Genomic DNA, 138,704 nt, shown 5'->3' with positions numbered 1-138,704 from the left:
ACAATGGAATGGAATGCCACTGTCGCTGCCGGCATGTCAAAGTGAATAACTCAATAGCCATATTGGGTGTCCACCTGTGTGTGTCAGTTAGAGGGTAACACACTGTCTGTGTGTGTCTGTATGAGCGTGCGTGTATGTGTGCTGCTGTGGCAACTCCATCCATTAGGAGGAGCCAGAGATAGAGTCCGAGTCAGAGATAGAGTCAGCGTCAGTCAGCCAGTAGCTGCCTTGCAATTCCGCGTAAATCCTGCAGAGAAGCACTTACATGACTTTGGTTCGGCTTACACTCACACAAATGGCCGTTAAAATTCTTGACAACCCGATATGGTAATGATAATTTCGCACATTGAGCCGCAATTTACACTTCTGCGGAATAAAACAAAAGCAAACCGAAGCTGAACTGAACTGAGCTCAGCGCAGAACCACTGGCAATCCACTGGCCAACGATATGGCCATTTACAGCACTGCCAATATCCTAACCTGATCACAATCCCACCCAACTGGTTAGCCATCCGGGGAATGCATTGGGGACACGCGCAGCGAATAATCTTTAATTAGCAATGACCACGGAACAGAAAGCAGAAAACAGCAAAAAGGAACACGGGAACACGGGAACGATCCGAACCCGAGCAAATATGCAAAATATTATGACACACACGGCGAGAGGGCACTCGAGTCTCGAGAAACGCATTTAAAATACCACTGCCTCTAAGAACCTGACTCCCAGACCCCGTCTGAGATGGTCGACGGGCATGGATACTCGTAGTCGTACTCGTTCTGGCAGTATGTTGCGCAGGTCAGTAGCAATTAAGATAAGCCGTTTACAAGTGTGCCGATTATGTCCTGTCAATGTGTCGTCGATAAGTCGTGCGGCGCCCCGGTGGCCCGTTAAATCAGTACCCCATCCAGAAGGAGCCGCAGATGGAGGATGGCGCACTCAAGCGACGGACAGCAGTAGCCGTTTCGGCCCCTGATAACGATGGATGATGACTGGGCCATGGACTGGGTCTAAATGGAACACTGTCCCGGGGGTATGGGTAGGGAATCCTCCTCATTCCATATGCATAATGCATTCATTTGACAACTCTGACCGGGGCGAAGCGACGCGACCACCGATCGGAGGATCAGCATCTGGCTGGACGGCTTCTAATGCCTCTTTCAAATGTGCCGCACTGCCTACGGGCTATGCTCTGCTCCGCTCCGCTCAGCTCTTCTCCTGCTCCTTCACTATTAATTAGAATGTATGGCCGTTGTCTCTGTGCCCCAGCCCCTGCCCCTGCCTCCTTCCCCGCTCCCCTTTATTTTTTGGCATTTCAGAGTTAACGGCACGCGACATTTTAAATATGTATGATGCCCTCCATCCATCGCGCTGGGCTCCTGTTTGGGGTTCTCGGACTGCGTGAGTAATTTCGGTGGCATTCCACAAATATTATTGCTCAAATATTTGAAACTTGAATTGCATTTTTCAGCACTCGCCTCGTTTGCACCAGCGCAGAGGACTACGACTACCCTGAAGCAGCTGTTGAAATTGATGACTGCCCTGGCGTTCGGCATTTGTGTCGAATATGCAGCACGGACGGGCATGGGATGCGGATACTCGAGTACTCCTGGGCTTGTTAAGATAATGAACACTATAGCTGGACTGCCTCCGAATCTGGGATACCCTAGCCATCGCTTGTCAAAACTAATGGAGGCCCAGAATACGATGAAACGGAATAATCTTCAAGCTGATTTTCGCATTATACCGATTCGTAATAAAAGGAGGTTCAGTTCTGATATAAAACTTTGGTGTTTGTATAAAAATGTATAAGAAGATCAAAGAAAATCTTGAGAAATACCAATTCTGGCTGCGATTGGATAATTATTACAACATAAATTAGAAATACTATGCTATTGAATCTATAGCATCTACATATACTCGTATTATAGATATTCGATATGCGTACTCGTAAACAAGTGCAGATGAAAATCCTTGTAGCAACATCCTTTTCTCGCATTCTGAAAGTTTGCATAAATGCCGCCCATTATATTCATTAAATTATTATACCCGGTATTCTTAGTAAACAGGACAGGGGATTCGCTGGCCAGGCTCGGGATTGAACTAGTCTGCGGAGGATTTTATACAGATTTGACACGTTTTAAGCTTGCCAAGATTTCCTAGTTGTATTCCGATATAGATCACACAAAATAAAATTGTTAATGATCCTGCGGCTCCGTCCTTTTCACATACATCTGATATATTTATGTAAGATTAATAATAATGTAACGTTTATTTATAGTGTTTTTCGAAAAAGAGTACAAAGTGTATGATTTAAGATGTGCAATTAATGAGTCTGTTTTTCCGACTTTTTGTTCAACTTTCTGCTTCTACTTCCAACAACCGACTACTTATTCGATAACCCCTTATCGGTTAGGCCTTTTAAATATCAATTACTTCTGGTTATATCGGTTAGGTCTTATCGATGGTATCTTAAGTTCAAATGTTAATTTAGGTGGGATAGTGCTAACTACTTGATACCCTGTCTTTTACATTCGGCCCTCCTGCTCATCTTCATCTGTCCCAGATGATAATATATCATCGTTCTCTGAGACAAAACGCCATAGCTTCATATTGACACTGCTCGTGATATTTGGCCCCTCGACTTGAGCAACCTTTCTGACGTCGTAGCGACCGTTCCGCTTTACCTTGGTGACTTCATATGGGCCTAGATACTCGCTGGCCAACTTGCGTCCTGCGACGAACTGCGTCCTCTTGATCGCGACCATGTCTCCTAGTCTGTAGCCGTGCTTAGGTCGTCGTTTTTTATCATAATTGCGCTTGTACACCTCTTGCGCCTTCTCAATGTTTTGTTTCGCTTGGTCACGCAGTTCTTGGCGCTCGTTGTTAAACTGCGTAACCAACTCCTCGTTGAGCACCTCCAATAGTCGACTTTCAGCTTGTCTGTGCATCTTTGTCCCAAACATGACCTCGAATGGCGACGACTTCAACGTAGAATGCACATGCGAATTAATCGCCATCTGAACCTGTGGCACATGCTTGTACCACTTCGTTGACTCCTGAGCTGAGAGCTTTGCGATGATACCCAAAATTGAACGGTTCACCCGCTCAATCTGACCGTTGCCTCTCGCCACACCTGTCGTTGTACGCACATGTTCGACTTTGTTCTCGTTGAGAAACTCGCTGAATGCGTTGGATGTAAACGCTGCTCCTCTGTCGCTGACTATGCGCTTGGGAAAACCAAACACAAATGACCAATCGCTCAGCCTCTTCACAACTTCTTCGTGACCTGTTAACTTAGTTCGGAACAGCCATACAAACTTGGAGAATGCATCTACCACAGCAAAAATGTACTTGTATTGCTTGGCTGTCGCATCCATTGGTCCCAAATGATCAACGTGCAGCGTGTATAGTGGTGTGTCACCCTTGTCAATGCAATGAAGATAGCCTTCTTGTTTGCCCAACTTTTTGCTGAAAATTATACAACTGATACAATTAGTAATCAACTTATTTACTTTCCGTTCAAGGTGCGGAATCCAGTATTGCTGCTGAACTGAGTGCATTGTCTTCGCTGTGGAGAAATGACCAACATCATGCGATCCTTGAATGATTTCCCTTTCCATCAGCCTTGGAACCACCAATACGTCATTGCCATTTACAGATTTGAAGAGAAGACCTCCTTTTAGCTTGTAGTCTTGATATGGGTGCTGCTTCAGGATCTCAACTGTGGCTTTGATGATATCGTCATCCTGCTGTGCTTTCTTTATCCGAGCTGTTAGCTCCGTCGTCACGAACATGCATGTCTGCGGAAAACGACTGAGACAGTCCACGTGTCTCATTCTGTCCCCTGGGCGGTGTACTGCTTTGAATGTAAAGTCCTCCATATACAGAATCCACTGGGAAACTTCTCTGGGTATATCTGCTTTCGTTGTTGTCTGCTTAAACGCCGCACAGTCAGTGGCAAGATCAAATTTGATCCCCAACAGGTAGTGACGAAACTTCTTGAGTGCGATGTATGCAGCTTTGACCTCCAAATAGTAACTGTGACGTTTGGACTCAGCTTGTGTAGTCTTTTTACTCCAATACTAAATCGGGTGGAAATTGCCATCAAACTGCTGCAACAAAACTGCTCCGAAACCTTCTTTGGATGCATCCGTGTGGAGTTCCGTTGGCGCTTCTCGTGAGTATAAATATAATACAGGTGCGATTACAAGCAGATTCTTTAAGGTTTGTAGCGACTGTTGCTCTGCTTCGCCAATGTTGAAAACTGCTTCCTTCCTGAGTAGATTCGTGAGCGGCCGGGCATCTTGTGCATAGCCAGGGATGAACTTTCTGAAAAAGCCTGTGAGTCCCAGAAATGCTTGAACTGCTTTAATGTCTTTGGGCGTAGCAAACCGACTGACAGCTGCTGTCTTCTCTTTGCCGGGCCAGATTCTCCCGTCCTCAATGATATGGCCCAGAAAGCTAATGCGTGGCTGCATGAAGCTACATTTCTTCCACTTGATCTGTAGGCCAAACTGCGCAGCTGTCTCCAGAACCAACTTCGTCTTCCTCATGCATACATCGGGCGACGCGGCGTAAACAATTATGTCGTCCATATAAAGCTGCATAATGTCAGAGTTGATTAATTCTTGAAAAATATATGTAGCTTACGAACCGAATGAACGCAGCTGGCGAGTTCTTGAATCCGAAAGGCGCTTTATTAAACTCGAATAATCCCTCCTTTGCTCTTACATAGGCACATGGAAAAATCCGTTTTCAAGGTCCATTATGGTAAACCACTTAGCCGACTGCAGCTTTTCCAAGACTTCCTCCATGATCGGGACTGGGAAGCAGTCCAGCAATACCATGCTGTTTAACTTCCTGTAGTCTACGCAAACTCTAAGTGTACCATCTTTTTTCTTCACGACGACAACTCTGCTCGCTACATTTGAAGACGACTTGCGCACGATTCCTTGCTCGATCCATTCTTCGACTTGCTTCTTTACGGCACTGGCTTCGTCTGTTGATAAACGACTCGGTGAGTGATGAAACGGCTTGATTACTCCGTCGGGAACTATCTTCAGTTGGATTGGAGACTGCTTTGCAACTTCTGTGGGCATTTGGTAACTGTTTCTTATCATCTGTTCAACGTCTTTTCGATATTGCGGCGGAGCTACAAAGGATGACTCTTCAGTTACATTATATATAAGAGCATGCTCATCTGTTTGCATAGGATCTGCGTCATGCTTCAAAACCGTGTATCCTTGCATATCAGCGACGAAACGGAACTTTTTAATGAAATCATGCCCCAAAAGTGCGTCGAAATCAATCTGGCTACTGGGGATTACTAAAAACTTCTGTGTGGTCTGCAACTTATCCACGGTAACTTCTGCATTAAAGTATCCAACAGGCTTTTTTGATATCTGACCCAGACCGCGCAACATAGTTGTGCACTTCAAAAGTTTAACGTTTTTCATGGTCTTCAACATACTCTCTTTGATTATGGTTACATCTGACCCTGTATCCACAAGACAGTCAACTACAATGCCGTTTATTTGAATTTTTTTCATGCGACTGCGATCCAAAATGACGCGAACTTTATCAACTTTATCAGCTTCATAAGGACAGTTACGCGAAATGTGACCATTCTGATTGCACTTAAAACACTTCGTTTCGGCTTTGCAGTCTTTGCGTTTGTGTTCTCCTGATCCACAGTTATAGCAATATTCTTTTTTACCGCTTTGCCCACTTTGCTGCTTGAAACTCGTTTTATGCTGTTCGTTATTGCCCTTCTTCTCCGATATGTTCAAACGATCATAGATATCGAACTCTTCTTTCAAGGCCCTGAAGGTCTTACAGCGATACATGGCATACTTATCCTCGTTTCTTATGTCCAGACCGTTCACAATATGGCTTATAACAGCCGCGTCTTCAACATGTCCGACTGCTGCTATTTTTCTCATCTGCAGCAAGTACTCGTGCATCGACTCACTACTCTTCTTCTTTCTTTCTTGCAGCAGCTTATGAATGTCTGCACTGTTATAGCTACATGTGAATTCATCCAATAATACGTTCTTGAGTTCCTCATAGGTGCACACGCATTCAGCTTCAAGGAAAAGCTTAGCTGCACCGGTCATCTTTCCTCTGGCTTGCACATACTTTTGCTTTTCAGTAAGCTCATATGCGTCGGCATTTTTTTCGAATATCTCAAACCATTTTTCTATGGGAACCGATTTTCCATCACAATCGCTCACAACTTTTGTAAAATTATCTGGAGCGATCTTCATTTGGATTTCTCGTTGCTCATCGCAAAGCACTTTCAAACTTAGCAACTTTATCATTTGATCAATCTTGTCATCAGTATTGTTTTCCGCATTTTCTAAATCTTCCATCTCGTTTGCACTCGGGCGCGACGTTCCTGGTACAGCTTCTTCCTTCTCTCTCTCTCTTTCCAGTGCAACGGCGGCGGTGTTTGCATCATTTTGCGGCTCTTTTCGACTTGTGTCTGTGTACCCGACGAGTGATTCATCATTTCCATTTTTAGCCGCAATGTCCTACGACATGGGGACCAGCGACACCACATCGTTTACCCCCGAACTAGTAATATGGGTACTCGTCTAGCAGCTAGTGAAATGAGTACCCAGTAGCTAGTGAAATGGGTACCCATGAAGTAGGTTATCAATCTTCATTTCATTTCATATTTAAATTTTTATTTTATTATATATTTCATTTAAGTTTTTAAATTTACTAATTAAGGTCTGCTGTTCGCGGTGGTACTGTTTTTGAAAAAATGTTGTTTTTTTGCAGCTGTAGGGCCTTCCTAATCTGGACTTCAGCTGATCCAGTCCACGTATCTACAGTTATGGCATCTATAAATATAAAATACAGATATAATAGGCATGCAAAAAAACCAAAAGCATATAGGCTTACCAATCAAAACTCTAAAGAAGTTCTTTAAATTTTTCAGTGTCACTTTCCATTTGTTTCATTTTCGTCGATTGTCTCTCCTATTTCGCGGCCTTAAACTTTTTCTATTTCATTGCACGACACTGTTTCTCCGCTAACACGATTATGTTTGGCTGCATATTTGTCTTATACATATTTCTTTATTGAGCCTACGCAAATGCTGTTTGCTATACATTTTCTTTGACTTACTGTTTAAAATTGAATAATTATAATCACTTGGACAGCCGCACTGACTTGCACAAAAGCCAAACGCAAAGAACATTCCAGCAATGAAATGACCGAAAACAGAAAAGGGAAAGGAGAAGAGCAGATCAGCATCATTTGTAGCTACCTGCTCTCTTCATTTTCCTCTCATGCTTTTTCGTTTCTTCGTCTACTGGTGAGACGTTGCATCCAAACCGAACTAGTTCGGTGGCTGGTGCGCGGTGGGTTGTAGAGTATACAGAGCAACATTTTTTGTCTCTTCTTTGAGTGGTTCGGCGTTCGTTTACCATAGGGTTAGTCCGGAAAGTACCCATGTAGGAACCAGCCAAATCAGTAGTTCGGGCATGGTCAATCGCCACCGCCAGTACTAGAGGGTGTCTTTTCTGTTTATAAGTGTGTATCACACACAACGTGTCTGTGCGCACGGACAAGGCGACGCTGCGGCGCGACAATGAATTTCACAATTTTCCAACCGAATTAAACGACCGATCTTTTATTAAACTCCGTGTCTACTGTTATGCTCACAGAATTTGGATTGTTCAACTTAATGTTTATAGCCACCAACAACTTTACAACTTTATGTACATATGTAGCTACAAACAACAACTTTAACAACTTTTCAACAATCCTCTTCTTGCATCAGCTTCTGCTTTCTTCTGTTTTTCTTTTTCACACACTCCGAGCTCTGTATTCGACGCGGATGAGCCCCCAAATGTAAGATTAATAATAATGTATCGTTTATTAATAGTGTTTTTCGAAAAAGAGTACAAAGTGTATAATTTAAGATGTGCAATTAATGAGTCTGTTTTTCCGACATTTTGTTCAACTTTCTGCTTCTACTTCCAACAACCGACTACTTTTTCGATAACCCCTTATCGGTTAGGCCTTTTAAATATCAATTACTTCTAGTTATATCGGTTAGGTCTTATCGATGGTATCTTAAGTTCAAATGTTAATTTAGTGGGATAGTGCTACTACTTGATACCCTGTCTTTTACATTTATGCAAAAGCTCTCACATATACCGACACAGAAATGGGAGCGAAAATGGAAGGGATTCGAAATACGAATGATACCGATTCCATGGAGAGCACTCAAGACACATCTGTTCGGTTGGCACCGCAATTGTGTGTGCATGGTCCAAGTGCACGGCAATGAAAATGGAATCATTTTTACTAGGTGAGAGGGGACGAGTATGAACAGAAATTAAATGAAATGAGCATGGAATGAGCGAAGCCTACACTACATAAGACTCCTACGCAATTACACTGCTCATCGAGCTCTCCGTCGGTAGTCTGCTCCAGGGTTCGGGCTGTGAAAAATATAAACATAAAAATGTAAAACGTCAATCAAAAGTACTGCAATGGTATATGAAGTGTAACAAGTGTATGATATGATTCTCTCTCAATCTGGCTCAATACAAAATAAAAAGTATCGAGACGCGCCTTATATTAATATACCCAATAAATGTGCTTTTATTGGAATCGCACATTCCAAATCCATTTATACAATAAAAATGAAAAATAAATAGCTGGAAATTCGCGAGCGAAAAAAGCCGATCCCAGAAAGAATTAGATGAATAAATAATAAAATTCATTGTTTTTGTTTTATTAATTTTTTGAGAGTGTTTGTGTGAATGTTATTGTGATTGTAAAATAGGGGCGATAACGGCAAGGAAAGTACCCTGGACAAAAGGTAAGAAAAAACGAGGGGGAACGTTGTGAGTTGCTGCGTACACCGCAACTCTACAGTTATACCCGATACTAAGTCAGTATGGCTCTCCTGCGGCAGACGCCGCTAATATTGAACCACACGACAAAGAGTGCGTGCGAGAGAGACAGAAAATCAGTCTGAGCGTGACGTCGGGCGCTGCGTGGCCACTGCAAATTGATTTCTTGCTTTTGGCTACAAAAATGATCCGATCTGATCCAGATTCAGCAATCTGATAGATATAGTCATTATCTATGATTCTGCGTTTTTAGTTTTCTCGAATGTGCAATATTGTGGATGCAACAGATTTTCGTTCTTTGTGGGGGCGGAAGGGGGTGGGGCGAAATTCTGAGATATACGTTTTATAGTGAGATCTAACAGGAGTGCGGATACCAAATTTGGTTACTCTAGCCTTAATAGTCTCTGAGATTTGTGGATGCCCCAGATTTTCGTCCTTTGCGGGGGCGGAAGGGGGTGTGGCGAAATTTGGACACGAAACGGTCAAGGTCCGATATCACAGGAGTGTGGATACCAAATTTGGTTGCTCTGGCTCTTATAGGTTCTGAGATCCTTGAACTCATATTTTGCCATTGGCAAAGCCGACCATGAAACCTGTGTGTTAGAGAGAGACAGAGCGAGAAAGAATGAAATTGTTTTCTTGATTCTGGCTATAATAATTATACGATCTGGTTGAGATTTTACACTCTAGAACATATAGTCATCTTCTACGATTCTGCATTTTTGGTTTTATCGTATCTTTAAAAATGTGGATGCCACAGATTTTCGTCCTTTGTGGGGGCGGAAGTGGGCGGGGCAAAGTTTTGAAATATTTTTGTAGCAGTGACATTTCACAGATGTCTGGATCCAAAACATCGTTGCTCTAGCTCTTATAGTCTTTGAGCAATAGGCGCTGAAGGGGACGGACGGACGGACGGAAGGACGGACGGACGGACGGACGGACGGACGGACAGACGGACGGACGGACGGACGGACGGACAGACGGACGGACAGACGGACAGACAGACAGGGCTCAATCGACTCGGCTATTGATGCTGATCAAGAATATATATACTTTATGGGGTCGGAAACGATTCCTTCTGGACGTTACACACATCCACTTTTACCACAAATCTAATATACCCCAATACTCATGTTGAGTATCGGGTATAAATAGGTAATAGGTAAAACCCTTCTTATTGTGGTTACTAAAAGAGTATATATCTGATTCGTGTAGATGTACTCCCATGTAAAACCCAGAAGGGAACGCTTTCAACCCCCAGAAAGTGCATATATAGACATATTTTTGATCTTCTTGATCAAGATCAATAACCAAGTCGATATAGCCATGTCTGCCCGTACGCCTGCCCGTCTACAGACTCCAGTGTGATATCACACTTAAACAAGGGCATCTCAAAATTATGCCACGCCCCAGGAATACATTTTATAAGTTACATAAATGGATTACATACATATCTAAATTGAGTACCAGTTATAAGACTCTCAACGTCAGGATTGGTTTTCTATTGGGTTCAACAAACATATACCTATCTGGGGAACAGATATAAACCACTATGTGAGATATTACCTTTTGAGAGTCGAGCAAGCTTTCTTTTGCCAGAGTATTCAGAACTTTTACTGTCTGTAATTGTCGATTGTTACGCATTTGCATCCCTCGTTTTGCGCTTTAACTGTTGGAGGTCCTGAATAAACCGCTGTGACGTCCCTGTCCATTTTGGATTGCTTTAAAAATGTCAGCGGAGAATGCATTCCTGGGAGGAATGTAGGGGTTTGCGGAACACGACGTGTTCCCTCCAGCACTGCACTGCCGCATAATCGCTCTTTCAACGCTGGCCTTTTGTGTGTGACGGCTAAATCGATTTACTATCAATAAACCCATTGTAGGCATTCCTCCCACTTGAATGTTTTTTTCTACATACCGCCGAAGGTCACATACCAGGTCCTCTGAAGAGCCAGGCAGAACTTTCAATGGCACACAAATGAAATGCATGACAAAAAAAAAAGAGAGAAAGGTGCCAAAGGAGACACCGCCGGCAAATGGTTTGATGAACTGCCAGTACGATTCGGGGCATCGAATCCATGGCAACGTTGGTAATTTCTATCCTGGCTATTTACCCGGCCACATCCTCCTCCGCTGGCGAGCGCGCCGCCTGCCACATCCGGACGTGGAAGTTATGAATAGCTGAAGCACAATCAGGCGGGCAACGAACCAGACGCCCGCCAAGCAGCCAAGATGACGACGACAAATTGGAGTAATGAAAATGTTTTCGAAGTATTTACTTTGAGGTAATCGCGAATGGTTGCTTTCTGGCGTGGTGCGGGATGAACGGGATGCGCACAGAAGTATGCTAGTGGCACGGCCTGCCCCTGCCACCGATAGCACCACAAAAGCTGCTGTTACACGAAACGTTTTACACCGATGCTTTTCCATCGGCGAGACATCAGTGAACATTTTATGTTTTTTGATAGGCATGCCACCAGCATGCCACCAAAGCCAAATGGGATCGAATACGAATAGTGCGGCAGTAAAATAGCGTCGGTGGCATCATATTCCTAACCTCTCTCCTGGTACACACCCGGCCCTTCCATATGCCGAACTCAAGGACCTCCTTATCTCCGACAATGCCAAATGTTTCAATATGTTTTTATGTAAGTTCAAACAGCATGTTGAATGCCTTCAAATCGCTGATAAACAGAGGAAGAGGTGTGTGGTGTGCGGCAGGTGGGGAATGAGGGAATGGGGCATGGGGCGTGGGGCAGGGAGCGGTAGCTGGAACAACAAATACTCGTACAATACAAAACGAAGCAGAGACGGAAGAGACAAAACCCACGAACGACAACGAAGACGAGAAACGACGACGACGACAGAGACGACGAATTTCGGTGTGTTTGAACAGCGCCTCGTCCCAAGGAGATGGAGTCATGGGAACCAACTTTTCACATTCCGTGCGTGCTTCTGTTTTGCAGTCTCTGCTTTGACTTTGATATTCGGTGCGTTTTTGCTAGCCTCCAGCCCCCACCGAACACCGAACACCGAACCCTGGACTCGGAACTGTTCCAGCTAACGCTCCCGATCCCGATCCAGACCCGGCCAAAACCCCAGACCAAGACCAAGGCCCAACTCCAGGCCGCTTGGGGCGGCACAAAGACAAAGCCAGCGATGGGCAATCTCTTGGACCAGGACGAAATTTCTAAGACTCGGTATCGAACACGATCCGCCGCCGACTGCCTGGACCCGCACTGATAAGGCATTTGCCGCTCGCTGTTGCAAGTTCGAGCTAGGGTGTGGGGAGTTCCTGGGAAGAAGAAGTGCATCTGGGATAATCTAATTGCTGCTTTTCTAGTTTTTCCCAATTGCAGAACCACCGCAAATCGCGAAATTTCTTATCTCCTGCGGCGGCAAATGGCCAAACGGGCGAACGACTCCGATCTTCAGAATTAAATGCCCTCCTCTCTCTCTTACCTCCCCTTACCGCCGCCGAAGATGATGAAGTCTTGCGGCAGTCGGCTCGACTGCAAAATGCTTTTAAGTCGTTTTTGTTTCTCCTCTCCTGCTTCGAGGCTGCTGCTGCCATCTCAACTTGCAACGCGAATGCAGTTGTTAGCAGTTGTGTCCCTGCCCCTGCCACACAGCCGCAGCCACAGCCCACCCTTTCGACCCTTTTGGTGCGCTCCCAATCGAACGATCGAACGATGAAAGGAACGAGAACGAGTAGCAACCAAATTTGTTTCTTGACAACGACGGACGAGGGCCCGGGCCCGGGCACAACTAAACGAAACATTCATGTGACGCACGATCGATCCCAGACCCAATCCCAAGCTTGAGAAACGTTTTTACCCCCTTCTCTGCGGGCAGTTGAGGAGATTGGAGAGGGTGGGGGGCAGAGCATAGCATGCCTCCTGTGTACGCCGGGGCATGCAACTGCAAGATGGTGTTGTTGGTGTTGGTTCTTGCTTTTGCGGCAAGTTGCAAAACGCTTTTGACGTTGCGCATTTTTGATGATCAGTTTCGTCTATTGAAGCAAGGAGAGTAGAGAGAGTGCAACAGAGAGTCGAAGAGGGAGAGCAGCAGGGAAACTAAAAATAAATTCTATGATAAGTTCACGAAATTGAAGACAAAAGTGACAAAAGTCATTGAAGTCAAAGAAAAAAATAATAATCGTTGTGATATATGAATTACTTAAAGGATAAATATTTCCAACTCAAATAAAAAACAAAAGAGGGAGCCCCTAAGGAAGAAACATCGAATTGGAATGGCCTCTTTGGGTTGATTAATTTTGCAGAAGATAAAGGGATAGGAAATACTCGTAATTTGCAGATCTTTGAAATATCTCCGGCTTGAACTTTTTTCAAAGTTTCAAGTTCTCGAATTCCGTAGAGCCTATAAGTCGATTCTGTTTAAATGAAAAGCAATCTGGAATGTGATATTGACTATCTTATACTGATCTCTCCATCCAGACCTGGCACTCAGCCGATCAAGCAGCATAACTGGAATTGATCCGGAATAAATTAATTTGTGGATAATAATCGTAAAATTTGAACATCTCTCCCCAGCATTTTCAGCCGCAGATTGATGATCTATTTTCCTATACAACTCTATCAGACCTCAACGGGGGCACTGCGGCGGAGTTTGGCCGGCGAACACACATTCGCATCGACAACCTTTGATCCCCATCATCCATTTTGTCAACGCCATTGCAGTTTTTTCCTCTCTCTTCCCTTTTTGCTTATCGAATGCCGCCATCTGTGCTATCGTCGTCTTGGGCTCTTCTTGGGTTCTTCTTGTATCTGGTGTGGAAGGGGTAAGGGGGGAACAGGCGATGTGGCAGGAGGCGAGTGGATCCAGCGACGTCAATGAGTAGATCAATCAAACGAGGGGGAACGCTGTGAGTTGCTGCGGACACCGCAACTCTACGGTTATACCCGATACTAAGTCAGTATGGCTCTCCTCCGGCAGACGCCGCTAATATTAAACGACACGACAAAGAGTGCGTGCGAGAGAGACAGAAAATCAGTCTGAGCGTGACGTCGGGCGCTGCGCGGCCACTGCAAATTGATTTCTTGCTTTTGGCTACAAAAATGATCCGATCTGATCCAGATTCAGCAATCTGATAGATATGGTTGTTATCTATGATTCTGCGTTTTTAGTTTTCTCGAATGTGCAATATTGTGGATGCAACAGATTTTCGTCCTTTGCGGGGGCGGAAGGGGGTGTGGCGAAATTTTGAAACAAACTCGTCTCGGTCCGATATATTAGGAGTGTGGATACCAAATTTGGTTGCTCTAGCTTTTGTAGTCTCTGAGATCTAGGCGCTAATGTTTTACTCTAAGCAAAGCCGCCTATGCTACGTGTGTGTTAGAGAGAGACAGGGCGAGAAAAAATGAAATTATTTTCTTGATGCTGGCTATAATAATAATACGATCCAATTCAGATTCCGCAGTCTTAAAGATATGGTCATTCTCTACAATTCTACGTTTTTGGTTTTCTCATATCTTTAAAATTGTGGATGCCACAGATTTTCGTCCTTTGTGAAGGCGGAAGTGGGCGGGGCGAAGTTTTGAAATATTTTTGTAGCAGTGACATATCACAGAAGTCTGGATCCAAAACATCGTTGCTCTAGCTCTTATAGTCTTTGAGCACTAGGAGCTGAAGGGGAAGGACAGACGGACAGACGGACGGACGGACGGACGGACAGACAGACAGGACTCAATCGACTCGGCTATTGATGCTGATCAAGAATATATATACTTTATGGGGTCGGAAACGATTCCTTCTGGACGTTACACACATCCACTTTTACCACAAATCTAATATACCCCAATACTCATTTTGAGTATCGGGTATAAAAAGCCGTCCGAAGACGAGGCCAACATTAAATGCCAGACAATAATGACCAATCGGAAGAATCTTAAATGCATCGTTCACGTTTACCTCAGTATCCGGTGTGGTTTGCCGGAGAATCGACTCTGCCGCTGCCGCTGCCACTGCCACTGCCCCTGTCGCTGCCGCTGCCCTGCGTCTTCCGCAGGCGATAGGAAAAACAGAATTTCATTTCGCAAAGTTTCATGTTTGGCATTTAATTTCATTTCGTTTATTCCCCTGCCCTGCCCTGCTCTTCCTCTGCCTCCAGCTCTGGCTCTCTGGAGCTCCTCGAACTCTTGCATCTTCATATCTCACTCCCATTCCTCATTCCGTATTCAGCGAGGAATATTTTCCATTTGTTGGCAGAGGTAATTGGCCATTTCAACCATATCCATAACGCACCATCTATTTGTGGTGCTCAATCAATGGAACTCGCATATCGAACAATGAACACACACCACTCCCCGTATCCCTATTTCCTCCAACTCACGCAATACTCGGCTGGGGCACACAATTGGAGTGCCAGTTGGAGTTTGTTTGGGTAAATTTAATTAAATTTCATTGCCGCCCATGAGCTGTGGTCCAGTTTGGGTCTGCTCTGCCCCGCTCCGCTTCGAAGCTGGCCCATTCTGCCACCCTAACAGCGATGCCATGACGATTAGATTTTATTAAAAAGCCAAATATGCACAATTATTATGCTACGCCAACCACTTGACAGTCCATGAGCCAGAACCAGAGCCAGAGCACGAGGACTAGCACGAGCCCGAAGACTCCTGCCCAGCTGGATCACGGATCATCTAGGATGGGATGGGCAGCCACCACCACTGCAGTCAGCACCGGCATCATCATCATCACCCGGCCATTAACAGTAGCTCGGGGTCCTGTTGCCTGTCCTCTGCCCTGTTGTCTGCGGTGGTCCTTTGGTGCCTGGGAACTCACCCTTCTCTGTCGTTCCACAAATTCGTTTATTTGCTTTTTAATAAAACAGGTGCTCGACCTTCAGCGTGCGAACGGTTGAAGTGGAAGGGGAACTTGTGTGTGGTGTGGTGTGGTGTGGGTTGGTCTGGGTGGGGATGTGTGTGCCGGTGCGTGTGTCATTGCTATCTTTTATCATTTAATTTCGCATTCAAACGTTTCGCACCCCCAGCATCAAAAGGATGCAATGAAAGGATCCACAGGCATGGCACATGGCACAGCATACAAACAGGACAAAGCAGTCAAAGTCCTGCTCCTGCTTCTGCTCCTTCCCCTGCTCGGAAAAGTGCGTGCGGTCGTCACTCGACCCTGCCGCCTCCTACCTACTGCCTGTGTTGTCATTTTTATACCCGATACTCAAAATGAGTATTGGGGTATATTAGATTTGTGGTAAAAGTGGATGTGTGTAACGTCCAGAAGGAATCGTTTCCGACCCCATAAAGTATATATATTCTTGATCAGCATCAATAGCCGAGTCGATTGAGCCATGTCTGTCTGTCCGTCTGTCCGTCTGTCCGTCCGTCCGTCTGTCCGTCTGTCCGTCCCCTTCAGCGCCTAGTGCTCAAAGACGATAAGAGCTAGAGCAACGATGTTTTGGATCCAGACTTCTGTGATATGTCACTGCTACAAAAATATTTCAAAACTTCGCCCCGCCCACTTCCGCCCCCACAAAGGACGAAAATCTGTGGCATTCACAATTTTAAAGCTATGAGAAAACCAAAAAAGTAGAATTGTAAAGAATGACCATATCTTTAAGACTGCGGAATCTGAATTGGATCGTATTATTATTATAGCCAGCATCAAGAAAACAATTTCATTTTTTCTCGCCCTGTCTCTCTCTAACACACACGTAGCATAGGCGGCTTTGCTTAGAGTAAAACATTAGCGCCTAGATCTCAGAGACTATAAAAGCTAGAGCAACCAAATTTGGTATCCACACTCCTAATATATCGGACCGAGACGAGTTTGTTTCAAAATTTCGCTACACCCCCTTCCGCCCCCGCAAAGGACGAAAATCTGGGGATATTCAAAAAGCTCAGAGACTATTAATGCTAGAGTAACCAAATTTGGTATCCGCACTTCTGTTAGATCTTACTATAAAACGTGTATCTCAAAATTTCGCCCCACCCCCTTCCGCCTACACAAAGGACGAAAATCTGTTGCATCCACAATATTGCACATTCGAGAAAACTAAAAACGCAGAATCATAGATAACGACCATATCTATCAGATTGCTGAATCTGGATCAGATCAGATCATTTTTATAGCCAATAGGAACAAATCAATTTGCAGTGGCTACGCAGCGCCCGACGTCACGCTCAGACTGATTTTCTGTCTCTCTCGCACGCACTCCTTGTCGTGTCGTTTAATATTAGCGGCGTCTGCCGGAGAAGAGCAATACTGACTTAGTATCGGGTATAACCGTAGAGTTGCGGTGTCCGCAGCAACTCACAACGTTCCCCCTCGTTCATTTTGCGCACACCCGAAATTTGTATATGTCGAAAAGTCCAACATTCCTGGAGGGAAGAAGAGGCAGCCTCAGCGCCGCCGATGATCCGGATCCGGATCCGGCAATTAGGCCAAGCGGAAAGTGTGCTGAAACTATAGAAAAGGACAAGTCAGTCGCTCAGGCAGCGAGTGGAGAGGGTGGTGAAAGGCAGCAGGGCAGGGTGTGTGGGTATGGCAATGGCTGTGCGTGTATTCCAAATAGTTTTGTGATTGCTAAAAGCTGTCTTTGGACTTTATTGGTTTTCCGAAACGAGATTTCATCTGCACTGTCAGAAAGTGTATGCTCAGTGGGGGAAACTGATTGAGTGGCGACTTCCAGAGCGACTTAACAACTTTTTGAAGTAGTCGATAGAAATGTAAGAAAGAATTTAAGAAGAGAGTACAATGGAGATGGAATTTTCGGACCTTTCTGAAATCTATTTAACATCCAGAACCAGTTATTTTGAGCCTATCAAGTACTATATATAATATTATTGATCAAAATCATGGGCCTAGTAGAATCAGCCCATCTTTATGAATTATATTAAACAAATATATATAATATAATCCATAATTTTCAATTAGTTAGAAATAAATATGTACCGATATATGAAATCATAATCACATCTACTATTTACTTTCATCAAAATCAACTTTTTTACATTTCAATTCTCAAAAATTATATATAAATGTTCGTAAAGTGATTTTCTTGCAGTGCATTCTCACATTGAATATTGTTTGAGAATTTTTCGGGCAATCATTTCTATTATCAAAAGTCATTGACACCCTTTTATTTATTTTTACATTTATTGTTTTTTCCCCTCTGATATCATATCCTCGCCTCTTCCCTTGCTGTGATGTCCTTGCGATAATCGCTTACATGCCACTTGTCCTTGTGTGAGGGTGTTTGCCATGCGGCCGGCTGCTGCGGGCGTGTGCTGAGGAGGGGAAGGATGCTCGAGATAAGGGCGGGGAGACAATGCCCTGAAATAAGGATTAATGGGGTACACGATTATTTGTGCCGGGCGACAGATAGAGGGACGGACGGACGGGCACCCAGCAGACAGACAAACACGGCACTATCAGAACCCAGAGCGGCAACAGGATAAGGATATTGGCTACGATGAGGACAAGGATGAGAATGAGACCAGGGGTGCTGCTCTCGCATATTCATGGCATGGCGTAGGTCGAATTTAATAAAACAGTCCTGCTCGGCAACATCTCGAGTGTTCTCCGTCTTCTCTTGAAGGGTATGAGATGGCTTGAGATAGGATGGGGTGCGATGGCACTGAGGGATGCTATGCTGGTTGGGATTTCGCCACGCTTTTGGTTGGCTGAGTGAGCTCACTTTTCGGAGCAGGAGCGGGGTTTGAAGACTGCCTGACAATTGTTTTTGCTGCTTGGGGTTTGGTTTTCCTTTTATTTGTATGATGAAGAATTTATTTGAAAATTAAGAAGACAAATTATTTAATTTCGACTTTATGAGCTTTCCCCCTCTCCATGCCAGCCCCCAGTTCACCCCAGTGCTCCCCACAGCAGCTGTTTGAGGCTTTAAATTTGAATGGGAATCGGACTTGGACGAGTTCTTGGAAAAGGGTTCGCTGGGGGAGGACAGTGCCAGTGGCAGTGGCGGCCATTTTGTGCCATTTGATGGGAGTGGGACTCGGGAACGCGTTTTGCATTTTATACCCGACGCGGTAATAAACACGCAGCTAGCGAGCGCAGCGCTCGCAGCACAGGAGATGGGTCACGGACTTGGACTTGCTCCACGAGCACGCCACAAACTTAATTTCATTTAGTTTTATGTACATTTCATTAAGCAAAAAATGTCCAGGCATCGACGAGTTATTGTGTTGTTGTGCCGAAAATGACATCGAGGACAGCCAAACTTGTCAATTATCACTTTCATTAACAATGCATTCACTTATTTTTGATCATTTAATACAGCATAAGTTCTAAGAGCTGGAATATGTCTACTAAGTATCACCCACTTTTTAAACAGTATAGTACAGTACAGTAAACAGTATGTTTCCATAGATTTTATTTCTGATTTTATTGCGAAAAACTTCTCCCTTTCAAATTTATAGTTTTTTAAATAAACAATTTTATTTTAAATTCAAATCAAATAAGGCGGGCATTGTTAATTTTTTAGCACTGTCAGCATAGCTTCGCTTACCAGCACTAGGCATGGCCTAATTCGATATTTACGACAAACATGGTTCATGCCGTCGATAGTTGAACTCGTTCAATATGTGGCTATTCGTCGTCAGGTGGCTTTGTTGATATTTACATCTCAATGTAGTTAACATGTAGTTACCATGTAAGCAATTAATTATTTCTTCTGATGCACTAAAATTGATGCAAAAACAATCAAAGGAAAACAAGGCAAGTATTTAAATGAAGCCAGTCAATTAGAAAATTGATTCATTAATCGGATAAAATTATCTGGGCATGGCTAAATGTTCTATATAGCTAGTAGTATTCAACGGAAGAAAGAAAATGAGGAATATGAATAATTCGTCAGTATATTTTGAAGATGAGACCGTATATTTCGGTATTTATTTGAATCGGGTATGAATCGGTAATAACCGGTTCACAACAATGAGTCCCATTCCATACGAAAATATGTTGCTAATTCCATGATCACATACCCTGGGGGAAGTGGATGATATAGAATTGCAGAAATGTGTGTCATCCCAGGCTCTAATTAATGCAGAAACTAGTCTGTCTCTGTTTTAAACGATATTTTGCAGCTCATCGTCTGTCTACAGGGACCAAGAACTGGTACTGGGATCAGGATTTATATACAAACACCTAATCGAATGCATGAATAGGCCTTAAAAATGCAATCTAAGACAAGGTCTTTACTAATTACGTTTGAAAGCACGTTGGTAAACAGTATCTTAATATAATATTAACGAAATAGGGTATATAAATGCCCATACCCTGGTCGACAACAAATGAATCCGCAAATACCAGCAACATTGACGTCACAACCTGCGACTATTGAACATTTTTGTAGAAACCGTGTTTTTGTCAAAACAAAAAACATGCAAGTACTTAAAAGTAATTAATCCTGATTAAAATTGATTCATCAATCATATAAAAATATCTGGGCAAAACTGAGAGATCTATGTATATAGCTGGGAATATTCGACGGAAGAAAGAATAACCAGGAATTAGTCGTCATAACCGGTTGACAACAATGAGTCCCATTCCATGCACACATACCCTGGGGGAAATGGATGTTATAGAATTGTGAATATGTTTGTCACCCCAGGCTCCAAAGATGGCAAAAACAATTAAGTCTCTGTTTTAAACATATTTCAACGATATTTGAAGCTTATTTTTTTCTTGCAGGGACCAAGAATAGGTATCAGGATCGAGATATTTATATACAATATACGAATAATAAACATGAATATTTCTAAAAAATGTCATTTTGAGAAAAGGGTTTATTAGTTACGTTTTATCTTCATATAATATTTATACTTTCATATAAAATTAACAAAATAGGGTATACTACGGCTTACACGCAACATAGCGACTCTTTTTTTGTTGAACTTTTTCGTTTAAACCTTTTTTTTACAATAAATACAATAAAATCAAGGATTAAAAACTATCCAATCTTGTAGAAAATTTATTCTTCAATGGGATAAAACTATGTGGGCATTGCTGAAAGATTTAGTTTGTCAGCATTATTCAATGGAATATCAAAATTGAGCAATATGAACGAATTTTCTTTTTCGTTTGTCTTGATTGACCTATTTCGCTACTGGTTTTTTGTTTGACTTATTTCGCTTAAACCTCTTTTTACGCAAAATGCAATAAAAGCAAGTGTTTAAAATAAGCCAGTCAAGTTGAGAATAGGTTAATTAATCGTATAAAATTAAGTGGGCATGGCTAAATGTTCTATCTAGCTAGAAATATTCGACGGAACATCAAAATTGAGGAAAATGGTTTCCAATTCTTGACGGGGAACGATTAACCCATTGTAGACCAACGGGGTATTTCAATATTCCACCGAAAATAATGAAAAATTCATAATTTTCGCGCAGTTCAGGTAAGAGTTAGCGTTGTTTTTTTTTCGTTAAAAGGAAAGATGGCATGATTCTACAAGAAGAATTTACAATCGTTAATATTTTCAGCCATTTACCTGAAGTAGATGAACTATTTAAATAGAGGGGGCTAAAGTGGGCTAAGTTCTTAAAATATAACTTGAATTCGTCAGTATATTTACGGTATATTTCAAAATGAGACCGTATATTGTGGTTTATTTCTGAGGTCACACTGAACGCGTCCCGTGGACTAGTGATGTAAATTTGAATGAAAACATCGATGTCGATGTCCATCGATGTTGTCAAAATCAAACATCGATGTTGGATTGATACATCGGATTTATTCTTCGATGCATCGATGTATGACCGCGAAATCAGGATCTGAAGACACGGCGACAGCCTCTGATAATTGCGATGGGAAAATTAGTGACAGGCAGTTGTGGTACTGTTTCTGATACTGAGTTTTATTGAACAAATGGATCTCCTTATATAGCTAGCAGTGGTACTCTTATTGTATGGGAAGGAACGCACAGGCTCCATGTGAGTGTATTTTTAGATAGGGTGCACTTACTCTGTGCGGGGGTTACATTTCAGTGCATTTACTTAGGTACTTGGCAGCAATAAAGTAAATAGTTTATTGCTTCATCCTTTTTGGTGGGTTCGAGTTTACAAGTGCAATTGTCTATTCTTAGTTTCTAATGTAATTTTCGTGTCGTCATATTCATTGACATGAAGTGACATGGAAAATTGTATTTATGAGTATTTGTGTATGAGATTGTACTGTATATTCTGTAATATTAATAAGGTACATATATGTCTGTGACTGAACAGTACTCTTCATACCTTCCCAAACACACAACGGGTTGCCTTCGAATGATGTTAACGGCGTTCGCAGTTTCATATTTAAACAAATGTACACCATCTATAGTAAATTTCATTCATTTTAAGTCAAATATGTTTACTTATGTACTTTGGCATTGCTGTGTTGCTGCTTACAGAAGACAAATACCAAAGACTATACAATACCAAGATGTTGCATGAGCGACCAAAAAGCTGTTCTATGGCGGGTCTTAACATTAGGACCCAAAAGGCACGAGGGAGCGCGCGGGTTTTCAAATCCCTTTTCGCCTGTACTTCGTCTCTACCGCGACCCCGCTGCCCATCGGTTTCGTCTGTTCGGCAATGCCTTCACCAGCAACGAAATAATTCTGGACTCTTGAGCCTCAGCACCGTCGAAGCGGTGGTCGCGGATCGCCGATGTCTTTGGAGCGGCACAGTGGGACCTTTGACCGTCTCAGCTTGCTAAATTAGTTAGTGAATATGAGTTCAATAAATATTTGCACACTGAAAAAATTTTAAACTTTGAGTGCTTATATCTCCTAAACTAAAACTATCTTGAAAATTCGATTGGAAAATTCTCTATTAGATGCGTACATTAAATTTATCTAAAGCACTCATACAATTTTTTGACTATTTCGGCTGAGTCCCCACTGTGCCGCGCCAAAGACATCAGCGACCACGCTGCCCTACGGTTTCGGCCCGCAGAGGCTGAGTAATGGGTAACGATCCCTAAAATAAACGCTCTACTTCTGCTAGGTTACGTCATCTCGGCGCCACATGATCCTTAATAACGGCAACAATTAACGGGAATTCATTACAAACAGTTTATTCATTAAACTTTCCTACAAGCTCTCATGGCCGCTAAGAGGGTAGATATATACTATGTATAAAGGCTACTAAAGTAATAAGGATAATATGTTCAAATAAGCTGCAATTAAGATTAATTATATATATATAAAAATATCATGATGAAAGATCTTATTAGACTAGAGTCAACTAATTATAAAGAGTATATTCAGGAATAATGGTAATTACGTTACACAAATAGAAATATATTCGAATGGTTTTCAGTTTAAATGCAAAAACAAGGGACGGATGGGTGCATCTTTAAAGTGCGCAGCAATTGCTTGTGGGGTAATCCCAATCATAAGTTCGGTTGTCGATAGATTCGGAATTGCAGAAAGTTACATTGCTTGCGAAAGAGCAGAACAAAACAAACACGTGAACAATTGGATTGGTCAGCGTTACAGTACGGCTGGGAAGTTTACGGTAAAATTTTGAATTCACATATAGCAGACGTTCACAGGTTATCACTCACATTACGATCAAATCCAACGATGAAAGCGCTTCCATGTGGTCGATGAGGGTGGCTGCAAACTTGTAAATATCAGTGTGTCAGAGTAGATAGGCGATACGCGCGAGTATTAGTTTTAGTTCGTTTCCTTCTAGCTGCACATTTCTTTATCGGCCAGGCTCCGTTTTTCACTTTCACAAAAGTTTTCCGATTTACTTTTGAAATCACATAAATTGGGGCTCTCTTTTTCCCATTCCGCAAGATTTCTTCGTTTTCAAAACGAAAACATTTTCGTTGACGAAATGAAAAGTAAACGGCTTTTTATACAACAAAACGAACCCTAATTGCAAAAGGAAAAAAATAGATGACTTATTGATGCATTAACATAAACTTGATACCTATATCAGGGTAATTTAACTTGTGCTTTTTTTATAAATAATTTTATTTTAACCCAACCTCAAATTTGGTTCGGACAAAATTGGCCACAGCAACAACAAATTTCGTTTTGGTGTAAGCAGCTGACGCATTCCTATTTGGTTATCGGAACGTTGGCAAGTAATCAATTTTTGCGTATAACAGCACAAATGTGCATGTAACAGCTCAGACTGTGCTTGTAACATGCGCTTAACAGAACATCTGGGTGAGCACAGCTGTTTCCCGCCCAATTTAATTCGGACTTCAAAATGTAAGTGCAGCAAATTAATTTTTTATTTCAAAATTACCGCTTTGTTCTTTATATCCAGGGGAAAGCATAAATCATCTCTTTAAGATGAAATCCTGGTGGGTTTTATGAAAGACAACCCGGACTTGGCAAAAGGATTTGTGAAGGGCGACCGAGTTGTTGTCGATGCCAAGTGGGCAGAGCTTTGCGGCGCTCTCAATGCTGTTGGGCCGCCAATCAAGGACGCATTGGGTTGGAAAAAGGTATGTGTTGCACAACAAAAGGTAGCACACTACTATATTCAATTCTACAATTTCAGGTTTGGGCAGATTGGAAAACAAACATCCGCAAGAAGATGGCGAAAAACAAATCAGAAACTCGAGCTACAGGTGGAGGGCCCTTCGCTCAGCAATCGCTTGGGGAATTGGAGGAGGAAGTGGCCAAGCTATGTGGCCTCTACGAAATGGTGGAAGGAGTAGGTGGGCTAGCGTATGGACTTCCCCCCCGTACGACCAAGGAGGCCGACACTGGGGTTAAGTGCGTGATGGAAGACCCCATTGAGGAGGAACCCTCAGAGAAGGACGAACCCTCAGAGAAGGAGGAGCCCATGCCGAAGCGCCGTCGAACTAGACCAGCGCAGACCATGAACCTCAACGATCTCTGCGCTGCGCTGCTGGATGAAATGTCGGCAATTTCCAAGAAAATTTCGGAACATTTCGAACGAATGGAATCGTTAGAGAAGGAGAAGCTCGAGGTCCAAAAGGCGCTTGTAGACAAATTTAGCCAAATTTTGGACAAATTTGCGAAATAATTAGTTTCCTATTAGTTTTTTTGTGAAACTTAGCTTTATTAGTTATAAAGAATATCGAATGACATAAAGAAGAAAACATGAAAAATTTTGCATTTTAATAAGGAATGGCCTGAGCTATTTCATCGCGTATAGATGATCCATTATTTTCAGTGTCGTCGAATTCATTTTCAGTGTCTAAAGGGTCGTCAAATCGAACATCCTCCTCGATTAAGACATTACGTCTTCTACAAATATTGTGCAGGGCACAGCATACATTTATAATTTGGCAACAAAATATTGGTGGGTAATTTAAAGTGCGTTGCAAGCAACGGAAACGGCTTTTAAGGACTCCAATGGTGCGTTCTATAATATTTCGTGCTCCAGTATGCTTGGCATTCATGCTATAAAATCCTTTCCTATTATAGAACACGGAGTGGTTTTGTACAGGCTTTAGTATTCTGATGTGAGTTCCATCCACACAGGCACCAATTCGAGGCAATTTAAAGTTTCGATAGAAATATTCATATGATTGTTGCAATTGATGATTATTCATCTGCAACGAAATGAACTCAACACATAACAGCCTGTCCATCAACGGAATAAGTTTGTGAATAATCTTTCCAAATGTACTGCGTCCAATGTTTATATGGTGGTCTTTGGCAACTGCCCACTGGTAGCAGCCAGTGGGGAGATATCGCATTACTGAAGCCAATTGCGTAGAGGGAGATAACTTCCTGGTAACACCTAAATGGGGTTGAACTTTCTCCAAAATCATTTTGAAAGTTTTTTTGTCGATCCGAAATGACTTCACAAATCTGAAAGCTTTACCATTAGCAATTTAATTTTCAATACGCATGCTGTTACTCACAGTTCGTCAGACATGATAAATACACAAGTGTTGCATCTAAGATGTCTAGATCTTCTTAGATCACGTAATTTCTGCAATCGTTTTGCTTCAAAACAAGCAATTGAAAAAATAAAAGGCATTTTAATCACGCTGTATTTTTACAAAGCAGCCAGGTCAGCTGTTTTTGTTTGCCAGAAACGATGAAAACTGGAGCACCTTAAAACGAAAACGAAACGTTTTGGCTGAAAACGTAATCCGCAAAAGTAAATGAAAAACGGAGCCTGCCTGTATGATAAGCCAAACAAACCGAATCACATGTCATTTTTTTCTTGCGCGTAACTGCCCAAAAGGTGCAAGGTGCATGTCTAAGGGAAGGGGAAACCGTGGGACGGTTATCCGATATTTTTGGTTGGACAGGCGCCACTACATCTTTGCAAATACGCAATGATATGAAATTAAACTACCGATGTTTTGCAAAACATCGATGCATCACTCAACATCGGTAGTAGCAAAAACATCGGAAAACATCAGTAAACATCGGCAGAAAAACATCGATGCTCGATGCATCGATGTTTTTTTACATCACTACCGTGGACTATATTTTAATTTGTTTAACTAATTTAGGCCCAGTACGCCCTCACATTAAAAACTGAACGCTTACAAAATAGCCGCTGTTGAAGCAGGTATGGAGGAAATGGTATAATAGAACTTTGATTCATCAGTATATTTACGGTATATTTTTCAAATGAGACGGTATATTTTGATATATTTCTGAGGGTCAGACCGTATATTGATTACAGCAAAACAAAACACTTTTTTTTTCTGTAAAACTCCGCGGATTGTTAATTTTATTAATTAAAGATGTCCGAGAACAGCTCCAAGGAAAATGTTAAGACAGCTATGACGTATATTTGTGGCGGTAAGTCGGCCAGAACGTTCATGTCAACAAGACGGCCTTTTGTCCACGCACATGGCCTCGAAAATGATGTACAATTTGTTCATTTGTGTGATAAACAATTGCAATACTCCCTTTAGAATGCCATCATGAGAATGAGATGCGACCACGTGATCCAATACGTTGCCGCGAGTGCGGCTACCGCATCATGTACAAGAAGCGCACCAAGCGTCGTAAGTAGTCCTCCCGGCGTCTAGCTGGGAGCCTCCAATTGCTTTCAAACTGTAGGCAAGCAAGCGGCTAATGGAATCTTTCATTTTGCTTTTCAGTGGTTGTCTTCGATGCACGCTAATGCCAACTGAAAATTCGACTACTACAGGTGTAAGGAATTAGTTTTTAAATGGATTACATACATATGTGTGCTTGAATAAAAAGGGCTAACTAACTGAAGAAATGCGTCGTTTGTATTCAAGGTCAATGGATCGTTCAATCTCAAATTACCAGAAACAGAAGGGCCTCTGCCATAACCTACGATTCAAAAGTCTATATAATTTATATTTTAAACTAATGATCTTTTATTTTGAATGTTTTGGAAATATATAATTTTTAAACTAAAAACACTCACATTACAGTAATATATTTTTTATTTTTCCATTTTTTGTTGGTTTTGTTTTTTGCAAATTTTTGCTTAAATAAAATTTAAAGTAATTTGTTGGGTTTTGCTTTTTGTTTTGTTTTTTTTCATTCCCCGTATGTCTTTTTTCGTCTCAAAAATTTTGTCTAAATGGCTTGTCATCCAAAAATTTACTTTACTTAAGAATTTCTCCTCGTTTTTACGTTTTTATTTTTAGTTAAGTTTAGTTTTAGTTTCGTGTAATAGATTTACGTTTAAGTTTACCACATTTAGCCAAAACACACACATTGTACACTAAAATTGTTTATACCATTTATTCGTTATGTTTTCCATTCATATGATATAATAATACTATATATATCATATTTTCCCCCGACACTTTTCAGTCAAATTTTTCTTGTTTGTTCAGTGTGTGGTAAAAAGTTGTATGTATGGTTTTATATTCATGTTCTTTGAGTATTTTTGTATGTTGTTCTTGTGTTTCTTTTTCCTTTCGTGCTTTCCTTTAGCTTTTCCTTTGATAAAATCATAAGTACACTACACGTACAATAATATGTTAGCTTTTGTTCCGTTCGTTAATATTTATATACTTTTTGTTTTGCTGTTTTCTTTTCAATATGCTTAAAATGTTCCTTATGAGAATGTTTGACGTTGGCATTTGTGGGCGTGACTGCTACTCTAAAGTAAATGGCTAAAGTAAATAAAACCAAAGACTATACAATACCAAGATGTTGCATGAGGAACTAATGCTTTTCCAATTTTCGTTTGACGCTTCATGGTACGGGCGCGCGGGGCTAGTACTTTGATTCTCTTTTACGCTACCTTCGCCTCCGAAATGCTACTCGGCTTCGTCGAGCGTCGGTCAGCGTCGAGTCGGTGTGAAAGCATGTCAGTGTCTGCGTGCCGAAACCGTAGGGCAGCGTGGTCGCTGATGTCTTTGGCGCGGCACAGTGGGGACTCAGCCGAAATAGTCAAAAAATTGTATGAGTGCTTTAGATAAATTTAATGTACGCATCTAATAGAGAATTTTCCAATCGAATTTTCAAGATAGTTTTAGTTTAGGAGATATAAGCACTCAAAGTTTAAAATTTTTTCAGTGTGCAAATATTTATTGAACTCATATTCACTAACTAATTTAGCAAGCTGAGACGGTCAAAGGTCCCACTGTGCCGCTCCAAAGACATCGGCGATCAGCGACCACCGCTTCGACGGTGCTGAGGCTCGAGAGTCCAGAATTATTTCGTTGCTGGTGAAGGCATTGCCGAACAGACGAAACCGATGGGCAGCGGGGTCGCGGTAGAGACGAAGTACAGGCGAAAAGGGAATTGAAACCCCGCGCGCTCCCTCGTGCCTTTTGGGTCCTAATGTTAGCCATAGAACAGCTTTTTGGTCGCTCATGCAACATCTTGGTATTGTATAGTCTTTGATAAAACTAAATGTATTTTCACGTTCAAGTCTTACGTTTAAGAAATAAGGCAAAGGGTACGACAATGAGGTTTGGTTTGCGTGTGCGTGTGCGCACGCGCGGGGTTCATAAATTATACAATAAACTAAGGCAACTAGAAAAGTACAATCTAAGTTATTGTAAATAAATGGCAAATCATTTAGCGTAACTAAACTGAAGCTTTGTAAATGGCAAATTAAAGCTTTTACTTCACATTTCAATAAATCATATATAGGGTTGAAACATTTGATAAATGCTGACATATAACTATATCTTTAAATATCCGTGTTTTTGTGAGTATGTGTTGAGTGTTTGTTGGTGTGTGTGTTTCTATGATAGATTGAGAGCTCAATTATACAACTAAGATAATGATAATGATAATAATTATAATGAAATTCATTAGAGATGCGGCTGCGTATCGAATTTTTGAGCCCATTTCGTTCTATGAATCGTGTTTTGTTAAGTAATTTTTGTTTGTTTTAAGAGAAATCATATTTCAGGTACATCACAACTTAAAATTTACAAAATTAAATGCAATTTTTTAAACAATTTCAATGTGAATGCCTAATGCATTCCATATGGCAAGCAAACATTTGCTAATTAATTAAGAGAACCAAAATTACACGAGAATTAACCCAAAACGAGGTTCAGGAGAGTCGTCTGTCATCCTACAGTTGCACCTCTGCTGCAGCAGCACTCTGCCTGCCACGCCTGAGCAGCAAAGCTGCCTGCACTCTCCGCCTGGACCCGGCGGTCGGGCCGTGCCGCCAGAATTGGTGTAGAGCCAGTGACCCAATCGTGTGATAGTTGAAGCTAATGGAGCTGCTGCGTCGCGACTGGTTGCACTTAAGGCAGCCCAGTCTTTGGCGGACCATGCGATTCAGATACTTGTCGCGCAGCAGCCCCCCCACAGCCTCCGGCGTGAGGCGTATCTTCTTGGGCTGCGCCTGCTTGCGGGAGCTGCGTCCGTACTCGCCATCCGACTTCTTGCTAAAGTCCAGCGGGGCGGCCAGATACTCCTGCTTGCTGGCTGCATCGGCCAGCAGGGGCAGCAAGGTGGCCAGCTGACTCATGGACTTGCGTGCAGCACTCGCTGTGTGGCCGTTGGAAATAGCTGCCTGTCTGTGGCTGTGGGCTGGGGAAGCCTTTTTTGGACTCTTGCGAGGCACCGCCAGATCCAGTTGACGCTTCAGGAGGGACGAAGCAGGCGGCTGGGGTGGCGAGGACTTCACTGTGGGCGCCTTGGGTGTAATGGTCAGGGTGATGTCCTCCTTGTTGCGCAGATACTCAATGTACTCCTCAGTCTCGCTAAGCAGTCGGCGACGCTTGCTCAGCGACAGGTGGTCCAGATCCAGCTGCCTCTGCTGGCCCGTGGTGGTGGCCGTGGGCAGGGCAGCTGCTGCTGCGGCCAGCATCAGAGGCGTCTCGGCTGCGTAGTATTTGTTGATGATATCTTTAACATAATTGTGAAACTGTGTGCCAATGCGGCTGAGATTCTGATATTCCATTTGGGTGAGAAATGGTGTTTGATTGCTGGTGGTGCTGGGTGCGGTTGCTCCTACTCCTCCTGCTGCCGCTGCTGCTGCAGCTGCTGTGACCGCCGCTGCGGCAGCGGCTATTGCTGCAGACTTGGTGTTGTTCTCCTTATCATCCTGACGATGACTATGATGAACGGCATTTCTGTGCGACGACTTGTCCTTGTGGTTGGTGTTGCTATTGTTGTTATTGGAATTGGAAATCAATTTGTACGCGGGAGACGATTTAATAAGCTGCAATCGCTGCTGTGGCTGTGGCTGTTCCTGGTTCTCCTGATCCTCATCATTCTCGACCTTGATCTTGCGTTTGCTGGTAAGCAGCTCGATGGCCGTCTGCTCGTAGCTAGCTGCCTCCAGAAATGCCGTCGCCATCATCGCCTTTGCCTGGACTTGGGCCGGGACCTTCTCCTCCTTCCCATCCTCCTCGTGCTTCTCCAGCTTCACATGACGCAAAAGCTTCACCGGCGATGTGGACAGCATGTTATACTCATCGCTGGAGAAACTCGACGAGGATGCCGACGATGGTGTATTCTCGTCATCCTCCCCCGTGGAATGTTGCCTGGCACGGATGCCAAACTTTTGTCGCTGGGAGCTGCTGCTGCTGCTGTTGCTGCCGCTGTGGGTGCCCATGTTGCTGAGGCTGTACAGTAAAGCAGCAGCCTCTCGTGTCGTCCATTGCGAAGGCAGTTTATTATTAAACAGGAGTTGATGATTTGCTGGTATTTTCAACTCGTGCACGCCTCCCGCTTTATGAAAATCCTGAGCGACCGAAGCGGTGTTGCGACTAATGGCGTCCATTTTCAGCAGACTGCAATAAAACGAGACAAATCGAAAAACATCGATTAAAAGTTGATTCCGATAAAGAACGATAAGGAATAGTAAAGGACACAAACAAGTAAACAAGTGAAAATATACGTAGTATAACCATCGAAAAACAAGAAGTGGGCGGGGGGCCAAAGAATAAAGCAAATGTTGGACAACTTAATGAAACGAAACAACAACAAACAAAAGCGACAAACAATCAGTGAAAATAGAACCGGCAAAAACAAATCACAACACAATCAAAAGCACAACATAACAGGAAACAGAAACAGATTTTATGCAAAATACCGCGCATAGTCCTCCGGATCGCTGCCCTCGGCCTCAAGGTATTGAAACAAACGCTCCGATCCGCGCTTTTGCGTCGAAGCATTCGGTAGGCCGCCGGTGAGTAGATCATGCGGTGGTATCAACGATCCATTGGCGCTCAAACGCCAACCGACCATCGATGTGGGATTCACAATGATCTCTTGCAGTGGGCCACCACCGCCGCCGCCGCCAGTGATGTTTCCGCCGCCGGTGCCGAATACGCCCTCGTTGGATGTGGTATAGATGGTAACGGCATTGCCTCCATTCCCATTTCCCACATTGCCACTGGAGGAGCTAAGCAAAATGTCGATGTGGATGTGGATGATTTTGTTGTTGATGATGAGGAGGAGATCATGTGGATGGATTGGTTGTCGGTGTTGTCGGTTCGGAGTTGGAGACACGAGAGCATGAGAGCGAGTTGAGAGAACGAGAGAACGGAGGGTAGTAACTAGAGTTAGGAACGTTGTGCGCTCTTTTGGGACTTGGGGTGCGGGTTTTGTTTTTGTTTTTGCTTTGGTTTGAGGGTGTTTTCAGGGTGGTTGGGGGGAGTAGAGTAGAGGAGTAGAGGAGGCGGTCTGAGAATGTTACCCAAAAGCATTGCCGGCATAGGTGTTTAGTTGGTTATTGGCCACCAGAGTGTTGCCAATGGTGCGCAAAACATTCAGATTCTGGCTATGCGAGACATTGTTGCCTCCGGCATTGTTGTTGTTGCCACCGCCACTGCCATTGTTGTTGCTGTTGCCATTGTTGTTTGTCGAGTTGCCGCTGCGAGATGGTCGATTATCGTGCGGACTGATATCGCGTGGCAGCAGCAGGGGGATCAGAGTGTAGAAGGAGTTGTCAAAGGAGTAGGAGGAGAACAACAACGAGAAAGTAAGAGAGAGAGAGAGAGAGAGTTCAAAAGCTGTTTAGATTTGGTTTTTGTCACACACACAAATATGCACGGATTATATGAGGCTAGGATGGGGGGAATACTTACTGCACATCACTCATGTGGACCTGATACTCCTCCTGGGTGTCCGCCAGATAGGAGCACTTGCTGCAGGCCCGCTTGTTGTGCACCTTCAGCACGTGTGTGGCCAAGCGCTCGGAGCGGGCCGCTTTGTAGTCGCAGAGCAGGCAGACGAAGGGCTTTGTATGCGTATTGAGGGGACGCTTCAGGCCCCACTTGTCGGCCCCCGACCAGGGGCAATAGCAGCAGGTGAAACGCTTCTCGCGCTTGGGCTTCAGCAGGCCGGAGCCGCCGCTGCTGTTGCCGCCACCACCGTTGCCACCACCGACGGAACTGCTGCCCGAACTGGAGCTGGCCACCGGCTGCTGGGCGTTGTTCATCACAACGCCCATATGGAGGGGCAGGACACTGCCATCGTCCAGCTTCTCCTGCTTGAGCTGGGCCAGTGGCATCTCGCCGGCCGAGGCCACCGCCTCGATGGTCTCCACAATGCTCATGCTGGTCGAGGTGGGATGCCGCTGGGCCTCCAGGAAGGCATTATCGATGTTGACGCCCGTGGCATTGATGGTCACATTGCCGCGCCCGCCCGAGTGGTGAGAGTTGCCCGAGGATCCGCTGCCCGAGCTGCTGCCGGCGGACACATGGCGACGCGTCTTGTTGATGTCGTACTGCAGCTCGCGATGCATGCGCAAGAAGTGCTTCTTGACATGGTCGGCCCGATTGAACTGCTTAAGGCAGGCATAGCACTGGAAGGGCTTCTCGTCCTTGTGGATGTTCTCGTGCCGTGTATACAGATCCCGTCGGTCTGTGGAATACGGGCAATAGGTGCAGGCATAACGCTTCTGGATGTGCACTCCATTGGCTGCGGCGGCGGCTGCCTGCGCCTGGGTCGAGGACTTCTTGCGACTGCCCCCGGAGTTGCTGCTGCCGCCGCTGCTGTTGCTGTGCGCTGAGGTGGGTGTGGATTGGGTTAAATTCTGTCCTACCGCATTGGCCGATGTGGAAGGGCTGGCGTAGATCAATTCGGCCGCATGCTCCTGACGATGTTTTCTATGGAAAACAGGAGACTAAGTGGAAATCCCTTAAATGTTAAGCTTTGATTTTACTCACTTGGACTTCGGTGTGCTCTGGTGGTGGTGGTGCTGCTGCTGTTGTTGCTGTTGCTGCTGCTGCTGCTGTTGTTGCTGCTGCTGGCTGACATGGGCATAGCTCTGCAGCTTGCCACCCGTCGTCCATTGCACCAGCTGCGGCTGCTGCTTAGCGGCCGCCGCGGCGATCACACCCGCTCCATCCTGGGCCCAGCGCTGTTGCTGGTCCCCTCCGGCCTTCAGGAGCCCCGCCTGGCCCGCTGCAAAGCCGTTCTGCATGAGGGCTGCCAGGCCAAAGGCCGTGCTTAGGTGGTCCTCGGACTTGAAGCCACCCACGGACACACTGGGTGCCGGCACCACAGTTGATCCGCCTCCTCCTCCTACGCCGGTGCTAGCCGTTACTACTACAGAGTTACCCGACTCTGTTTGTTGCTGTTGCTGCTGTTGTTGTTGTTGCTGTTGTTGTTGGATTACATTTGCCTGGGATGTGGCCACGTTGTTGCTGGTGGTTGCCCCGTTGGCAGCTCCACTGGATTCGTATTCAATGCTGGGCGCTGCCGAGCGATCGAGCTGTTGCTAAAGTGGGGGGGGAACGAAGAGAGTAGAGAGATTAGTTAGCTGCCCAATGCGGATGCATCTCATCCCACAATTCACTCACCAGGTTTGTGAAGGAACGCTGCTCTCCCTCTGGTACCGCTGTCGGTCCGCTGGTGGCCACCTGAGCCACCGGCGTTCCGAGAGTATGCAAACCGTTGCCGGTCTCCTCACCGTACAATTTGCGTGTGATTTCCTTGAACATATCTTCATATGTGGCCTCAACATTTGAGGACTGTGCGCTCGCTCCAGGATGGCCGGCGTTCGCTGGGGTTAGTGTTGCCATTGCAGCAACAGCGACTGCGACTGCGACTCTTTGGCGGAGTTGCCGTTGGCCTTGTTGCGGCTACTGCTGCTACTCTTGCTATTGCCTCGACGTCCACCCTCCGAGAGCTGCACAGAGAGAGAAAACAGAGAGCGAATGAGAATGGGGGCCACAGTGATAGTTAGTCTATCTGGCTAAGTCGAAGCCACATCCGGCACACAAATACCCAGAGCGACGTCAGTTCTGGGAACTGTCCGCTGACACATCAAGCGTCAGTCTCTCTGTCTGTCCCCAGAGAGCGGGCGGCCTGGGCGTGCGTGAGCGTGTGTGTGTGCTTGGAGCTGGGATTGGGATTGGGACTGGTCTGCCTTCGGGCGCTTGCGTGGGAGGCTTTTGGTTGCTGGTGGCGTCGTCGCAGCATCAGCTGAGTCAGCGACGGCGCACCACTGATTGGAGCGCGCTTTTTGTTTACGGCTCTTTTCTTTATTGAGCGCCGATGCTGGGGGGTACAGGCGACAAGAGTGTCGAAATCATTTTTGTGAAACGCTTATTTTTTATAGAGGTAGGGTTTTTCGTATATAATATATATATAATATATATATAATATATATATAATATATAATATAATTTGGAAAATATATTTCTCTTCCTTTCGTTTGAAATTTGGAACAACAGAACGTCTTGAACACATTTGTCGGCTGTACCATCTTTTACCAACACTTACTAGACTTATTTTTTGGGTCTCAGGCTTGGCGGGTGCTCAACATCTTTTCCAGCTTTTCGGCTGCATATTTGAATAAATTGAACCACCTTGGTGTGCCCACCAGAGTGGGCTCATCGGAGAGACTTCATCTCCAGCATCATCAGAAAACGGCTAAATTGCTCTTTGGCGGTGCTTTTGTTCTTGGGTGGGTGGATGGGCAGATGGGTGCATAGGCGGAATTTCTCTTTTAGCCACATGTTGCTGCGCCTTGATTTTTATACCCGATACTCAAAATGAGTATTGGGGTATATTAGATTTGTGGTAAAAGTGGATGTGTGAAACGTCCAAAAGGAATCGTTTCCGACCCCATAAAGTATATATATTCTTGATCAGCATCAATAGCCGAGTCGATTGAGCCATGTTTGTCTGTCCGTCTGTCCGTCCGTCCGTCTGTCCGTCTGTCCGTCCCCTTCAGCGAATAGTGCTCAAAGACTATAAGAGCGAGAGCAACGATGTTTTGGATCCAGACTTCTGTGATATGTCACTGCTACAAGAATATTTCAAAACTTTGCCCCGCCCACTTCCGCCCCCACAAAGGGCGAAAATCTGTGGCATCCACAATTTCGACGATACGAGAAAACTAAAAATCGTAGAAGATGACTATATCTTCTAGAGTGCAAAATCTGAACCAGATCGTATAATTATTTTAGCCAGAATCAAGAAAACAATTTCATTTTTTCTCGCCCTGTCTCTCTCTAACACACACACGTAGCATAGCGACTAGATCTCAGAGACTACAAAAGCTAGAGCAACCAAATTTGGTATCCACACTCCTAATATATCGGACCGAGACGAGTTTGTTTCAAAATTTCGCCACACCCCCTTCCGCGCCCGCAAAGGACGAAAATCTGGGGATATTCAAAAATCTCAGAGACTATTAAGGCTAGAGTAACCAAATTTGGTATCCGCACTCCTGTTAGATCTTACTATAAAACGTGTATCTCAAAATTTCGCCCCAGCCCCTTCCGCCCACACAAAGGACGAAAATCTGTTGCATCCACAATATTGCACATTCGAGAAAACTAAAAACGCAGAATCATAGATAATGACCATATCTATCAGATTGCTGAATCTGGATCAGATCACATCATTTTTATAGCCAATAGGAACAAATAAATTTGCAGTGGCTACGCAGCGCCCGACGTCACGCTCAGACTGATTTTTTGTCTCTCTCGCACGCACTCTTTGTCGTGTCGTTTAATATTAGCGGCGTCTGCCGGAGGAGAGCCATACTGACTTAGTATGGGGTATAACCGTAGAGTTGCGGTGTCCGCAGCAACTCACAACGTTCCCCCTCGTTTTTATACCCGATACTCAAAATGAGTATTGGGGTATATTAGATTTGTGGTAAAAGTGGATGTGTGTAACGTCCAGAAGGAATCGTTTCCGACCCCATAAAGTATATATATTCTTGATCAGCATCAATAGCCGAGTCGATTGAGCCATGTCTGTCTGTCCGTCTGTCCGTCCGTCCGTCTGTCCGTCCCCTTCAGCGCCTAGTGCTCAAAGACTATAAGAGCTAGAGCAACGATGTTTCGCATCCAGACTTCTGTGATATGTCACTGCTACAAAAATATTTCAAAACTTCGCCCCGCCCACTTCCGCCCCCACAAAGGACGAAAATCTGTGGCATCCCCATTTTTAAAGATACGATAAAACCAAAAACGCAGAATCGTAGAGGATGACTATATGTTTTAGAATGTAAAATCTCAACCAGATCGTATAATTATTATAGCCAGAATCAAGAAAACTATTTCATTCTTTCTCGCTCTGTCTCTCTCTAACACACAGGTTTCATGGTCGGTTTTGCTAATTGCAAAATATGAGTTCAAGGATCTCAGAACCTATAAGAGCCAGAGCAACCAAATTTGGTATCCACACTCCTGTGATATCGGACCTTGACCGTTTCGTGTCCCAATTTTGCCAAACCCCCTTCCGACCCCGCAAAGGACGAAAATCTGGGGCATCCACAAATCTCAGAGACTATTAAGGCTAGAGTAACCAAATTTGGTATCCGCACTTCTGTTAGATCTCACTATAAAACGTATATCTCAGAATTTCACCCCACCCCCTTCCGCCCCACAAAGGACAAAAATCTGTTGCATCCACAATATTGCACATTCGAGAAAACTAAAAACGCAGAATCATAGATAATGACCATATCTATCAGATTGCTGAATCTGGATCAGATCAGATCATTTTTATAGCCAATAGGAACAAATCAATTTGCAGTGGCTACGCAGCGCCCGACGTCACGCTCAGACTGATTTTCTGTCTCTCTCGCATGCACTCTTTGTCGTGTCGTTTAATATTAGCGGCGTCTGCCGGAGGAGAGCCATACTGACTAAGTATCGGGTATAACTGTAGAGTTGCGGTGTCCGCAGCAACTCACAACGTTCCCCCTCGTTATACCCGATACTCAAAATGAGTATTGGGGTATATTAGATTTGTGGTAACGTCAAAAAGGAATCGTTTCCGACCCCATAAAGTATATATATTCTTGATCAGCATCAATAGCCGAGTCGATTGAGCCATGTCTGTCTGTCCGTCTGTCCGTCCGTCCGTCTGTCCGTCTGTCCGTCCCCTTCAGTGCTCAAAGACTATAAGAGCGAGAGCAACGATGTTTTGGATCTAGACTTCTGTGATATGTCACTGCTACAAGAATATTTCAAAACTTTGCCCCGCCCACTTCCGCCCCCACAAAGGACGAAAATCTGTGGCATCCACAATTTCGACGATACGAGAAAACTAAAAACGCAGAATCGTAGAAGATGACTATATCTTCTAGAGTGCAAAATCTGAACCACATCGTATAATGATTATAGCCAGAATCAAGAAAACAATTTCATTTTTTCTCGCCCTGTCTCTCTCTAACACACACGTAGCATAGCCGGCTTTGCTTAGAGTAAAACATTAGCGCCTAGATCTCAGTGACTATAAAAGCTAGAGCAACCAAATTTGGTATCCACACTCCTAATATATCGGACCGAGACGAGTTTGTTTCAAAATTTCGCCACACCCCCTTCCGCCCCCTCAAAGGATGAAAATCTGGGGATATTCACAAATCTCAGAGACTATTAAGGCTAGAGTAGCCAAATTTGGTATCCGCACTCCTGTTAGATCTCACTATAAAACGTATATCTCAAAATTTCGCCCCACCCTCTTCCGCCCCCACAAAGGACGAAAATCTGTTGCATCCACAATATTAAGGATACGAGAAAACTAAAAACGCAGAATCATAGATAATGATCATATATATCAGATTGCTGAATCTGGATCAGATCAGATAATTTTTATAGCCAAAAGGAAAAAAGGAACAAATCAATTTGCACTGGCTACGCAGCACCCGACGTCACGCTCAGACTGATTTTCTGTCTCTCTCGCACGCACTCCTTGTCGTGTCGTTTAATATTAGCGGCGTCTGCCGGAGGAGAGCCATACTGACTTAGTATCGGGTATAACTGTAGAGTTGCGGTCTCCGCAGCAACTCACAACGTTCCCCCTCGTTTTTATACCCGATACTCAAAATGAGTATTGGGGTATATTAGATTTGTGGTAAAAGTGGATGTGTGTAACGTCCAGAAGGAATCGTTTCCGACCCCATAAAGTATATATATTCTTGATCAGCATCAATAGCCGAGTCGATTGAGCCATGTCTGTCTGTCCGTCTGTCCGTCCGTCCGTCTGTCTGTCCCCTTCAGCGCCTAGTGCTCAAACACTATAAGAGCTAGAGCAACGATGTTTTGTATCCAGACTTCTGTGATATGTCACTGCTACAAAAATATTTCAAAACTTCGCCCCGCCCACTTCCGCCCCCACAAAGGACGAAAATCTGTGGCATCCACATTTTTAAAGATACGATAAAACCAAAAACGCAGAATCGTAGAGGATGACTATATGTTTTAGAATGTAAGATCTCAACCAGATCGTATAATTATTATAGCCAGAATCAAGAAAACAATTTCATTCTTTCTCGCTCTGTCTCTCTCTAACACACAGGTTTCATGGTCGGTTTTGCCAATTGCAAAATATGAGTTCAAGGATCTCAGAACCTATAAGAGCCAGAGCAACCAAATTTGGTATCCACACTCCTGTGATATCGGACCTTGACCGTTTCGTGTCCCAATTTTGCCACACCCCCTTCCGCCCCGCAAAGGACGAAAATCTGGGGCATCCACAAATCTCAGAGACTATTAAGGCTAGAGTAACCAAATTTGGTATCCGCACTTCTGTTAGATCTCACTATAAAACGTATATCTCAGAATTTCACCCCACCCCTTCCGCCCCCACAAAGGACAAAAATCTGTTGCATCCACAATATTGCACATTCGAGAAAACTAAAAACGCAGAATCATAGATAATGACCATATCTATCAGATTGCTGAATCTGGATCAGATCACATCATTTTTATAGCCAATAGGAACAAATCAATTTGCAGTGGCTACGCAGCGCCCGACGTCACGCTCAGACTGAATTTCTGTCTCTCTTGCACGCACTCTTTGTCGTGTCGTTTAATATTAGCGGCGTCTGCCGGAGGAGAGCCATACTGACTTAGTATCGGGTATAACCGTAGAGTTGCGGTGTCCGCAGCAACTCACAACGTTCCCCCTCGTTTTTATACCCGATACTCAAAATGAGTATTGGGGTATATTAGATTTGTGGTAAAAGTGGATGTGTGTAACGTCCAGAAGGAATCGTTTCCGACCCCATAAAGTATATATATACTTGATCAGCATCAATAGCCGAGTCGATTGAGCCCTGTCTGTCTGTCCGTCCGTCCGTCTGTCCGTCTGTCCGTCCCCTTCAGCGCCTAGTGCTCAAAGACTATAAGAGCTAGAGCAACGATGTTTTGGATCCAGACTTCTGTGATATGTCACTGCTACAAAAATATTTCAAAACTTCGCCCCGCCCACTTCCGCCCCCACAAAGGACGAAAATCTGTGGCATCCACAATTTTAAAGATATGAGAAAACCAAAAACGTAGAATTGTAGAGAATGACCATATCTTTAAGACTTCGGAATCTGAATTAGATCGTATTATTATTATAGCCAGCATCAAGAAAACAATTTAATTTTTTCTCGCCCTGTCTCTCTCTAACACACACGTAGCATAGGCGGCTTTGCTTAGAGTAAAACATTAGCGCCTAGATCTCAGAGACTACAAAAGCTAGAGCAACCAAATTTGGTATCCACACTCCTAATATATCGGACCGAGACGAGTTTGTTTCAAAATTTCGCCACACCCCCTTCCGCCCCCGCAAAGGACGAAAATCTGGGGATATTCAAAAATCTCAGAGACTATTAAGGATAGAGTAACCAAATTTGGTATCCGCACTCCTGTTAGATCTTACTATAAAACGTGTATCTCAAAATTTCGCCCCACCCCCTTCCGCCCACACAAAGGACGAAAATCTGTTGCATCCACAATATTGCACATTCGAGAAAACTAAAAACGCAGAATCATAGATAATGACCATAATCTATCAGATTGCTGAATCTGGATCAGATCAGATCATTTTTATAGCCAATAGGAACAAATCAATTTGCAGTGGCTACGCAGCGCCCGACGTCACGCTCAGACTGATTTTCTGTCTCTCTTGCACGCACTCTTTGTCGTGTCGTTTAATATTAGCGGCGTCTGCCGGAGGAGAGCCATACTGACTTAGTATCGGGTATAACCGTAGAGTTGCGGTGTCCGCAGCAACTCACAACGTTCCCCCTCGTTTTTATACCCGATACTCAAAATGAGTATTGGGTATATTAGATTTGTGGTAAAAGTGGATGTGTGTAACGTCCAGAAGGAATCGTTTCCGACCCCATAAAGTATATATATTCTTGATCAGCATCAATAGCCGAGTCGATTGAGCCTTGTCTGTCTGTCCGTACGTCCGTCTGTCCGTCTGTCCGTCCCCTTCAGCGCCTAGTGCTCAAAGACTATAAGAGCTAGAGCAACGATGTTTTGGATCCAGACTTCTGTGATATGTCACTGCTACAAAAATATTTCAAAACTTCGCCCCGCCCACTTCCGCCCCCACAAAGGGCGAAAATCTGTGGCATCCACAATTTTAAAGATATGAGAAAACCAAAAACGTAGAGTTGTAGAGAATGATTATATCTTTAAGACTTCGGAATCTGAATTGGATCGTATTATTATTATAGCCAGCATCAAGAAAACAATTTCATTTTTTCTCGCCCTGTCTCTCTCTAACACACACGTAGCATAGGAGGCGGCTTTGCTTAGAGTAAAACATTAGCGCCTAGATCTCAGAGACTACAAAAGCTAGAGCAACAAAATTTGGTATCCACACTCCCAATATATCGGACCGAGACGAGTTTGTTTCAAAATTTCGCCACACCCCCTTCCGCCCCGCAAAGGACGAAAATCTGGGGATATTCAAAAATCTCAGAGACTATTAAGGCTAGAGTAACCAAATTTGGTATCCGCACTCCTGTTAGATCTTACTATAAAACGTGTATCTCAAAATTTCGCCCCACCCCCTTCCGCCCACACAAAGGACGAAAATCTGTTGCATCCACAATATTGCACATTTGAGAAAACTAAAAACGCAGAATCATAGATAATGACCATATCTATCAGATTGCTGAATCTGGATCAGATCAGATCATTTTTATAGCCAATAGGAACAAATCAATTTGCAGTGGCTACGCAGCGCCCGACGTCACGCTCAGACTGATTTTCTGTCTCTCTTGCACGCACTCTTTGTAGTGTCGTTTAATATTAGCGGCGTCTGCCGGAGGAGAGCCATACTGACTTAGTATCGGGTATAACCGTAGAGTTGCGGTGTCCGCAGCAACTCACAACGTTCCCCCTCGTTTTTATACCCGATACTCAAAATGAGTATTGGGTTATATAGATTTGTGGTAAAAGTGGATGTGTGTAACGTCCAGAAGGAATCGTTTCCGACCCCATAAAGTATATATATTCTTGATCAGCATCAATAGCCGAGTCGATTGAGCCCTGTCTGTCTGTCCGTCCGTCCGTCTGTCCTTCTGTCCGTCCCCTTCAGCGCCTAGTGCTCAAAGACTATAAGAGCTAGAGCAACGATGTTTTGGATCCAGACTTTTGTGATATGTCACTGCTACAAAAATATTTCAAAACTTCGCACCGCCCACTTCCGCCCCCACAAAGGACGAAAATCTGTGGCATCCACAATTTTAAAGATATGAGAAAACCAAAAACGTAGAGTTGTAGAGAATGACCATATCTTTAAGACTTCGGAATCTGAATTAGATCGTATTATTATTATAGCCAGCATCAAGAAAACAATTTAATTTTTTCTCGCCCTGTCTCTCTCTAACACACACGTAGCATAGGCGGCTTTGCTTAGAGTAAAACATTAGCGCCTAGATCTCAGAGACTACAAAAGCTAGAGCAACCAAATTTGGTATCCACACTCCTAATATATCGGACCGAGACGAGGTTGTTTCAAAATTTCGCCACACCCCCTTCCGCCCCCGCAAAGGACGAAAATCTGGGGATATTCAAAAATCTCAGAGACTATTAAGGATAGAGTAACCAAATTTGGTATCCGCACTCCTGTTAGATCTTACTATAAAACGTGTATCTCAAAATTTCGCCCCACCCCCTTCCGCCCACACAAAGGACGAAAATCTGTTGCATCCACAATATTGCACATTCGAGAAAACTAAAAACGCAGAATCATAGATAATGACCATATCTATCAGATTGCTGAATCTGGATGAGATCAGATCATTTTTATAGCCAATAGGAACAAATCAATTTGCAGTGGCTACGCAGCGCCCGACGTCACGCTCAGACTGATTTTCTGTCTCTCTCGCACGCACTCTTTGTCGTGTCGTTTAATATTAGCGGCGTCTGCCGGAGGAGAGCCATACTGGCTTAGTATCGGGTATAACCGTAGAGTTGCGGTGTCCGCAGCAACTCACAACGTTCCCCCTCGTTTTTTTTGCCACATTGTGGCGACAAAACGGTCCTCGTTGTTGTGGTGGTGGTGGTGGGCCCTGGGCACGTTCTATAGCCCAGCACCAACTGCGCCCACCCACGCCCCCACACAACAGCAATCCCATTCCCGGCCGGTCCCGCAGTCACAGTCCCCGGATCCGATACGACTATCCCCAGCCATGTTTCTCTGGTCTGCTTCGAGTTCATATTTCGTATTTGAGTTTTGCATATTTGATTATTATGCTTCGTGTACTTTTTAAAGTTGGGTGTTGCTGTGCCTGTGCCTGCCACTGCCGTTGCTGCCTCCATGGAGGCGTTCGCTAGTGGTTGTTGTTGCTGTTTGCTTTGCCTCTGCGGCGGCTTCGTCGTGTCTTTGTGTGTGCCAGGGCTCTGGGGGTCTGGAGGTCTGGGAATCTGACTTTGCGATCTGTGCCCTGATCTGGCGGCTTGGCGTGACTCCGAGTTCTCTGCGTGTGGTTTCTCAAGCCAAGGGCATTGTGGCTGTGGCCGCTTGACTTTGGGCTACGCTCAAGATCATGCCGCACCATAGCCCTCCCATTTGTGTGTATGAGTGTTTGTGGGGAGTGGAAAGTGCAAGTATTGTGGGGGATCAAAACCAGTTTTAGACGTCTTTACAAATCCCACTCTATAGGAAATGCCAGATAACCTCAATTCATTCAGATGTTCCTTTAATGAGAGAAGAGTGGAAAATAAACTCGAAGCACTCCCTAGGTTTCCATCAGAGTTCCCCCCAAACACCCACACTCAGTCGCGGCAGTAGCAGCACACACCCCACCCCTCTGATAAGGCGACGGCCATGGGGTCAACTCTTGTGGGCGAGACGACAGACGACACAGAAAAAATGTCATGCGTTGCCAACAGCAACAGCAAATATCACGCGTGTGGGTGCTGTTGTGGATGCAACAGATTTTCGTCCTTTGTGGGGGCGGAAGGGGGTGGGGCGAAATTTTGAGATATAGGTTTTATAGTGAGATCTAACAGGAGTGCGGATACCAAATTTGGTTACTCTAGCCTTAATAGTCTCTGAGATTTGTGAATATCCCCAGATTTTCATCCTTTGCGGGGCGGAAGGGGGTGTGGCGAAATTTTGAAACAAACTCGTCTCGGTCCGACATATTAGGAGTGTGGATACCAAATTTGGTTGCTCTAGCTTTTATAGTCTCTGAGATCTAGGCGCTAATGTTTTACTCTAAGCAAAGCCGGCTATGCTACGTGTGTGTTAGAGAGAGACAGGGCGAGAAAAAATGAAATTGTTTTCTTGATTCTGGCTATAATAATTATACGATGTGGTTCAGATTTTGCACTCTAGAAGATATAGTCATCTTCTACGATTCTGCGTTTTTAGTTTTCTCGTACCGTCGAAATTGTGGATGCCACAGACTTTCGCCCTTTGTGGGGGCGGAAGTGGGCGGGGCAAAGTTTTGAAATATTCTTGTAGCAGTGACATATCACAGAAGTCTGGATCCAAAACATTGTTGCTCTCGGACGGACAGACGGACAGACGGACAGACAGACATGGCTCAATCGACTCGGCTATTGATGCTGATCAAGAATATATATACTTTATGGGGTCGGAAACGATTCCTTTTGGACGTTACACACATCCACTTTTACCACAAATCTAATATACCCCAATACTCATTTTGAGTATCGGGTATAAAAACTAGAAATTAATAAAGCCGAAGGTTTTAATACCCTTGAAGATATATCAGAAAAAAAATGCCGGTTGGGGGAATTTTCGCTGTTTGTCTTTTTGGCTTCGCTCTCACGTAATAAGTGAGAGCGCTTCGTGATCGTTCCCACCCTCCCTCCCACCCCCGCCGACACACGAAGCATGGGAGGGAGGCACGAAGAGCGTCGCGTTTGACGGCAGATGTCGCATTTCGGTGGAGTTGCTTTTGCAGATGCTGCGGCCCCCACTTAACGGTAAACTTATTATTGGCTTTTCCCTTTTCCTGGGCGTCTTTTGGGGTGTTTATTTGGGTACTTTTATTGCGTGCGAGATTTGCGGGGAGCCTTCGGCTAATCAATGCTATTCGGCCTCCATTCGGGGGCGGTCATCAAAGTGCAAATTACAATACATGCACGCATACAGTGGGCTCGGATTTATATGGACAATTTTTAACACCCGTGGGGTGGGCAAAGCCAAAGCTTCAGGCATCAGTGATTGCGGCGACCTGGCAGCTCAGGGTGAGCCACAACATTTACTTGTTGTTGCGCTGACAGGCCATAGTCCGACCGCAGAAAGACAGATAGGCAGAGAGGGGGAGGAGGGGGCTGGAGTAGGAGGAGTACCAGCAGCAGACGATGCCTGTCTAATGACATGTTAACGCCGCCACAGTACCCCAGCGGAACCCCCCCTCCCTCACGCTATAGGCCAGCACGCAGCTATTAAAAAACGCTTTTGCCCGATGACGCGCACAGTGGGACAAAAGGTGTCTGGGTGAGTGGAAGAGGAAATACCTGTACATCGTTTTCAATTCTGCAAATGAGTCATCAGGAATGAAGATCTCAAGGGAGGGAACAATGGACCTCTTAGGCCGCATCAATAACAATGTTTCTGTACCACAGTGCACCCGATCCCACTCAACAATTTTAGCAGCAACCACTAATCATCAAAGTGGGTGGGTGTCCGCACAACAGCAACAACAGCCACTAGCACTAGCCACCGACCACAGCTGTCACAGTCGCGTCCCACTGATCCAAACGATTCGACCAATCCAACAGACAGGCGAATAAAATCTTCGATTTTATACGCGAGCCAAGGCCGTCAGCCATCGGGTGCTACAGGGGGACAAACGGATGACGGGTCGGCTCGCACAACTGTGAACTCGGAACTGAGGCGCAGCCGCTCCGGTTAGTAATACCCGGTGCGGTCTGCGTCTCACACCCCCCCCCCCACCCTAGGACACAGAGGGTTGCGAGCGAACCGTCACCCGCCGTAACTGTGCACACCGGTGGAAGTGCAACTATACTCTCCCCGTGAGGGCGGCTGGAAACAGGTCCTAGCACGGTCATGTCTCTGCTAGGATGCTGGCGAATGGTAGTCGGGCGGAGAGAAGAAAACTCTCAGTGAAATTACCCCAATCCAAGGTGACACTGTTATATGCCGAGGGATGCATGGCCGGGGGGGTGCCCGGTCGCTAATATGCGGACTCTGGATACCTGCCGACCTCCAGTTTAAATCAGGCTTCCCGGGGCAAGCGGGCTATGCCTCGGGTGACCATCCCCTTCCCGCCTACTCGTGGGAACTACTATGCCAAATAATAAACATATAAAAACCAACAAAGCCGCAAAGGAGCTCGGTACTCCTCTTAAAGTACCGGAGGGACAAGCCAATCCCTCTGCACCAGCGCCTGGGAAACCGGGTCCAAAGAAGACGGGGAAGGAGACTGAGTCGGTCCACCGTCTTCAGGCAGCAGCCGCAGCGAGGGGGGGCCCGAAAAGCCAATCGGGTCCTTCCAAGTCGGGTGGCTCCAAGGGCGAAGCGGATACCGGGGTGGCTGCCAAGCAGAGCGTAATCGCGGCTGGTAAGCGCACCGGGACCGAAGAACCCATGGGAGCCCCGGCGGGCAGCGTCTCTGCACCACGGGGTGGAAAGCCGTCGTACCAGGACAGGAGACGAGCGGCTTTCATCCTGTCCAACGAAGACCCGAACTTCAAGGCGTCAGCCGAAGGAAAGGAGCAGAGGCTGTGGGCCTGCTCAATCCTTCCACTGTTCCAGCCAGCCAAAGCCGGAAAGGGCGCAGCCAAGGCCGCCAACAAGCGGCAACGCTCAGCGGAGGACCCCGCAAATCAGCCAGGCCAAGCCCAGCAAGCCAAGCGGGTGAAGACCCACCTCACGAGCCGGTCGTTCGCTGAGGTGGCGAGGGGCAGGACCCTGATCGGTGTCCTGGACAGGGGCGCCGAGGACGGCCATGTCCCTCGCGATAAGTGGCACCTGGTGGAGAACGAGCTCCAGGACCGGTTCCTACTGGAACTGGAGGAGAACGGCGGACCACCGCCAAAGTGTGAGGACGCAGGGTGGCATCAAGGCAAGGTGAAAGCCATCGCCTGCCAAGACGCTCGCTCTGCGGCCCTCTACATGAAGGCGGTGGCGGCCCTAAAAGAGGTCTATCCAGGGGCGAAACTGGAGGCCGTGAAGTGGGAAGATGTCCCTAGTCGCCCGAGAGCCAGAGCGTGGGTCTCGGCTAAGCCTGCAGAGCCTGAGAAGATCCTCAGGTTACTGCAGGTCTGCAACCCCCACCTTCCTACAGCCGATTGGAAGGTGGCAAAGGTGGAGGATATCCAAGGGCAGAGGCGCCAGACTATCCTCGTCCTAAATGAGGAATCCATTGATCTCCTCGCAAAGTCGGACGGTGTAGTGGATTATGGCTACAAGAAGGTCACCATATCCACTTACAAGTCCGATCGCAAGGGCAGGCAAGCGGAGGTCGAGCCAGACCCGGAGCTGCCGGAGATCCCGAAAGAGGGGGCCTCGTGCGAGGAAGACAACCCGGCGTCGGATGCGGCGTCCATGATGTCGGACGATATCTTGGACGACTACGCGTTCGACGAGAGCGACCTAGCCAGAGGTCTCAGCCACATCGTTGTCGGGGAGGAGCCGGAGTCCCCTGACAGCGATCTAGAAGCAACAATGGTGGAGGCGAGCCTCAGGAATGTCGTTGACGCTCCTGCAGATAAACCTCCACCATTGTAAGGCAGCATGCGCTGCTCTACTGCTCCACCTGGCCAAGGGTGGAGCCGACATAGTCCTCATTCAGGAGCCCTGGATCCTCGGAAACAGGGTCTCCGGTCTGAGGACTTCTGACTACAAGCTATATGTAGCTGAAACCGCAGGTAAAATTCGTACCTGCATTCTTGCAAAAAGAGAGTTGCACCTATTTTTGCTCCCAAATTTCAGCAATGAAGAACACACCGCAGTGAGCCTCGAAGGCCAGGAGCGCTCACTGAGGATCTGCTCCGCATACATGGGGCATGAACAACCAGACCCCCCTCCACACGCGCCTCTCCGGGCTCTAATCGCAGACTGCACGGCCAAGGACATCGGCCTAATTGTGGGGTGCGATGCCAATGCACATCACTGTCAGTGGGGAAGCACTGACACAAACGAAAGGGGTGAGTACCTTTTCAGTTACTTACTGACCACTCAGATGGTCTTACTAAACCGGGGTAGTGATCCCACCTTTATCATTAAAAACCGCAAGGAGGTCCTGGACCTCACGCTTGCCTCTCATGAGATACAGCGTAACATTGTATCCTGGAGGGTCCTGGAAGAGCACTCCTTCTCGGACCACAGGTACGTGGAAACTGTCTTCTCCTTCTCAGTACCGAAGCCAGTCCGATTCCGAAACATCAGGCGGACAAACTGGACTCGGTACTCTGATTACCTCTGTCGTGTTCTCCCTGAGCCCCCATCTGAGGAGGAGTTCTCCACGGAGGCCACGACTCGTCTTCTTAAGATCTTTACCGACGCCTGCAATAAGGCGCTCGACAAAGCATGCCCCTCTGGCAAGAACAGAGGCCGGAAGAAACCTGAATGGTGGAATCCGAAACTGGGTGAACTCCGGAAAGCCTCCCGGAGACTCTTCAATAAAGCTAAGGCTGAAAACGTTGAGCAAAACTGGGCCGAATACAAGGCCAGTCTGTCAACCTACAACAAAGAACTTAGAAAAGCCAAACGCGCCTCCTGGCGTAAGTTCTGCAGCGAAATCGAGAGTAACTCAGAAGCCTCAGAAGACAACACCCAACCTGGGCTACTTGAAGAACACCGACCAGTCGTGGACTACGTCCAGCGAGGAGTCGCTAAATCTTCTCCTAAATACCCACTTCCCTGGCTGCGATGAAAACAGACCCAACTACCTCGCGCCTCCTTCTGTCGCCTCAAATGCCATCTTGGGACTGCTAAGCCAGGAGAACATTTCCTGGGCGATCAGAAGCTTTAAACCCTACAAGTCCGCGGGGCCAGACGGCATTTTCCCTGCCCAACTCATTCACGCGGGACATAAAGCCATTAACTGGCTCAAAATAATTTATGAGGGAATCTTCTCCCACGGGTGCATTCCTGACACCTGGCTTCAGACCAAAGTCGTATTCATACCCAAGGCAGGCAAGCCCTCGCACACTGCCCCAAAAGATTTCAGACCCATAAGTCTATCGTCTTTTCTTCTAAAGGCGATGGAGCGGCTCCTGGGGCTGCATCTAACGGCGTGCATTCCGTCCAGTCTGATCTCAGACTCCCAGCATGCCTATCGGAAGGGAAGATCCACCGAAACGGCCCTACACTCGATCACATCGATCATCGAAGCATCCCTTAATTTTAAGGAGTACACCCTAGTAGCCTTCCTCGACATAGAAGGCGCCTTTAACAACATCCTTCCGACCGCCATCACGGGCGCACTGACGGATCTGGGCGTTGACTCCAGGACGGTGAGCCTGATCGATCAGATGCTACAATGCAGGACGGTTGAGGCATCACTGGGGACGTCAACGTGTACCAGATTTGTCAGCAGAGGCACACCGCAGGGCGGAGTCCTCTCGCCCCTCCTATGGAACGTGGCAGTGAACACACTGCTGCGGGAGATAGAGGGGGGTGGCTGCCGTGTGGTGGCGTACGCGGACGATGTTGCCATAGAATTCTCCGGAAAATTTCCGCAGACATTGTGTGAGTGCATGACAAGTACTCTCACGAAAATGTCGAAATGGGCAGACAAATGCGGGTTAGGCGTCAACCCGTCTAAAACGGAACTGGTGCTTTTCACTAGGAAGTACAAAGTTCCGGTACTGATTCCCCCAAGACTATGTGGGGAAACGCTAGTCTTCAGCAACAACGCCAAGTATCTTGGCCTAATCCTCGATAGAAAGCTCGATTGGAAATTGAGCATAGAGGATAGAGTAAAGAAGGCCACAGTGGCCCTCTATACTTGCAGGAAAGCCATTGGACTAAAATGGGGAATGACCCCCTATATAGTTCGGTGGCTCTACACCGCCATCATACGACCAATCATGCTCTATGGAGTGGTGGTATGGTGGCCAGCCTTGGACAGAAGGACATGCCTCAATAAACTCAGCAGAGTTCAACGCATGGCAGAGCTATGCATAACTGGCGGGCTACGCACTACTCCAGGGGAAGCCCTGGATACTGTGCTGGACCTCCGCCCTGTGGATCTCATGGGAAAGAAGGTGGCAACACTTTCCGCCCTCAGAATGAGAGAAGCCAGACTGTGGAAAGCATCCGCGGTTGGGCACTCGGGAATCCTGATGGGACTCCCGCAATTACCAGAGAGGACAGATTACTGTATCCCCAGTGATCACCTCTCGACGCCCTTCCAGGTATCAATCCCATCTAGGGAGGACTGGGAGATGGTCGAACCAGGACCTGCAAATGCGGTCCACTTCTACACTGATGGCTCAAAGCTAGACGGCCGCGTGGGAGGCGGAGTCTACTGCAGCGAGCTGAACATCAGTCATTGCTTCAGGCTCCCGGATCACTGTAGTGTGTTCAAAGCGGAGGTTGAAGCCATCATGGAGGCCATTTCGATCGTCTCCAAATTACTTCTAGATACGCACTTAGTGTGCGTCTTCTCGGACAGCCAAGCAGCTATCAAAGCTCTAGGCTCAATATCGTCGAACTCAGCGACTGTAAATGACTGCCGCAGGTCTCTGCACGAGATCGCAGAGCAGTTAGATCTCTTCCTTATATGGGTCCCCGGCCACAGGGACATCAAGGGGAATGACGCCGCCGACGAGCTAGCCAGGCAGGGTACTACGATTCCTCTCCTACCGGAGAGGGAGCAAGTAGCGATGCCCTTGGCTACGTGCAGGCTCCTAACGCACGAATTGTTCGAGCAAAATGCCAATAGGAGATGGCAGCAAACCGTTTCCTGTAAAGTCTCAAGATTGATATAGCCATATCGATCGAAGAAGCGCTCAGCAGAGCTGTATAAACTCAGCAGAGCACAGTGCTCTGCAGTTACTAGAGCCATTACGGGACACTGGCAGATCGGCACTCACGCCTCTAGACTGTCAATCCCTCATAACGACTTCTGCAGGAGTTGTCGCGACGAGGAGGAGGAGGAATCGGTCCCCCACTTCTTCTGCCACTGCCCAGCCCTTGGAAATCGTCTAGATACGCACTTAGTGTGCGTCTTCTCGGACAGCCAAGCAGCTATCAAAGCTCTAGGCTCAATATCGCCGAACTCAGCGACTGTAAATGACTGCCGCAGGTCTCTGCACGAGATCGCAGAGCAGTTAGATCTCTTCCTTATATGGGTCCCCGGCCACAGGGACATCAAGGGGAATGACGCCGCCGACGAGCTAGCCAGGCAGGGTACTACGATTCCTCTCCTACCGGAGAGGGAGCAAGTAGCGATGCCCTTGGCTACGTGCAGGCTCCTAACGCACGAATTGTTCGAGCAAAATGCCAATAGGAGATGGCAGCAAACCGTTTCCTGTAAAGTCTCAAGATTGATATAGCCATATCGATCGAAGAAGCGCTCAGCAGAGCTGTATAAACTCAGCAGAGCACAGTGCTCTGCAGTTACTAGAGCCATTACGGGACACTGGCAGATCGGCACTCACGCCTCTAGACTGTCAATCCCTCATAACGACTTCTGCAGGAGTTGTCGCGACGAGGAGGAGGAGGAATCGGTCCCCCACTTCTTCTGCCACTGCCCAGCCCTTGGAAATCGTCGTCTTCGTATTCTCGGGGCCGCTTTCCTCACGGACATTTCGGACCTGTCCGTAATCAAACCAGGGACCTTGTCCAAATACATCCAAGCCACCGGATGGGACTGCCCTTAACCTGCAGTAGTATGCTCTCACGGTTCGGGCAACGCGAAGGGGCACATGCCCATGCGGCAACACAACGGACCTTTTATAGGTCCAAGTGAGCTTGGGGGCGGAAGGCTCTTATCCCCCCCCCTCCCGGCTACCGCCTTAACCTAACCTGACCTACGCGAGCCAAATGAACACCGATACTAATACTAATACCAACAACAAACGGTATTCTCTCGGTTTCTTGCTGTTTCTCATGGCTTTCGACGCCTACGCAGGCGCAGACGCAGTCGCAGCCGGGTGGAGTGGGGGTGGCGTGATAGGATGGGATGGGATGGGGTGAGGCCATCAAATCTGTGTGCATGTGTGTGTGTGTGTGGGTGGGTGTGGGTTGGAGCTGCTGTCATCGATTGCATTCACTCTTTTGCGTGGGTCAACGCGGGGTGTCTCTTTCAGGTTTCATACGTTTGAGAATTGAGTATCGAAATAGAAATTTAGTTTGCGGCAACAATTCTGCCCAATTCATTATCCTTGAGGCCTTGGTTGCGTGTATGGGGGGCTGCGGCCGAACAAAGGGCCTCTGGCGGCAGATATACATATGTATATGGGCGGCAGGTGGTACTTTTTGTGGCCAACAACGAACCGAACGGACCCGACCCGACCACGAACCGAAAGGCAGCTGCTGCTGTCTTCTTTTTTGGCGTCTTCTTTTTAAGCTCGTCTTTCGAGGCGGATGGCCAGCAGACAACAAAAGCAAATTGCTTTTGGGCCATCGTCTCCAATGAAGCTGGTTTTTCGTAGATACGAGTATGTGTTTCTTCATCTGAATTTTTGGGTGGTTCAATGGTCACTCTCAGCCGCCTGGTGGGCGGGCATTCAACAGCCACATTCAAGGGCAGACAAGTCAAGTCTCTGACTTGGACTTTAGCTTTTGGCTATGATCACTTATGGGTCGCTGGCACAACCTTTCCTCTTCTTTTTACCGCTGCTGGCGCTGGTGCTTATGCTGCTGATGGAGTCGGTGGCGACCCACCGACCCACCGACCCCGACTCCGACTCGAATCGAATCGACTCGAATGGCGAATTGGCCCTGTCCCTCGTCCTGGGTCCGAGTGTCGGTTGCACCCCTCTCATTCCCATGCCCATTCCTTTCGTTGGCAGCGCCTTTTCTTGTGAAATCTTTGCCTCTCACTTGAGGCATGCAACATGTGCTTCGGTCGGCGTGCCTGTCCGATCATCCATGGGGTAGCAATTTATTCCTCTTGTCCTTTCAATTTATTTTTTTTTCTCGTCTTCGGTTAGGGGTGGTTTTCCTTCGCACTGACAGACACAGAATAACCTGCTGCCGCAGGACCAGACGGAGATCTCTTTTAGGGCTCCCACCAGACGGGGCTGCAGGTTGCAGCTGCTATTCTGCTGATGGCTGGGGAGGGGGAGGTGGAGGTGAAGAGGAGAGGGGTTTAAGTACTGATCCTGTTGCTTTTGTTGCAGACTAACGGATGCTCCTGGGCCCTCCCTCGGGGAGAGAGAGAGAGAGGGAGGGTGACGAGTGAGGGGAGGAGGTCTGGTATAGTACCAGATAAATGGATTTGTATGGTAGCGCTCATTCGGTGTTCGAACGAGCGCTCCGATTTCTTCGTTGCTCATTCATGAAAACCCTTCCATCTGATATAATCTCAGTGTGTGGGAGAGGAGGATGACTTCTTCATAGCTACTATTCCCCAACCCCATACCCCATACTCCTCCCCACAGAATGGCAATCGGGTTGTGGCTTAAGGTCCGCGTCAGCAAATGACTGCGTTTCCTCTGGCAGTTTTTGTTAATTTTTATACCCGATACTCAAAATGAGTATCGGGGTATATTAGATTTGTGGTAAAAGTGGATGTGTGTAACGTCCAGAAGGAATCGTTTCCGACCCCATAAAGTATATATATTCTTGATCAGCATCAATAGCCGAGTCGATTGAGCCCTGTCTGTCTGTCCGTCCGTCCGTCTGTCCGTCTGTCCGTCCCCTTCAGCGCCTAGTGCTCAAAGACTATAAGAGCTAGAGCAACGTTGTTTTGGATCCAGACTTCTGTGATATGTCACTGCTACAAAAATATTTCAAAACTTCGCCCCGCCCACTTCCGCCCCCACAAAGGACGAAAATCTGTGGCATCCACATTTTTAAAGATATGATAAAACCAAAAACGCAGAGTCGTAGAGGATGACTATATCTTCTAGAGTGCAAAATCTGAACCAGATCGTATAATTATTATAGCCAGAATCAAGAAAACAATTTCATTCTTTCTCGCTCTGTCTCTCTCTAACACACAGGTTTCATGGTCGGTTTTGCCAATTGCAAAATATGAGTTCAAGGATCTCAGAACCTATAAGAGCCAGAGCAACCAAATTTGGTATCCACACTCCTGTGATATCGGTCCTTGACCGTTTCCCGTGCAAATTTCGCCACACCCCCTTCCCGCCCCGCAAAAGACGAAAATCTGGGGCATCCACAAATCTCAGAGACTATTAAGGCTAGAGTAACCAAATTTGGTATCCGCACTTCTGTTAGATCTCACTATAAAACGTTTATCTCAGAATTTCGCCCCACCCCCTTCCGCCCCCACAAAGGACGAAAATCTGTTGCATCCACAACATTGAACATTCGAGAAAACTAAAAACGCAGAATCATAGATAACGACCATATCTATCAGATTGCTGAATCTGGACCAGATCAGATAATTTGTATAGCCAAAAGGAACAAATCAATTTGCACTGGCTACGCAGCGCCCGACGTCACGCTCAGACTGATTTTCTGTCTCTCTCGCATGCACTCTTTGTCGTGTTTTAATATTAGCAGCGTCTGCCGGAGGAGAGCCATACTGACATAGTATCGGGTATAACTGTAGAGTTGCGGTGTCCGCAGCAACTCACAACGTTCCCCCTCGTTGGTTTTTGGGTTATCATATGTATGTACGAATGGGTTTCCAAGAAACCACCTACCTACACACGAGAAATGCCACAGAGCCCCAGCCCATACCCAAGCCACCATCATAATCCCATCCCATCCCATGACGGGCAGAAGCAGACGGCCGGCCAGGCTATCCAGCCGAATGTGTATATGTATACCCTATACCCTACCCTACCCTCTATAGCCAACCCAAAACCGAAAACCCAGCAGCAGGCAATCAGAAGAGTTCGAAGAGGGGGAGGGGAGGAAGAAGTAGGAGGAGGATTGGTGGTTGGAGGTGCGAGACAGACCAGACCCAGACCCATAATGAAATTTCACAACAACCTTCAAGCAGACATCGTTGCCGTCTGCTGTCGTGGTCTTCTTCCTCTTCTTCTTTTTTCTGTTTCTGCCTTTTTTGTTGTTGTTGTTGTTGTTGTAGTTGGCCTGACTGCGTTGAATATTGAAAAACGGTCGAAACGGTTGAGGTTTTTTAAGCAAATTGTAGTAGGAGGAAGGCAGCAGGCAAATGCGGCGGTGGGGCCGTGCCGATGTTGGTGGTGCCATAGAATGAGGCAGCGAAACGGAGATAATGATGATCGGAAAGCACAGAAGCGAAAAACGAGACCGCTCTGAAGATCTTCGAGTTTTGGGCCAACAAAAGAAAGATGATAATGACGAACCAAAGAAGAAGTGGGTCTCCTCCTACTCCTCCCTCTCCCAATCAACACCAACACCAAGCCCAACCCAACCCAAGCGAACAAAGCAAAGCAAAGGAGAAAGAATAAGGAATGAGCCCAAAGTGAAATGAATCCTACGCAATGGGGTGGCTGCTGCAAAAGGGGACGCGACTCCGACTCCGACGCCAACAGGTAAAAAGTAGAAACCTTGAAAGCCGCAAAACAAACAGCTGCTTCTGTCGCCGCTGATGCTGCTGCTGCTTCTGCCACTGCCACTACTGCGGGACCAAAACAGGTAAGCCGATCGAGGGCAGGTAACTTTTCTTGGATGTTTGGAAGGGGGCGGGTGTAACACAGGAAATTCCTATGTGATTTTCGGTGAAATTGCTGCCACTAGGGTCGAGATGGGATCGGATCGTATCGAATCGGTCGGGTCGGGTCGGTGCAGCAGAAGCACCAGAAGTAGGGGAACAAAACCTCCCCTGTGACAGGGCAGGTACCGGTGGTGGCCACCCCTCCATGCGGCATGGCAGCTCCCCTCCCCATCATACACCACTAGCCCAATAAAATTGCTCTGCACCGACGGGAAGTGCGTTATTTATTTTTGCCCTTTTTTTGGGGTCGCTCTTTTTTTCATGGGAACATGAAGTTGTTCGACGTTGTGGGGAGGAAGAGAGCCAGTGAGCCCGCGTGGGTAGGTCTAGGTGCAGGGGATGGGGAATGGGAGTGCAGTTATGCGAGAAGAATGATGTCTCAATTTTCTAGAGAAGGGAAGTACTCGTACCCTTTTTATTACAAGAAACTTTGCATTGATTTCTTAAGGTTTTCCTTTCCAGTTGATCGTCCCAGCAAGAACAAACTCCTTGCCGAGCAAGCAGAAAGAACGTGTGTATACAGAGAGGCAAAACACAAATCCACGAAGATGAGGCGAAGTAAAAAGGAAAATAATAGAGGGCGTCTGTCTGTGGGGGCGGCGATGGCGAGGCCAGCAGAGACAACGCAAGCAAAAAAGAGAAGTAGGAGCAGAGGGAAAAGAAGAAGGAGAAGGAGGAGGAGGCGGAGTAGGCTGAATGCAAAAGTTGCCATCGATGATGGGTGGGTGTAAAAAATTCATCCGAATGCAAGAGAGTGCGCAGGCACAGCCGCAGAATTGTGATAAACCAACGGGAGGGTGTGTATGTGTGCTTGTGTTTGTTTGTGGTGTGTGTGCAAGAAAGAGGGAGGAATAAAACAAAGAGGAGAGAGTGACACCAAAATAAGAACCTACAAGAAATCAACATTTGAAACAGCGGGCGTCGCGACGGTCAGTCGCCGCCTCTCCCCGTCTCTCTCACCCACTTCCAACGAAGCGGCAATTAAGGAGCGCAACAGGGTAATAGAAAGAAAGAGATAGACAGGGAGGTACCAAAAGGGAAAGGAAGAGGAACATGTGACACAGCGGAATGGGGGAGACCATTTGAGTAGGCGGCTTTGCTTGAGCAACTCTGTGCGCTGTGCGCTGGGCCTGGGCCCTGAGACAGAGTTGATCTAATGCAGGAAAAATTTTTCACATCACCCACTCCCATATCCGTGTGCGTGCGTGAGTTTGGCTGTGTGTGTGTATGTATGGCGAAGATAATAAGCAGCAGACGGAGAAGAAAGTAGGATAATGAGGGAGGTAGGGAGAGGCAACCACCACACGCAAGCTGCTGCCCAAGGATTGATGGTGGTGGTGGGTTTCATCATCATTTTTGTTCAGTTATTTTCGAGCCCCTTGCGGCGTCGCATTTGCGCGAAGCGAGGGAGGGCATACGTGCTTGTGTGTGTGTGTTTGCGTTAGTGTGCTGGCATCTTTTGTCTCTGGGGCCCTGATCACAGACCCGACCCGACCCAGCTCAGGAAAGGGGTGCCCAACAGAGTTTTTTGGGCGTTGGAGTGGCTGTTTTTTGTTTTTTTTTTTGGGGATTCGAGTATAATTGGAAATTGGGTAACCGGTTCTGTGCGCTGCGATTAGAGCTACCTGTGGGTTGGCTGGGCTTGTCTCCGATGGGCTCTGCACATGGCCTTCGGAATGATTTCTCGGATGGGCCGAAGATCGTCGTCTATGAGAGAGTTTGTTGTGTGGGTTTAACTTGGGAAACACATGTGTCACATTCAGAGAAATTCTCCCCCTGGGATTGGTTTTTGTGGCTGTAAAACTCCCTAACTTCTCATTTATCACATCCATTCTTAGTAGCACTTAATATAAGTCGCGGACGCACCCGGCAAATATATAATAATTTGCATACCTTTTACTGTTGATGCTTTGGATTCTGCGTATACGGCCCTTAGGACATTGCTGTGTTCAGCTTCCTAGCCGGCTTTTACACTTCTTTATGTTTCTATGCGAGCGTCTATCACTCTGCTCAATTTCTTCACTGCGCGACAATCAGAATAAAGTGCAATTCAAATCCAACCACGCACAATTAATTGTGTAGTTTTTATAATAAGAATAGTGCCAAAATGTAGTAACACAAAAATCCCGCACGAAGCAAGTAAATTCACGAGCGAGAACGAGCGAAACGAACCACGCGAGCCGACGATGAAATTTGGACTGCGCAGTTGACAGCGCTGCTTGTGCTGGCGATACTCAGAGCGCAGAAGAGGGAGCGAGACAAGCGACGGACAGTGTGGATGCCGACGCACAAAGCCGCGCACAGTTGGGACTAGTGGCATTAAAGAACCAAGCGATCCCAAAACGGGAAATGATTATAATAATATCGGATATAGCAACTTATATTGTATTTCGTATTCGTAGACGTTTTCTATAAGGTATGTAACAAAGTATGTATTTAACTTAAAAGTGATCTGATAATCTGAGAATGGTCATTTAATGTGGTCTTGTTGGGCTTGACTTGAATGAATTTGCTGTGTCTTTATTATATATGGGATATTTATTTGAAAAGGAAATTAAAGAGAAAAATTATAATAATGAAGTTAACGAAATCAGAGAGATGTGCAAGGATTTTATAAAGGAGCTAATTATCCAACTCAGAGAAAGGTAAGCTTCAATTGGATTTGATATTAAAAATAAATAATAATCTGATGCTTAATTTCAGACTTCCAGATAATTTTGAGATAATTAGGAAAACTGAAAGTTTTTGCAGCAGAAAATGTACTCAAACATAATATAAATCATAATGAGCTCATTTCCATATTGGAACACTTTAACTATAAGAATATAGATGGAATTCTTGCCCAATATGGCAAAATTCAATTAGTCCCTTGGCAAAGTACAGATGACACGATACAATTTTGGTCAGAAGTACTGACTTATAAAGATGCTGGCCAAAACAAGCCTTTTGAAGAAATCGCTTTATTTGCCATTGGCATTTTAAGTCTACCGTGGTCAAATGCTGCTATTAAACGTGTATTCAGTCAAATGAATATTGTTAAGACCAAGCTAAGGAACAAAATGACCGTTAAATCCTTAAACTCAATATTAAATATAAGGTTTGTTTTAGAAATATTTAATTGTTTCATGAATATGACTAAAATTATTTTGAATTTTACAGATATGGATTGCGCCGTTATGGAAAATGTTGTCACAACTATCAATTACCGGAGAAATATTTAAATTTAATCCGTTTCAGCGATAAATATACCGATTCAAGCAATAGCGAATTGGATGAAATAACACAATTAGAAATGTATATACATATTTATGTGTTGTTTTATTTTTAGCCTATTTTTATACCCGATACTCAAAATGAGTATTGGGGTATTGTGTGTAACGTCCAGAAGGAATCGTTTCCGACCCCATAAAGTATATATATTCTTGATCAGCATCAATAGCCGAGTCGATTGAGCCATGTCTGTCTGTCCGTCTGTCCGTCCGTCCGTCTGTCCGTCCCCTTCAGCGCCTAGTGCTCAAAGACTATAAGAGCTAGAGCAACGATGTTTTGTATCCAGACTTCTGTGATATGTCACTGCTACAAAAATATTTCAAAACTTCGCCCCGCCCACTTCCGCCCCCACAAAGGACGAAAATTTTTAAAGATACGATAAAACCAAAAACGCAGAATCGTAGAGGATGACTATATGTTTTAGAATGTAAGATCTCAACCAGATCGTATAATTATTATAGCCAGAATCAAGAAAACAATTTCATTCTTTCTCGCTCTGTCTCTCTCTAACACACAGCTTTCTCGGTCGGTTTTGCCAATTGCAAAATATGAGTTCAAGGATCTCAGAACCTATAAGAGCCAGAGCAACCAAATTTGGTATCCACACTCCTGTGATATCGGACCTTGACCGTTTCGTGTCCAAATTTCGCCACACCGCCTTCCGCCCCGCAAAGGACGAAAATCTGGGGCATCCACAAATCTCAGAGACTATTAAGGCTAGAGTAACCAAATTTGGTATCCGCACTTCTGTTAGATCTCACTATAAAACGTATATCTCAGAATTTCGCCCCACCCCCTTCCGCCCCCACAAAGGACGAAAATCTGTTGCATCCACAATATTGCACATTCGAGAAAACTAAAAACGCAGAATCATAGATAACGACCATATCTATCAGATTGCTGAATCTGGACCAGATAAGATAATTTTTATAGCCAAAAGGAACAAATCAATTTGAACTGGCTACGCAGCGCCCGACGTCACGCTCAGACTGATTTTCTGTCTCTCTCGCTCGCACTCTTTGTCGTGTCGTTTAATATTAGTGGCGTCTGTCGGAGGAGAGCCATACTGACTAAGTATCGGGTATAACTGTAGAGTTGCGGTGTCCGCAGCAACTCACAACGTTCCCCCTCGTTTTACGTGATTTTTGAAACGCTCGTTAATGGAAAACTCTTTCGTTATGGCTCCTTCAAATGAGTCAAATATTAGTGTATCTATGTTTTCGGCATGGGCGATTGGTTTTTTGGTGTTTCTACCTTTTTATTGTGCTTTGGCCGGGTTGGTAATGATCTTCGTGCATGTAGGTTGCTGTTGCTGTTGTTGCTGCGGCGGTGGCGGAGGCGACTGTGACTCTTGCGTTCATTAGCGTGGCCGGGGCTTTTTTTATATCCGATACTCAAAATGAGTATTGGGGTATATTAGATTTGTGGTAAAAGTGGATGTGTGTATCGTCCAGAAGGAATCGTTTCCGACCCCATAAAGTATATATATTCTTGATCAGCATCAATAGCCGAGTCGATTGAGCCATGTCTGTCTGTCCGTCTGTCCGTCCCCTTCAGCGCCTAGTGCTCAAAGACTATAAGAGCTAGAGCAACGATGTTTTGTATCCAGACTTCTGTGATATGTCACTGCTACAAAAATATTTCAAAACTTCGCCCCGCCCACTTCCGCCCCCACAAGGGACGAAAATCTGTGGCATCCACATTTTTAAAGATACGATAAAACCAAAAACGCAGAATCGTAGAGGATGACTATATGTTTTAGAATGTAAAATCTCAACCAGATCGTATAATTATTATAGCCAGAATCAAGAAAACAATTTCATGGTCGGCTTTGCCAATTGCAAAATATGAGTTCAAGGATCTCAGAACCTATAAGAACCGCAGCAACTCACAACGTTCCCCCTCGTTTTGGTTTTGTTATATGGCCAGAAGGAGGGTCCATGATACATGGTCCAGGTAGACACATAACATAGGCACATACAACATATGTAAATATGTATGCATTGGGTGGCACTGGCCGCTGTTTAGTGGCTTGGGCTGATGTCTGATGTCCCACCCGAATTTGATTTAGGTTTCAAGTCTTGCCATTCAACCTTTACCATTGCGTACTCCCGATGTGCTATAAAAAAACTAGTCTCTGATTCGATTACTATGCAAAATCCATGACTCATAAGTGGGAAACACCTAGCCACCAACCAGTGCAATGACGACAACAACAGTTCATTGAAACCGAAAGTTAAACGCAATCGGGGACGCTAGTGCATCATCTTGGATCCCTTGGTGATCATGGTGTTTGTAGTGGTGCTGACCGATCGTTTTGATCAAGCAACTGGCGTCGTGAGTATTCCCCCCCAGGAAACGAAAAAAACTCCAAAGACTGTAGCAAAAAGGTATAAAAAAGTTGTTTGGAATCAAAGGAGACTTATAAATGCTCTGCTTCCACAAAAATGCAAGAATTTCGGATAACAATATTTGCCGATCATTAAAAGATGCACCAAACCGAACTAACTGTTTAAAACCTTTAAGGATTTTGGCAACTTGACTAAGGAATCCCACATGCTCTTCTAGAAGGCAACAGGTTAACCACCGAAATGGAGCAGCGGGAGCACCCTACTTTACCTTCATTGCCATTCAAGTGGAAGTGGATGATGACGGTGATGGGCTGAAGGAGCAGCCTGGAAACTGGAACCGGTTTTGACAACAGCCGTCGCCGCCGTCCAACATGTGGGCCACCACCGCACGATGCACGACGCACACACAGACAGAGGGGCATACACACTAGTCCAAATCCCCCAAGAGGTGAGGTTCTGGGCGATACGAAGTGAAGGAAACCTTGATGGTAACATCTTTCTGGGTGGATGTGGACCCGTTAGCCTCTACTTGGGTCCATCCTTGGGCCGGTGAAAGTTGTGATATAACCAAAGGGCCGTACAGAGCAGGGCCAATTACAAAACGGCGGTAACAGTAACACATGGCTTCCTCTGGACGAAAACCTGTTGCCCGCGAAGCCCTTCTTTTTGGCGGGGAGAAAGTTCCCTCTGTCTGAGCCTAGGGCTTCTAATGGGCGCCACTTAAGGGAAAGAAATCTGCATTCCCTCAGCCCCGAAATGGGTTGCACTTTGTCACGTCTCATTTAACAGAAGACTCGAAAACTACACAAACGAGGGGGAACGTTGTGAGTTGCTGCGGAGACCGCAACTCTACAGTTATACCCGATACTAAGTCAGTATGGCTCTCCTCCGGCAGACGCCGCTAATATTAAACGACACGATAAGGAGTGCGTGCGAGAGAGACAGAAAATCAGTCTGAGCGTGACATCGGGCGCTGCGTAGCCACTGCAAATTGATTTGTTCCTATTGGCTATAAAATTGATCTGATCTCATCCAGATTCAGCAATCTGATAGATATGGTCATTATCTATGATTCTGCGTTTTTAGTTTTCTCGAATGTGCAATATTGTGGATGCAACAGATTTTCGTCTTTTGTGTGGGCGGAAGGGGGTGGGGTGAAATTTTGAGATACACGTTTTATAGTAAGATCTAAGAGGAGTGCGGATACCAAATTTGGATACTCTAGCCTTAATAGTCTCTGAGATTTTTGAATATCCCCAGATTTTCGTCCTTTGCGGGGGCGGAAGGGGGTGTGGCGAAATTTTGAAACAAACTCGTCTCGGTCCGATATGTTAGGAGTGTGGATACCAAATTTGGTTGCTCTAGCTTTTGTAGTCTCTGAGACCTAGGCGCTAATGTTTTACTCTAAGCATAGCCGCCTATGCTACGTGTGTGTTAGAGAGAAACAAGGCGAGAAAAAATGATATTGTTTTCTTGATGCTGGCTATAATAATACGATCTAATTCAGATTCCGCAGTCTTAAAGATATGGTCATTCGCTACAATTCTACGTTTTTGGTTTTCTCATATCTTTAAAATTGTGGATGCCACAGATTTGCGTCCTTTGTGGGGGCGGAAGTGGGCGGAGCGAAGTTTTGAAATATTTTTGTAGCAGTGACATATTACAGAAGTCTGGGTCCAAAACATCGTTGCTCTAGCTCTTATAGTCTTTGAGCACTAGGCGCTGAAGGAGACGGACAGACGGACGGACGGACAGACGGACAGACGGTCAGACGGACAGACGGACAGACAGACAGACAGACATGGCTCAATCGACTCGGCTATTGATGCTGATCAAGAATATATATACTTTATGGGGTCGGAAACGATTCCTTCTGGACGTTACACACATCCACTTTTACCACAAATCTAATATACCCCAATACTCATTTTGAGTATCGGGTATAACGAGGGGGAACGTTGTAAGTTGCTGCGGAGACCGCAACTCTACAGTTATACCCGATACTAAGTCAGTATGGCTCTCCTCCGGCAGACGCCGCTAATATTAAACGACACGACAAAGAGTGCGTGCGAGAGAGACAGAAAATCAGTCTGAGCGTGACGTCGGGCGCTGCGTAGCCAGTGCAAATTGATTTGTTCCTTTTGGCTATAAAAATGATCTGATCTGATCCAGATTCAGCAATCTGATAGATATGGTCATTATCTATGATTCTGCGTTTTTAGTTTTCTCGAATCTGCAATATTGTGGATGAAACAGATTTTCGTCCTTTGTGGGGGCGGAAGAGGGTAGGCCGAAATTTTGAGATCTACGTTTTATAGTGACATCTTAAAGGAGTGTGTGTACCAAATTTGGTTAATTGTCTTTGAGATTTGTGAATATCCCCAGATTTTCGTCCTTTGCGGGGGCGGAAGGGGGTGTGGCGAAATTTTGAAACAAACTCGTCTCGGTCCGATATATTAGGAGTGTGGATACCAAATTTGGTTGCTCTAGCTCTTGTAGTCTCTGAGATCTAGGCGCTAATGTTTTACTCTAAGCAAAGCCGCCTATGCTACGTGTGTGTTAGAGAGAGACAGGGCGAGAAAAAATTAAATTGTTTTCTTGATGCTGGCTATAATAATAATACGATCCAATTCAGATTCTGCAGTCTTAAAGATATGGTCATTCTCTACAATTCTACGTTTTTGGTTTTCTCATATCTTTAAAATTGTGGATGCCACAGATTTTCGTCTTTTGTGGGGGCGGAAGTGGGCGGGGCGAAGTTTTGAAATATTTTTGTAGCAGTGACATATCACAGAAGTCTGGGTCCAAAACATCGTTGCTCTAGCTCTTATAGTCTTTGAGCACTAGGCGCTGAAGGGGACGGACAGACGGACAGACGGACAGACAGACGGACGGACGGACGGACGGACAGACAGACATGGCTCAATCGACTCGGCTATTGATGCTGATCAAGAATATATATACTTTATGGGGTCGGAAACGATTCCTTCTGGACGGTACACACATCCATTTTCACCACAAATCTAATATACCCCAATACTCATTTTGAGTATCGGGTATAATTAAGCTCTCAGGCTGCGTGAGGAGGGGCTTCAAATGCACAACTAAATTCCATTTAAGCTAGGGAGACACTTATCTATGTGGATTTATTTATATAAGCATAATCCCCTAGACATGCAATTCAAGTGCATACAAATTGCGTTTTATATAATATAGAATATAGAAATGTGTAGAATATATGTATATGTACATATGTAGTTATGTCTATCTCTCAACTCCCCCCTGCAATGCTTTGCAGTCTATACCAGACGACCGCCCACAATTTGTTGGACAAGTTTATTGCCTAGCAACATAGGAGCCACAAATTTTTAGGTGTCGTTCCACAATGGGAATTCATCAAAGGCAAAAATAATCAAATACAAATTATATAATGTGTACGAGTATGTTTGCATTTATATACGATACAAACAGACACACTCACACATGGACAGACATTCAAACATGCCGCATATGTTGCATAAGAACCAAAACCCAAACGAGGGGGAACGTTGTGAGTTGCTGCGGAGACCGCAACTCTACATTTATACCCGATACTTAGTCAGTATGGCTCTCCTCCGGCAGACGCCACTAATATTAAACGACACGACAAAGAGTGCGTGCGAGAGAGACAGAAAATCAGTATGATCGTGACGTCGGGAGCTGCGTAGCCACTGCAAATTGATTTGTTCCTTTTGGCTATAAAAATTATCTGATCTGATCCAGATTCAGGAATCTGATAGATATGGTCATTATCTATGATTCTGCGTTTTTAGTTTTCTCGAATGTGCAATATTGTGGATGCAACAGATTTTCGTCCTTTGTGGGGGCGGAAGGGGGTGGGGCGAAATTCTGAGATATACGTTTTATAGTGAGATCTAACAGAAGTGCGGATACCAAATTTGGTTACTCTAGCCTTAATAGTCTCTGAGATTTGTGGATGCCCCAGATTTTCGTCCTTTACGGGGGCGGAAGGGGGTGTGGCGAAATTTGGACACGAAACGGTCAAGGTCCGATATCACAGGAGTGTAGATACCAAATTTGGTTGCTATGGCTCTTATAGGTTCTGAGATCCTTGAACTCATATTTTGCAATTGGCAAAACAGACCATGAAACCTGTGTGTTAGAGAGAGACAGAGCGAGAAAGAATGAAATTGTTTTCTTGATTCTGGCTATAATAATTATACGATCTGGTTGAGATATTACAATCTAGAACATATAGTCATCTTCTACGATTCTGCGTTTTTGGTTTTATCGTTTCTTTAAAAATGTGGATGCCACAGATTTTCGTCCTTTGTGGGGGCGGAAGTGGGCGGGGCGAAGTTTTGAAATATTTTTGTAGCAGTGACATATCACAGAAGTCTGGATCCAAAACATCGTTGCTCTAGCTCTTATAGTCTTTGAGCACTAGGCGCTGAAGGGGACGGACAGACGGACAGACGGACGGACGGACAGACGGACAGACGGACGGACGGACAGACAGACATGGCTCAATCGACTCGGCTATTGATGCTGATCAAGAATATATATACTTTATGGGGTCGGAAACGATTCCTTCTGGACGTTACACACATCCACTTTTACCACTAATCTAATATACCCCAATACTCATTTTGAGTATCGGGTATAAAAACCATATGCAAAAACCGCCCAACGCCCCAAAAATCGAAATGAAAGTGCAGTGAGCACCGGCAGAATCAACGCCAGAAACGCAGCAGCAGCGGCAGCAGAAGAGAGCCAAAAGCAAATCGGAGAGAGCGCAAGCTTATGCACTTGTACCAATAGAGAGAGAGAGAGCGGAAGTTTAACTTTTGTGAAAACTGCAACACAATTCCTTTGCACTTGCCGTAGAGTAGAGCGTATGGGGTGGGGTTGGGCTGCTGGCTGGCCCAGGGGCGAAATAACAAAAATTGTTATAGACACGAAATTTATGATGTGGCTCTGTTGGAAAAACAACCACCCATCCCCCAAAAAGATGGCGGAATGTGGGTGTCTGGGAGCAGGGGCTGACAACTGGTTTTTAGTTTTCAAATGCCAAAACACTGGAGAGCCATTGTTGGGAGAGCGAGCCAGAGAGTGAGTGTCCGAGCGAGAGAGTGTGGGTATGTTGGGGATGCATTGTTTGGGGGTTGTTGGCCGTTGCATAGAGATCGCCAGCTCCACACCAATACCACTGCGATATTCTCCCTCTCTCTGCTTTTAATGGTGGCAGGGGGAAGTATTGATGATGGAAAAATAGAAGTTGGCGCTTTTTAGTTTGGGGGTTGTTGGTTGTAGTTGTTGTTCTGGCGGGGTGTTTCTTTGGGAAAAAGTGCATACCGAAAAATAAACGCACACACACACACACACACAATCACACACAAAATCAACGCAATGCGGAAAAATCAATAAATCATGCTGTTGGGAAAATTTATTTAATTGACCGTAGAAATCAATTGGCCAACCCATCCATCTGTCTGTCAACAGTTACTTTTGCATGGCTAAGGCCAACATGGCCAACTTTACAAATACTTACCAACATCTTCGCAGCGATTTCAGCAGTCCGCCCCAAAGTATGCAACACAGCTCAATCCTCCTTCTCCAGTCCTCCTTGTCCTCTTTCCGCAGGCAAACAAGCGCTAATATTTTGTCAGCCGCTTTCTTTCTTCACTTCCGTTCCGTTTCCGTTGGGCGAATTTCGATTGAACGTTTCCCCTTAACGATGCACTTTTTGGGGGTATCTCTTGGAGTCGCACGGAGGCTCTTTCACAACTAACCTCATCAACACTCACACACCGAATGAGAAAAGTGCGCTGTTCTGTGTAACTGAATGAATGGTCGCGGAGGAGCGCTCCGACAGTCGCCAGCCCTGCACGCTCCCGACGGCGACGGGGGGTGGGATGGTTTTAACTGGGGGTTGGGGCTTAGTTGGATCCCTCTTCCCCTCAAAAATAGATTTGTTATACCCGATACTCAAAATGAGAATTGGGGTATATTAGATTTGTGGTAAAAGTGGATGTGTGTAACGTCCAGAAGGAATCGTTTCCGACCCCATAAAGTATATATATTCTTGATCAGCATCAATAGCCGAGTCGATTGAGCCATGTCTGTCTGTCCGTCTGTCCGTCCGTCCGCCAAAAACGCAGAATCGTAGAGGATGACTATATGTTCTAGAGTGTAAAATCTCAACCAGATCGTATAATTATTATAGCCAGAATCAAGAAAACAATTTCATTCTTTCTCGCTCTGTCTCTCTCTCTAACACACAGGTTTCATGGTCGGCTTTGCCAATTGCAAAATATAAGTTCAAGGATCTCAGAACCTATAAGAGCCAGAGCAACCAAATTTGGTATCCAAACTCCTGTGATATCGGACCTTGACCCTTTCGTGTCCAAATTTCGCCACACCCCCTTCCGCCCCGCAAAGGACGAAAATCTGGGGCATCCACAAATCTCAGAGACTATTAAAGCTAGAGTAACCAAATTGGGTATCCGCACTTCTGTTAGATCTCATTATAAAACGTATATCTCAGAATTTCGCCCCACCCCCTTCCGCCCACACAAAGAACGAAAATCTGTTGCATCCACAATATTGCAGATTCGAGAAAACTAAAAACGCAGAATCATAGAGAATGACCATATCTATCAGATTGCTGAATCTGGACCAGATAAGATAATTTTTATAGCCAAAAGGAACAAATCAATTTGAACTGGCTACGCAGCGCCCGACGTCACGCTCAGACTGATTTTCTGTCTCTCTCGCTCGCACTCTTTGTCGTGTCGTTTAATATTAGCGGCGTCTGTCGGAGGAGAGCCATACTGACTAAGTATCGGGTATAACTGTAGAGTTGCGGTGTCCGCAGCAACTCACAACGTTCCCCCTCGTTTTTATACCCGATACTCAAAATGAGTATTGGGGTATATTAGATTTGTGGTAAAAGTGGATGTGTGTAACGTCCAGAAGGAATCGTTTCCGACCCCATAAAGTATATATATTCTTGATTAGCTTCAATAGCCGAGTCGATTGAGCCCTGTCTGTCTGTCCGTCTGTCCGTCCGTCCGTCCGTCCGTCCGTCCGTCCGTCCCCTTCAGCGCCTAGTGCTCAAAGACTATAAGAGCTAGAGCAACGATGTTTTGGATCCAGACTTCTGTGATATGTCACTGCTACAAAAATATTTCAAAACTTCGCCCCGCCCACTTCCGCCCCCACAAAGGACGAAAATCTGTGGCATCCACAATTTTAAAGATATGATAAAACCAAAAACGCAGAATTGTAGAAGATGACTATATCTTCTAGAGTGCAAAATCTGAACCAGATCGTATAATTATTATAGCCAGAATCAAGAAAACAATTTCATTCTTTCTCGCTCTGTCTCTCTCTAACACACAGGTTTCATGGTCGGTTTTGTCAATTGCAAAATATGAGTTCAAGGATCTCAGAACCTATAAGAGCCAGAGCAACTAAATTTGGTATCCACACTCCTGTGATATCGGACCTTGACAGTTTTGTGTCAATTGCAAAATATGAGTTCAAGGATCTCAGAACCTATAAGAGCCAGAGCAACTAAATTTGGTATCCACACTCCTGTGATATCGGACCTTGACAGTTTTGTGTCAAAATTTCGCCATACCTCCTTCCGCCCACACAAAGGACGAAAATCTGTTGCATCCACAATATTGCAGATTCGAGAAAACTAAAAACGCAGAATCATAGATAATGACCATATCTATCAGATTGCTGAATCTGGATCAGATCGGATCATTTTTGTAGCCAAAAGCAAGAAATCAATTTTCAGTGGCTACGCAGCGCCCGACGTCACGCTCAGACTGATTTTCTGTCTCTCTCGCACGCACTCTTTGTCGTGTGGTTCAATATTAGCGGCGTCTGCCGCAGGAGAGCCATACTGACTTAGTATCGGGTATAACTGTAGAGTTGCGGTGTCCGCAGCAACTCACAACGTTCCACCTCGTTTGTTATTGCGCTGCGTGGCACGCGCTGTTGTTGCCTCACCGATTGCCAGTCGCGTAATAATATTTGCGCTCTCTCACGATGTTGTGCAATTGTTGGGAAAAGCTTCCTGTCTGCTTGCCGCCGTTGCCGATGTTTCTGCTTCTAGCCAGCCGCCTTTTGGCCTCCTTCTGCCACCCACTTCGTCGTGGCTGTTGTTGTTGTTGCTGGTGATGTAAAAAAGCGCGCGCATTCCACAACCAACGCTCCCAAGAATAACAAGTGAGTTCTCTCTCACTCTCTGCCTGGCTCTCTCTATCTTTTGCTCTTGTTCTCTTTTTGACTCATACCCTGGCGGCCATGTTTATTTACAAAAAGTTTAACGGTATTCGGGCTCTACAAGTGAGGTCCTAGCGGCATCACAGGACTCGTGTGGAACGAGATACGAAGAATAAAAGAGTCGATTGTAGATAAAAAGGTAGGCAAAAGTAGATATTGAGGGGTTTTATAATTGCATACATACATAGTTAAATTAGGAAATTAGGAAAAAAATATATTCTCTGTAAACTTTTAATAGCACGGTTTTATTATATGTTCTTCTTTCTTGATCGTCGTATTCGAATGAATGTGTGTTGGCATATCGATACTTGTCCTCGACAAGTATCGATATATCGAGTACATTGGTATTTCTTATAATACTATCGATGAGTAAATCTTAAACTAATATTCAAATCTTATAAACTAATATTCATATCTTACATTCGGGCAACCTGACTACAGATCGCCCACGATCTACACACTAAGGCATACAGTTGGTTAAACATTTCTTATTCGGTATTGTCTTACTTAACATACTATTTCATCGATTAACAACATGAGACCATGGTTTTATCCTTACACTCTACCCAGGGTTTAAGCCTTGATGGTTCTAGTATACTTCGGAATGGCATTTGCGTCAACTGACAGTCCTCAATGTCGACAACCTCATAACGATCATTATCCAATACTCTATTGATCCTGTACGGTCCTCAATACTTTGGTGATCTTATTGATCCCCGGTGTTGTGCCCACATGCCGGACTGCTACATAGTCACCAGGTTCATACTTTAATGGGGCTCTATGTTTATGGGCATACATCTTCTCATTTCTTTTCTGCGACAACCGTATGTTCTCACTTGCTATTTCTCTTATAGTTTCCAACTCTCTAAGTTCTGACGCTAACTTCTCCTCTAGGTATTCGGTTAATTCATCTACAACGGGTCCTTTCTGGGGTATTCCAAATAACAATGTGCTAGGTGTCTTTTTCGTACTGCTGTTAACGGAGTTATTAATGGCGTGCTCTACCTTGCTCATCAACCTATACCAATCGGCTTGCTCAAGGGGCTCTGACAGTTTTCCTAACATAGGAGTAAGAACACGATTCACCCGCTCCACTTGGCCATTCGCCTGCGGTGCACCTGTAGCTACCTTAATGTGCTCTATCCCTCTCTCCTGCAGAAAACTAGAGAACTCTAACGAGGTGAAACAGGTCCCACGATCTGATATTATCCTAGTAGGGCGACTACAGAAATCAAAATATTTACTTAAGGCATCCTTCGCTTCCCGCGTGCTGGTACTATTAACCGGGAACAATTTGACAAACTTAGTGAATGCATCTATTACCACAAGGAGGTGTTTTCGCTTAGATTTAATACTCGGCAACGGACCCAAATGATCAACATGTAGGGTATGAAAAGGAACACACGACTTTGGGATACTATGGAGCGTTCTGTTATGGATTGTTTTAGGCATCGAGTATACACGGTAGACAGTTTCTGATGAACCTTGCCACTTTACTTCTCATTGACGGAAACTAGTAGGTCCTCAAAAGGTCACTCACGCACTTCTCTGCGGCCAGATGTCCTAGTTTTTCGTGTGACCGCCTTATCAACTGCTCTTCCATACACATTGGTACATAGAAACTGTTCGGGCCAGCCGCTGAAGAATAACCGTAACTTTAACATTATTATTGTATGAGCAGAGAGAGCCGCCTATGTTGTAAAACGTTGATGTTCTGCAGAGCTGCTGCGCTCTCCCGCTAAAGGGGCTCTCTGCCGCCGCCACTTCGGCAACTACTTTGATCTGCTGCCGCCACTTCGGCAATCACTTTGATCTAACGCCGTCGTCTATAGTTTAGTTCTATGCTAACCCCTCTGCTCATTGGTTGCATATCGATCTCGCATAAGGTTTATCTGGCAATAGCAAGCAATCGGCTTCCGCTAAGCCACCAAAATTAAATACGAATTATAAAGTTTAACCCGAAATCTCTTTTCATTTTTGAAACACATAGGTGCCAAAAAAGCTTGGCATCTCAAACATTGGTGACCCCCGACGTGATATAAAACCATTGTGGACGGTTTTCTAAGGGTTAAACTACAAAGAGAGTGAGAGCGCTCTAACTGCGATTGCCCACTCGGAGAACGGCGTCGTTTCATGCTAGGGCGGCGTAACCTCGTTTCCGATCACCATGAAGAGTCTTCGTTTGCGTTTCGACGAAATCACAACGACAATTAGCAGTTGCAGCCGGCCGCGCTTAAGCCCGTATTACCCATTACATACATACATACTCTATACGCGATTAAGATTAAAGTTTAAGTTGATTGAAGTCCAAATGAATAAATCTCGATTTGTCTATATCGTGTAGTACATTATTAAACGCAAAGATTCCCTAGAGCATTTCTGCTCAACATTGAAATCTCGTATCGAGGATTTCACAACATTTTTGGTGGCCCATGGGGGCAACCGCGTTTAATTCGTACTATACGCATATGATTCTACCTCGTTCCGCGCTCAGTTAAATGTACAAAAAAAATCATATTTTACCGGCTGCAACTGTAAACGGCAAACACAACGCAAACCAACGGTTTATCCAACAGCCGCTATCTCTCGCACGAAGCAGGGACAAAGAAGACCAGACGATAGCTCTGCGCCTGGACAGTAGCACAGCAGCCTCTCTCTCGTGCAAAGCAGAGACCAAGAGACCAAGAGACCAACGAGCGTTCTGTTGCTGCGTATCATCTCTAGACACAAGGCCTCAACTCAACGCTCACAGTAGCATAGTTTCTGCTCTCCGCTCGGACAACACCAACAACAACGACTCGCAAGTTCTCTTAAGCTACGCTTTAAGCAAAGAGAAGCACGCCCGAGTACCAGAGTAAGTGTTTCGTTGTGGGTATTTTGTACAAGGTCAAAGAGAGTGCAACTAAGGGTGAGAAAGGTACATACACATATAACAGCAACATGTCAACAGCCGAGTCCCACGACCTCGAAGCCGATCCTCAGGTGGAGATCGACAATCTCAGTGTTATTCAGACAAATCTCATTGCGAGGGTTAATCAAACGGTGCGTAATTTCAGAAAGGATGGCGCAGATCGGAAAACAAAAGCTTATTTTCAAACGCGCTTACAAACTTTGCAACGGTTCTTAGGTGAATTTGAGCAAAATCATCAACGTTTACTAATACTTCGATGTCCAAGTACGCATAGTTATGTGTCCAGCGAAGTGGCCTTTCGCTTTGATGAAGACTATACAACGGCATTCAGCATCATATCAGAGGCCTACGAAAATGTATGTCCAAGAGCACCACCGGTACAGCAGAATCCGGAGCCAGCAAATCCATCTGTATCATCAGTGCAATTGCCCAAGCTACCTGTACCGACATTTACAGGCAAGTTTGTGGATTGGCCGGCATTTCACGATGCATTTGTTCAACTCATCCATAACAACCAGAAACTGTCCGACGTCCAAAGGTTTCATTTCCTGAAGCAAGCTCTTCCCTCGGATCGCGACGAGGATATTCAGCAGATGGCGCTTGCGGGAAATAGCTATGCAACAGCTTGGAGTCTCGTCCTCAAGCGATACGACAACAAACGGCTGCAGTTTATGTACCATATGAACGGTTTGTATGACTTGCCACAGTTGACAAAGGAGCAGTCTGCTGATATAAAACATATGCTTAATGTTGCGACGGTTTGTCTCAATGCTTTCAAGAATCTAGATGTTCAGCATTGGATGGCTCATCATCTCACTTCCAGACTGCCAAGCACGACACTGCAAGCTTGGGAGCTCCATCTCGGTAGCTCTGCCGAACTTGCCACATTTTCTCAGCTACAATCATTTCTCAACGACCGTCTCGTCAGCATCGATGTGTTCGAAAATCGAGGCCACTCCACGACGCGGACACCTGTGCCGCAGCCTGTCAATCAAAGGCACCCGAAGAAGTCAGTTGGCAACGTAACATACAAGGGCAACAGTTTCCACGCCAAGACTGCGGTTGCCGAATACACTCGCTGCCCTTACTGTAGCGACAGTCACAATCTTCGGCATTGCCCGGACCTTTTGTCCAAGGACTGCTTTGCAAGGAAAGCCATCGTCGATCATGCAAAGGCATGCCTCAACTGTCTGAGCCGTTCCCATGCACTTTCAAAATGTACCAGTAAAAGGAACTGCACGCAGTGTGGTCAAAGACACCATACACTGCTGCACTTCCCAACTCCTGCTCAGGTGGCAACACAGCCTCACGCAGCCTCCCATAGCGCTCGTTCCGGTAACTCCTGGCAGTATACAACGAGCGACTCATCTGGCAGGGCTACACCTACGCAACTCTACGCTAGGACCCCACTTCCTACTCAGAGCACTGCACAGCCTCTCCCAGTTGTTCCCAACACTAGTTCCGGTGGTCATCCACAGTCTGCAGCGACCGACTCGTCTGTGAGAACACACTCTGCGCAACTAGTCTCCGCTACGGCAACGCATCACGGACCCAGCACTGTCCTTCTGGCCACTGCCCTGGTCACAATCCACAACCCCCACACTGGCCAATCAGCTGTGGTACGTGCGTTAGTGGATTCAGGCTCAGAAGGAACCCTCATTACAGAGCACACAGTGCAGGCTCTCAACCTCAAGCGGCATCCAATTTCGGCAGAAATTGCTGGAGTTGGGACCACCTCCAAGAACAGGGGTACCTACACTACAGAATTGTCATTAAGTTCTTGTACTTCGCAGTTTTTTACTACCATTGATACTGCGTTTATACTTAAAACGCTTACATCGCAATTACCTTCAAAATCCATCAAATTGCAGCAATGTCCTCATTTGAACGGAATAGAACTCGCCGATCCCAGGTTCTACAAATCACAACGGATTGATCTTCTGCTGGGAGCGGACGTTATCCCACAGATCCTGCTTTCAGATATCCGCAGAGGAAAGGAGAACCAACCAATTGCACAGCACACCCAGCTTGGCTGGATAGTCTTTGGTCGAGCCACTTCCACACGCTCACACGCTGTCACCATTAGATGTCACCACAACAGGCTAGAGAATCTCGTCCAGAAATTCTTCGAAATGGAGCATCTCGGTTCTGCAAAACAGCTCACACCAGAAGAGCGATGGTGCGAGGAGCATTTTAAACGAACTCACATCCGTCAACGAAACGGCAAGTATTTGGTACGGTTACCACTTAAGCGTTTGTTTGACCCTTCGCAGGTGCTAGGCAAATCACGTCAAATCGCGATTAATCGATTCCAAATGCTTCAACGAAGATTCCAAAGGCAGCCGGAGCTGCAAGCCAAATATTCGGAAGTCATGAATGAGTACTTTCAACTAGGCCAGCTGACCAAAGTAACAACCAAGGAGCAGCAGCATTGCACCATTAGCAAGGAGAATGGAATCGAGTCCACATGTTGCACCTTGCCTCATCACGCAGTATTCAAAGAGGAAAGTGTCACTACTAAGGTTAGAGTAGTATATGACGCCTCCTGTAAAACGTCAAACGGAAAATCGCTCAATGACGTCCTATGCACCGGACCAGCGCTCCAAAACGATCTAGCCGGCGTGGTCCTGAATTGGCGTTTCCATCGTTTTGTTTTTGCTGCCGACATTCAGAAGATGTATAGATGCTGTTCGGAGCAGAACCCAGCCGATTAGCTGCTTGCCAAATAGCACCTAATTCTTGGCCCTCAGCCGCTTATTTTGTTTGTTACTTATGTCTATGTCACTCATTTGTTTGTTAAAGCTTTGCGCTGGCTTGCCCTGCTAAACGCTCTCTGCCAGCTCGCTCTTCGCTATCTCCGCTTTGCGTCTGCCTACCGAAGTCGGCCGAGCGAAGCTGCGCTTAGCGATCGGAGCGGCAATGTAAAGGGCAGGCAAGCCACACTTGCAATTTGGATGTCACGCATTAAAGAACATATCGTAATTTTATTATTTATTTATTATTATTAATTTTTCTGTCGCGACAATTCGGTCAGTGCAGTGCGGTAGGCAGTGCAGCGAGCTCACTAATACACACAAGCGGAGTACAAAGCGGAATCGGACAGCTCGCACAGCCGCACAGCTAAAGGCATTAGCTGTAATCCCTTTGCTTTCGGTTCCCACGTTTATACGTATACAGGGTGTCTTTTTCGGTCGTGCTGAGTGACTCTTTTAAAACCTCAACATGGCAGCACCTGAGCCTACCAATGTCGCGAACGCAGCAATGCCGAGTGATGTAGATTTCTACAAGCACAAGGCCGAGTCCATCGCGCGCCAACTAAAGGCCATGGATCGCTTTCTCACCAAGGAAGAGCTTGCCGAGTTAGATGAGGCAGAACTTCAAGCTCGCTTAGAGCTGCTCGCACGGTAAATGTTGCCAATTCAACGGCTCGGCATACTCTCGATGCGAATTCGTCGTTGTTCGCCTATAATAGTATAGGCCGTTCTCGAATGCCCGAGTTGCAGCTTCCGCGATTCGGGGGGAACTACATGGATTGGCCAGAATTCCACTCGATGTTCTCGACAATGGTGCACAAAGACCATCGTATACCAATCATCGAAAAATTCCAATATCTTCGTGGATGTCTAGATGGTGCTGCGCTGGATACGATTCGTTCTTTGGAACTTTCTGAGGAGAATTCGACAAGGCGTTGAATTTGCTAATGTTGCGATTCGATAATAAACTGTTACATTTTCAGGCACACGTCAAGGCTATTTTCGGGCTGCAAGGGGTGGAGAAGGGCTCAGCTATCGGCTTGCGCGCGCTCAGCGACAAAATCAATTCGCACTTGCGTGCACTTCAGACCTTGGCGACCCCGCAGGAGATTTCGGATGGGTTGCTGATCTTCATCATAGGCACGAAACTGGACCACAAAACAAAGGAGAAATGGGAAGAGAACTTGCCGACGTCAGGATTGCCTCGGTGGTCAAGCATGGCCTCATTTTTGGAAGCGAGATGTCGGATGCTGGAGAATTTGGGATCAGCCATGGCAACAAGTCCTAGTCAACAGGTGGGAGAAGACAAACCTGTCACCCTTATCACCTCCAGTAACGACCATCCTAACCCCATATGTAACCATTGCAATTCCTCCGAGCATTACATATCTAGATGTCAGGCATTCCTGAATCTCTCTGCGTTTGAACGATACAAAGAAGCAAAGAAGAGCCGCTTGTGTTTGAACTGCCTCAACAAAGGCCATGAATTGCAGAGGTGCAGGTCAGGACTTTGAAGGCATTGCCAGGCCAAACATACCCCGCTACTCCACATTCCATCGGGAACTGGTGCTTCATCTTCCTCTTCACCGGCCGAGGAATCGATCCAGCAAGAGGCCGCGACTGTGCTTCTAGCAAGCGGGTGTTCTAGCCCTCCCCCCTCGATCCAGAAATCTCAGCCTAGCCAGAACGTGTTGCTACCTACTGCCCTCGTCCATGTAACAGATCGTTATGGAGCACTTATCCCATGTCGTGCCATTTTGGATTCTTCATCACAGGCAAACTTTGTAACATCTAGACTTGCTGATCAGTTGCAGTTGGATCATCGCTCGTCTTATGTTCACATCTCTGGAATCGGAGATTCCATTCTACCTTCGAGCAAGTCTGTACATATAGTTGTACAATCCCAGGACGCAAGATATCGAGCTTCCTTCGCTGCAATTGTCACCAACTCAATTACGGAAATGCAGCCTAACTTCGGCGTAGACGCAAAGGATTGGCCAATGCCGAATAATCTAAAACTAGCTGATCCTAATTTCTCCAAGCCCCAACGTATCGATCTGTTGATAGGTTCTGGTTTGTTCTTCGATTTAATGTGCGTCGGACAGATTCGACTATCAGCCCAATTGCCAACATTGCAGGAGACTAAACTTGGTTGGATAGTATTATGAAGCATTGATAGCTCGGAGAATAAGCGTGCAGCTTTAGCCGCTTTTGAAAATTCCTCGTGCATCTCTATTGACGATTTTCGACCCACAACGCTGGAGTACCAAAACTTAGAGCAGCAATGCAGGAAGCAGCTGCTCGAGTGCCAGGTGCAAGTGGAAAAACTGCGATCGGAGAATCAGGAACTGCAGCGCGAACTTTTCCATATATTAAAAACCTACATATCCACGCTAAATGAAATTCAACTTTCAACAATTTCTACATTGCCAAATTTCCTGCCATTCTATGCAATTACAGAGGTTCCCGATGATCAATACGTAATCACGACAAGCCGCCTTCGTAAAAAAGCGCCGATTGCTGCGTTCGACGATCATCCCAGCGTAGCCGCCAGCTGCGCCCAAGCAAGCATCTTCAAGAGGGCCGTTAGAAAAATAGCGGTTCTGCCCCTTCAGGATGGATCTGTTGAAAGCCTTTGCCTTCCAACGGGGGGTGAATGTTCGGAGCAGAACCCAGCCGATTAGCTGCTTGCCAAATAGCACCTAATTCTTGGCCCTCAGCCGCTTATTTTGTTTGTTACTTATGTCTATGTCACTCATTTGTTTGTTAAAGCTTTGCGCTTGCTTGCCCTGCTAAACGCTCTCTGCCAGCTCGCTCTTCGCTATCTCCGCTTTGCGTCTGCCTACCGACGTCGGCCGAGCGAAGCTGCGCTTAGCGATCGGAGCGGCAATGTAAAGGGCAGGCAAGCCACACTTGCAATTTGGATGTCACGCATTAAAGAACATATCGTAATTTTATTTCTGCGACGAGTTTTATTTAATTCGAAATAATTAGTCGGCCGATTGGGGATAAAAAACATTATCTCCACAGATGCATTGACATGAATGCAGAGGATTCGCAATATCAACGCATCTTTTGGCATGACGAACACAACCAAGTAGCTGAGTATTATCTCAACACAGTTACGTTTGGAACCGCTTCAGCTCCTTACACAGCCATTCGCGTCATACATCAACTGGCGCAAGATGAACGCGACCGATACCCACTCGCGGAAAGGGTCCTTCGACACGAAATATACGTTGACGACGTACAAAGCGGAGCTTCCACTCGCGAAGGAGCATTAGAAATTCAAAATCAATTGATCGGAGCCTTACGATCAGCAGGAATGGAACTTCGAAAGTGGTCTGCGAATGACGCTTCTCTGCTACAAGACATACCTCCAGACCATTTATCTCATAAGACATTATTAGAGTTTGAGTACCAAGATCCCGTTAAAACCTTAGGCCTCTATTGGCATCCACATCAAGACTATTTCGGGTTCAAGATAAATTTTGAAATCAGTCACGCACATACTAAACGTTCTTTACTTTCCACAGTCGCCCGACTGTACGACCCATTAGGTTTCATCACGCCCTGTGTCACGACCGCGAAGGCGATACTCAAGGACTCATGGATGGCCCGCATCAAACGCAACGATGGCAGCCTAGCACAACTGGACTGGGATGAACCGCTGCCAACCGAACTGCTTGATAGATGGCAGGGATTCATACAGAACTTGCCATATGTCGAGCAAATTCAAGTACCACGATGGCTGCGCTTCAACATCCACGAGCTTGCGTCATTACAGCTACATGTTTTCTGCGATGGATCATCACTGGCGTATGCAGCATGTGCATATATTCGTGCAGAGCTACCAAACGGAATGATTCAAACTCATTTGCTAGCTGCACGCAGTCGAGTCACACCCACGAAACCGATCACAATTCCACGAGTCGAACTTTCGGGTGCGCTGCTGGCAGTTAAACTGGCAAAATGGATCCGGGACCAACTTCGCACTGCAGGACCACCTATGGCAACCTTCTATTGGTCAGATGCTACTATCGTTTTGTTTTGGTTAAATGGAGATCCCCACCGATGGCAAACCTTTGTGTCAAATCGCGTTGGACAGATTTTGGAGCATAGTACATCAACTCAGTGGAGACATGTACCTACTGCGGTAAACCCAGCAGACTGCGCAACTCGTGGCACCACAAGAGTAAGCAGTACATCCATTATGGTGGTCTGGACCATCGTGGCTACAGTAGCCGGAAAGCCAATGGCCGGCAAACGGAGTTCCCAGTCAGGACATCGACAGGACTATAATCGAGAAGAAACCATCAGTTTTGTTCCAAAACGCTGTGCAAGTCTCGGAGGCTCCAGAAGCCTTCATCCAAAACTCGTCCTCATACGACAGGTTAATATCAGTCATGGCATATGTTCTACGGTTTATACATAACATTCAAGCCAAAGGGGACAAACTGTCTGGACCACTGAGTGTGCAGGAGCTCGACAACGCTTTAATTCATCTCGTTCGCAGTATTCAACAGGAGGTCTACGCGACAGAAATATTGAGGTTGAAGGGAAACAAGGCACTATCGGGCACACACAAGCTGTGTCAATTATCCCCATTTCTAGATGACCAACAAATTCTACGAGTCAGAGGTCGACTGCGAAATGCAATGCACCTTCCAATAAGCCAGCGACAACCAATGATCATTCCCAATCATCATCATTTTACCGATCTCGTCGTGCGTAATGCCCACCGTCTCGCACTCCACGGCGGCACCGCATTAACGCTGGCCACTATTCGACACAAATTCTGGATAGTCAACGGAAAACAAACTGTCAAACGCATTCTTCGACAATGCGTCCGATGTTTTCGTCACCGACCGAAACCAGCAGCACAATTGATGGCCGATCTTCCCCTACATAGAGTCAATCCGCCAACTCGTGCATTCATCGCCACCGGAGTGGACTATACAGGCGCGTTCGAAATTCAAGCATCCAGATTCCGTGGACACACAAACTACAAGGCGTATATCGCAGTTTTCATCTGTTTGGCTACAAAGGCAATTCATCTTGAAGCGGTCACGGGCTTAACCACCGAACACTTTCTCATGGCCCTACAGCGTTTCATCGCGCGTCGGGGCTACTGTCAACACATGTATAGCGACTGCGGCACGAACTTCATTGGTGCCGACCGGGCTCTTCAAACCTGGCAAATACATTTGAAACGAGAGCTACCCACAACTGTAATACCTGCTTTAGCGGCCCGAAACGTCCAATGGCATTTTAATCCACCGCATAGTCCTAATTTCGGAGGCCTTTGGGAGGCAAATGTAAAGTCTGTCAAAACAGATCTCTATCGAGCCTTTTCAGGATATAAAATGACCTACGAACAACTTGCTACCGTGCTAACACAAATTGAAGCCTGTTTAAATTCCAGGCCATTATGTCCACTAAGCGCGGAGCCGGAGGACCTAGCTGTCCTCACCCCGGCACATTTTCTTATTGGAGATTCATTATTAGCACCGCCGGATGTAACGACAAGGGATGTTCCACTCACAGTCCAATTTCTGGAAGGACAGAAAATGATCCGGCAATTTTGGAAACGTTGGAGTTCGGATTGGCTATCACATCTTCAAGCCCGTCCAAAGTGGCGACATGAAACCGACAATCTACAAGTCAGCGATCTAGTAATTGTCAAGGATGACCGACTGCCACCCAACGAGTGGAAACTGGGATAATAGAAGTTCACCCTGGAGCTGACAGTTTAGTCAGAGTCGCAAATGTTAAAACAGCATCAGGCGTATACAAACGATCGGTCTCTAAACTATGTCGGCTACCGTTGCCACAGACCTCAGAATAATTCTACCACCGTTGCTAGCTCTATTCGACCATACATGTACCATAACGAACACTTTATTTATTCACAGAGCATTCACATGTGACATCCTTTGGTTTCTAATACTGGTCCCAGTATTGGGGGCGGCATGGACGGTTTTCTAAGGGTTAAACTACAAAGAGTGTGAGAGCGCTCTAACTGCGATTGCCCACTCGGAGAACGGCGTCGTTTCATGCTAGGGCGGCGTAACCTCGTTTCCGATCACCATGAAGAGTCTTCGTTTGCGTTTCGACGAAATCACAACGACAATTAGCAGTTGCAGCCGGCCGCGCTTAAGCCCGTATTACCCATTACATACATACATACTCTATACGCGATTAAGATTAAAGTTTAAGTTGATTGAAGTCCAAGTGAATAAATCTCGAATTGTCTATATCGTGTAGTACATTATTAAACGCAAAGATTCCCCAGAGCATTTCTGCTCAACATTGAAATCTCGTATCGAGGATTTCACAACACATTGCTTAGTCGCGTTCCGTTAAAACACTTATTATTTATACAATATTTTGTTGTTGGGTAGTTTAACTACCAACAAATACATTTGGGTGCACGTTGAAAAACAGTTTAAAGTGCAAATTCAGTGAGAGTGCGGCTGGAATATTAATAGACAAATTCCGGTACTTTAAGCGTCGAATCTCTCATTCTCTGCGCAGCTGCAGTCGCGGTTCTTGACTTTTCGTGTCTTGCTTAAGCGGTATTTCATTTTCCGTTGTTGTGTCGAATTGCACAACGGTTAACATGGACAACGATCCGAATACAGGCGCGGGCGGAAATATTGTGGTGGCTGATTCCAGACTGAGTCTGTATAAGCGTAAAAGTCAGTCATTATATGATCGATTGCACAGGCTTGGCGAATCCTTCGCGGGGAATAAAATCGATAAGCTGACCGCCGCGGAAGTCGAGGTGCGCCTTGATATGTTGGCAGAAATTCGAGAGGAATTTAATAAGGCCCATAATGAGTTGGAGGCTCTCGATCAAAACGAGATTGGGAGTGAGCTGCGCGAAATCTTCAATACTCTTTTCATATCGTTGAAAGCTGAGTTGCTGGCTGCTGTTGAAGTAAGCCAGTCACACGCCGCTGCCCATTCTACGACTCTGCCAAGCCATTCCAGACATAGTACCATCATCATGGCTCACAAGCAGCGACTTCCTGAGCTGAAGGTGCCTAAGTTTTCTGGTGGATACGTCGAGTTCTCGGATTTGATGGCAATGTTCAAATCGGTGATTGAAGCGGATGCGGATCTCAGTGACATCGAGAAATTCCAGCACCTTCGCTCTTGCCTCGCTGATGAGGCTTTGGATTCGGTTCGATCGTTAGAGCTCTCCAGTGCCAATTATCGTGCGGCTCTGGATATACTTAATAAACGCTTTAATAACAAAAGACTTGTTTTCCAGGCACACATCAAGAAGATTCTTGGGCTAAAGAGGGTAGACTCGCCTTCTGCTAAAAGGCTTCGGGAGTTTTCGGATGCAGTCAATTTACACATGCGAGCGTTGCAGACATTGGGAACTGCTGAGGAGATTTCAGGATTCATGGTCATCAACATGCTGCTGCAGAAGTTGGATTCGAAGACGCAAACCAAATGGGAGGAGCACACATCGTCGGATGCTATACCTACCGCAGAGGAATTCTTCGAATTCTTGCAGCAACGCTGCCAGAAAATGGAGCGGTTGGAATATGCTACAGCGACACACGCTAGTAGCGATCAGGGGGGAAAAAGCCATTCCTATACGCAGGTTAAGAAAACGTTTGTAGCTTCCAACTCTTCCGCCGACCCGTCTGTATGCGTCTTTTGCCACTCAGCGGGCCATGGAATATCCTCGTGCAAGATATTCGGAAATCTCTCACCGTTGCTGCGCCACAAAGAAGTGAAGAAGCTTTCCCTATGCTTCAATTGCCTAAAGCCGGGGCACCGGACCCGCGCATGCAATAGTGGAAAATGTCGAGTATGCGGCGGTAGGCATCATAGTTTGTTGCACTTCGATAGTATACAGCCCACAACACAAGGCTGCCCAGGTATTACTCCTCCCGATCTGGCCGTTCAACCGGACACTCTTTCCGTTGCTCAAAATTCTGCTAGCAGCTCGTCTCTACCTTCGTCTACCTCTCTTGCTGCCCAAGGTCTTCACTCTGATGTCGTGCTTCTGGCTACAGCCGTGGTTCTCGTAAAGAATCGGTCTGGCGTTTTAGTTCCTTGTCGTGCCATCTTAGATTCAGGATCGCAGCTGCATCTCGTCACATCCAGGTTCGCCCAGCAGCTTCAGCTTAGGAGAACTCAATCGTCTGCACTTGTGTCTGGGCTGGGCGATACCAGCGTTTCTACTGAGCGATCCACCATAAGCATTTGTATGCATTCTCGCACTTCTGCTTACACAACTACACTTACTGCTCTCATCGCCCCCACGATTACCGATTCTCAACCAAGTATGACAGTAAATGTATCCGATTGGCGTATTCCATCTAACATTCAGCTCGCTGATCCTGCATTTTTCAATCCTCAACGGGTTGATCTTCTCATTGGTGCGAGCGTTTTTTATGATCTCCTCTGCGTAGGGCAAATCAAACTCACCGATGGACTGCCTCTTCTGCAGAAGACCCGGCTTGGGTGGATCGTATCTGGCGGTGGACAGAAGGTATCAAGCTCGGCGTTTTTGGCTACGCACAATTGTCCAGATTCGATAGCTGAGATGGAAGCAAGGTTGGATAAAACTCTTCGTATGTTTTGGGAAGTCGAGAATTGTGTGGAGGCTGGGTTGAATACCAAAGAAGAAGACGATTGTGAAGCACATTTCGTAAACCACCTTTTACGGTTGCCATCCGGGGAGTATGCAGTTCGTCTGCCGCTAAATACCAATACTGATCGTTTAGGAGAATCTTATGCTCAGGCTTATCGACGGTTCATCAGTCTGGAGCGAAAACTGGAGCGTAATCCTACACTCAAGGAGCGGTATTCCGCCTTTATGAGGGAGTACATTGATTTGCATCATATGCACCAAGTCAACCCTGATTCCCGTAGTCTCTGCAAATATTTCTTGCCTCATCACTGTGTCCTAAAGGAGGACAGTACGACGACCAAACTCAGTGTCGTTTTCGATGGATCCGCAGCTACATCAACTGGATATTCTCTAAATGATGTGATGATGACAGGCCCTGTTATTCAGCCTGCATTGCTTAACATATTGATTCGCTTTCGAACATATCCAGTCGCTCTCACTGGGGACATTTGTAAAATGTACCGCTGCGTACGAGTGTCTCCACCCGACAATTTGTATCAGTGCATCCTATGGCGAGATTCCATCGAGTCCGAGGTTCAAGTCTACACATTAGACACCGTCACATACGGGACGAGGGCTGCATCATTTTTAGCGGTCCGCGCAATGCACCAGCTGGCCATCGACGAGGGTGAGTCCTACCCTCTTGGCTCAGCTGCTCTGCGGCAGGAGTTTTACGTGGATGACCTTATTTCGGTCGGTAATTCGGTCGCACAGGTCATGGACAAGATGCACCAAACATCAGCTTTACTGTCCCGTGGTAATTTTAGACTTAGGAAATGGTGCTCCAGTCACCAGGAAGTACTTGAGGGAACCCCTGAAGATGACATAGAGAAGTTCCTAAAGTTTAATGATGGAAGCGACATTGCCAAAACTCTCGGCTTAGCGTGGGACCCTGCTTCGGATCAGCTGCTTTTTGCCTTGTCCGCACTGGACACAAACTCAAAGCCATCAAAGCAGTCGGTTTTATCTACGATTGCGCGGTTCTACGACCCTCTTGGATTGATAAATCCAGTCATTGTCAGGTGCAAAATCTTCCTTCAGCAGCTTTGGAGAGAAAATTTGGATTGGGATGAAAGCCTACCCTCAGCGTTGCATTCAACTTGGATGGACTTGAGAAATAGTTTGGCAAGCATTTCTCGGATCTCATTTCCTCGCTTGGTTCTTTGTTCTAGTGTGGCTACAGAAGTTCACGGATTCTGTGATGCCAGCTTAGAAGCATATGGCGCTTGCGTGTATGTCGTGTCCAGGGAAGCCCAGTCTTCGAGCCACGTTTTGTGCTCAAAGTCGCGAGTGGTGCCGCTAAAGACTATATCGATTCCTAAGCGGGAATTAAGTGGAGCCCATTTGCTTGCGAAAATCATGCAGAATGTAAAGGACATGGGAATCTTTACAGGTCGGTTCTCTTGCTGGTCGGATTCGTCAACAGCATTATCTTGGATTAGGGACGAGCCAGCTAAATTTCAAGCTTTCGTGGCAAATCGAGTGGCATCAATTCAGGAGTTGACGGCAGCCATGGAATGGCGCTATGTTCCCACATCTGTAAATCCTGATGATATTCTCTCGAGAGGCTCGCTTCCCAACCATCTTATCCAGTCAGAGCTATGGTTTCACGGCCCATCCTTTTTGCTAGGCTCCAAGGATAAGTGGCCTGTATCTCCATCTAACAACATAGCAACTTTGGAGCTTCGCAAGAGAGGATTGCCAATCACGTCTCCACATGCCGATCTCACGTCCGGATGCAAATTTGCGAATTCATTCTTTCGCATGCAGCGCACATTCGCCTACATGCATAAATTTATACATCGTCTTAGGCATCCAGGACTCACCGTTTCTGATATTCGGCAAGGAACGCATCTTCTAATTCGACACATTCAGCTGGCAAATTTGTGGATGGACATAAAGGAGATTCGGCGCAATGGTCAAGTCATGAAATCCAGTTCTATTAGTTCGCTCAACCCGTTCATCGATCATTCTGGACTACTTAGAGTTGGAGGTCGTCTTGGCAACTCATCGCTAGGATTTGACGCTCAGCACCCGCTCATTCTGCCAAAGGGACATTCCATTACCTTTGCGCTGATAAGATATTATCATGAAAGAAACCTCCATGCCCGACCTCGCGCCTTGCTATCCAAAATTCGGCTGGAATATTGGCCCATTGGAGGTGTTAAGGCAGTGTCAAGGGTCGTCAGCAGATGTGTGAGATGCTTCAGGACTAGGCCGCGCATGGTCGAACACATCATGGGAGACCTACCTAAGGAACGTTTGGAAGGATCTCGAGCTTTTGAAGTCACTGGAGTAGATTACTGTGGACCTTTTTTCTACCGATCAGAAATCCGCACGAGGCCTCCGATCATGTGCTACATTAGCGTATTCATCTGTTTCACTTCTAAGGCTATACACATGGAGCTCGTAAAGGATTTGACCACCGCATCGTTTCTAGGCGCACTAAAGCGTTTTACTTCCACTCGAGGAAGGCCAAGTCAAATTTGGTCGGACAATGCGACAAACTTCGTTGGGGCCAAGAACGAGCTTCTGGAGCTAAAGAAGCTTTGTCTGAGCGAACCGCATATGAAGGAGGTCCACGAATCCTTGTTGGCTGACTCGATCGACTGGCGTTTCACCCCCCCTCGCTCTCCGCATTTTGGCGGATTGTGGGAAGCGGCCGTGAAGACCGCAAAATATCACCTGTACCGCTCAGTTGGACCATCTGTGCTTAGCTTGATCTGATCTGTCAGATCACTGCAATTGTTAACTCTCGCCCTTTGCTCTCGCTTTCAGAAAATCCTGATGATTTAGACGTTTTGACTCCTGCTCATCTGCTTTTAGGCGGCCCCCATGAGCAAATCCTCGAGCCTGACCTAACGAAGCTGAACTACAATCGTCTGGATGGCTGGCAGCGGGTCACCCAACTACAGCACATATTTTGGAGCCGTTGGCGCGAAGAGTATCTCACTCTTTTGCAAGAGCGCGCGAAGTGGCGTACCCCCGCGCAAAACATCTGCAAGAACGACCTCGTCCTGGTGAAGGACGAAAATCTTCCTCCAATGCGTTGGCCACTGGCTAGAGTGGTCGATGTCGTTTTGGGCAAGGACGGAGTGTGTCGCGTCGCTGACCTGAAGACATCCTCAGGAAACATTAGGAGGGCCGTCACTCGGCTATGTTTGCTGCCCCTTAAGGAATCTGTTGAGAGACTAGCTCCCAACGGAGTATGTTCGGGCCAGCCGCTGAAGAATAACCGTAACTTTAACATTATTATTGTATGAGCAGAGAGAGCCGCCTATGTTGTAAAGCGTTGACGTTCTGCAGAGCTGCTGCGCTCTCCCGCTAAAGGGGCTCTCTGCTGCCGCCACTTCGGCAACTACTTTGATCTGCTGCCGCCACTTCGGCAATCACTTTGATCTAACGCCGTCGTCTATAGTTTAGTTCTATGCTAACCCCTCTGCGCATTGGTTGCATATCGATCTCGCATAAGGTTTATCTGGCAATAGCAAGCAATCGGCTTCCGCTAAGCCACCAAGATTAAATACGAATTATAAAGTTTAACCCGAAATCTCTTTTCATTTTTGAAACACATAGGTGCCAAAAAAGGTTGGCATCTCAATCAGAAACATAGTTTGTTTTCACAACTCCTCTTGTAAACAATACCATCTATCATTTCAAAATCTACTTCAATTCCATCCTCTAGCATTTTTTCGAATCCTAACTACTTCCTTGTCTCGCATCTGTTCTGTTTGCAATATCAAATCAACATATTCTGGCGTTGCACCTACTACCCCAACTATCAATGATTTAGTAATCTTTCCTCCTGAAACTCTAACTTGTCCCTCTCTACTGTATCCTCAACACATTTTTTCTCTTTATCTGAATTCCTATTACTAATGTACTTTACTCCCCCCACCACATCGTTAACGCAGTCTTCGAGCCACGTTTTGTGCTCAAAGTCGCGAGTGGTGCCGCTAAAGACTATATCGATTCCTAAGCTGGAATTAAGTGGAGCCCATTTGCTTGCGAAAATCATGCAGAATGTAAAGGACATGGGAATCTTTACAGGTCGGTTCTCTTGCTGGTCGGATTAGTCAACAGCATTATCTTGGATTAGGGACGAGCCAGCTAAATTTCAAGCTTTCGTGGCAAATCGAGTGGCATCAATTCAGGAGTTGACGGCAGCCATGGAATGGCGCTATGTTCCCACATCTTTAAATCCTGATGATATTCTCTCGAGAGGCTCGCTTCCCAACCATCTTATCCAGTCAGAGCTATGGTTTCACGGCCCATCCTTTTTGCTAGGCTCCAAGGATAAGTGGCATGTATCTCCATCTAACAACATAGCAACTTTGGAGCTTCGCAAGAGAGGATTGCCAATCACGTCTCCACATGCCGATCTCACGTCCGGATGCAAATTTGCGAATTCATTCTTTCGCATGCAGCGCACATTCGCCTACATGCATAAATTTATACATCGTCTTAGGCATCCAGGACTCACCGTTTCTGATATTCGGCAAGGAACGCATCTTCTAATTCGACACATTCAGCTGGCAAATTTGTGGATGGACATAAAGGAGATTCGGCGCAATGGTCAAGTCATGAAATCCAGTTCTATTAGTTCGCTCAACCCGTTCATCGATCATTCTGGACTACTTAGAGTTGGAGGTCGTCTTGGCAACTCATCGCTAGGATTTGACGCTCAGCACCCGCTCATTCTGCCAAAGGGACATTCCATTACCCTTGCGCTGATAAGATATTATCATGAAAGAAACCTCCATGCCCGACCTCGCGCCTTGCTATCCAAAATTCGGCTGGAATATTGGCCCATTGGAGGTGTTAAGGCAGTGTCAAGGGTCGTCAGCAGATGTGTGAGATGCTTCAGGACTAGGCCGCGCATGGTCGAACACATCATGGGAGACCTACCTAAGGAACGTTTGGAAGGATCTCGAGCTTTTGAAGTCACTGGAGTAGATTACTGTGGACCTTTTTTCTACCGATCAGAAATCCGCACGAGGCCTCCGATCAAGTGCTACATTAGCGTATTCATCTGTTTCACTTCTAAGGCTATACACATGGAGCTCGTAAAGGATTTGACCACCGCATCGTTTCTAGGCGCACTAAAGCGTTTTACTTCCACTCGAGGAAGGCCAAGTCAAATTTGGTCGGACAATGCGACAAACTTCGTTGGGGCCAAGAACGAGCTTCTGGAGCTAAAAAAGCTTTGTCTGAGCGAACCGCATATGAAGGAGGTCCACGAATCCTTGTTGGCTGACTCGATCGACTGGCGTTTCATCCCACCTCGCTCTCCGCATTTTGGCGGGTTGTGGGAAGCGGCCGTGAAGACCGCAAAATATCACCTGTACCGCTCAGTTGGACCATCTGTGCTTAGCTTGATCTGATCTGTCAGATCACTGCAATTGTTAACTCTCGCCCTTTGCTCTCGCTTTCAGAAAATCCTGATGATTTAGACGTTTTGACTCCTGCTCATCTGCTTTTAGGCGGCCCCCATGAGCAAATCCTCGAGCCTGACCTAACGAAGCTGAACTACAATCGTCTGGATGGCTGGCAGCGGGTCACCCAACTACAGCAAATATTTTGGAGCCGTTGGCGCGAAGAGTATCTCACTCTTTTGCAAGAGCGCGCGAAGTGGCGTACCCCCGCGCAAAACATCTGCAAGAACGACCTCGTCCTGGTGAAGGACGAAAATCTTCCTCCAATGCGTTGGCCACTGGCTAGAGTGGTCGATGTCGTTTTGGGCAAGGACGGAGTGTGTCGCGTCACTGACCTGAAGACATCCTCAGGAAACATTAGGAGGGCCGTCACTCGGCTATGTTTGCTGCCCCTTAAGGAATCTGTTGAGAGACTAGCTCCCAACGGAGTATGTTCGGGCCAGCCGCTGAAGAATAACCGTAACTTTAACATTATTATTGTATGAGCAGAGAGAGCCGCCTATGTTGTAAAGCGTTGACGTTCTGCAGAGCTGCTGCGCTCTCCCGCTAAAGGGGCTCTCTGCCGCCGCCACTTCGGCAACTACTTTGATCTGCTGCCGCCACTTCGGCAATCACTTTGATCTAACGCCGTCGTCTATAGTTTAGTTCTATGCTAACCCCTCTGCGCATTGGTTGCATATCGATCTCGCATAAGGTTTATCTGGCAATAGCAAGCAATCGGCTTCCGCTAAGCCACCAAGATTAAATACGAATTATAAAGTTTAACCCGAAATCTCTTTTCATTTTTGAAACACATAGGTGCCAAAAAAGGTTGGCATCTCAATCAGAAACATAGTTTGTTTTCACAACTCCTCTTGTAAACAATACCATCTATCATTTCAAAATCTACTTCAATTCCATCCTCTAGCATTTTTTCGAATCCTAACTACTTCCTTGTCTCGCATCTGTTCTGTTTGCAATATCAAATCAACATATTCTGGCGTTGCACCTACTACCCCAACTATCAATGATTTTAGTAATCTTTCCTCCTGAAACTCTAACTTGTCCCTCTCTACTGTATCCTCAACACATTTTTTCTCTTTATCTGAATTCCTATTACTAATGTACTTTACTCCCCCCACCACATCGTTAACGCAGTCTTCGAGCCACGTTTTGTGCTCAAAGTCGCGAGTGGTGCCGCTAAAGACTATATCGATTCCTAAGCTGGAATTAAGTGGAGCCCATTTGCTTGCGAAAATCATGCAGAATGTAAAGGACATGGGAATCTTTACAGGTCGGTTCTCTTGCTGGTCGGATTAGTCAACAGCATTATCTTGGATTAGGGACGAGCCAGCTAAATTTCAAGCTTTCGTGGCAAATCGAGTGGCATCAATTCAGGAGTTGACGGCAGCCATGGAATGGCGCTATGTTCCCACATCTTTAAATCCTGATGATATTCTCTCGAGAGGCTCGCTTCCCAACCATCTTATCCAGTCAGAGCTATGGTTTCACGGCCCATCCTTTTTGCTAGGCTCCAAGGATAAGTGGCATGTATCTCCATCTAACAACATAGCAACTTTGGAGCTTCGCAAGAGAGGATTGCCAATCACGTCTCCACATGCCGATCTCACGTCCGGATGCAAATTTGCGAATTCATTCTTTCGCATGCAGCGCACATTCGCCTACATGCATAAATTTATACATCGTCTTAGGCATCCAGGACTCACCGTTTCTGATATTCGGCAAGGAACGCATCTTCTAATTCGACACATTCAGCTGGCAAATTTGTGGATGGACATAAAGGAGATTCGGCGCAATGGTCAAGTCATGAAATCCAGTTCTATTAGTTCGCTCAACCCGTTCATCGATCATTCTGGACTACTAAGAGTTGGAGGTCGTCTTGGCAACTCATCGCTAGGATTTGACGCTCAGCACCCGCTCATTCTGCCAAAGGGACATTCCATTACCTTTGCGCTGATAAGATATTATCATGAAAGAAACCTCCATGCCCGACCGCGCGCCTTGCTATCCAAAATTCGGCTGGAATATTGGCCCATTGGAGGTGTTAAGGCAGTGTCAAGGGTCGTCAGCAGATGTGTGAGATGCTTCAGGACTAGGCCGCGCATGGTCGAACACATCATGGGAGACCTACCTAAGGAACGTTTGGAAGGATCTCGAGCTTTTGAAGTCACTGGAGTAGATTACTGTGGACCTTTTTTCTACCGATCAGAAATCCGCACGAGGCCTCCGATCAAGTGCTACATTAGCGTATTCATCTGTTTTACTTCTAAGGCTATACACATGGAGCTCGTAAAGGATTTGACCACCGCATCGTTTCTAGGCGCACTAAAGCGTTTTACTTCCACTCGAGGAAGGCCAAGTCAAATTTGGTCGGACAATGCGACAAACTTCGTTGGGGCCAAGAACGAGCTTCTGGAGCTAAAGAAGCTTTGTCTGAGCGAACCGCATATGAAGGAGGTCCACGAATCCACGACTCGATCGTCCACGACTCGATCGACTGGCGTTTCATCCCACCTCGCTCTCCGCATTTTGGCGGGTTGTGGGAAGCGGCCGTGAAGACCGCAAAATATCACCTGTACCGCTCAGTTGGACCATCTGAGCTTAGCTTGATCTGATCTGTCAGATCACTGCAATTGTTAACTCTCGCCCTTTGCTCTCGCTTTCAGAAAATCCTGATGATTTAGACGTTTTGACTCCTGCTCATCTGCTTTTAGGCGGCCCCCATGAGCAAATCCTCGAGCCTGACCTAACGAAGCTGAACTACAATCGTCTGGATGGCTGGCAGCGGGTCACCCAACTACAGCAAATATTTTGGAGCCGTTGGCGCGAAGAGTATCTCACTCTTTTGCAAGAGCGCGCGAAGTGGCGTACCCCCGCGCAAAACATCTGCAAGAACGACCTCGTCCTGGTGAAGGACGAAAATCTTCCTCCAATGCGTTGGCCACCGGCTAAAGTGGTCGATGTCGTTTTGGGCAAGGACGGAGTGTGTCGCGTCGCTGACCTGAAGACATCCTCAGGAAACATTAGGAGGGCCGTCACTCGGCTATGTTTGCTGCCCCTTAAGGAATCTGTTGAGAGACTAGCTCCCAACGGAGTATGTTCGGGCCAGCCGCTGAAGAATAACCGTAACTTTAACATTATTATTGTATGAGCAGAGAGAGCCGCCTATGTTGTAAAGCGTTGACGTTCTGCAGAGCTGCTGCGCTCTCCCGCTAAAGGGGCTCTCTGCCGCCGCCACTTCGGCAACTACTTTGATCTGCTGCCGCCACTTCGGCAATCACTTTGATCTAACGCCGTCGTCTATAGTTTAGTTCTATGCTAATCCCTCTGCGCATTGGTTGCATATCGATCTCGCATAAGGTTTATCTGGCAATAGCAAGCAATCGGCTTCCGCTAAGCCACCAAGATTAAATACGAATTATAAAGTTTAACCCGAAATCTCTTTTCATTTTTGAAACACATAGGTGCCAAAAAAGGTTGGCATCTCAATCAGAAACATAGCTTGTTTTCACAACTCCTCTTGTAAACAATACCATCTATCATTTCAAAATCTACTTCAATTCCATCCTCTAGCATCCTCTACTTCCTACTGCACTTGATTCTCCACACTCAATCGCAGGGTTCTGTACGGTACTACTACGCTCACTACTGATATTTAATTCTCTCCACTTAATCACAGGGTTCTCTACGGTACCTCTATGCTCACTACCAGGGTTGTCTCTACTTACACTATTCCTTGTATATTGCTTTCTACTCTCATCTTTTTCTAAATTACACTTTTCTAAACCGTATTTGACTCTATAACCATCCTCTAACATATTCGTCACTTGATCTTGTCTGCTCAGCGCATCAACGTGCGCCATACTGGCTCCAGGTCTGTGCATAATGGAGTAATCATAGTTCTCTAACTCTAGGGACCACCGTGCTATCTTAGGACTAATTGACTTTCTGGTTAACGTCTGTACTAACGAATTACAATCCGTGATTATTTTGAAGGACCTATGCTCCAAATATGCTCTAAAGCGCCTCAATGAATAAATTATAGCCAATGTCTCTAGTTCGAAACTATGATAACGTGATTCTCTTTCTGTTGTTTTGCCGGAATAATAGGTCACAGGGTGCATCTTCCCATCATCTTATCTTTGCATCAGTATTGCGCCATAACCGTATGAACTTGCGTCTGTATGTAATTCCGTTTCTCTATTTGGGCTAAAAATGGCTAATACCGGAGGATTTGCCAACGCATTCTTAAGAGTTTCAAACGTCTTCACTTGTTCTCTATTTATGGGAAACGGACCACCTTCTTTTAACAACTGCACCAAGGGCTTAGCTGTCGTCGCAAATGACAAAATGAAACGTCGAAAATACGAAAAGAATCCCAAGCATGAGTGCAGTGCTTTTACATTTTGAGGGACTGGGTATTTTTTCAAGGCCTCAATATGGGAATCACTAGGAACTATTCCGTTTTGATTAACTTTATACCCCAGGAAATCGATGTTTCGATTGACAAACCTACACTTTTTTAGATTTATCTCTAAATTTTGCTCGCTAAACCGAATGCATAGTCTTTTTAATATATCCATGTGTTCTTCAACTGTTTTAGTCGCTACTAATACATCATCCATGTACACTACAATGCTTTTGTTCCTAATAAAGTCTCTCAAGAGCTCCGAAATAAATCTCTGAAAAACAGCGGATCCATTTTTTAACCCAAAGGGCATTCTCAAGTACTCATACTGTCCTTGCGGTGTCACAAACGATGTATACGAAACTGATTTTTCTTCTACGCCTATTTGATGATACCCACTTTTCAAATCTATAATGGAAAAGCAGCACTTGTTTTCTAAAAACTCAAGACAGTCCTCAATAAGGGGCAATGGGAAATTATCTTTAACAATTCGTTTGTTCAGACCACGGTAATCGACACACATTCGAAGTTCTCCTGCTTTTTTTTTTACTAGGACCAACGGGGAGGCATAAGGAGACTCACTATGACGGATTACTTTCTTTTCTAACAGATCATCTACTATTTCAGCTACTTTCTCTCTCATGGTAGGATAAACGACGCGGAGTACAATGAAATGGTGTTGTTTCTGTTACACGAATCTGCATCTGATACTTTGGTGGTGCTTTAAAGTCAAATTCTTTGTGTAAATAGTATGTCTTAATAACTTCCCTACACTTTTCTGCAAGAGTGGGGCCAAATTCGAAACCTACGCTAATATGTTCCTCTTCATCAATCTCTACCGCCGCACAAAAGTTACTGAATTCGTCGCCTTGATTCATATTCTCGATGGCCATTTTGTCATTCCTTGAGTTTTCTTGTGTCTGATTTTTAAATGGATTAGAACGTTTGATTAGCTCGCTTCTTTCTGATTGATTACCATCTAACTTATCATATAGTCTTATGTTAATATTATTTTTACGTTCGGTGAATAAAGACGCGCAGGTTAAACTAAACTTTGTGCAAAATTCAATATGGCACTTATATTTTCCCCATATGGGAATTGGTTGTCCTCCTAGTCCATAGTATTTCCTAACTTCATTATAGGCTTCAACTATAGCCGACTTCGGTATCAAAGACTTATGAATAAGACTTACAGGGCTACCTGCATCAAATAGACTAAAAATACTGACGCCTCTTTGTTCACCAAACGGAAGTCATAAAGTGATTAACTGGACAGCCGCTAAATCGTCGTTGTTTTTTTCTCGTGGTCGCTCCTCATCTTGAACTGCAGCTACCCTAGTGGCCATCTTTCGTTTCGGGCACTGCGAATATAGGTGGCTGGTACTCCAACAGTTAAAACATGCCCCATCCGGTCTCTTTGGCTGACTGCATTCCTTCATAACGTGCCCAAATTGCCGACAGTTGTAGCAACGCATTGCGCCACCACCTTGCTGCTGCCCAACTGCCATACTCACATTTAGTTTTCCCTTTGTCATACCTTCGCTACGAATTGCTACGACGCCAGGAGCTCTTCTGACCTTATCATAGGTGACCATCTTGTCACGCAACTCGTTGAGTGTGCTGCAATATAGCATGGATGCTGCCATGCCCGTCTTGTCCTGCAGTCCCTCTACGATGAATTTGACCACATCGCTCGTGGCCATGTCTGCTTGCGACGCTATGCTGCACATTGCGACGAAATATTGCAATGCGCTTTCATTATTTGCAATTTTCCGTGCCACCAGTCGCTTTCTAATGTCCCACGCTGTCACTATCTGCTCAAAGACGTTGAGCAATTCTGCTCGCATCAATTGCCAAGTCAAAGGCGCCACATGGTCGATGTACGCCTTCGCCGATCCGCCTAGCAGCTTCGCTAATATCCAGCATTTGGACTCGGATACACCATGGAAATTCATAATGTCCTCAAAGTTACTTATCCAACTGGTTACAGCCTGGTCGTCATCTCCAGAAAATGGACGCATCAACGCCTCAATGTGTGTCAAGTCGATGCAATCTCTCGGCGTTTCCAACTCCATAGCCTCTTTCTCCGTTTTCAATATGCTTAATTTGAGATCAGCTAAGCGCTTGCGAGAAACGTACAATTGTTCCAACTGCTGCAAACGGCGCGATTCTTCTTCGTATTCATCTGATCGCATGGTCAATTTCGAACAAGCGCTGTCTTGTCGCGGCATGAATGCTTCTCGAGCCTTCTGGACATTTTCACCATATTCTTCTGGCGCCGCTTTTACTGCGTGTTGTGCACTACGGTTGTCTCTATCTATCTCGCGCTCAACCGGGACTGCAAAAATGTCTGCCTGCATAGTCTCGTCTGCGCTTGGCGCCGTATTTCCTAGCTCATGCGTGTCTTCCATGAGTTTTTTCACTGCTGTACGTAATTGGTGTATGTTGGCATCTTGATAAAAATATACGTTTTGCCTACGCAATATGTCGCTAAGTTCACTTTTGGTTTTCGCTCTTATTTTTTGTTGTTGTCAAACCCCACACCTGATATGTAAACTTTTAATAGCACGGTTTTATTATATGTTCTTCTTTCTTGATCGTCGTATTCGAATGAATGTGTGTTGGCATATCGATACTTGTCGAGGACAAGTATAGATATATCGAGTACATTGGTATTTCTTATAATACTATCGATGAGTAAATCTTAAACTAATATTCATATCTTACATCTCTATATTATACATGGCTCTAGTTATAGGAATATCCTTGTTTCACTCTAATTTTACATTTATTGCTACATTAAAGGTGTAACCTTTTACATAGACATATACATATGTGTACGTAGCAAAGACACGAACCAATTGCAGACTCCCAGAGGCTACCTGCTATGACATTTAATATTTCGAATATGAAATATATGAAAATACACTCAAATTTCAAAAGTAGCGCGCGCGAATTTCCGAATACGAAATAATTGAGGAACCCCCGAGTCGATTGCCGCCCATCTACTGGCCAAAAAGAAACACCAGTAATCGTTCCAGCGGTGTTGCAGAAAAAAACACATATGCGATCCGCTGGGCGCGCAGACACTTCGACTGAACGTGCATACGCTGTAGGTGGCCAGATCCTGTTCGGCGGCGGCGCCTTCCTCATGTCCAACGATGCTTCTGCGATGTGTCCAGCATGATAGGATGGATGGTAGTCATCCCTCGATCACAGACAATTGGTGAAGGGTGTGGGATCGCTGCCGGAACTTTGGTGCAACGTACATTTCTGCATCATTTGGTCCTACCTTTTAGCCCTTTCAATTAATTTGTGTGAAATGAAACCTGTACCCCCTGTCCAATCGATTGCCTGACACATGATTTCCGTTTGGCCATGACGACGTTCCTTTCTATTTGGTCAGTAGTTCTACTCGTTTCCCCCTCAGTTTTGCAACAGTCTTTTGGTGGCAAGCAAGTTTTTAATCAAATCGCACATGTGTCCCCACAAAGTCAGACATAAACACCACACCCCTGCCCCTTAACTACTTGCCTAACCTAATTTTAGAGTCGCCTCTACAGCTTCTAGAGTGCGACCACGGCAGTTTTTCGTCCCTTTTTGCAGAATTTCGTGCAACGTCAACTGTCTCGAAAAGTTTTTAATCAACGTCACCAGCAAACAACAAAGGCAAACACATTTTTTTCACCACTTTTCTTACTTAACAATTTAATTTCTTCGGTCTGTTTTTGTGTGGTTTTTCTGCAAATTCAATGCAATTAAAAACAATTCATAATAGGAGGCTGCACCGCACCATCCCCCCACCAGCAGCGCTTCGGTAATTTGTCTCCAGTTTGGGAAAAAAAGGATTGTAAAAATCCAAATAAAAAGCCGAGATTTGGAGGCTGAATCTTGAAATACTCTTGCACGCTTAGTGTAAGATTTTCTCACAGAGAATTGTCTTTTGAACGATTTGAGCAATATGATATAGCGATACGAAAAAGTAAGGGTCTGTGGCAGTTAGAGCAAGTTTTCAACGTAGCAAACATTTGCTGTAAACCGAAATACCCCTTGCTGGGGCTAGTATAAAATAATATTGCCACAGCTTTGTGGATTTGTTTGGAAGAGAAGTGATTTTTATACCCGATACTCAAAATGAGTATTGGGGTATATTAGATTTGTAGTAAAAGTGGATGTGTGTAACGTCCAGAAGGAATCGTTTCCGACCCCATAAAGTATATATATTCTTGATCAGCATCAATAGCCGAGTCGATTGGGCTCTGTCTGTCTGTCTGTCTGTCCGTCTGTCCGTCTGTCCGTCCGTCCGTCTGTCCGTCCCCTTCAGCGCCTAGTGCTCAAAGACTATAAGAGCTAGAGCAACGATGTTTTGGATCCAGACTTCTGTGATATGTCACTGCTACAAAAATATTTCAAAACTTCGCCCCGCCCACTTCCGCCCCCACAAAGAACGAAAATCTGTGGCATCCACAATTTTAAAGATATGAGAAAACCAAAAACGTAGAATTGTAGAGAATGACCATATCTTTAAGACTGCGGAATCTGAATTGGATCGTAATATTATTATAGCCAGCATCAAGAAAACAATTTCATTCTTTCTCGCTCTGTCTCTCTCTAACACACAGGTTTCATGGTCGGTTTTGCCAATTGCAAAATATGAGTTCAAGGATCTCAGAACCTATAAGAGCCAGAGCAACCAAATTTGGTATCCACACTCCTGTGATATCGGACCTTGACCGTTTCGTGTCCAAATTTCGCCCCACCCCCTTCCGCCCCCGCAAAGGACGAAAATCTGGGGCATCCACAAATCTCAGAGACTATTAACGCTAGAGTAACCAAATTTAGTATCCGCACTCCAGTTAGATCTCACTATAAAACGTATATCTCAAAATTTCGTCCCACCCTTTTCCGCCCACACAAAGGACGAAAATCTGTTGCATCCACAATATTGCAGTTTCGAGAAAACTACAAACGCAGAATCATAGATAACGACCATATCTATCTGACTGTTGAATCTGGATCAGATCGGATCATTTTTGTAGCCATAAGCAAGAAATCAATTTGCAGTGGCTACGCAGCGCCCGACGTCACGCTCAGACTGATTTTCTGTCTCTCTCGCACGCACTCTTTGTCGTGTCGTTCAATATTAGCGGCGTCTGCCGGAGGAGAGCCATACTGACTAAGTATCGGGTATAACTGTAGAGTTGCGGTGTCCGCAGCAACTCACAACGTTCCCCCTCGTTAATACAACATTTGATGGCGAACGGACCTCTTGCTTTATGCATTTAATTAAAATGGGAATGATAAGACCCTGGAGACCAGAGCCCAAAGCCATAGGGAAAGCTACAATGAAAATGCAATGAAAACGAATAAATATGAAAGGACTGCGATGGAGATACAGATACATATCAGGCAGACAGAGGCACCGTTCGAGTGCGGGATAGAGACGGGCTCACTAGTAGAGCTGCTCTTGCTTCTGTTAAAATATGCAAACAAGAAACGGAACGAAGGGGAACGTTGTGAGTTGCTGCGGACACCGCAACTCTACGGTTATACCCGATAATAAGTCAGTATAACTCTCCTCCGGCAGACGCCGCTAATATTAAACGACACGACAAAGAGTGCGTGCGAGAGAGACAGAAAATCAGTCTGAGCGTGACGTCGGGCGCTGCGTAGCCAGTGCAAATTGATTTGTTCCTTTTGCCTATAAAAATGATCTGATCTGATCCAGATTCAGCAATCTGATAGATATGGTCATTATCTATGATTCTGCGTTTTTAGTTTTCTCGAATGTGCAATATTGTGGATGCAACAGATTTTCGTCCTTTGTGGGGGCGGAAGGGGGGGGGGCGAAATTCTGAGATATATGTTTTATAGTGAGATCTAACAGAAGTGCGGATACCAAATTTGGTTACTCTAGCCTTAATAGTCTCTGGGATTTGTGGATGCCCCAGATTTTCGTCCTTTGGGGGGGCGGAAGGGGGTGTGGCGAAATTTGGACACGAAACGGTCAAGGTCCGATATCACAGGAGTGTGGATACCAAATTTGGTTGCTCTGGCTCTTATAGGTTCTGAGATCCTTGAACTCATATTTTGCAATTGGCAAAGCCGACCATGAAACCTGTGTGTTAGAGAGAGACAGAGCGAGAAAGAATGAAATTGTTTTCTTGATTCTGGCTAAAATAATTATACGATCTGGTTGAGATTTTACACTCTAGAACATATAGTCATTCTCTACGATTCTGCGTTTTTGGTTTTATCGTTTCTTTAAAAATGTGGATGCCACAGATTTTCGTCCTTTGTGGGGGTGGAAGTGGGCGGGGTGAAGTTTTGAAATATTTTTGTAGCAGTGACATATCACAGAAGTCTGGATCCAAAACATCGTTGCTCTAGATCTTATAGTCTTTGAGCACTAGGCGCTGAAGGGGACGGACGGACGGACGGACGGACGGACAGACGGACAGACAGACAGGGCTCAATCGACTCGGCTATTGATGCTGATCAAAAATATATATACTTTATGGGGTCGGAAACGATTCCTTCTGGACGTTACACACATCCACTTTTACCACAAATCTAATATACCCCAATACTCATTTTGAGTATCGGGTATAAAAACTTATTTAGACGCCGCACCAGACAACAACACAAATATACTTAAATGAATATATACGAATACCCGTACATATATGGAAAAAGAGCAATAGAAACGAGCAAAAATAACCCCAGATACTACTCGTAAATTATGGCTTTGGCTGCTTATGAAAATGGCGGCACACATGCCCGCAATCCCGCACACGTTTGCAAATATTCATATGGCTGGATGTGTGTTTGTGTGTGTGTGTGTGTGCATGCTGCAATGTTTCTCCCACGCATTGTCTATATGTGTGTGAGAATTGGTTGCCTTTTGTTTAACAAAACGCAGCACAATGGGGCCACTCCGAGATCCAATGGAACAAATGGTTCCATCAGCAGAAAAAACCCGATTTAAATAAATGGAAATTCATAAATAATACTTTGGCAAACCATACGTATTCGTATATATATGCAATAGAAAAATGAAGCGAAAATTCTTTTGAATTAACCATTGGATGTCTATGTTTATACAATGTACATTACATATGGAATGCCAATACGCTTCCCATACATATTTAATAGGTTCTATAGTATTTTAAAGTTCATTAGTTTAATAAAGACTTAACTGCTGCCGGAATAAAACTGCCCAATTGATTCCGATTTGATAAATTATGTATACAATTTGCAGCTATATTCCTGAATATAAGCATTTTTAAGCACATTAATATGCATTTCAGTTAAACAAATTAAATAGTTTCACATATGTATGTATTTTGTTTTGGCAACAGCTATGAATCGTAGACACATGCATGTACATAGAGCTTAGAAAAGTCAGTATCGTAATGCTTCTGAGCTGTCAGAATACACAGTGTTTGCTAGGATATAGATTCATCTTCAGAAAAATATTGTAGTCGGAAGAGTCATAATACGCGTACAATCGATCACTTGGATGAAGCTGCCTGTATAGATCTGCACAACCCCTGGTATCTTAATCAAACCACTATGGTGCACCACAGCTAAAGTGGCCTCATTGGAACCATCATTGTGTCTGGTTTTGATCCATATCTTTCCACTGTCGCTATTCTTTTCTGAAGCTTCTGCTTCCTCTGCTTTTATGTTTCTTGCATGTGGCCAAAAGATTTTTGCCCTCTTTAGCCAGTATTTGGCTGTTGTTGGAGTTTTTTTTTTGTCTGTTGTGCCGGTAGTACAAGTATTACCAATGCCTGGAAAACATAAAAATACGAAACGAAACAGAAAAATTCTCCCACTATTGTCTGGGGTGCGCGTGGGAAGCGTTTCCAATGTTTTGTTTTGTTTGAGAAAACTTTTGTGCCGCTGCTGCTGCTGTTGTTGTTGCAGCAACGAAGCAGCTGAATCAGTGGCAGGACCCGGACCCCGCCCCCACCCTGCACCGCCCACCTCCCGCTTCCTCATCGAGTGTTTTCCCAACCCCATTTGCAGTGGAAGAAATTATTAATACATAATTCATGTTTAATTGTTCACCATTTTTTGCTTCTGCTTCTGCTTTGGCATCTTTTTCTTTCCCTTCTTCTGCAGCCATTTTTGTACAATTATTGGCGGATTGGGTTTGGGGCAAGAAGAACTTTGTCTAATGGCAGCCAAAGTTGATTGAAAACTTTCACTGATTGAGCTGCATTTAGTTTGCGGAGATTTCAGTGCTCAATGCGGCGCATCCTCGTTGACAAACAAACAGACAGACAGACAGACATTTCAATTCGCTGAAAATTGTGGCAGGTGGCAGGGACATGAACGGGTGTTGGTGGGGGGAGTGGAGCAGACAGTGGGGGGGGGGGGGGGGGGGGGGGGGGACGGAACAGCAGGTAAGTGCCTGTTTTCCTATTCTTCTTCGCTGTGATTCTTGGCGCCACTTGTTATACCCGATACTCAAAATGAGTATTGGGGTATATTAGATTTGTGGTAAAAGTGGATGTGTGTAACGTCCAGAAGGAATCGTTTCCGACCCCATAAAGTATATATATTCTTGATCAGCATCAATAGCCGAGTCGATTGAGCCATGTCTGTCTGTCCGTCTGTCCGTCTGTCCGTCCCCTATTAGCGCCTAGTGCTCAAAGACTATAAGAGCTATAGCAACGATGTTTTGGATCCAGACTTCTGTGATATGTCACTGCTACAAAAAATTTTCAAAACTTCGCCCCGCCCACTTCCGCCCCCACAAAGGCCGAAAATCTGTGGCATCCACAATTTTAAAGATACGAGAAAACCAAAAAAGCAGAATCGTAGAGAATGACCATATCTATCAGATTGCTGAATCTGGATCAGATCAGATCATTTTTATAGCCAAAAGGAACAAATCAATTTGCAGTGGGTACGCTCACTGCACGCTCAGACTGATTTTCTGTCTCTCTCGCACGCACTCTTTGTCGTGTCGTTCAATATTAGCGGCGTCTGCCGGAGGAGAGCCATACTGACTTAGTATCGGGTATAACTGTAGAGTTGCGGTGTCCGCTGCAACTCACAACGTTCCCCCTCGTTGGTTGCTGCCTTCTTTTTGTTTTTGGGCAAAATTGGCCAAGCACACCGCAAGTGGTGTTGGATAACGACTGAAGAACAGCTGACTGGAGGCACGGAGCTAAGTGCTGGAAAACGACAGCGTCTGGCCAATAGAGGGCGCGGCCACAGCAACCGGAGTTGCCAGATCAACGGCCAGATCGGAGATGAGCGATCAGCGGGAACAAGCTGCGGCTTGCAGCACTCCGCTGACAAGCTCATTCGCCTGGGATGAGGAGAATCCCTTTCGCCGGAAAAATGCTCTGGCGCGATCGCCAAACCAGCCGGCGGAAGCAGTGGAGGAGCGCGCAAGTTCCTCTCCTCCAACGCTGCAGCGCCCCCAAGAGGAGCAAGCAGACCCGAAGGAGAGGGCCATGGCGCATTTGGCGAGCTTGGGCCAAAAGGCCAGAGAGTTGAGGAAGCTGATGGTGCTCCCAAAGAGGTCCATCACGAACCCAATGAGGGATCTGGTGGATGAGATCGAATATCTGCAGCGAGAGTTGGAATCGTGCTGGCAGGCGATCTCTGCGGAGCAGGCTGTAGCCAAGGTTACACAGCCGGAAGTGACGGAGAGGACGGGAAAGAGGGCACGGCCAGAGCCCAGGAACACCACCCACCCGTCCCCGTCCCCAAGGCCGAAGAAGCCAAAACATGGACCCAAAAAGTAAAAAAAAACCGAGAAGAAGCCGCAGGAAGGCCAAATGAGGGACCCCGTAGCTCGCAAGGGACCGGATCGAGAGGCGGGGTGGGTGAAGGTCGTAGCTAGGCAAAGGCCAAAGCCAAAGCAGCAGCAACGACCAAGACCGCCACGCAGCGATGCAATAGTCATCGCCGCCACCAGCACTGTCTCATATGCAGACATTCTAAGGAAGGTCAAGACAGAGCCTAGTCTTAAAAAGCTAGGGCAATCGGTGCAAGGGGTGCGACGCACAGCAAAAGGAGAGCTGTTGCTGATGCTGGAAAAATCGGCGGACCCGAGAACCCACGAGATGCAGGCAGCAGTCAAGGAAGCGCTAGGAAGTACGGTTGAAGTAAGGAGTCTTACCGAAACTGTCATCTTGGAGGTAAGGGACATAGACGAAGTGTCCACCCAAGAGGAAGTCCTAGCGGAACTCAAAGCGCAGGCAGGGGTGGAAATCTGCGAGGCCGCAGCCATCTCCATCAGACCAGCCTATAGGAGCACGCAGACCCTGACTCTGAAAGTTCCACCGGCTATAGCAAAGCCCCTCCTGGAGAAAGGAAGAATTCGCCTGTGGTGAGGGTATTGCAGAATACGACCCAAGTTAACTCCCCGAAGATGCTACAAGTGCATGGAGTTTGGCCACATTGCGCCTAATTGTAAGAGCAGCCAAGACTTCACGAAGTGCTGCTACAATTGCGCAGGAGTCGACCACCAGGCCAAAGATTGCAAAGACGAACCAAGTTGCATTCTTTGCAAGCGCCACCGGGTGAAGGACCCGAAGCACCAAACGACGAGTTCGAGGTGCCCGCAGTACCAAAAGGCGATGCAGCAAATGAAGGATAGATGAAAATCATCCAACTAAACCTCAACCACTGCGAGATGGCACAGCAGCTGCTGGACCAGACCATAAGGGAGCACCGTATTGATGTAGCAGTCATAAGCGAGCAATACCGGAATCGCAACTCGGGAGAGTGGATTGCTGACTCGAGCAAGAAGACAGCGATATGGAGCTGTGGGAGTCCCACACAGCAACTACTGCAAACATACGTCGGAGACGGATTCGCCAGAGCCCGGATAAATGGAGTGCACATATATAGCTGCTACCTGCCCCCACACAGCAGACGTTCGGCAGAGCTGGAACGGGGTCTATAATAGACCTTACGTTCGTGAGCAGCAGCCTCAGCCGCAGGACAACGTGGAAAGTTAGTGGCTTATTCACCGGGAGTGACCACCAAGCCCTCATATGTGAAATCCAGGAAGCGGGCGCACCTAACCCGTTCATTGGCAAGCAGATCGGTTATAAGACCGAAACGCTAGAGCCGGATATGGTCCGGGCCATGTTTGAGGACTACGAGACCAACGGTACGGCTGAAGAGAGAGCAAGCCAACTGGCCATACATACTCTGGAAGCATGTGATGCCACCATGCTAAGGAAAAGAAGAAGCCTGAACAACCGCAGGCCAACGTATTGGTGGAACGCTGCAATAGGTAGCGCCAGGCAGGAGTGCCAGCGGAAAAATTCCCCGGAATTCGAGAGGCTCCAAGGAGAATATAAGGAAAGCAGACGCTGCTTGAAGAGGCAGATCAAGGATGCCAAGCGCAAATGCTTCGAAAAGCTCTGCGATGATGCAGATGCGAACCCTTGGGGCTACGCATACTGGCTGGTAATGAAGAGACTGCGAGTGTTCAGTCCCCCTCCGCCGATGTGTGCAGATCTGCTGGTTAACATAGTAGAAACCCTATTTCCAGAGAAAGTGGCAGCCCAGAGGGTGATGGATAGAATTCCGCCACCTGAAATAGAAGCCACCACGGGAGCAGAAGTCCTCGAAGCTCTACAACGGATCAAGAACGGCAAAGCACCAGGACCTGATGGGGTCCCAAATGCCGTTCTCCGCACGGCTATTGAGACCAATCCACAAATGTACGTGGATTTATTCAATGCGTGCATGTCAGAAGGGACCTTCCCCAGACCATGGAAGCGACCCAAGGGGAATAAGCCGACCGAGGAGCCATCATCCTATAGACAACTCTGCATGCTCGACACAGTGGGTAAGATCCTCGAGCGCATAATCCACACCAGGCTGGAGAAGGCAGTAACGCGTCAGCTCTCACCGAGACAGCACGGGTTTCGCAAAGGCAGGTCCACGGTGGACGCGATCGGCGAGGTATGTGAGATAGCAAAGCGAGCTATCGATGGCACTCGATGGATGTACGGGACCAAAGAGTATTGCATAGTGGCAACACTCGATGTCCAAAATGCATTCAACTCTGCCAATTGGGATCACATACTAGAAGAATTGAGAAACTCTCAAGTACCGCCGTATCTGCAGAATATCATCGCGGACTACCTAAGAGACCGAGTGCTCATATATGAGACGGATAAGGGGACACGTGAGCACCAAATCACTGGAGGAGTTCCCCAAGGATCGGTCCTCGGCCCGCTGCTGTGGAACATCATGTATGATGGAATCCTCAAGATGGGTATGCCAATGGGCGCCACGGTGATAGGCTTTGCCGACGACATAGCAATAGTCGTAGTGGCAAAACAGAAAGAAGCGGCGGAAGAAATCTGCAACGACGCGGTAGAGAGAGCCAGAACATGGCTATCAGGGAGGGATCTCTCATTAGCCACCCACAAAACGGAGGCGGAGACGGCCACGATCCGAGTAGGAGACTGCACTATTAGCTCCAGTCCAAGCCTGAAGTACCTGGGGGTCATGATTGACCACAGACTCAGCTTCAAGCATCACATGGCGTATGCAAGCAGCAAAGCAGGAAAGACGGCAGTGGCCCTATCCCGCATCATGGCCAACACCGGAGGCCCGAAACAGCCAAGGCGAAAGCTACTAGCGAGAAGAGTACATTAGCTCAACGCTAATGTACGCTGCACCAATATGGGTTGATGCAATGAAGCATAAAACATATGCCAGAGAATGCAACGCAGTCCAGAGGCTGTGTGCCCTGAGGGTGTGTTGCGCATTCAGAACGGTATCCCAAGACGCCGCACTAGTGGTAGCAGGAATGATTCCCATCCATCTGCTGGCAAGAGAAGCCGCAGGAATCAGGGCACAGCGAACCTTGGGGACTACGGACCAGGACACCAGAGGTGCCTTAAGGCAGCGCACAGTCCTGCAATGGCAAGACTCGTGGGATAACAGCAGCAAAGGGCGATGGACCCATAGGCTAATCCCAGACCTGATGAATTGGCTGAACCGTAGCCTACCTGTATAGGTTTAAGCATGAGGACGTCCCTTTCTGCGTGGTCTGCGCAGGGGTCATCGAAGACGCAGAGCACTGCTTCTTCGAATGTCCAAGATTTCGGCAAGATCGAGAGGATCTAAGCAACAAGCTTGGAAGAATGCCAGCGGTGGCAAAACTGGCAGAATGCCTGCTGGAGTCGGAAGAAAACTGGGCCGCGATTAGATTCATGGCCGCAACTAAGGCTACCAAACTGCGTCGCGAAGAAAGAGCACGCAATGCAAGGAGATAAAGGATAAAGGAGATTATTAAGAGAAGAGCCCTACGGGCATCTCCCCCGGCGAAGTAATATCTCGCGACAGTACCGCCGGGATCCGGGATAGGTGTGGTTGGTTTTAGAGTGGTTAGAGTCCCTCACTTCGGCTTCGGCTGAGTCGGCATGAAGCTTTCCTGTAGTCACACAAAAAAAAAAAAAAAAAAAAAAAAACTCACTCACACACACACCAATGCTTGCCCACAGTCGGGGAAATATTTTCATTACCGCTCTGCGGGTTCACAAAAAAAAAGGTCATGACTCTCCCGCGCTCTCTCTTTCTCCCACAATCCCTTCATCGGAAGTGCATTTCTCAGTTACCCCGTGCTGGACAGGGGGGGGGGGGAGGAGTTTAAGAGCTGCAGGTTGAAAGTTTCAAGTGCAACTAAAACTATCGTCCAGTGCATTTAACTCTGTGTCCGACGAGGGAGAGAGAGCGAAAGAGTGGAGTTATTGGACCTACTACCGCCGCGTCGCGCTGCGCCACATCCCATGCCCCATTGACTCTGGTGCACCCACATGCTTCTGAAAATATTTCGTTTGCTTTTCGAATTTTCATTTGTAGGAGTGTGCTAGTGTTTTTTTGGTGGTTGTTGAATGCAAAGTGGAATGAAACATTGACTGATTCATTTGTGGAAACAAACGGAGCACACAAAGTTAATCGTAGGGAGAACTTCTGCTAAATATACCGCCACTCCTAGCTGGCCAAATAATCCAGCTCCTTTGTGATCCTTTTCTAAAGAGGGGAGCAGAGGATCGGATAGTAAAAGCCACGAAAAGGCGACCGGAAGGGTCTAAGATAAGATGTTGGGGTACCAAAAAAGTGGAAATAAATATTGGGAAACTGTGAAATAATGTAGTAGAAATTTTATTTGCAAATATAGAAAAAATCTTTAGTAGTATATAACTAAAATTTAATGACTAATTGACTGACACAAATTTCCGATGATATAAAGATCCGGTTGTAGTGGCTATACATATATAATGAATGAATCTTGGGATAGTCGAACAATATATTTTAAAAATTAAACAATTTAATGTCAGTTCAGTGAACTTAGTGGGTAACCTCTTGTTGCATTTCCCTCGTTTACGTTTTGTTGTTGCTCTTCTCCTCAGTTCGTTTGCCTTGCAACTCGAACTCAGCTGCAACTTATATGTATGAGCAGCGACGAAACTGTTATATGCTATCTTATATCAGGCCCATACAACACGCATACTGTTTCTTATATATAACTCATACTTATACTGGGCTCTTCTACGCCCGTTTTAGAAGTTGCTTTAGCTGATACACCAACCATATACGGCCTGGCACATGTTCGAACAGCACAATTGTGTTGCGACAGGTTTGATGAGTGTCTGGGAAATGCACTCCCATTCAGACAGATGCCAATGCAGCGTTCACCCTCTGCCCCCTCCGCACTACCGTTGCTCAAAGTCGCGCCAAAGAATGAATGGCAAGTGTGGGGGGGGGGGGAAGGGGAGAAGTAGCATGCGACTTTTGACTTTAGAGGGCGGTTGTTGCTGTAACTGTTGTTGTTTTTTTGTATTTTGCTAAGTTTTGTTGCTAAATTTCATGCTGATCTTGCTGCTGCTGTTGCTCTGAAGCAAGCTGAAGGCGAAGCCGAGGAGCACTGTAAGCTACATAAATATCCACTAAGGCACACACATACACACATGTACATGTGGGGCCGGGAGCTGCCCTTAAGTAAAGACACCCCCTGGCTCTTGGCCACCGTGTCGGACCGCACCGCACTGCTCTCCCAGGCCCCCTTTTTCCAGCTTCTTGAGGCTGTCAAGCGTAAATTCAATAAATATGAATATAAGATCCCCACACAGATGCACAGATACACAGATACGGGCGCACACAGATACACAGGCACAAAGGACCCTTGTTGTTACATTTTTCACTCACTTGGACTAACTTGGCTAACAGTTAAAGCTCTGCACTGCATCCCCCCACCACCTCAGACCCGACAATGACGCTGTTGAAGAGTATTCTCATCCTCTTCTCCTTATTTGCTCGATATCGAAATCTTTGTTTTGTGCTTATTATTTGCAGGCTTTATCTTTTATCTATTCTCTTTTGTTGTTGCTGCTCTCTTGGAGGTTTTTTTTACGATTGACAATGACAGAGAGCGATTGAGTGACTGAGGCACGTCGTGTGGCAAAGACCATCCAAGTATCCAAGAGATTGGGTTCTAAAGTACAGAGAAAATATGAAAATAATTTATTGGCTCTCGCACAACACCCCTTTCGCCGCTTTTCCTCCACGAGTTGGTATAGCAGAAAGTGCGCAATCGACGTCCTCGACGTCTAGCAATAAACTCAATGGAGCCATCAAAAATCTTCAGGCGCATTCAAGCTAAAACTTGCTCAAGTGTCGCACATACACTACTATACATATGGTGATTGATGCGGAGGGAGGAGGAGGTGCCATATGTTTTTACCACACCGCAAGAAAAATCTATAGATAATCTGGATCTTGATCATGTAGGAAATATACATACATATTTGAGTATCATTCAGATTTCAAATACTGTTCGAAAATGTCTGAATATAATTTTCGCACTTGCAAATTTGAGATTAAATACCATCAAGTTTTGTTCAGTGCATGGGATTGATGATAGAGATAGAGGTGGATTTAGGGGGGCTACCATATGTTTTTACTATGCATGTTTATAGACGAAAGTTAATGCCATGTCTGTGGACCCTTTCCCCCCATTCTCCATCAATTTACGGTTCCTTGGACCCAATTCCATTCCTCTGCAGCATTGATGTCAAATAGAGCAGGATGGCCATACATTTGATTAAAGTGAGATGTTTACCCCCCATAAGGGGGGACTGGTGTCGCTGGCGTTGCCGTTGGTGATGACGATGGCCATGGCGGTGGAAAGGATGAGTTGCACTTAGAACTAATATAACTAATGGGCATGGAACAGGCAAATGAGTAAGCAACAAAAGCAAACGCAAAGAGAGAAAGCACCAAGTAGATATGAATACACTTCAGAAAAAGAAGGGACAAATATTTTACACAGAACAACAAAATGGTTGAATGACGGAAATAGAGCTGTATTACATTTGGCCAGTCATGGGAGTGGCCAGGAAAAGGAGCATCCCCAAGTTGATTGAGTTTTCCAAAATGAAGATAATATTTTAGTTGACTGTTTTATAACAAGTATTTTTCCATTTCCGATGCCCCCCATCTTGTAGGTAGACCAGGACCTAGACATCTATGAATTTCATTGAATTGGAAAGGAGCACGAAGATCTTGCTTTGATCAGAAACATGATGGTGGGATTGAAACCTAGACATCGCATATGGATAGAGGGGAAAACTTGGAAAGCCCAATGAAGCCACCTACAGGAATCTGAGGCAACACAGACAGAAAGGGAATCGTTAAGGCGAGCAAACACGGCAACAGCCAGACTTGACTGGAAAGTCTAAGTAATTCTCGTGGCAGACAGGAGCGTAGGTGTGGGCGAGCAGTCCGCTGAAAGGATTCAAGAAAACTTGCCAAAGCCAAGGGGCTTGCAGCTTGCAGTTTCTAAAAAATAATGGAAGCCAGAGCCGAATGCAAACTTGGCAGGAGCTGGATTCTCTGGCAGGGATATCGGGCCTGAAAGTAGGCCAAAACTTTCCTGAAGAAGCCGGCAAGTGCAATAGGATAAAGTTCCGTTTCCTTCCGGGGGGTTGTGGCTGAAATAAGACACTTAATAGATTTGCATAAGTTAAAACACGAAAGCCAGGCCAAACAAATACTGCCGACAGAATGCGGAGAAGAATGGAGAAGTATTTGCCTGAACTAAAATTAAATCAACTATTGCTTCAAACAATCAATAGGTGATCCATTTTGGATGCCAATCATGGGCATGCACTATGGTCCGAACGACCACTTTTGTTGGCCAAAATTAATAACTCCCGAACAGAACAAGATTTTTTCATTTAGTTTTTTGTATTGGATATATATAATCAATAAGAAGTGGATTTAAGATGTGTGGCACCGCCCCTTTTTTTAATAATGCATATTTAAATTATTAGTTATAGTGAAAAAAAAGTATTAAGCATATTTTATTTAAGAAAACGGCGTTGCACGCCTAAACAAAATTTTGATTAAAATAAAAATAAAATCTTTTAAAGGTTTCCGTAAATTATTGCTGAGATCCTTGTCTAGAAGCAAGGTTAACGCCTTGTTAGGTGAGATATGTGCCGGCTTTCCGACTGGGTCCTGTACAGCCTTACGAACTTAGTTAGCATTCTCTGGGCAAAAAGATAATAGTAGTGAAATAAAGGCTTGTGGCCAATCCACATATTTTCGTTCAAACATCTGTGAATTTTACTTGCATTTGTTCCGGTATGTTGCCAAGCGATAACAAATTTTCTTGCTGGTGTAAACGACGTACAATCCTTTTCTTGGATCTTTGAGGTCAACCCTCCGATCTGTTTTATTGGGTTTTATCTTCTGAATTTTACAATTGTGTTTTGGGCTTTTGTAAGCCAAAAGCCGCGGAGCTGCGCTGCCAGTGACGCCGGCAGCGGAGCGGCAGAACTATGTGTTCTTATCTCTTATATGTTAGTATGTATATGTGTGAATATGCTCAGCGCCGTTGGCAGCGAGAGCGCGAGGGAAGATATATGTGTGTATGCATGTATATTAGTGCCGTCAAGTCATGGGAACATGCTGACGCTGCACTTGGGTCGCTCGAGGCATTCTTGAGTGAATCGTAATACGATCACCCAGAATGTCTGGGACTTTATTGTTACGCAAACACTGAAACAAAGTGTTACAGTGTGTATTCTTTAAGTACCGTCGGTACAGTTGTTATTCGAAATAATGAATACTTTACTTTACTTTAATATGAGCATACTACACTGGTATCTTCAAAAGCTTTATTAATTTCATATGATATGTCGCCTTAAGATCCGTTTTCAATTAATTGATAATTTAACCCTTTTTGAAATCCTTACGGCAAACAACTCTGCATTTTCGAATTTGAGGTTATGCTCTATTAATGCAAATTCCAAGAATTGTGGTGAAAAGTGGCATATCTTACTATATACATTTCAAAAAGAATTTATTAATCTACGAGACACAAAAGGTTTCGGGGTGGGACTAGGTAGGACTCACTTTGTACACCTTTTCAAAAATTAGTTTTCATTGCAAGTTGGCACATGTTGAAGGCCTCACTTTAACCTTCAATTACGAAGACATCACAACTAACAGTTAAAAACTCAAAACACGTAGTAAGAACCCGACAGATTAAGATTCATCAAAAAAATTTAATCACTTCTGGCCCTTTTTTTAATTTTTAAGAGATCTAAAATGGTTATTAATTTGACACTTTTTCCCTTCACGTGCTTTACTATAAAAACAGTTGGGTTGCACAGCTGATTTTGCGAATGTGGCGCCATCTATGGAAAATTCTGGTACGCAGCTTTAATGGTCCATCTTTTTCTAGTGCAGGGTGATCAAAACCAAGTTTTAGTTGTGACTTTTAAAAATTAGGTTTTGGCCAACAAAAGTGGTCGTTCGGACCATAGTGGCATGGCCGTACTTATTCACTATTTACACTTGTGTCTTTTGTTGGAAGAAATTAATTAAGCGCTTCGACAAGTGGCCATTGTGCTGCAAAAAAAACCTCAACAAGTTCGAGGAGCCATCGAGCGAGGCGGGGAACAAATTCAAAGAGCAAAAGAAAATCTCTAAAGTGAAACGAACAACATGGCGATTTATCCCTGGGTCAAAATGCAATAAACACGCACACACACACAGACACACTCGCAAGCAAATCGAGCAAGTGTGAGCAAGGGAGAAACGGAAAGAGAGAAAGATGTGTGAGTAAAAAACACAAAGCTAACAACTAACGGCCAAGGCAGAGCCAGCAAAATGAGTCCTAAACGGAAATGTCGATATTAGCATTGCAGAAGCAACAACAACGTCAGCGTCAGCGACAGCGACAGTTAGCGACACAGTCGCCCAGTTTTCCCAGTTGCAGGTTACAGTTGGCACACATGGGGCAAGGGGTTCACTGACCACGACACATCACTCCCTCCCAGAGATGGCAGCGTGAGGAGGAGAAACCCCCGGACAAAGATACATGAGATGTGACAGTGAAAAGTGGGGAAAACTATTGAAGTTTTGGTTTGTGGTGCTCTTAGAGCGTGTCGAAAGAATAGAAAGATACAGAAAACCCAGCTTTAATTTTAGAAACAGAAGACGCTTCAACATAACTATAATAATCACATTTGAAATGTTGTATTTAGTTTGCCCAAAATGGCCACAATATCAGTGGCAAATAAGCCCATAAACTGCAGTTGATGTTTGTTCGTATCACATCCAAGCTATCATTATGCATTATCATTGGCAGCACTCACGTTTGCATCACTCACAGCGGCCAAGCTTCCCAAAAAAAGAAAAACGTATGGAATGGGGGAAAGCGCGCCATATTGACCAAACGAGTGTAGCGTGCAGCATGTACCAGGCAGCTATGCAACGCCATGTGGGTGTCGTGCTGGGCAGAGGCAGTGGCAGTGGCAGAGGCACAGGGATGGATGCTGCCTATTCATTTTTGTTTTTAGCCAAAGTGCGCGAGTTGTGTTGACAAACGCCAGTGGTTAGCATCTGTGTGCCAGCGAGCAGTAGATCTAGATGTGTATCTGTGTGTTGGCAATTCAAAATTGCATGCACTTCACTAAAAACTGCGTATTTCCGGTCAAAATGACGACGACGAAAACAGAGCGATATCGAGGACGAGAACGAGGACGCGGGCGGCTGACAGCCCTAGCCGCATGTTTGTGTGTGTGTCCCTCTGGCTTTCCCATCTTTCTCCCTCTCTATCGCTCTCTCTCTCTGTTATGTGTGTGTGTGTGTGTGTATGGGAAAACTTTTTTACAGCTTTAATAGTTCCACTTGGCAGTTTTGCGTCCCAAAAGTTTTTCTACTGCCTCTTCCGGCGCGCTCCTCCTCTGCAGCAAAGTGCGTCATAAATGTGTGTAATAAAATATTTACTTTCTTTAAGAGCCAGAGAGGGATGGAAACACAGGGCGAATAGAGATAGAGAACGAAAAAACACACGCAAAAACCATGGCTTAGAGGGCACGACCATATATTAGCTAATAATGGGCACGACCATTATCCGTCCACCACCCGCCGCCGCTCTCTAGGCAAATTGCAAACCCAATGAAATTCAATTTTTAAGTCCTGTCTACGCCTGTTTTGGGGGTATCGTGAGAAAAATGTCCACCCACATCAAAAGACTGTAACAGACTTTTTCCTGGGGTTCAACCTTCCGTAGTTTTTCTCCCAGAATCCTTCTCTGCTTGCAATTGTGTACTTTGGTAGCCAGAAAGAATTCTCCTTCCTTCCATTGGTAAGGTCTGGAAAACTTCAAGTTGCGCTTGATTTTCATTTCCATTTTCCTAAAGTTCTGGTGGAGACTGGTCTGGTCTGGATGATGCTGATGCTGTTAGGGTTTGTTCCCGTTGTAAATGCATGTCAATGACAGTAACCAGCTACCAGCTACCAGGTAGTGCGGGGGACAGAACGCGCCCTGCCTAACCCTGAAAATTTGGCCGTCAACTTGGCTTAGTGGCGGGCTTAGAGGGTAATTTTGTTGGGCACCCTGCGTTTCCATCAAGGTTGAAATTCAAGGGGTTGAATGCCCCAAATGCGTAGATGTCGTTCACAGATATGGGGGGTTTCCTTGGGGAGGCGATTCCACCTGAAGGATTTCTGCTCTGATTATCTGGCGTGTATCCTTTGCCTTATCAAAATAATTGGCTGTTGCAGTGGATGCTCCGTTGGACTTACCCCAGAATACTCGTATAAGAAAAGGAAAAACATTTCCAAAAGTTAGCGGGGTACAGTGGTGGCTTCTTTGTACTCAGAAAAAGGTGTGTTAGGCCTTGTCTTTGAACGGCTTAATTTCAATGTTAAATACAGCCAAAAACGAGGTGGAACGTTGTGAGTTGCTGCGGACACCGCAACTCTACACTTATACCCGATACTAAGTCAGTATGGCTCTCCTCCGACAGACGCCGCTAATCTTAAACGACACGACAAAGAGTGCGTGCGAGAGAGACAGAAAATCAGTCTGAGCGGGACGTCGGGCGCTGCGTAGCCACTGCAAATTGATTTCTTGCTTTTGGCTACAAAAATGATCCGATCTGATCCAGATTCAGCAATCTGATAGATATGGTCGTTATCTAAGATTCTGCGTTTTTAGTTTTCTCGAATCTGCAATATTGTGGATGAAACAGATTTTCGTCCTTTGTGCGGGCGGAAGGGGGTGGGGCGAAATTCTGAGATATAAGTTTTATAGTGAGATCTAACAGAAGTGCGGATACCAAATTTGTTTACTCTAGCCTTAATAGTCTCTGAGATTTGTGGATGCCCCAGATTTTCGTCCTTTTGGGGGGGCGGAAGGGGGTGGGGCGAAATTTGGACACAAAACGGTCAAGGTCCGATATCACAGGAGTGTGGATACCAAATTTGGTTGCTCTGGCTCTTATAGGTTCTGAGATCCTTGAACTCATATTTTGCAATTGGCAAAACCGACCATGAAACCTGTGTGTTAGAGAGAGACAGAGCGAGAAAGAATGAAATTGTTTTCTTGATTCTGGCTATACTAATTATACGATCTGGTTGAGATTTTACGATCTAGAACATATAGTCATCCTCTACGCTTCTGCGTTTTTGGTTTTATCGTATCTTTAAAAATGTAGATGCCACAGATTTTCGTCCTTTGTGGGGGTGGAAGTGGGCGGGGTGAAGTTTTGAAATATTTTTGTAGCAGTGACATATCACAGAAGTCTGGATCCAAAACATCGTTGCTTTAGATCTTATAGTCTTTGAGCACTAGGCGCTGAAGGGACGGACAGACGGACGGACGGACAGACGGACAGACAGACATGGCTCAATCGACTCGGCTATTGATGCTGATCAAGAATATATATACTTTATAGGCTCGGAAACGATTCCTTCTGGACGTTACACACATCCACTTTTACCACAAATCTAATATACCCCAATACTCATTTTGAGTATCGGGTATAAAAACATGTTTCCAAAGTACAGAAGAATATGGACCGAGTGGAAAAACTGTTGGCTAAGCTGGAAAAACAAATTGAAATCCGCTTATGGCAATTCATTGTATTAATTAGATCTTTTTCAGCTATCAAAAGGTAAGCCGCGGCAAATCCGCAACAAAATCGGGAAGAGATTCCAATCCAATCCCAATCCCATTTCCCAATTCATAGCAAGAGGAAAAATCAACAGAAGCCTGGTCGAGCATTGTGCTCAGTGAAGGAGCTTATTGGAAAAACTTGATCAGCTTGTGGCTTCGGTGGGTTTTTGGTGGAAAATAGAAAAACGCATAAGGCAAACATTTTCTGGAAAACTGCGAGCGGCGCACCGCTCTCTGAGGAACAATTTTATTGTTTTGTTTTGTTCTGGAAAAGTTGTTTTCCTCTTCACTTGAGTGGGTAGAAGGAAACAAAGATATGTAGAGGGAGCGAGAGAGAGAGCGAGAGGGAGGGCCGGGTGGGTGGTTTCATTGATAAGTGCAAGTTATGATTGACTTTTAATTGAAAATAAATGAAGCTCGCCTTTTTGGTTTAATGGCCACGCAATGAAGCGGAAAACTGCAGGGAAGCGTACGAAAAATGTAAGTAAAACTTTGTGGCAACCGGGTAGGATTGCAGGTAGGGGATTGCAGGATTAATTGATTCATTGGTTAGGCCTCAGATGGTGAATAGTCGGTTGCAGCTTTGTCAAAAGGAAATACTCATCAAAGAAGAGGAAAACCTCAAACCACAATCGATCCATTCCACCACCTTTATCCCTAAATAAAGACCTACCGCCACTTACCACAATCACCCCGTCCGCCCACTGTCTACCATTATAAAAATACAGACACAATCAAAAGCGCGTATCTATGACAAGTTCAATATTATAATTTGTTTACGAACTTTCTTTGCCACGAAAGAGCGCTGGAGCGGTGGAGAGGTGGAGAAAGGGGAACGAAAAACGAAAGAAGAAAAATACGAAAACGTAAGAAACGATAAGCAGATATGGCGAGCCTCCTTGAAAAGGCAGCAGAAAGGACAACAGATATAAGAGGACGAAAAAAACAACAACCCCGCAAACGCAACTCAATTTTCATGAAATAAAATCAAATTTAAATAATACAATACGAGGGCGTTTGGAGGTATAGGGTATATATGGGGAATATATTGGAACCCCCAAACACCAGTTCGTGCAACCAACAACAACGAACAAGGATAACAACAATAACAAGAAAGGAATACTAGCTTTCGGGCCCCGAAGCTTTCGATGCCCTGCTGGATTAGCTACAGAAAAAACGAACATATTTTTTTGCAAAGATCTTGGTGTTTCTACAAAAATCATGCTACCCTCTGCGATGGTATACTTTCTTAAGAACAGGATAGGAGCAGCCGAGAGCGCGACAAGATCAACAAGGACATCATCAAGTGTATCACTGCTTATTTATCTTTATCGCAATTCGTTTGTCCTTCTTGTCCTCATCTTCATCCTTCAGTTCTGGCCCTGGTATTGGTACGGGTTCGGTTCCGGGGTACTTTTGCCGCTGCCAGGCATACTCTTTTGATGCGGGTTGCCGTTGCTTAGCAGGGGTTGTGGCTGTGCTCTGCGAGTTCGAGTATCCCTGAGTCAAAGACGACATCAATATTATTGCCATAAGTTTCATATTTGCAGCTTTAGATGCCGTTTAAAATTTCTCTCTCAATGCTGACGCTGTCGCTGGCCTCGCATTGCCGGGGATTGCGTTTGCCAGGACGAAATAAGTACAAATTGAAGGGAAAACGGGATATATGAATGGGAAAAATCTAGAAATGCCGTGGCCGTGGCGCACAGTTTGTTTTTCATTTCATCGCTGCGGCCTTCTACGGATTCGTTTGCTCTTGCTTACGGCTTTTCCCCCACAATTTTCCCCCATTTACATTTCCAATTCCATTTCTTTTCGATGCATTACTTCGCATAATTATACCCGATACTCAAAATGAGTATTGGGGTATATTAGATTTGTGGTAAAAGTGGATGTGTGTAACGTCCAGAAGGAATCGTTTCCGACCCCATAAAGTATATATATTCTTGATCAGCATCAATAGCCGAGTCGATTGAGCCCTGTCTGTCTGTCCGTCCGTCCGTCCCCTTCAGCGCCTAGTGCCCAAAGACTATAAGAGCTAGAGCAACGATGTTTTGGATCCAGACTTCTGTGATATGTCACTGCTACAAAAATATTTCAAAACTTCGCCCCGCCCACTTCCGCCCCCACAAAGGACGAAAATCTGTGGCATCCACATTTTTAAAGAGACGATAAAACCAAAAACGCAGAGTCGTAGAGGATGACTATATGTTCTAAATCTCAACCAGATCGTATAATTATTATAGCCAGAATCAAGAAAACAATTTCATTCTTTCTCGCTCTGTCTCTCTCTAACACACAGGTTTCATGGTCGGTTTTGCCAATTGCAAAATATGAGTTCAAGGATCTCAGAACCTATAAGAGCCAGAGCAACCAAATTTGGTATCCACACTCCTGTGATATCGGACCTTGACCGTTTCGTGTCCAAATTTCGCCACACCCCCTTCCGCCCCCGCAAAGGACGAAAATCTGGGGCATCCACAAATCTCAGAGACTATTAAGGCTAGAGTAACCAAATTTGGTATCCGCACTTCCGTTAGATCTAACTATAAAACGTATATCTCAGAATTTCGCCCCACCCCCTTCCGCCCCCACAAAAGACGAAAATCTGTTGCATCCACAATACTGCACATTCAAGAAAACTAAAAACGCAAAATCATAGATAATGACCATATCTATCAGATTGCTGAATCTGGATCAGATCGGATCATTTTTGTAGCCAAAAGGAACAAATCAATTTGCAGTGGCTACGCAGCCCCCGACGTCACGCTCAGACTGATTTTCTGTCTCTCTCGCACGCACTCTTTGTCGTGTCGTTCAATATTAGCGGCGTCTGCCGGAGAGAGCCATACTGACTTAGTATCGGGTATAACTGTAGAGTTGCGGTGTCCGCAGCAACTCACAACGTTCCCCCTCGTTTTTTATTGATTTATTTGGTTTATGGTCCTTGCGCTCCATGTGAAATGGGAAAATGTTTGCTGAATTATGTGAAGTATGTGGGGGAAGGGGAAGTCTTTCAAGGGAGAATCCAAACTGAGACAAGTGAAAATTCGAAACGATTTAAGAGCAATTTAAGGAAATTGCAGCAGGCGCAGATCAAATCGACAGCGGGGCGGGGGAGGTGTTCCGTCACAATATCGACGATACAAATTGTTGATGAAAACTAAAGGCAAACGGACTGTGAAAAATATTTAAATGAAAGCCGAATACATGTAGGTACATAAATGGGACTACCCATACATGGTAAAAACCATTATTAATGCAAAAAGTGATTAAAAAATACTCTCCATACAAAGGATATTTCCATTCAATTGGTTTTCAGCTTTCAGAAAAACTTAATTCAATATATACATATGTACGTAGTGTATACATAGTATTTATGTATGAATTTACTTCGTCTGCAAAACAAATAAGACTCAGAGCCCATATAATCCCTAATACTCTGCTCAAAAATGTCTGTGCTTCCATTTTGGCATCGGCTTTTTGGCATTCGGCAACATTTAATACCGTAATCGGATCCCTTTTCTTTCAGATGCTGTCAGAAGCCTAAAAGGATTGATAGGAAGTTCAAATTCTGCCCTCTAACTATTGCTGCCAGCCACTACCATCAGCAGAGTCAAACATGTCCCTCCCAGGGTATTCTTTGAGCACATCTCTGCTACCCCTCTCTCAATCTGTCTCTCTCTCTCTTAGAAAATGTAAAATGAAATACAAATTTTCAGCACAAAACAACGATTCGAGCATTGCTTTGGATATAATTCTGTCGTTTCCGTTCTTGCATCTAAATTGGCAAGCAAAAATATTCAATCCCAAATTGATGAATATTTCGGCAAATAAATAAATGCATTTCTGCAATGCATTAGGGTCTTTAAATCATTTAAAGTAAGCCAAAGTATGGTAAAAACTTTCAATGATTCAACATGATTCAACATGATGATGACGCCGAAGGAGATGAAGATGTCGAAGCGCTCAAAGTGTCATTACTCTGTCTCCGTCCCATCCCATTCCATGCCCTCGTCTAATAACTTGGCTTATGCACTCCGACAATGGCAACCTTTTCTTCTTTCATCTCTTCCCCGTTCTAAGATATTTTGGTCTAGGGCTTCATATCAAAATTGGCTTACCACGCATAAACAGAGTCTGACTCGTCCCCAAAGGCATTCCGTTCCCTCAGCCTTAGCCCTCTGGCTTTCACTTGAGAACTCAAGTCTCTGTGATTATTCTGCAATTTTCACTGGCTGGCGTGGGGCACGGTGGCAGGTGGGGGCGATGACAATGACTGCGCCCTGCCGCTGCCGCTGTTGAAAGTGACTTTCGATCCGTCTTGGACCGTGTCGTGGCATTTGACGTTACGGTTACGTGTTGAGGCGTCGGCTTGTCGTGATTATCACCGACTTACGCTTCAATGCCTACTTCAAGCGTTTCCATGACTTAACTGACAATCGAGATGGGTATATTGGGCAAGGACTGCATTCCATTTGGTATTCGAGGGCTCCAGCTCTATAGCTGCGCATTTGCGCCTTACCACGGGGTATCGCATAGTGTATCCCTTCACCTGACTTGTTGACTCTGTGCTCCGTAGGTAGAAAAACTCCCCGAACGTCTACGACTTCTTCTGCGCTGCGTCCTTTTGTGTGTCCTCTTCTTGGGCCTGCTGGGCCACGTCTGTGTCTGTGCATTATATTTGAATGCCCTCGGTTGCAGTCACCTTTCCCTTTTTCCACTATTGTGCCCTGCCAGGCATCCACCTACGTGTGTCCCGCTCACTTTGCTTAATTAACTCGCTCACATATACACCGAACCCGGCGGAAAACACACGCATAAAGGTCGAGGCGGGACTTTGACTTTGGTGATACCAAAGGTTTGCCTTTGCCAATCATTTCCCCGCTTTCAATGGCAATGACAATGACAATGCCAATAGACCGCATCACAACTGTCGCATCACGTTCCAGAGATCGTTTCCCAGGCATCTTGAGGCATCTCTTCCCTTTTTAGGCCACGTCTGTGTCTGGTTTGTTCAAACATTGCTCGAATTTGGGATCTTCCACAATGCATTTCTATTGAGTGCGTGTTTACCTTCTGCTCTCGTTCATAATTTCGATTGTGGTCCCACTCTGAGGGCTAATACACCTGGGAAAATGTTTGGACATTGTCGAGTAAATACCATTCCAGAAGCTGCTGTGAGCGAGACACTCTGCTTAGCATTCCTAAGGGGATATTTGTTGTGAAAGATCTTTCTCTGGAGCTGAATGGAATTGGGCTTGAGGATGGGGCACACAGGCCTGGATTATGTGGCTGGTCACACAATGGAATATTTAAAAGTATCTTGTAGATTCCCAACCAATACCGGGTAATATCTTAGATGGAAGCCATCTCCAAATAGAAGGAAGCACTTGGCTAATTGTTTTCGACAACTTGATGGCCACCTCACATCAACAAGTCACATTTTAATTAACTCTAACAAGCGCCAAGAAAATCTAAAGCCCTACCTTTTTCCTTTTTGCCGTCACGGACCTTATCGTCGACGCTAAATCTGTCCAGGTTCAAGAAAATTGGCCTGACCCATGGCCTGGCCCTAGCCTGCGCCGCGAAAGTAAAAAAACTCTATTAAAAAGAGTCTTTACTCAGGGCGGGGCTCGTCGGAGCCCCCTTGCGGAGAAGGGGTGGAGTATGGCGGTGGAGGGCCATGTAATTTTATTTATTTTGAACAATTTCGTAATCAAAGTCAACCAGGCAAACAATCAACATTACTTTGCCGGCCAAAGCGAAATAAAAGAAAAATACGAGTAAAAACATAAAATGTGTTCGCACGATGGCAAAAAAATTGCGTCAAATTAATGAAAAGCATAAAATGACAAAACAAAAAATCGGGAAAAATAAAATAAAATTTAAAACACAACATGGAAAAACAAACAGAGAGATACAGCTGGAAATCGAGAGAGGGAGAGAAATTTAATTTCGAAATACAAAAAGGGAGTAAAGATCCAAGCTGAAATACGAATTCCGGAAAGCGTAAATTTGTACCCAGAGAAAATGCAAAAAAGCCAGTGACAAAGAGCGGGCGGAGATAGAGGGGGATAGAGGGAGTGGGGGACAAGAAATGTAAGAATTAAATAAGTAATAAAGAAATCAAGTAAAGTTAAGCAGAAACACAAAAATCATTTGCTTTTGGCCTGGGTCCGTCGCCGCTAACTAAGTTTGCCACTTGTCAGACGTCCGACGTCGGATGTCAGTAAATGTTTATGAGTTAATCAACTTATAATGACCAAAGGATGGATGGGCAGACACAGACCCCGCTCCTGAAGTGCGGGCTCTGCTCTGGGCCAGCAGCAGGGAGAGAGATAGAGAGTGGCTGCGACGGAGGAAAAACTCTGCATTCAGAAAGTAAACTGGGGAAAAAATAAAACTTAATTAGCTTTCATTTAAAGACGGACAAGAGCACCGGCCAGCGCGATTGCAGTGCCTCCAGCTCTCGAGATCTGCAAATGATGAAAAGACATCTACTTCAACAGCAACATCCACTGAAATGAGCGACAAATAAACAAAAGTAAATGTTTTACCCACGTTTTCAGCGGAAATGCGCAATGCGAGTTGTTAACACAAAAGTGCGGCCAAGATGGGGCGCTCAAAGAAACCGGCTGAGTACGACTACAGACAATTTTGGCCCAGAGAAAGGGTGAAAATGTCATCCAAAAGTTTTTGGCCTTAGTCATTTGTGAAGCCCGTCCAAGTACACTCAACAATTTCGTTCCGTTCTTTGATGGTAGTTTTGTGCTGCTATATGCAAATGAGGCGATAAGGAAATTCGAAAAGTTCGGGCTTGCGAAACCCCATTGGATTGTTATCTTGTTGGTTTTGGCCAGCTAGATTCGGCTAGAGCCTGTTGAAAACCGTATAAGGTCCGTATAAGGTCTGAACGAATTACAAATCTGTAAACCTTGGTCGCGCTGAAATCCTATCAAGCAATTTGCAAGCCAAACATCGTATGCTTCCGGTATCCTGTGCCACCCTCACCCCCATTTGGGGAACCCAATAAAACGTTGAGAAATTTGCAACAAGCGTCGACAATTTGCTCAGGTAACAACATTAAACAGTTAGCATAGTTGGCTGACAGTTGGCCGCGTCAGATCCCCACAGCACCACTGCCACACCGCCCTTAGCAACGCACAACTTGCCACTTAAAGTGCTCCAAAGGTTTTTGACAACAAAACACAACAATTACTTTTACGAGGCTCTTGGTCGGGGAAGAAGTGCCACCCAGACAGGATAGGAAAAGCCAGAACAAGGTAGGAGTAGGTAGGTGGGTAGGAAGGTAGGGTGTTGTGTGGATCCCTCTGCGCGCACACTATTTTCTGCAAAAGATAATCAAGAGTGATAATTATTTTCGTTGGACTCGGGCGGTACGAACCGCAGCTAACGGCGAGCACCTGCTGTGTGAGTTACTTGAGCGGCGACAATAAGTTGGCACCCAACACAGACCCTCCCAGAATCCCCGATTCCCAGTTCCAGTTTCAGGCAACCTGCCCGACTTCCGCCACATAGTTGGGGTCTTTCTGGTGGTGTTCGTTCTGCAGATGATAACGTTCCGTTCTGCCATAACGTTGACAACGGCAGGAGCGTTTATTTTCGGTTAGCTGCGAGATAGAAAGAGTCAAAAAGTTTTGAAATTACATAAAATTTTTCAGGGGGTAAATAACTTTGAACTATGAACGGAACTGGCTCCCACTGATGGTGATGGTGCTGGTTTTGCTGATGGCAGTAATACTGGCTGCGGCTATTGAGCACCTGCCAGTGGGTAAACACAGCAGTGGGGATGGACGGAGACCGACCGTGGATCGCGTGACCCCATAAAATGTTTCTAAGTGCGCCCGTACATTTTGATGTAATTAAAATTTCTGTTTATGTTTTCCATCGTTCCTACATTTCGTTTCGTTTCTTTTCGTTCATTGGATCCACTGCGACCATGAAAAACACAAAATGCGATTCCCGGTAAAACAGAAAATTATTGAAATAAGCATTATAAGTTTATATATGCTCGTAGAGGAGGCATTATTCACGCTGTCGCTGGTTTCTCAAGAATTGTGCCCCGTCAAAAATTTTGAGGGATTGATGGCAGGGTATGCTGGAGTCTCTATTGATTTTGTCGGTGCACAGCAGCAGTAAGGACTTGTTGAAATACACCGGAATGTTGAGTAGTTATAAGCTGTTTGAAACATTACGGATTGTGGCAAAAGTTTTTGAAAAGTTTACAGAATTCGTTACTTTACCAGGGAGGTGCAATGTTTTCTATTGAAATATACAATATGCAACTTAGTGTAAGAGGATTACTTCAAAACGGCGGTCAGTTCTTTCCATACATTCGTCGAAGACGGACGTGTCGCGCATTGAAGTTTCTAAATAATCGCAAAGTGCATTCTGTGTGCTTATCTCGCACGAGAATCTATTTTTAGACACTGCGTAGCGGTGTCGGTAACACGAGAACAACAAATAACAGTAAGCGAAGTAAGCTGTCGTACAGCGGGCAAGCTTTTGCCCTCGCCCTGCGCGCAGCCGCAAACGAAGGACAACAAAAGCTCAACTTTTCTTAGCAGCAAGAATTCTTGATGCTAGGCAATCACAAATTTGTAACAAGCAAATTTCGTGAAGTGCCAAAAAATGGACGTAGACTCACCTGATCATTCCCAGCTTAGTGATAAGCTTTCAGCGACTGATAAGATGAGGAAAATAGCTGGTGCACCTGCAGAATTGCGTGCCAGCTTGGCTAAAGACCTATATAAGGCAATTGGAACGCCTAACTACAATAGTAGCTTGATCGCAACGACTACAAGCACTATTACCACGAGCACACTATCTTTTTCAACAGGGAAATGTCCAGCGAATTACTCAATGGCAAATACCGTAACTGGCAGCATATGTTCAGTACCGAGCACCTCGAGAGCTGAGGCGTCTACTTCAAGCTTAGCCAAAAAAGTATCCCAAGGAAAAGATTGTACCTTTCAGATGCCGATGGTCTCTATTAGTAAAAAGCAAAAAAGAGCTGTTAAAGTCTCAAAAACAATTCAAAAAATACACACCCAGCTATTCCAAAAAATCACTCATTCAAGGGCCGCCAAAATTTTACACCTGTTACTACACCTTCAGTAGCACTTCTAAATAATCGCTATGCAGCGCTATCTGAAGAAGCTGAATCTGTAATGGAACTGGACGAAGAAGAGCAACATGGACTAGTAGCAAACGAAGCTAGCAATGAGCAGCAGCCAAGCATAGTGCCTAAGCCTCCAGCTATTTGCGTGCCGCAAGTGAATAAAATGGACAAACTCGAAGACGCCCTCAATTCTGTAATTCCAGCTGATGAGTATGACATTCGCACATCCAGATTTGGAGTTTCGCGTATATATGCAAAAAATTCCCAAGCTTTTCGAACAGTTATTGAAATGCTGACGAAGCAAAACTGTGAATTCTGGCACCATCAGTTGAGAGAGGATACGCCGTACAGATTGATTATTCGAGATATCCATCCAAATGTACCAAAACACTTAATTGAGCACACGTTCACCGACAAGGGTTTCACAGTCATGAACATCTACTGCCCCAGGAAGCCAAACTGGCGTAATATTGAAATAAATGAAGAGGATGATAATGAAATAAATAACTTAAAAACAAGACAGAGTATGTTCTACGTGAACCTAAAGAAAACACCAAATATTGCAGAGGCACTTAAGATTACTCAAATTGGAAGGCACAGAGTAACAGTAATTAAGGCAAAGCACAGTAAAAAATTGGTGCAGTGCTTTAGATGCCAAGATTTTGGACATACGCGAAACTACTGCCTTAAAAAGCCAGTCTGTGGAAAATGCTCTGGCGACCACTATACTGGATCAAAATCGTGCGAACTAAGTCTTAGTAACAAATCCATTTGTGCAAACTGCGGCGAAGATCACCTATCTAGCTATAAAAGTTGTTCAGTCCGAATTGAACTCAGCAAGAAGCTTAAGCCGACAGCCAGACTACCAGAAGATGGAATGCCTGCCAGTAGCAAAAATAAAAATCACCCAGTCGGATCGCAAGTCATCTCAAATGCCAATGTGAGGAGTGGGTTCTCCTATGCAGACATAACAAGACCGCGTGCAGAGAAAAATACTAACGTGAACACATTACATGACAGCTCCCGGTTGTTTAATGGTGCTGAAGATCAACATTTTATTAGCAAATTCAAAATATTAGAAAAAGCTATAAACGACCTTAATAGTAGAATGGATCAAATGTTCAAACTAATACAGGATACGATGGAGGCAAACAAAGCCTTCCGCGACCTGGTACAGAAGCTTATTTCAAAATGAACAAGCTTCAATTAAAAATCGGATTATGGAATGCACGAGGGCTATTCAAGAACATTGAAGAACTTAGACTTTTCCTTAATGCTAATAAAATCGATGTAATGTTGATAACAGAGACACATATGCGCCCTGGTCGGAGAGCATTCGTACCAGGATACGATCAATATTACGCTGATCATCCCAGTGGAACATCGAAAAGTGGCTCTGCTCTGTTCATACGATCGTCCATTGCCCATACTCAGAACGAACCTACGTCCAGGATAAACATACAAGTTGCCAGCGTGAGTGTGCCGACTAATGTTGGATGCATCAAGATCTCCTCAATATACCTGCCACCCAACCAACCTTGGAGTACAACTGATTTTGATCAACTTTTTCTTAGCCTGGGAACAGATTCATCGCAGGCGGTGACTTTAACGCAAAGCACCCATGGTGGGGTAACGTCAGATCATGCTGTCGAGGGAAGCGATTGCAAGAGGCCATCGTCAGTAGCACATGCGAAATCCTTGCCACTGGCGAGGCAACTTTCTTCTCATACAACACTCGCCTTACACCTTCTGCTCTCGACTTTTTCATTGTCAACGGGATTGCGCAAAACAAGCTGTCAGTCGAAACTAAATATGAACTCTCCTCGGATCACCTGCCAATTGTAGCATCAGTGCATCATTCTCCTCAAATCAAAACTATGAAGCAACAAATTCTCCCTCGAGGCTCTTGCGTTGAAGTATTTCAAGCCGAACTAGATAGTAGAATCAACCTCAACACGGAAATAAAAAGTCCCGATGATATAGAAGATGCAATCTCGATATTTATGAGAAACGTAATATTGGCTGCATCTTCTGCTGCGCCTGTAAACCAATGTTCACCAAGCCAACGACGACAAGATACTCTTCCCCCAAGTGCCGTAGCACTCCTGCGCCTGAAAAGAAGAGTAAGAAGAGAGTATGCGAGAACGGGTGATACTCGAGTTCATCAAATCTACTTGAGACTATCAAACCGTTTGCAAAAGGTTCTTGCAAAAGTCAAGCAGACGAGCATTGATAACATTTTAGAAAAAGCTGGCCCCGATGCATCTTTCAACTATACTCTCTGGAAGCTTACAAGCCGATTTAAAAGAGTAAATCGCCAATTAAAAATCCAGCAGGCGGTTGGTGCTACTCCAGTCAGCAAAAGGCTGATATCTTCGCAGCCAGTTTAGAGCAAAGATTTAAGCCATTTCATCTTACGTCTGCTGTTACACGAAGGGCCGTCGAGCTACAATTGGAAATGCCATTTCAAATGTCCTTGCCAGCAAGCCCAGTCACATTTCAAGAGGTGGTGCAGCAAATTAAGAAGCTGAAGGCCAAAAAATCACCTGGTGAGGACCTGCTGGACAACAGGACTTTAAAACTACTGCCTAAAAAAGCCCTGCTATTTTTAGTGCTGCTCCTCAACAGCATTCTTAGGATAGGACACTTTCCTACCTGCTGGAAGATGGCGCTAATCTCCATGGTACCTAAGCCAGAAAAACAACACACAGAAGTCGATGGCTACAGACCAATTGGCCTGCTCTCAGCGCTAGGGAAGATGGCGGAAAGAATGATACTGAACCGCATCATGCAGCTTGAACCTGTAAAACAAAGAATTCCAAAGTGGCAGTTTGGATTTAGACAAGGTCACGGCACGCCAGAACAACTTCATCGAGTGGTCAACTTCGCGCTTGATGCAATGGAGCAAAAAATGTATTCGGTAGCTGTGTTTATGGACATTCAACAAGCGTTTGACAGGGTGTGGCATGATGGCCTCCTCTTTAAGCTGAGAAACATATTGCCGCCGCAGCTATTCCAGCTGGTGAGTAGCTTTCTAATGGACAGAAGTTTTAGAGTTGTTGTAAATGGAGCAAAATCATCGAAGCGCCCAATCTGTGCAGGCGTCCCACAAGGCAGCGTTCTTGGACCAACGTTATATACCCTATATACAGCCGATATGCCTTCCTCAAGGGTAATAACTGGGTTGGACGAGGACGATGTGTTGATAGCAACCTACGCGGATGACACTGCAGTGCTGACCAGAAGTCCAAGCATAAATCTAGCTACGGAAGCTCTGCAACAATATGTGAGCAGCTTTGAGGTCTGGGCTCAGAAATGGAACATAGGCATCAACAGCAGCAAATGTGCTAATGTTACTTTTGCTACGAGAACACTTTCTTGCGGAGGCATTAATATGCTGGGCTCCACACTTACGCACAAGAGCTCGTACAAATACCTGGGTGTTGTACTCGACAGGTCACTAAATTTCAAAACCCATACTACCATGGTTCGACAGTCTGTGATGGCGAAAGCGGGAAAGATGGCGTGGCTACTTGCACCAAGAAATAAGCTATCGCTGTACAGCAAAGTCACGATATACAAGTCCATCCTCAGCCCCATATGGAAATACGCACTTCAAGTCTACGGCATCGCGGCAAAAACCAACTTAAATAAAATTAGAGTTGCTCAGTCAAAAATTCTACGACGAATATGCAATGCTCCATGGTACATACGAAACAGCGACATCGAGAGGGACCTAAAGGTTCCCAAAGTGGGCGATGTTATACAATTACATGCAGCAAGGTACTTGCAACGACTTGGTGGTCACCCTAATGCGCTAGCCAGACGTCTAATTAACCCGCCAAGGAAAAGAAGACTCAAAAGGAGTCATCCACTGGATCTCCCTACTAGATCCCTCCTATAACATCTCATTAACTTTTTGTAAATATTCTAAATAATGTATGTACCTACTCCATATATGTAACATTAAGTTTAAGTATGTATCTCCTGTGATCAATTGTTTTTCCCCTTAAATGTAAAACTAGATTAAGTTGCCACGAAAGGAAGTAAACTTGTTTACAATAAAATACAAATTTTCCACATGAAAAAAAAAAAAAAAAGGAATACTTGGATAATTGTTGTTTCTTTTGAAATGCTATGCATTTTCTTGTGCTAAGATCATTTTCTAGTCGTCATTGGCTTTTATTCGATTAGTATCTTATTAAACAGTCAAGACTCACTCATCGCTTCCAATGTAGACGACTACATTGACTACGGTGCGGCGGATGGGATCACAGTGGTGGTCCGATTACACAGTTGGCTCGCTTGTCTCGTGTCAATCCAAGTCTTTCGCCTTAATTAGATTTGCTGGCTGTCGAGATGGAAAGGGCAGAGTTCCAGCGGAAATAATTTTATGCATTGACAGGGGCAGAAGAGTGGCACCGCGGTGCAGTGGGCGGGTGGTGCGGCTGCCCTTTGATGCTGAATGTCGCCAGCGAATTGTCGCTCCATGTGGCATTATGTTTTCTGCAATTAAATGGGCGTGGCCCTTAGTTTGCGGTTCCGTTTGGCGATGCTCTTTCGCGATGTCTCGGCTCTGTTTGTGGCTTGCACCAGTCTCCTTCCCACTCGCCACTCTGCCCTCTGTCTGCTGATGTTTATCTAATTGTTGCCGCCATCTCCGCCGTCGGAAACTACAGCTTGACCAGCGCCACTCCCATTACCACCTTCCTCCCACCCATTTGCCACAATGTTTATGGTGGTTCTCTGATAGTTTGATGTGGTTCCGACTGCGGCGGGCGTTTACAGCTGCGCCAAGGTGCGGTTTGAGGTCCCACCCAAGGCCTCCTCAACCCAAAAGCTCGAAAAAGTAAATAAATAGTATAGTGCAGAAATAAACAGAAGTGTAGTTTCTTTGACTGTCTAGGAAAAGGTTCTTTTTTCTGTGGCTCCGTGAAACGTATCCTTAAGTTTTCCAGATTTTACTTAAATTTCAACTTCTCGAAGCAATTGTGTGCACAAATCAAGCCAAATGACTGAAATTGCCAAACTTTAACTGGCCTGCAAAAAACAGAGGTCACGGCCATATCTTGATTTTGTGATCTATGTATTTTCAATTTTTGGTCGTCTCCACAAATATTTTAATTGGGCTTTAAATTAAAGGGAAACTGCAGGAACAGCAACGAATGCTGCCACATGCACATTTAAAATTAAACAAATGCATTGACATTTGAGTTATGGCCTCACTCATTTGAAAGCTTTTATTTTGTGCATCAGAAACAGCAGCAGCAAACAGAAGCAGCACCAACAAAGCATAAATCAAACGAGGTGGAACGTTGTGAGTTGCTGCGGACACCGCAACTCTACAGTTATACCCGATACTAAGTCAGTATGGCTCTCTCCGGCAGACACCGCTAATATTGAACGACACGACAAAGAGTGCGTGCGAGAGAGACAGAAAATCAGTCTGAGCGTGACGTCGGGGGCTGCGTAGCCACTGCAAATTGATTTGTTCCTTTTGGCTACAAAAATGATCCGATCTGATCCAGATTCAGCAATCTGATAGATATAGTCATTATCTATGATTCTGCGTTTTTAGTTTTTGCGAATGTGCAATATTGTGGATGCAACAGATTTTCGTCCTTTGTGGGGGCGAAAGGGGGTGGGGCGAAATTCTGAGATATACGTTTTGTAGTGAGATTTAACAGAAGTGCGGATACCAAATTTGGTTACTCTAGCCTTAATAGTCTCTGAGATTTGTGGATGCCCCAGATTTTCGTCCTTTGCGGGGGCGGAAGGGGGTGTGGCGAAATTTGGACACGAAACGGTCAAGGTCCGATATCACAGGAGTGTGGATACCAAATTTGGTTCCTCTGGCTCTTATAGGTTCTGAGATCCTTGAACTCATATTTTGCAATTGGCAAAACCGACCATGAAACCTGTGTGTTAGAGAGAGACAGAGCGAGAAAGAATGAAATTGTTTTCTTGATTCTGGCTATAATAATTATACGATCTGGTTGAGATTTTACACTCTAAAACATATAGTCATCCTCTACGATTCTGCGTTTTTGGTTTTATCGTATCTTTAAAAATGTAGATGCCACAGATTTTCGTCCTTTGTGGGGCGGAAGTGGGCGGGGCGAAGTTTTGAAATATTTTTGTAGCAGTGACATATCACAGAAGTCTGGATCCAAAACATCGTTGCTCTAGCTCTTATAGTCTTTGAGCACTAGGCGCTGAAGGGGACGGACGGACGGACGGACGGACAGACAAACAGACAGACAGGGCTCAATCGACTCGGCTATTGATGCTGATCAAGAATATATATACTTTATGGGGTCGGAAACGATTCCTTCTGGACGTTACACACATCCACTTTTACCACAAATCTAATATACCCCAATACTCATTTTGAGTATCGGGTATAACAACTGACTGCTGTCGGCATTAGCCATGGAACCGCATACAGGTATGTATGTACAATATACGGTCTGGAAGAGGGTAAAAAGAGTCGAGGGAAGCGAACCAGGAACCCCAGATGCAGAAATAATGTTACCTTTTGTCCTGGTCCGATAGCTTGCACCTCAGCAATTCCAGTGACAACCTGTGGCTGGCCAAGAGCTACGGAAACATTTGGTCAACGCTCTGCGTGTGTGCTTCGGTTTAGAAAATTGCCAGGAGACGAATATGCCTCGTTATGCAGCGTTATAAATTTGTTAACCGCAGCAACAATTTAGTGTAATTATATTGCAGTCCTACCCCGAAAGTTGACTGCCAGCCCCGAACATCCATTAGGCCGAGGGAGACAAAAGTAGTAAATGCGGCCTTTGTTTAAACCCTGTTATTGATAGAATTACATACTGCATATGCAGGTACATAAATACATAAGGAGCTTTAATTACAATGCATATTGGGGGATTTGCATTTGGCATTTGGGAGGATGCGCGCATGTGTTGCCAGGATCAGGACCTCGGCAGGACCCGGACTTGCCACTGGCTAAGAAAATACCGAATTGAATCGAGAGCGAGCCAGGACAACTGCTGCGTTGATTTTTTATCTTGTTCGGGGTCTGATTCTATGTGAGTCTGTGTGTGTTTGTATCTGCTAACTGCCCGACATTATGGGAAAATAGAATGTCCTTTTTAGTTACGTGCCAGGCTAATATATATAAATAGGACTTGCCCCATTCTGACCTGACCTTTCATAATGCTGTCAATTTGTTCGCCTGCCTGCACACAGGGCTCAAATATAAATGCATATAAATGTATATATAATGGTCAAGATGTTCAATAAAAAACGAATATCGCATGCCCTTAGAAATGGTCCTTAAGATTCCTCCAGCGAAATCAATCGTCGATTGATACTTAAATATTTATAATCATGCATATTATACCAATCCATTGAGTAGAAGTAACGTGGAGTTTGGCCAATCAAAAGTTAATCTATTCATTCAAGAGTATACTCGTACATTAACATTTAATATTCCCATTCGACCCTTCAAAATCGATACCCTTTTGAGGTCGTTCCTAGATGGCATTGAATACAAGGACCATTTTATGCATTTCGAATAATAATAATAATGGAATTATGAATATGTTATATAAATACAATTCGTTGTCTGTCTTCCAGTTTATGTTTTGTCGTTAAATTGGCTACAAATTGCGAGTAAAAATTACGAAGACGAGAGAAGCAGCAGCGGAGAAATAACTTCGACAGCTAACGAAATCAAAATCAGTCAATTTTGAGGTGAGCAACCATAGCCCATAGACTGTAGCCAGCAGCTGTCAGGACCTGTCAGTGGCAGCCACAATTTTCTTCGCACCCACTGATATCCTCACCCACCGAGCCATTCATGTGCATCAAAGTTGATATGAAAACTAAAACATTCAACGGGAAACTAAACAACAACTATGCAAGGGAAACTGTCATGGAAAGATTTGAGCCAAGTATGTAAGTCCTTTCAAGCCGAAATAGAAAACTTGCTGCCCCAATTGAAACGGTGGTGCGAATCGGCGCTGAGAGTGGTTCGACTTGAAGCATACTACATGCAGCGTATGGGCCCCACTGTACTGATGATGCTAGCTGCGAGCAGGCAGCAGGCAGCATCAGCGGAAGCGGAAGAGCGCGGCAGGCAACTCCGAGAACATATCAAAAGTTGTAGCGCGACTTTAATTAAACTTTGCAGTGAGCAGAGCAGAGGAGTGCTAGCAGGGAGAACAGTACTTTTGGCAGTTCAAGCAGACACATATACACACCACACATATAGAACATAGAACGAGCACCAGGCAGTGCACAGGACGAGCACGAGGACGAGCACAATGGCTCTGTCTAGCTGGGAGTAACAATAGCTTAGAAACCCGAACGAGAACCCGTAGCAGCAGCAGCAGCAGCAACAGCAGCAGGAACAGGACACAGAAGTGGGAAAAGGAACTGGAGTTTCACACCAGGTGCCACACAATGTCATCGTCGACATTGTTGCTTTTCTTGCAGTAGTTGTCTGATTTGAAACAAACTGGCAGTGGTGTTCTCGATAGGCGGAGAAGGTGGTTGCAGACTGACCAGGGCAACGCAGACAAGCCGGAGAGCAGCCTACAATCCCGAATCAATGTGGATTCCAAGGTTCTTGGAGGCGCTGAGGCATATGGAGGTCGGAGGCTCAGCTCAACAGATGGTCAACCAGCTTTTGGAGTCCCTACTGCTCGCATGCGATGCCAGTATGAGTCGCAAGAGGCCATTCAAGGGTAAGCAATCGCCGACCTATTGGTGGAACGACGAGATCCAGGAGGCCAGACGCACTTGCCTGTCAGCTAGAGGGCGATATCAACGGGCTCGCAGAAGGAGTGGCACTAGCTGGCCAAGGCTACAGGCGGAGGACTGCGGAGCTAGAAAAGCGCTAAAGAACGCTATCAAGGAGAGCAAGAGGGAGTGCTTCCTGCAGCTTTGCGACTCAGCCGAGAAGGATCCGTGGGGACGTGCCTACAAGACGGTAATGAAGCGAATGCATGGCAGCAACGCGGGGTCGCCGTCTGACCCAGACCAGTTGCGGACGATTGTTGAGGCATTGTTCCCATCCGGGGCACACCAGCCTGCATATTCGGTCGAACCTGTCACGGAGGACGAAATCGTCGCCCTGGTGCAAAGCTTGAAGGCCAAGAAGGCTCCAGGCCCTGATGGAATCCCCAAGCGTGCGGTAAAACTGGCGATGGCATACAACCCGCACGAGTTTGCTAAGGCATTCACGCAGTGCCTGCGGGAAGGTCTATTTCCGCCGCAGTGGAAGTTGCAACACCTGGTGCTATTGCCAAAGCCAGGAAAGCCGCCGGACGATCCCTCCTCGTTTCGACCGATTTGCTTAATCGACTCGCTGGGGAAGACTCTGGAACAGATAATCCGTAGAAGACTGGACAACGCCGTCGAGGATGCTGGGGGACTTTCACCAAACCAATACGGCTTCAGGAGTGGGAGGTCAACGGTGGACGCCATAGGCAGTCGACATAGCCTCCAAGGCAGTGGAGGGAACTCGATGGAAGGGCGGCAAGAAGGAATACTGCCTGATTGTCACCCTAGACATCAGGAACGCCTTCAATACGGTGAAGTGGGAGTGAATCCTGGACTAACTTAACCGGCGCGGTGTACCCCAATACCTTCAGGCAATCGTAAGGAGCTACTTCGAGGGGAGACTGCTGGAGTATAATACGGCAGCCGGCGCGCAGACTCACGGCATAACGGCAGGCGTTCCCCAAGGATCAGTGATGGGTCCCCTCTTATGGCACATTGCCTACGATGGAGTCATGAAATTAGCACTTCCAGGCGGATGTCAGCTAACCTGCTACGCAGATGATGTCGCCCTGACGGTGGTAGCCAAGCACCGGGACGTCGTCGAAGCAAATTGCGACACCGCAATCCAGCTGATTGCAGACTGGCTCCGTTGTGCGGGACTAGAGCTAGCCGCTCATAAGACCGAGGCAGTATTGGTGAGCACCCGTTCGACTGTGGAGACCGCTCACATCAGGGTTGGCGACCAGAGACTATCGTCGAAACGAGCCATTCGGTATCTGGGCGTGATGATCGACACCAGGCCCAGTTTCCGTGAACACCTAAGCTACGTCCAGGAGAAAGCGGCAAACACGAGTCGGGAGCTGTTCCGAATACTGCTGAACACCCGTGGCCCGAAGCATGAAGGAGGATTCTGCTGACCAGCGTAGTCCGCTCAGCCATGACCTACGCAGCAGACGTATGGGCGGATGGCATTAAAGTTGCCAGCTACGCTAGGGGCGTAAAAGCCACTCATCGCCTCTGCGCGCTCCGGATCTGCTGCGGCTTTCGGACCATATCCGACGATGCTGCCCTAGTACTGTCGGGTGTCCTACCAATCGACCTTCTGGTGCTTGAGGAGAGGGCCGTGGCCGAAGCCATCCGGGCCGGCGCGGCAAGGAGAGACGCGCGCAAGCAGGCCCGTGAAGGAAGCCTCAGAGCATGGCAAAGCCGCTGGGACGGCTCTGATAACGGACGGTGGACACACCGCCTGATTCCGGATGTCCGATATTGGATCGGCAGGCGACACGGTGCGGTCAATTTCCATTCCACACAGCTTCTGAGCGGACACGGCTGCTTCAGCCATTACCTTTGGAGGTTCGGCCACGAGGACTCGCCGAACTGCTCGTGGTGTGGCGACGCCACTGAAGACGCTGAGCACATCATTTTTCAATGTGGGCGCTTCTCACTTATTAGGGAGGAGTTGTGGCGAGCCGCCGGCGGGCAGCTCACGCCGAACAACTTGATCGAGGCGATTGTGGAAGACCCCATGGTATGGTCGGCCTGGAGCAACTTTGCAGCCGGCGCCATGAAGGAGCTGCGTAGGTGCGAGCGCCGAAGGAACGAGAGTGGCTAGGAGGAACCATGGTCCCTGCGAAGCATTGCTTTGCGGCCGTCCCGCAGAGACCCGGAACTTCCTGCCGGTCTCTCCAACTCAATACAGCTCCCTGTCTAGCTACAGTTAAGTCCCAGGCTTATAAAATTTAAAAAAATTAAGAGTTAATACAGAATAAACGAGGGGGAACGTTGTGAGTTGCTGCGGAGACCGCAACTCTACATTTATACCCGATACTGCAAATTGATTTATTGCTTTTGGCTACAAAAATTATCCGATCTGATCCAGATTCAGCAATCTGATAGATATGGTCATTATCTATGATTTTGCGTTTTTAGTTTTCTCGAATCTGCAATATTGTGGATGCAACAGATTTTCGTCCTTTGTGTGGGCGGAAGGGGGTGGGACGAAATTTTGAGATATACGTTTTATAGTGAGATCTAACAGGAGTGCGGATACTAAATTTGGTTACTCTAACGTTAATAGTCTCTGAGATTTGTGGATGCCACAGATTTTCGCCCTTTGTGGGAGCGGAAGTGGGCGGGGCAAAGTTTTGAAATTTTCTTGTAGCAGTGACATATTACAGAAGTCTGGATCCAAAACATCGTTGCTCTAGATCTTATAGTCTTTGAGCACTAGGCGCTGAAGGGGACGGACGGACGGACGGACGGACGGACGGACGGACGGACGGATGGACGGACGGACGGACGGACGGACGGACAGACGGACAGACAGACAGGGCTCAATCGACTCGGCTATTGATGCTGATCAAGAATATATATACTTTATGGGGTCGGAAACGATTCCTTCTGGACGTTACACACATCCACTTTTACCACAAATCTAATATACCCCAATACTCATTTTGAGTATCGGGTATAAAAAAACACATACGTGTGCTGATGCACACACACTGAAGCACCAAAGACAGCAAGACTAACGGCTGCTTTGAGAGACAGCTCTGTTAATTAAGATGGGAGGAGAGGGACTCTGGCCTGGGCCTGGAGCCAGGCGCTTGGATGGTTTCTTGTATTTCTTTCATAGGCAAATATTTACTTAAGCAGCTGTTGGTATGGAGCCAAGGAGTGGGAAGTGGGTAAAGACTTAAAGGATTGGAGCAATATAACTAGCTGCAAAGTTCTGTAGCTGTACATTTTGCGATATATTTTCTTGGAAATAGAAAAACTATAAGTATTTCCAAACATATTGCATTTCAAATGTTCGCTTTGATCTTTAATATATCTTTAAAAGCAACATTTGATCAACTTTCTTTAGACAGTATTAAACCATGGAAGTGTTTTCCACGAAAATCGAGTAATTTATTGCTGTTATCCGTGCAGCTTGCATTCCGTGTGTCTATGCAAATTTAAATTTTGCTCAGGTTGATTGTTTAAACATGGAACTAGTTCAACTTCAATGCAGCTCCTGCCCCACAACACAGCCCCATTTCGCCCCCCTCCTTGAATATGCACGAGCTGTTACGCACTGTAGGTGACCCAAATAGAACGGTGCACCTTTCCCGTTGCATGTACCCCACCGTGTTCTAAATTGCTGCCTCGCCCCATCGGATCAAACCATCACATTTGCATGCAACATTTAACCGAACCGTTAAATGCCAAAGAGCTGTTGCCAAAAGGCAATTAATTATTCCATTCTTTCTGCAAGATTTGTGCATCCATGAATCCTCCTCTCCAGCTCATTCCCTGCAAGTCTGTTTTTTGGGAATGGAATGGCTGAGCATGTGAAACGGGCTAAAAAGTAATTAAGATCTTACGCTCGGCTCGACTCGAGTCTGGTCGGCGGGACGGGGAACTCATGTAGGGAATATTGTACTATACCCACTGAAGCCCAAGCCCGATGCCGAAATTGAAGCTGCTATTGCAACTGAAACATTTTCACTCTCCAGTCGTTGGCCATGCAAAAATCTCGCTCAAAAAGAAACTTAATTTTATTTGTTTTCGAGCGGGGCCACTTGACTTGTACGTTGTTTGCCCCCCCTCTTTTAATAAATAAAATTTGTGAGCGCTCCGCTCCGTGTGAAGCAGTGCTGCGGCGTGCAGTGCAGTGCAGTGCAGTGCAACAAAGTCAACGGCAGAGTTTAATGGAGTGCATGTTGTGGGAGTCAGAGTCCCCAGCAAAATGGCGGCAAAGGATCAAGTTGCGAGCGAGCCAGAGAGTGGAAGGAGCACCAGTGCCAGGACCAGTACCAACAAAAACAGAGGGAAAACAAAACAAAAACAAAAGATTGAGAAAATCGTTTAATTGGCAAACCGAATGGCTCTTTAAATATGCTAATCAACGAAACAAAAGTTGGCTTATATACAGAATATGGATTTAAGCTTAGTAACTGTCTTGAAGCGTCAATGGTAGGGCTTCCCCAAAATCTAGAGCAGCCACCAGTCGCTTCTTTTGAGAAATTTTCGTACC

The 138,704-nt window shown here is 45.5% G+C and overlaps 4 protein-coding genes and 4 long non-coding RNA genes across 12 annotated transcripts; 4 read left to right on the top strand and 4 right to left on the bottom strand.

The window, feature by feature from the left end:
• The first annotated feature begins 883 nt into the window (after nt 1-883).
• LOC117191666 lies at nt 884-1,952 on the top strand. The gene is made up of 3 exons (XM_033396473.1): nt 884-1,399; nt 1,470-1,751; nt 1,930-1,952. Exons 1-3 carry the CDS (start codon nt 1,348-1,350, stop codon nt 1,950-1,952), a joined length of 357 nt encoding a protein of 118 aa, XP_033252364.1. The 5' UTR covers nt 884-1,347.
• Nucleotides 1,953-6,668: 4,716 nt separating this feature from the next.
• LOC117190911 lies at nt 6,669-7,554 on the bottom strand. The gene is made up of 2 exons (XR_004473877.1): nt 6,911-7,554; nt 6,669-6,849 (listed from the first exon to the last, which is right to left on the bottom strand). It is a non-coding gene; the product is annotated as an uncharacterized LOC117190911 (long non-coding RNA).
• Nucleotides 7,555-21,581: 14,027 nt separating this feature from the next.
• Nucleotides 21,582-22,339, bottom strand: LOC117190912. The gene is made up of 2 exons (XR_004473878.1): nt 22,231-22,339; nt 21,582-22,127 (listed from the first exon to the last, which is right to left on the bottom strand). It is a non-coding gene; the product is annotated as an uncharacterized LOC117190912 (long non-coding RNA).
• A 1,638-nt stretch (nt 22,340-23,977) lies between these two features.
• LOC117190907 lies at nt 23,978-24,951 on the top strand. The gene is made up of 3 exons (XM_033395910.1): nt 23,978-24,079; nt 24,138-24,318; nt 24,375-24,951. Exons 2-3 carry the CDS (start codon nt 24,184-24,186, stop codon nt 24,864-24,866), a joined length of 627 nt encoding a protein of 208 aa, XP_033251801.1. The 5' UTR covers nt 23,978-24,079; nt 24,138-24,183; the 3' UTR covers nt 24,867-24,951.
• LOC117190909 lies at nt 24,884-26,126 on the bottom strand. The gene is made up of 2 exons (XR_004473874.1): nt 25,714-26,126; nt 24,884-25,660 (listed from the first exon to the last, which is right to left on the bottom strand). It is a non-coding gene; the product is annotated as an uncharacterized LOC117190909 (long non-coding RNA).
• Nucleotides 26,127-26,476: 350 nt separating this feature from the next.
• Nucleotides 26,477-27,211, top strand: LOC117190908 (DNA-directed RNA polymerases I, II, and III subunit RPABC4-like). Its single transcript, XM_033395919.1, has 3 exons — nt 26,477-26,611; nt 26,728-26,820; nt 26,917-27,211. The coding sequence occupies exons 1-3, from the start codon at nt 26,554-26,556 to the stop codon at nt 26,937-26,939; spliced, it is 174 nt and encodes a 57-aa protein (XP_033251810.1). The 5' UTR covers nt 26,477-26,553; the 3' UTR covers nt 26,940-27,211.
• Nucleotides 27,212-28,654: 1,443 nt separating this feature from the next.
• On the bottom strand, nt 28,655-67,272 carry LOC108159659 (protein charlatan). Of its 4 annotated transcripts, none has more exons than XM_017293133.2 (7): nt 66,891-67,272; nt 34,027-34,355; nt 33,391-33,944; nt 32,308-33,330; nt 31,917-32,120; nt 31,311-31,622; nt 28,655-31,008 (listed from the first exon to the last, which is right to left on the bottom strand). In XM_017293133.2, the coding sequence occupies exons 2-7, from the start codon at nt 34,246-34,248 to the stop codon at nt 29,334-29,336; spliced, it is 3,990 nt and encodes a 1,329-aa protein (XP_017148622.2). In that variant the 5' UTR covers nt 34,249-34,355; nt 66,891-67,272; the 3' UTR covers nt 28,655-29,333. The 4 variants fall into 4 exon arrangements, with proteins under 4 accessions (XP_017148622.2, XP_017148621.2, XP_017148624.2 ...); XM_017293132.2 differs by lacking the exon at nt 66,891-67,272 and adding an exon at nt 57,612-57,940; XM_017293135.2 differs by lacking the exon at nt 66,891-67,272 and adding an exon at nt 57,612-57,940 and having other exon boundaries at nt 31,311-31,613.
• Nucleotides 58,043-59,015, top strand: LOC117190910. Of its 2 annotated transcripts, XR_004473876.1 has the most exons (4): nt 58,043-58,134; nt 58,269-58,363; nt 58,422-58,815; nt 58,878-59,015. It is a non-coding gene; the product is annotated as an uncharacterized LOC117190910 (long non-coding RNA). The 2 variants fall into 2 exon arrangements; XR_004473875.1 differs by lacking the exon at nt 58,043-58,134 and having other exon boundaries at nt 58,162-58,363.
• Nucleotides 67,273-138,704: the final 71,432 nt, after the last annotated feature.

This window comes from Drosophila miranda (genome assembly GCF_003369915.1).
Source record: "Drosophila miranda strain MSH22 chromosome Y unlocalized genomic scaffold, D.miranda_PacBio2.1 Contig_Y1_pilon, whole genome shotgun sequence".
Classification (NCBI taxonomy): Eukaryota; Metazoa; Arthropoda; class Insecta; order Diptera; family Drosophilidae; genus Drosophila; species Drosophila miranda.
This window is presented reverse-complemented; position numbering and strand designations above follow the sequence as displayed.

Coding starts and splice junctions, on each gene's coding strand:
- LOC117191666 (XM_033396473.1), top strand. CDS start 1,348: ATGATGCCCTCCATCCATCGCGCTGGGCTCCTGTTTGGGGTTCTCGGA. Junction 1,400..1,469: donor GTTTGGGGTTCTCGGACTGC/GTGAGTAATTTC, acceptor TGCATTTTTCAG/CACTCGCCTCGTTTGCACCA. Junction 1,752..1,929: donor TTTTCGCATTATACCGATTC/GTAATAAAAGGA, acceptor CTCGTATTATAG/ATATTCGATATGCGTACTCG.
- LOC117190907 (XM_033395910.1), top strand. CDS start 24,184: ATGAAAGACAACCCGGACTTGGCAAAAGGATTTGTGAAGGGCGACCGA. Junction 24,319..24,374: donor ACGCATTGGGTTGGAAAAAG/GTATGTGTTGCA, acceptor CTACAATTTCAG/GTTTGGGCAGATTGGAAAAC.
- LOC117190908 (XM_033395919.1), top strand. CDS start 26,554: ATGTCCGAGAACAGCTCCAAGGAAAATGTTAAGACAGCTATGACGTAT. Junction 26,612..26,727: donor TATGACGTATATTTGTGGCG/GTAAGTCGGCCA, acceptor TACTCCCTTTAG/AATGCCATCATGAGAATGAG. Junction 26,821..26,916: donor CAAGAAGCGCACCAAGCGTC/GTAAGTAGTCCT, acceptor TTTGCTTTTCAG/TGGTTGTCTTCGATGCACGC.
- LOC108159659 (XM_017293133.2), bottom strand. CDS start 34,248: ATGGCAACACTAACCCCAGCGAACGCCGGCCATCCTGGAGCGAGCGCA. Junction 33,331..33,390: donor CAGAGCACACCGAAGTCCAA/GTGAGTAAAATC, acceptor TGTTTTCCATAG/AAAACATCGTCAGGAGCATG. Junction 32,121..32,307: donor GTCCACATGAGTGATGTGCA/GTAAGTATTCCC, acceptor ACGCGATATCAG/TCCGCACGATAATCGACCAT.